The sequence below is a fragment of the Maniola jurtina genome, chromosome 27 (genome assembly GCF_905333055.1).
Source record: "Maniola jurtina chromosome 27, ilManJurt1.1, whole genome shotgun sequence".
NCBI lineage: Eukaryota > Metazoa > Arthropoda > Insecta > Lepidoptera > Nymphalidae > Maniola > Maniola jurtina.
This window is the reverse complement of record NC_060055.1, coordinates 478,270-600,165: the sequence shown is the minus strand read 5'-3', so window position 1 is coordinate 600,165 and position 121,896 is coordinate 478,270. Positions and strand designations below refer to the sequence as shown.

Sequence of the window (121,896 nt, the reverse complement as noted above, 5' to 3'; positions counted from 1 at the left end):
AAGAAATAACGCTTATTTTTGTTATGATGTAACCACAATTTCATTGTTTTCGAATTTTTCTCTTTACTTGTGCTATAATAAATTGCTATTACTGCCTGCCTTTCATGATTCTAGGTAAACGGGAAGTTCCCTTTGATTCCCTTGATGGGTCTTGGACTATGAGCCCGTGAGAGCCAGACTTTCCTTGTTTTATAAAAGCTGAGTTTCTTTGCGCATTGTTCCTAAGACAGCGAGGAACGATCAGCGACTATGAAGTTTGGATCATGGTGGCTTGGGCAGACAACAAAGACGTACTAAATCTTACGTCAAAGTAAAGTCTAATTTTTATAATATTTTCATCGAAATAGTAAGTATTAGCAATCACACCCGACGCTTATCGTGGCAACTCCTTGCCAGCTTAATCTTGGGTGTCTGGCAGGGGGGAAATGTGCAAAGAAACTTTCAGCTTTTACAAAATAACGAAGGTCTGGCCCTCACAGACTCTTTCTCTATCTTAACAAACAGCCATATCGAAGTGATCCTATAAGGGTTCCTTTCTCTGAAGTTACGGAACCCTAAAAACGTCGTGCGAACCAACCGACCTTGCGCCTTGCTAACCTCACCTTGTTCGACATGTAATGTGCTTTTAAGGCTGTGTTACGCCGGTGTAACAACATAACTACAAACTGTGGAATCAACTCTCATCGGCGGTGTTCCCACTAGATTACAACATGGGGTTATTCAAGGGACGGACCAACAAATTCCTGAAAGGCCGGCAACGCATTGCGGTTCCTCTGGTGCTGCAAATGTTCAATGGGCGGCGGTAATCACTTAACATCAGGTGACCCGCCTGCTCATTTGCTCGCTATTTTTAATGTTTTTAATAAATTAAAAATTTATAACACCCCCGACAAGTGCAGGTTACATGAACTAGAAAAGAGCTGAACATGAGCTGAACGCCACCTATGAACATTGCAAATGTTCATAGGTGGCGGTAATCACTTAACATCAGATGACCCGCCAGGTGGTTTGCTGGCTATTTAAAAAAAAAGACAATACGGCATGCTTCGAATCGCAACAATTTTGCTGTCATCAACAGCATCCCACAAACCAAAAGTTAAACTTACGTGCCCGGAATCATCGAACTTCATACCTCTTGACTCTCGCGTCTCTAAATCTGGCCTTTTAAAAATAAAAATAGCGAGCAAACGAGCACCTGATGTTAAGTGATTACCGTCGCCCATGAACATTTGCAGCACCAGAGGAGCCGCAAATGCGTTGCCGGCCTTTCAAGAATTTGAGGAATGATCAGCAACGCTGGTCTCCCATGGAAACACATGGGATGCTTAATAATAATGATTTGATTTGATTTGGTTAAGGGGCAAGCGACGGGTCTGCCCGCGAAATTAAAATTTCATTTGGTTTTTCGCAATTTATAAACTAATACGACAAAGTAGGCTTATGGCTTCTAGTTGCGACAATGGCAGTATCACTTCCACGTGTTTATATAAAAATCTTTACCTGATGAGGTCCAGTTTAAGAAATTAGCTCTAGTATCGACTAATTTGTGAGTTACAGTCGATACTAGAGCCAATTTCTTAAACTGGACCCTTTCAAGTAAAGATTTTTATATAAATAGGTGGGGATGATACTGTCATTGTCGCAAATAGAATGCCATAAGTCTACTTTGTCGTATTAGTTTACAAATTGCAAAAAACCAAATAAAATTAGAATTTCGCGGACACAAAAATTCTCCATGCTATAGGATCGTCGACCTATGGTTACGGATGCGTCTAACCGACTAATGATTCATTGTTTCATATAATGGCTATAAAAACTAAGTTATTTACTTAGGTATCAGTCACACAGTAATAGACCTTGAATTAGGCGCGTCTACGGCCAAAGAATACCTATTTAATTAATGTTATGCAAGTGCAAACCACGAAGTATTAACAATAAACATTTTAATTTACTACTTGATTTTGTATTTAAATTTAAACGACCTTTGAGCTCATAATTTTACACAAAAATGTAAATTTAAGAAACAAGGATTCATAGTTCATATAGCCATCACTACTTTTAAACTAGCCTTTGCCAAAGACTTTTAAATCGTTTAGGCATCTGGGTATTTTGATTGAAATCCCAAAGGAACTTATAGTTTTTTCGGGATATTTATCATACTCTTTTTTTTCCTTGAAGAATATTAGCAATGCTAATCATGACTAATACTCCCCTTTCCCCTCCAATTAAGCGTAAAGCTTGTGCCAGGAGTGGGTACGACAATAGTGCAACGTGTGGGGTTTGAACCGCCGACCTTTCGGAATTCAGTCCGCTCCTCAACCGTTGAGCTATCGAGGCTTTGATAGGTATTTTCTTTGAATAGACATATTTACACTAAACGATTAATATTATTAGAACTAGCTGATGCTCGCGACTTCGTCCGCGTGGATGAGCTTTTTAAAAATCCCGTGGGAACTCTTTGATTTTCCGGGATAAAAAGTAGCCTATGTTACTCTCCCTTGTCTCAATTATCTCTATGCCAAAAATAAAGTCGATTGGTTGCTTATTTAGGGTTTGAAGAAAGTAGTCAACGGTTTTTACTTGTTTATCAATTGAAGCGACCGTTAATAAACGGTGACCACTTACCGGCTGTTGTGTTAGCGCGTCGCGTAATGGATAACGGTCGTGATCCGATTTAATCTTGGGTCGAATGTCAAGTTATTTTAAATTTTCATTGGTGATAATACTTACTTGTTTGTTTCCAATATAAAATGAATTAAAAAAAAAACCGGCCAAGTGCGAGTCAGACTCGAGCACCGAGGGTTCCGTACTCGGGTATTTTTTCGTCATTTTGCACGATAAATCAAAAACTATTGTGCATAATAATAAATAAAAATCTGTTTTAGGATATACAGGTAAAGCCCTTTCATATGCTACCCCACTCGGTATAGTTATCTTATTTTGAAAATTGAAACACATTTTAATTTTTTTTCGTTGATGTATCCACAAATTCACGGTTTTCAGGTTTATTCCTGTACTTGTGCTATAAGACCTACCTACCTGCTAAACATGATTCTAGGTCAACGGGAAGTAGCCTTAAAAGTCGTCGTCGGTTAAAAAAGTAGCCTATGTTACTCCTTGGTTAATCCTCAACTTGTCAGTGAAAGTCCCGTCAAAATAGGTTCAGCCATTCCGAAGATTAGCTCGTTCAAACGGACAGACACTTCAATTTTATTTATTAATATAGATAGAGTATAGATAACCAATAGGCAAGTAGGTACCTATCGTGCTCCTTGAAACGTTCGGTACTTACCACTTACCTAAATAATTTTGCGTAAACTTTTACAACAATTTTGCAATATGGCCGCCAAGTAATGCTTGACCAAATAATATCGCGAAATATTGCTATAAATTATGTAATTTTAATTATTATAGGAAGTAGGATTGTGAAAATGCCACAGCTGATTTCTCCAAAATAAAACACTTTCAAGAACAAGAATTATTAAATTTATTGATAAATAATCCGAAATATTGGTACTTATTCAGCTAAATAACCAATTTCAACCTCATCATCTGGGTGCCTGACGTGCACTTCGACCGCCCGTTGTGCCAGATCCTTTTTTCCACGCACATGCAAACTGTGGAATCAACTCCCATCGGCGGTGTTCCCACTAGATTACAACATGGGTATTCAAGGGGCGGACCAACTAATTCCTGAAACGCCGACAACGCATCGGCGGTTCCTCTGGTGATGCAAATGTTCATGGGCGGCGGTAATCACTTAACACCAGGTGACCCGCCTGCTCATTTGCTCGCCATTTTTAATGTTTTTAATAAATTAAAAATTTATAACACCCCCGACAAGTGCAGGTTACATGAACTAGAAAAGAGCTGACTTTCAAACGGCTGAACCGATTTTCTTGGATTTTATATAGCTAAGAAAACTCTCGATCAAGCCACCTTTCAAACAAAAACTAAATTAAAATCGATTTATTAGTTTAGGAGCTACGATGCCACAGATAGATACACAGATAGTACGTCAAACTTATGACACCCCTCTTTTTGGGTCGGGGGTTAAAAATTAAGGGAATTTGTACCTACCTACTAGGTATATTAAATAAATTATCAAAAATAAAACACTGACAAAGAAAGTAAAATTTTATTAATAAATAGGCCGAAAATTATCATCTAAATGATTAGGTAGTAAATAACTTAGTTTTAATTTTGAATTTTGTAAACTATTCTGGACTGTAATTTTGGAAAATTAAGAGCAATGTGTCCTCCAGGCGTTTGGAATTTAGATGATGATGATGAGGGAAAGAGTTGTCAATCACACTAACATTATAAAGGCGAAAGTTTGTGTGTATATGTGTGTGTGTTTGTTACTCCTTCACGCAAAAATCACACTAATATTATAAGGCGAAAGTTTGTGTGTGTGTGTGTGTGTGTGTGTGTGTGTGTGTGTGTGTGTGTGTGTGTGTGTGTGTGTGTGTGTGTGTGTGTGTGTGTGTGTGTTTGTTACTCCTTCACGCAAAAAGTAGTTACTAGACGAATTTGGCTGTTTGGAATGGAGATAGATAATATCCATACTAATATTATAAATGCGAAAGTGTGTCTGTCTGTTTGTCTGTCTGTTACGTTTTCACGGCCCAACCACTGAACCGATTTTAATGAAAGGTACAGGCTTGGGATACGTCCCGGGGAAGGACATAGGCTACTTTTTATCCCGGAAAATCAAAGAATTCCTACGGGATATAAAAAAAATCGAAATCCACGCGGGCGAAGCCGCGGGCATCCCCTAGTTCTGAATAAAGGCGAAAGTTTGTGTGTATGTGTGTATCTGTGTGTGTGTGTGTGTTACTCCTTAACGCAAAAACTACTAGACGGATTTGGCTGAAATTTGGAATGGAGATAGATAATATCCTGGATTAGCACATAGGCTACTTTTTATCCTGGAAAATCAACGTTCCCACGGGATTTCGAAAAACCTAAATCCTCGCGGGCGAAGTCGCGGGCATCGGCTAGTAGATTATAGAAGTCTAGAAGTCGCAGCCGAAGTCGCAAATGACGGAGTTGACGAAGTAGTGTAGGAGCTGGCTGGCGCGGCAGTAGAACGTCTCCCGCTCGTAGATGTTTAGGAAGGTATCATCTTTCGACAGGTACTCTGCTGTTTGACGATCTGGAAACAATAATGAAATCTAAAGGACGTCGGTTAAAGAACTACATTTTTGTTCCTTTGCCGTGGAGACCTTGGGGGCAATGGAGTCTTAACTGAACACGCGTAAAAAAACTCCTCAATAAACTTTTTTTTATGTAACATCCGTTAGATCAATTTTTAACCCCCGACCCAAAAAGAGGGGTATTATAAGTGAGACATGTGTATCTGTCTGTGGCATCGTAGCTCCTAAACTAATGAACCGATTTTTTGTTTTTTTTTTTGTTTGAAAGGTGGCTTGATCGAGAGTGTTCTTAGCTATAATTCAAGAAAATTGGTTCAGCCGTTTGAAAGTTATCAGCTCATTTCTATTTCCTGTAACCTTCACTTGTCGGGGGTGTTATAAATTTTTAATTTACCCTTGTTTTCAGATTTTTTCGTATTACAAAATATTATAGCCTAAGTCACCCTGACATTTACAACCATTGATTTTGAAAGAGCCACCCCTTTGCTTATTCTGAGTTTACAACGAATCATTTGACACGTCATTCATCAAAATCGGCCCAGTAGTTTAGGCGCTACGGTGGAACACACAGAATCTGGATATAAACATACATGCATAGACTGCTAAAATCATAACCCTTCCTTCTGGCTTTGCCGCAGTCGGTTAAAAATGAAATCTGTGTGCCTAGTCGGAGTTTTTTAACCTACTCGATCGCGTAAAAGTTAACTACGTTTTGTATGGAATTGAAACACCGCCATCTAGTGACAAGTAGGGGAAACATAATTTGTGAGTGCGAGTTTTTTACGTCCTCGGGACCGACTACTGTTTACCGACTCGCATGCGAAAGTGACAACGTGAGCGCACGTGATTGGTTGATTCAAGAACTATGAGAGTGCGAGTATCAAATTTTGACAATTCGCGAAGTAAATCGAGTAAACACGACGCTAACGCGATAGTTAAGTTGTCGCATAGATTTTTACAGTGAAAGTGGAGGGAGGAGATAATTTTAAAGACATTTATTTGCATTTTTCAAGTTTAATTTAAAGGACTACGATTTAAAAATTATGGCAGGGCGGTATTTTAGTCAAAACTATTTTTAATTTACTTTTCTAGGCTCTAAAAGAATATGTGTTCATAAACATAATCAGTTTTCTAAATCACATATAGATGGCGCTGTTGTCATTAACTTACAGTCTTCCACGTAAAATTATTAAAATATCTTGTACGATGCTACGAAACCCTTAGAGTGCGAGTCCAACTCACACTTGACTCATTTTTAATACATAATGATGACGTACATACTATACCTACCTACAAAGACGATGATTTCAAAACATAAACATAGACAGTAGATATAACCAGTTAAATTTTGATAGACAGCTGCTTCCATACAATCACTTCATAGAAATTTCATTCTAAATTTGGTTGGTTTATATCACGACGCCAACATTACGAAAATAATAAACGCCATTCACGGTGAGTACACGCGTATGGGCTGGTTAGCTTCGGTGGTATCTCACACTCGCTGACTCGCGATTCTCGATGCGTTTGAAGTTAGCTCGGTTAACGCAGTAGTGAAGTCATTCGAATAATTTTGTGGATCTCCCACTCGGCACACAGTGTGCCTAGTGGGAGATTTTTAACCTATTCGATCGCGTAAAAGTTAACTGCGTTTTGTATGGAATTGAAACAGCGCCATCTAGTGACAAGAAGATCACTAGGCACCCTGGTGTGTGTCTAACTGGTAGATGTGTAATGATGGCTCACCGTTGGGATTGATCCGGTAGTGTGGCAGGGCGGTGACGTCCGCGAACGTGAAGGCGCAGCACATGTCCAGTGGTTCATCCAGTGACATGGTGGTGGTCAGGCGGATCAGTGCTGGAACATACAAAACTCATAAAAAGTCTTGAATTAATGAATGTCCATTGAACGTCTTACTCCAAGTAAGTAGAGCAACCGCCGAGTTTCTTGCTGGTTCTTCTCGGTAGGAACGGCATTCCGAACCAGTGGTAAATTATTTGACGATTCAAAAGCACTTGTAAAAGTTTATTTGAATAAAAATCTATTCTATTCTATTCTATTCTATTCTAATTAGGGTTTCGTACCTCAAAAGGAAAAACGGAAGCCTTATAGGATCACTTTGTTGTCTGTCTGTCTGTCCGACCGTCCGTCGTGTCTGTCAAGAAACCTATAGGGTACTTCCCGTTGACCTAGAATCATGAAATTTGACAGGTAGGTAGGTCTTATAGCACAAGTACAGGAATAAATCTGAAAACCGCGAATTTGTGGTTACATCATCAAAAAAAAAATTAAAATGTGTTTCAATTTTCAAAGTAAGATAACTATACCAAGTGAGGTATCATATGAAAGGGCTTTAGCTGTACATTCTAAAACAGATTTTTATTTATTTTTATGCATACCTAATAGTTTTTAATTTATCGAATTTGCAAAATGTTGGAAAAAATACCTGAGTATGGAACCCTCAGTGCGTGAGTCTGACTCGCATTTGGCCGATTTTTTCTACTTACACGCCAAAAGATTCTTGTTGCACTGTAGTCTTCTATTTCTACACGTAGTGTTTATATTCTCTTTGTTTATACATGACTCTTTGTTTTATAACCAGAAGAAAAAAAAATCCTTGTAATTAGTTTTACTCACGGTAAATCCCCTGGTAGGTGTAATCGAAGACCACATCTTCCTGCAGCGAGTTGTGCTGTATGACGGTGCGCGTGGACTCGAACTCCAGCGCTGGGCAGTCCAAGCCCAGCACCAGCATGTTGGTTTCCACGTTGATACTGAGCATATAGTCAAAGTTGCATGAAATCAGAGTTACATTCAGTTGCCCACAAGATTTTGGACCCTTGGACCTAATAAATTACATCCGTTCTATTCAATCCCCTGTAGAAACATGTACTTAGGGGGTGCTTGGGGCTTGCTTGGTGGCTGGCTTTTCCAGCATACTTAGCAGTGAGAGAGCTGGTAGTGCATGCCGCATGCTGCATGTTGTAACATAAAGATTTGCCTTTTTCAACGGATTATCAGCGGAGATCTATAGGGCCGCACTTTGACTTTGCAAAGACTTAAGACACTGTTAAAACGAGACAGCGCTGGCATAAATCTGTCTCGTTTTAACTGCAACTTTAGTCTAAGCAAAGTCAAAGTGTACTCTATAGATTTCAACCTCAATTTAGTTTAGAGAACGAAAGAATTCATGCTAATTGAAAAACTCACTCCACTTACTCCAACACACCGCGTTTAAGCAAGCGTAGTGTGGGATGCTCTCCAGCACGGTGGACCGACGATATAAAGCGGCTGGTGGGAAGCAGCTGGATGAGGAAGGCTGAGGACCGGGTGTGGTGGCGCTCTTTATAGAAGGCCTATGTCCAACAGTGGACGTCCACAGGCTGATGATGATGATGATATACTCACTAAAACTCAGAGATGAAGCACTGGTCATGGTTCCTGATGACCAAATCATTGTCGATATAAGTCGAGTTGAAGTAGGGCGTGTCGAATCGGAACTTCTTGATCGTATACGCGCTGGGCACGAACCCCTGCACGTTGGGGTTGCAGGTCGACTGCGCTGCGAGGGTGCGAGCCACACATGAGATGGTAGTGCAGGGTCGGACGATGCTCGAGGGTACTGAAAGGGTTTTAAGGTCAAGGTCAAATCATTTATTAGGTACCTACTAGAGGATGCCCGCGACTTCGTCCGCGTGGATTTAGGTTTTTAAGATCCCGTGGGAACTATTTGATTTGCCTATATCAATTTTTTTTTAAAAAGAATATTAGCCATTTTTAATCATGACTAACATTCCCCTTTTCCCTCCAACTAAGCGCTAAGCTTGTGCCAGGAGTGGGTCCGACAATAGTGCAACGGGTGGGGTTTGAACCGCCGACCTTTTAGATTTCGGTCCGCTCCTATACCCGTTGAGCTATTGAGGCTTAAGAGGGCTCTCTCCGTCACTCGTTTCATACAATCGTAGTTCCAATTTCATTTGAATATTAAGCAACCAAAGTCCATGAAATTTTGCAGACATATTCAAGAAACTAATATCTATGTCTGTGGTTTTCCAGATTTCTGTTAAAATATTCGGTTTCAAAGTTACGCGGTCTTAATAATTTCCATACAAATCTTTGAGCCCCTGTAATATTAAAACTACATATTTTCAGAAAAATCTAAAACACCACAAACACAGATATTAGTTTCTAGAATATGTCTGCAAAATTTTATGGACTTTCGTTGCTTAATATTCAAATGAAATTGGAACTACGATTGTATGAAACGAGTGACGGAGAGAGCCCTGTTAATTACAGGGACGCAAGCTACCTCGGTACCTTTTATACAAATCGGTTAAGCGGATGGGTTTTTGGGAATCCCGTGGGAACTCTTTGATTCTCCGGGTTAAAAAGTAGCCTGTGTCCGTCCCCGGGATATAAGCTTTTCTTTCTTTCTTTCTTCTCTCTGGGCTGGTTTCCGCACTTAAACGTTTGCGTCTGTTGTGCGTGCGTTGCCCCTCCCCGCCGAAGTCTTCACTCCAGCCATCCAAGCTCGCTCCAGAAGCCGAGTAGACTACCCAGGTTGCCGAGGGCTTCATGAAGTGAGGTTGGGGATATAAGCTAACCCTGTACCAAATTTCGTCAGAATTGGTTAAACTGTTGGGCCATAAAAAGGTAGCAGACAGACAGACAGACACACTTTCGCATTTATAATATTAAGTATGGATACCATTTATATTATATGTCGGTGTTTTAGGTTGTTCTTTTCTGCGCAAATTACCGATGCGACTTTTAAACTACCTTAGCATACGAAACCTCTACAATGCGCGTGGCCTAACACGCCTTTGAGCGGTTCTTAGAGTTCTGTACCTCAAAAGGAAAAACGGAACTCTTAGGATCATTTCGTTGTCTGTCTGTCTGTCTGTCGTGTCTGTCAAGAAAACCTATAGGGTACTTACCGTTGATTTAGAATCTTAAAATTTGGCAGGTAGGTAGGTCTTATAGCACAAGTAAAGGAAAAAATCCAAAAATCGTGAATTTGTGGTTACATCACATAAAAAAAAATTAAAATGTGTTTCAATTTTCAAAGTAAGATAACTATACCAAGTAGGGTATCATATGAAAGGGCTTTACCTGGACATTCTGAAACAGATTTTCATTTATTTTTATGCATAACAGTTTTTGATTTATCGTGCAACCCTTATAACCGACGGAACCCTCTGTGCGTAAGTCTGACTCGCACTTGGCCGGTGTTTTTCTACTTACCAGCCGCGCAAGCTGTAACCGCCAAAAGTAAGATGGTCTTCGTCAGCATGGCTCAACTTTTCAGCAACACTTTCAGTTCAAGACTGATCTATTGTTATATAAAACAACAATTTTAAAATAACAACAATATAATTAAAATCATTTGTGTTCACGTATTCAATGGAAAATAATCGATTATTTGAACAACTGAACAAATTCTGTCTTAATTTATTTATTTGTACTATAATGTGTGACGCAGATAATAATTTGACCTTAACGTAAGAAAATTAAAATATGTATTAGGTATAAAGTAAAAATATTTTTACTATGCAGACCGCAGTCTTTTTCATACTTATACTAGCCGATGCCCGCGGCTTCGTCCGCGTGGATTTAGGTTTTTCGAAACCCCGTGGGAACTCTTTGATTTTCCGGGATAAAAAGTAGCGCTAATCCAGGATATTATCTATCTCCGTTCCAAATTTCAGCCAAATCCGTTTGGTAGTTTTTGCGTGAAGGAGTAACAAACATACACACACACACACACACATACAAACTTTCGGCTTTATAATATTAGTGTGATGTGAAGTGTGATTTGAGTATACTAGATAATGCCCGCGGCTTCGTTTTCTTTGAAATTTTAATTTTCCAGGATAAAAGTAGCCTATCCGTTATACCCCGTCCCCGGGATGCAAGGTATCTAGTTTAAGAAATTAGCTCTAGTATCGACTATAACTCACAAATGAGTCGATACTAGAGCTAATTTCTTAAACTGGACCCTTTCAAGTAAAGGTTTTTATATAAACCTGTGAGGATGATACTGCCATTGGCGCTATTAAAGTGCCATAAGCCTACTTTGTCGTATTAGTTTACAAATTGCGAAAACCAAATTAAATTTGAATTTCGCGGGCAGACCAGTCTCATGCACCTTAATAATCCATACTAATATTATAAATGCGAAAGTGTGTCTGTCTGTCTGCTACCTTTTCACGGCCAAACAGTATATACCGATTCTGACGAAATTTGGTACAGGGTTAGCTTATATCCCGGGGACGGACATAGGCTACTTTTCATCCCGGAAAATCATAGAGTTCCCGCGGGATTCCTAGGGACCCATCTACTTAACCGATTTGCATGTTTGGTACCGAAGTAGCTTGCGTCCCTGTAACCGAAATAGGCAACTGCATACTTTCCCGGAAAATCAAACAGTTCCCACGGGATCTAAAAAATCTAAATCCACGCGGACGAAGTCGCGAGCATCCTCTAGTAAAGTATAGATTGTTGAAGGTCATGATGTCTTATGATTGAGCAAAGTCAAAGTGCGTTCTATAGATCTCGACCTTAGACGTCCCTCAAAGTCGTACTAACATTTTTTAATATAATATATCGTCGCTGCGCAAGAAAAATCCGCTTTATGGAAAATCACAAGTGTTCAGGACTCTTTTAAACTTAATTTTTTTGGCGTGACAACGTCTTATAATTCGATAGAGCCGGCTGCACGCACAAAAAAACATGACTCATGCGGCGTTACCTCGCTCTGAGGCGTTCCATGTAAGGCTTGAAGAGCAAGCGAGAGCGCGGAACGAGCGACAAAGAAGCACAATCGGCCTTTGTTGTCACGTTCAACTATCGTCAGTAAACAGACTTTACAGACAACCAATTTTTTTTACATTTAGATCAAAATCACAAAGCTAAAAACATTATCTCTTGAACTAGCACACAAACGGGTTTCTGTAACACGCCAAAAAAATTACATCAAAAATGAAAAACCTAAAAAAATACATAGCGGATTTTGCATGCGCAGCGATGATATTTAGAAATCCATACTTAATATTATAAATGCGAAAGTTTGTCTGTCTGTCTGTCTGCTACGTTTTCACGGCCCAACCGCTGAACCGATTTTAATGAAAGGTACAGACTTGGGACACATCCCGGGGAAGGGACATAGGCTATTTTTTATCCCAGAAAATCAAAGAGTTCCCACGGGATTTCAAAAACCGAAATCCACGCGGACGAAACCGCGGGCATCCTCTAGTAGGTTAGTAAAAAGAAAACGCAGAAAGTTGGCTTAAAAATCATTTTAATAACTATTGTACATTAATAATTATAATATTCATAATATTAATAGTTTTTAAATAGTTACGGGTATTGACGCAGCGAACACACACGCACCAAGCGTTACTCACAGTAGCTGCACACTAGCGACAAAAATGTCGCAAGATAAAAAGTCGCAAGACCAAATTTTTATGGTCGAAATTTACTATCAATTCCATCTGTAATGACTCAATAAGTTTTCTAGCAACGTTGGTCAAAAATTAGATTGTCATTTAAAAAAAATAAGAGTGTTGCTAATTTATCTGCAGATTACGGATAGATTGATCATTAACTTTGGACAGTTAAAGAAAATTCATGAAGGGAAAACGCATACAGACAAAATGACGTCATACTGATACGATAAAAATATCTTTGACAAACCGTCTAGTTTGTGTTACAAATCCTTGTTCAACTTATACATTTTATAAATTTAAATGATCTATCTCGTCACATCACGTCAACAAGACATAAAAGTCGCTAGTGTGCACTTACGCTTATAAATGCAAAAGTTAAAGCTGTACACCCACCGGCCACGAAACGCAATACAAAAAGCCTAGAGATAATAATTAAAGTTTAGACAATGACTAAGCATCACTACTGATAACTAGATAAGAAAAAAAATCGCGATATACTGTGCAATGTGGCCGGTTGGCATGCAGCTTTACATAACGGGTAGTATAATTGATTGTATAATTGCGGGTTTGTATAATTGTTAATAAGACATGAATACAGGTAATATACAGTTAAAACTATTTACATATTTTTCTTATAATTTTTGATGTTTTTAAAAAAACCTACTCGTTCATAGCATTAATCAATATCATTGTAGTTTTTTTATTGAATTATACAATCATCCTATCAAGAAATCTGAATATTAATTTAGTAGGTATAGTTTTCGAAGAACATTACAATATCGATTATACAACCCGTTATAATTAAGCGTTTTATACATTACATGTCTTAGTGTATAAATAACAATTTAAAATGATTTTAAAACAAAATTATACAAACCGATCAATGGTAACTCCTAATTTTATACGAATAATTTCAGGTTTAAATACTTATACAGATTTTGGTATAAACGGGAGTGAATAACAATAGTAAAATTCAATTACTTCATTGACTATGTATGACATTCAAATTGTAAGCTACTGGTCACTTTTAACTTGACAGTGAGGTGTCAAAATTGACGTTACAAAATGCATTTCGAGCACAGTTACAATTTTGATGTCATCAAATCAATGTCCAATATGTTCTGATTTACAAAATGTTCATTTTTGTAAAGATTTACAGTATGTTACAATCACACTTCACACTAATATTATAAAGGAAAAAGTTTGTATATGTGTGTAAGTATGTGTGTGTGTATATTTTTACACTTTCACCCAAAAACTACTGGGTCGTTTTGGCTGAAATTTAGAACGGAGATAGACTATACCCTGGATTAACACATAGGCTACTTTTTATCCCGAAAAAACCCCTGGTTTCAGCGGGATTTTAAAAAACCTATATCCACGCGAATAAAGTCGCGGGCATCAGCTAGTTTACAATAAAATTAAAACGTACTTGTAACTTTGGTTGTATGTTACTATGATTGGCGCGCTCGAATTGTTCGTATAAAAACACCCTGTAACTAAAAACTAATGAATACAATACAATTAAATTCGTAACTAATAAAATTTTACCTTGTTATTTTATAACTATGACATGCTATGTATAAGTTATTTATTGATGTGGTCAGACTTCAATATGTTATAAATATAATTATTGTAAAATAAATAATACATACTCAGGTATAAGGTTTATTAACGTCAAATTTTAAACTAATATTTTTTAATGAATAATAAAGATTTTTGAACACTGGAATTTAATGGTTAGAGAAATTATACAATACATAATCAAGTGTATAATTATATTCTTAGTTCTTATATTATAGAAACAAATATATTTTATACAAAGTAATTTTACAATGAACTTCAGACAGATGTAAGAGTTTTAAGCATAAAAATATTTAGTTTAAAATCTACGTTTTTTGTGATGTTCTGTAAAAAATACATTATTTTCGTATACAAAATAAGAAGACATTTGAGATTCGTCCCACATTGAAATCGGACCACAAGCTAAACACAAATTAAAATACATAAATAACATGAAAAAGTATTATCTAATTTATAAAACGGTTTAGATAAAAAAAGGAATTAGTACACTCATAGTATTAAAGCGTTAAATAATTGTAATAACGAGACACAAAAAAAAAGACTAAAATTGGTAAGTGATTTGTATTTATTGTAGACAATGTTAATAATATCATGTATTGTGGTAAAACATTATTAATTTTTATTGAATAGTATCCCATGTATTTTTATCTTGTATAAATTCAGTTATAAATTTTTATAGAGGCGTATCTTAAGAGATTATGTATGGAAACTGGAATTCTGTAAATTATTTTAACAAATACAAAAAATGAAATCAACCACATAACTGAATGTATACAAGAAGTTATACATTCCAACATGTATTAAAAAAAAATTACAAATAGTAATTTAAACCCTACAGTTGTTTTAAACATTTAACGTAATTTTAATCGCAACTACAACATTCCAACAGGCATACATACATACATTTTATATATTTATAACTAATACAAATATTTATTGTAAAGTTTTCATGATTTGTTTATATAATCTCAGTTTTATGTGATGAGTATTTGGTAACCCATAAGTTGCCAACTATAAAGAAAATCTACAAAAAAATATAATTTTTGGAATTCATTAAGGATTGGAAACATGATTGGAAAGCACAAAGAAAATCCCAAAAATTCCAAAAAAACCACGTACACTTTTTTTTTAATTTTTGTATTTATTTTATGTAGATCTTGTATTAGTTATAAATAGCTTATAAACAAATTACTGCGCTTACTACAGGCTTTAAAAAAAGAGATGTATCTATCTCTCTCTGTACAGTGTACACATTTTTGATTGCAGCACAATACGCGTCACGAGTGTTGGAAAACTTATCACAATGACGGAACCTTATAGAATGCTGCTCCTAGAAGTTGTATTACAAGGAATTGTATGAGCGCATTAACGGCGGTCTATCCATCACTAGCCCTATACAAACGTAGTTTGGTGAATATTAACAATCAAACGCGATGTAATTTTGTAAACACGTTCCAGAAACTAATATCTGTCTATGGTTTGCAAGATTTTCGTAATAATAACTAGTTTTGGAAAAACACGGGTTTAAAGATTTGTATGTAAATTCTTGAGACTATGTACCTAAGTTTGAAACTACAATTTTGGTACATGAAAAAAAAGATAACCACCTACTTTTTAAGCGACTTCAAAAATTCCTTAAAACAGTACGAGGTTTTCCAACTTTCGTGACGGTATCTGTCTGAAAGTCTATCGGAAATAAAATCGCGTGAACATTAATTAAGGGCCGATATTTCCATCGCCAAATTATCTTAGGCTGAAATCTATAGAGGCCACTTTGACTTTGCTCAGACTTACTGTTAAAACGAGACAGCGTTATACCGCTGGCATAAATCTGTCTCGTTTTAACTAAAAGTTAAGTCTAAGCAAAGTCCAAATGCACTCTATAGACTTCAACTTTGGATTTGGAAATAACATTGACGTTATAACAACTTTGAACATGTCGAAACTATCCCTCCGCTACAAGATTATTTGGCCAACGATAAATCGGCCCTAAAACTAATTACTATTTTTAACATATACAAGTAATATATAAAAAAATGGAGAACCAACATTTTTTTTTATTTTAGAACCAACAGATTTGGTTAAAATCACAAAGTATGCTTCAGCCAAGCTTCGTGCGAATACATATTATTATATAAAAATTTATAATACACCGACTACGTACAAACACATCAACCGACACGGCAGTCAACCGGGTATTAGGGTCCATTCAGACGTGCCACAACCCACCAGAACGACACAAAAGTCGCCGAACACAATGTTGTACGGAACCACGTAATTCCATTCACATTTCACACCTATCACAATTTTCAGTCGCACTCTTCGGCTGTAGCGAACGAGTGGTCAATACTATGCGTTATATCCGTGAAAGACCATCGGCGAGATACTTCATAACTTGTATATCAAAAACCAACAATAAATCAATTAAAAATAAATAAACATTTTCACTCGATTTCAATTTAAAAACCAATAAGAACATAAGAATTATGAAAAATATAAGCAGAACAGTAAAAAAAATCTCAAACAGTAAAATACATCTGTCATTAAATTCAAATATGGCGGTGATATTCTTAGTTGAAATGCATAGTATTGACCATATCGCGACCATAAACGCAACCACTAACGAAGCTCGCATACAATCCAGCTGACTACATCGCTATCCTAACTTTCATAGTCATTTTTGGTAGTGACAACACATGAGGCAACGAGACCATTCACACACGACCACTAATTTACGACATTTCTGCCACGTTGTGGTTGTGGTCCGTCTGAATAGACACTTAGCTCTTACAGTATAATATACAACTCAACGCAACCAACATCTATCGACATAAAGGCACCAACACACTCACAAAGTCTTCGAGAAAATGTTGAAAATATAAAAAAAAAACAGTATCTTAGATTAAGATCTATAGAGCGCACTTTGAATTTGCTCAGACTTAAGACACTGTTAGAACGTGACAGCGTTATACCGCTGGCATAAATCTGTCTCGTTTTAACTGAAACTTAAATCTAAGCAAAGTCGAAGTGCGCTCTATAGATTTCAAGCTTAGTGTCTCAAGACACATTAGATACTTAGTCCTCAAACAGAACAGGAATTCCGCGCGCGGAATTTTTTTTCTATTCTACGGAATTCTGCTAGATTTCTCTCAGCTTTAATCATCATCCTTTTGATAGAAAATATTCTTTTTATTTATTCAGAATGTCTTTTTCGCTAATTATTTCTATTTCATTTCGTTAATCACAAAGTTCATTCGCGTCAAAGAGAAGCGTTATTTTAATTAGAATAAAAAAAAGACGCATTTTTTTTCTTAATTTTCATAGTTTCGTAGATTACAGCGAACGAAGCGACGAACAGTCACATGATAGTCAAAATACAATACTGTACACTTTATCCAATTCAATAATTTATACACCGCGAGACACAAACGACTATATTACAACGCCGTCAAGGTCGCAATTCCAATGTTTGCCAAGATTATCATTACATCTGCTTTGTTGTCTTCGACACTACCGATGCCATCGACTTATTCTATTGATCAAACCATCGAGGCCCACTACTGAGCACGGGTCGTCTCTCAAAATGAGATGGATTTAGATCATAGTCTACCAAGCATTAAGATCTATAGACCGCACTTTGGCTTTGCTCAGACTTAAGACACTGTTAAAACGAGACAGCGTCATACCACTGGCATATATCTGTCTCGTTTTAACTGCAACTTAAGTCTAAGCAAAGTCAAATTTCAACCTCGTTGTAGATTGGCAGACTTACACCTTTGAGAACATTATGAAGAACTCTCAGGCATGCAGATTTTCTCGCGACGTTTTCCTTCACCGTTGATACAAGTAATTTAATTGCTTAAAACGCACATAACTGAAAAGTTAGTGGTGCGTGCCCGGGACCGAACCCCCGATCTCCTAAATAGAATGACAACGTTTTAACCACTAGACTGTCATCGGTTATAGAACCTACAATACTTGGCAATCATTAAAATTTCGACCGAAGCCATACCAAATCTAAGGCTGAGATCTATAGATCACACTTTGGCTTTGCTCAGACTTAAGATACTGTTAAAACGAGACAGCGTTATACCGCTGATATAAATCTGTCTAGTTTTAACTGAAACTTGTCTAAGCAAAGACAAAGTGCGGTCTATAGATTTCAACCTTATTCCAAAACTCTCATTCTTGATAAAAAGTATTTTCGAGAACAGTCTAGTCCTATCTAGCATATGTCGAACCAAAAACTAGACCAACTTCAAAACTAAAACCCGACTACTCCTACTAAAAACACGACCACAGACGAACAGTTCATATTTTAGTATATAAGTTATTTATTTTTACAATTATATTTGATATATTTATACCTTTTTAATACCTTTTTTAGTCTGTCCCAATCGCCATATTGGATTTATCATGACCACTTAATCAATACTATTTTTTTAATCTTGTTTGTAATATCCACCATATTAGATTTGCCATTACGTCATAAAGCCAATTGATACCAATCTCAATATATTTATCCCGTTTTCTAGTTATTTTTGTCATATCCACCATATTAGTTTTGTCATGACGTCACAACTAAGGCTTAGTTCACAATTGACGACCAAATGCTAAACTGTATTGAAATGATCTATTTTTGTGCTAGTCATATATATCGCAAAATCAACCATCTGGTGGATGAGACGGGTCTGTCCGCGAAATTCAAATTTGGTTTTTCGCAATTTGTAAACTAATACGACAAAGTAGGCTTATGTCACTTTAATTGCGCCAATGGCAGTATCATTCTCACAGGTTTATATAAAAATCTTTACTTGGAAAGGTCCAGTTTAAGAAATTAGTTGTAACTCATGTCAAACTCATTATTTTGACTAATTTCTTGAACTGAACACTTTCAAGTAAAGATTTTTATGTAATCCTGTGAAGATGATACTGCCATTGTTGGAATTAGAATGCCATAAGCCTACTTTGTCATATTAGTTTACAAATTGCGAAAAAACAAATTAAATTTGAATTTCGCGGGCAGACCCGTCTCATGCACCTTAAACAGCTCTCCTGTAAAATCGACAATTGCGTAGTTAATGCAATTGTGAACTAAACCATCGATATATATACCATATTTTATAACGTATGATATGCGGAACGCTAACACAAGGCCAACGACACCTCGTAAAATTTAATGATTACTTTGGCAATCATTAGGGAATTGATGAACAGATAAACACAAAAACTTGAACCCACAACCCTTCCGAATATGTAGTCAGGTAATTAATTTCTAGAACAATCCCTACAATCTATCTAGCATCTCTCGAAAGTGAAAAAATTCGAGAACCTTTCTACATTCTACGTCCTATCATTAATTTATCGAAGAGATGTTAATTTCTTAACTCCTTACTATCATGTTCCATTTATACAGTTTAAAAGCAAAATAACGGTCAGTTGCACTGGAATTATACAAACTATTTAATTTGCAATTAAAATATATTTGTTTGTATAATTTGCTTTTGTCACATATCGGTTTGTATAATTCAGCTAAATATGCTGTTTTTATTGTGTTAACAGGCTTCCAGAAATATTTAATAAGGAGATTTAACTAGACCGTTATTTTACTATTTCTATCATTTTAATTTGCGCATAGCAATTAATAGTCATAATTATGTCAAACGTACAGTCAGAGAAAAGGTTTACATATCAGTACCTGTTGTATCTAAAAGAAATATTCTACTAACTATTTATCTATCATGTTTCTTTGTAAAATTTGATTATGTAATGTATAATCAAAAATGAACCTAGTTTAACAATTTATTTGTGTTATATTACTATAAATTTTTTATTTTTTCCCCACTCTAACTGTACTTTTTGAAGCATCATTTTTTTTAATCTATTTTAGCATAATTTATATGATAATTTTGTTTTTTTTTTCAAAATCGCGCCAAATTAGACTATACTTAACAAAATGGAGTTCGTATTTTTAATTCTATTATAAAGGTTTTCACACAATACATAATCTGCTATTCCATTTTTAATAGTCAAGTTGAAAAAGCACTATATTAATTAATAAGCACTGTACTAATTCATATCATATAAATATGTATTGAATTTAAGCAGTCAAAATCATGCGTACCACTTCATTAATGCCATAGCCTTATGTAGTGAATTAAAACCTTTACTTCAGTTTGAAAATCTCTATTTAATCATACATACTTAAAATATATGAAAATCTACTGTTCATACAAAGCATTATGAATTATACAATACATTATATTTATATACTATACAATATTTATATTACGGAACTCCATTTCATACAGCATATTCTAATCCCACACGCAAAAAGCACGCAAATTATCTGAAGATTGACTTTTTGAGATGGGCCAGTAAAACGGAAACTATTACTAATAGTATAGTGTATATACTACAACTAAAGGCTGGCGAAGTTGCGGGCAGCTGTTAGTTAAATAAACTTGCACTAAAGAACCAGTGCATAAAAAAATAGTACCTTAGAAAAAATTAAATTGCAAAGTAAAAAACAAGAGAAATGAGGATAAAACAATATCAAATAGTGTAATTTTCCTCTTACTGGCCCATGTCAAAATATCACCCGTTCAGAGCACAAAAGCACCGACATGATTGTCCGTCCATTTAGCTTGTTATAAATGAAATAAATGCGAAATTATTTAAATATACAGTTCATTATGTATAGGCAGTTAAATTATACAACACAATATTAAATTCTGGTATGATAAAAAGTGGATTTAGTTTAAGATAGTGACTATAATGTCGTTAGTGTAGAAAAAAATTATGGATATTTTCGAGTTTCGAAAATTGCATTTGTTAAAACACCATAAATTGAACCCCGTATATGGGCATTTCGATATCCATACAATCGATCCCTATTATCACATTGATGGCCAAACTTTGGCCAAGAATGGGCATTTCAAGAAATCATGTTTAAGTAAAATAAAAATGCACCAAAAACTTACTCAACCAATCAAGTCAAAAATCACGAAGAAATTGAACGCCTTAAGCCAACACATGTTGATGTTGTCGTAGATGTAGACATTGCAGATGTCAATGTCAAAGATGGCAATGTTAGTGTTGCGGAGGTAGTGGACATTACGGATGTTGATGTCGGTGCCCAAGCCGGCGGTGCGGAGATGGAACGCCTTAGGCCGACAAGGCCAGCGCTGTATCGTCGGCGCAGTGTCGGTCTATATCCAACGCGTCGGTCAGTCGGTTTGCGTGCTGCGCGTGGCGCGGCGCGGTCGCCGCTACGAGTGTGGACCGCCTTTTGCGGCCTCTTCGCGTTGCTTGCTGATGTATACCTGAAGGAGAAGTACAAATTAGCCCATGGCTGCAAACTCACGTAGTGATGGTGCCGCCTAATATGGCAGCGGGCTATCCAGGGGGCCTGTCGGCTAAAAATGTATCAATCATTAAAGGACAGCATCAATGTCAAAACATGGTATTTAGGCAATGGGATTGGCTATTGGATAGGGGGGCTGGAAGGGGTATGACAGTTTTTACTAAACCCATACATACCCCTTCGATTTCTTAAGAAGATTCGTCCCTGTTAAATCAGCTAAAAGAGATTTTCTTCTTATGGAAATTAGTTGAATGTTTAAAAATTCTATTCTTGCTTACCTTACGCTCGATAGATGGTGTTAGTAGTCAGTTAGATCGCGATGGTGTTATTTCTAAGTATCCTTAATCGATTTTTTTCATTCGCTTGGCTGATTTACTAATCATTATCTCCCCTTTACTTTAATACCAACTCTCTTAGAAAGTGGAAACTCTCCTTAGGGCTAAAACAGACTTACTTGCAATAGTCTACATTTGCTGACAGATAAATGTTTCAAGTGTGGCTGCATCCGTTCCTCCCCTAACGCGAATGTAAATGCAACCATGCAGAAAACCGCGGCTTTGCGCACCGCTGAGTTTTGGTGGTCAGCCAACTGTGTAATAAAATATGTTAAATTATTATTATTATCTTTCTTCTTTAAAGTACATAATACTTAAGTGGTAGATGCATTTAACGTTTACAAAAGTACTTCTAAAAGTTTTTTTTTGTCGGAACAAGTTAGCGCTTGACTGCAAACCCACCTGGTGGTTAGTGATGATGCCGTCTAAGATTGAAGCGGGCTAACCTGGAAGGGGTATGGTAGTTTTTATTAAACCCATAGGTAACTCTTTGGTTTCTACACGGCATCGGAGCTGTCTACCGAACTGTCTGGCTGGACCTTCTTGGGTCCCGTTGACACCATTCGGGTATGTGACCCTCGTAAAAAGACTACGCGAGAAAACTCGTTCCGTCGTCCCTTCATTCAGCTTCACTCACTCGACTTTCGTTACAAGCAGTGTCAACTTTAGTGACGTGTTCCACTTACATGTCCGACGCCCTCCATGAGCTGTGCAACTATATCATCCGTTAGTTCATGAGGTCGAGCTTTGGCGACTTCTGTGGCCAACTTCACAGCGCACAGCGAGGTTGGGTACCCGCGCGTTCGTATCACGGGCTTTAGCAGTAATAGGACCTGAAACAAACATACACAATCAGTTAACTGGACCTTTAACCATGTTGTTGATCCATCAATAAATATAATCGATTTACTTAAAGCGATGCCAAGTTACATAACTTCCCAAAGTAGTTGAAACTATGGTAAGTAAGTTAAGCATTTTTAGTGGTACTCGTACTAGTGGTAACGTGACACCATTCTAATTCAAGAAATTATTTCCCCATCTAGATTAGGAGCACGCTTAAAAATACACTCTTTCTTACATCACGCTCGATAGATGGCGTTAGTAGTCGATTAAATAGCGATGGGGTTATTTCTAAATGATCTATCTGATATATTTTTTTTTAAACATTTGACTTAGTTTTTAGGATTAGTGGTTTTAGGGATTTTAGGGGTTTTAGTGGAATCTCACCTGCAGCGCGGGTAACGCAGCCGCTATATGAGGCATGCCCACGTCAACCGCCCTCATTATCTCTTTGCTGAGTGGTCCGTATGCGTTGATGAGTTTCAGCAGTATAAGGTCGAAGTATTCGAGCCATTGGGGTCGTGTTTCTGGTCTTCGGCAGAGCCAGATTAGCACCTTGACGGCTTCGGCCGCGGCTCGTTCGTTGGCTGTGCCCCATCCTAAATGACAATAAGGATAAAATTACAAAAGCCGGCCAAGTGCGAGTCGGACTCGCACACCAAGGGCTCCGTAGAAGTTATTTTAATAATTTTAAGAGTAACAATGTAAGTTGATGACCACAGCACCACCTACACGCCTAGACTTGGGCGCGTTTGGAACCCTCGTAGCTTTAGTTTTAAGTTAAGTAATTATTTATCACCACTATATCGTACAAATTTAACAATTTCGACCATCAAAAGGAGTACAATTGTACCTACTTTGAATAAATGATTTTGACTTTGACTATATGTGATTTAGTAAACAAATTATGTTTATGAACACATTTTTTTTTGTGACGTAACCACAATTCACAGTTCTCAGATTTTTTCCTTGACTTGTGGTACAAGACCTACCTACCAGCCAAATTTCATGATTCTAGGTCAACGGGAAGTACCCTATAGGTTTTCTTGACAGACACGACAGACAGACAACAAAGTGATTCTAAAAGGGTTCCTTCCGTTTTTCCTTTTGAAGTACGGAACCCTAAAAATGACAACTATGGCAACATTTGGATGTTTTTCTTACCTGAGGGTTGTTGTGCATTGGACGCGTTCTCTGCGTTCTCTTTGTCCGCCGCGCTTTCGTCGATAGACAGCGTAGCTAGAGCCACTCTCACTATGTTCCTGCAGATAAGAATATGTTTATGTTAAAGTGTCATCATCATCACCAATCATCGCCGGGTCCTTACAGTCTCCTCTCAGAATGAGAGGGTTTTGGCCATAGTGTACCACTGCCATCAGCGCATTGGCAGACTTCACACCACACACATTTGAAAACATTATGGCGAACTCTAAAGGCATACATGGTAGAGGGGTAGCTAATGGGGGAATGGGGGAGGGTAAATAATGGAGGGAGGGGAGAAGAATGGGTGAAGAAAGCGAAGAAGGGAAGATAGAGGGGGAATCATCCAATCAACCGTCTTAAGGTGGAAGCGACGGGTCTGCCCGCGAAATTCAAATTTTACTTGGTTTTTCGCAATTTGTAAACTAATACGACCAAGTAGGCTTATGGCATTCTATTTGCGACAATAGCAGTATCATCCTCACAGGTTTATATAAAAATCTTTACGTGAAAATGTCCAGTTTAAGAAATTAGTTCTAGTATCGACTATAACTCACAAACTAGTCGATACTAGAACTAACTTAGTAAACTGGACCCTTTCACGCTCCACCTTAAGACAACCTCTACAGACACACTTTGTGTTCAATATACATATAATTTTTAGAATTGGGAATTCTTATAGCGAGGTTCAGTTGCGTACAGCGACATCTCGTTTATCGAAGTCGTTTTTAGTTGTTATGAGGGAGAGAAAGGGAGAGATAGGGATGGATATACGCGGAAGGGATAGATAGAGGGAGTAAGATACTCACTTGAAGTATTCCTGTGGTTTCTTGCAGTCGCCATACTTGAGTATTTCGTGTGTAGCTAATAACAGCCGCTCGGTGTGTTCGGGCGCGGCTGTGGACACGTCCAGTTTGCTCAGCGCTTCCAAAACTTCCGTTTCTCGGAGACCAGCTGAGTAACCATGGAAACCATCACCAACCAATCAAAATATGGAAGTTTCATGAATATCAATGTACTCTTTGAGTAGAGAACAATATAAAATACTCACACTTGGTTATGATCAATCCATTCTCGTCCGTTTCGTAAGGCTTCATCTTGTCGCGAGACAGGCTCGAATTAAATTCGCTGCAACACATGTAATTATGTACTATACTCTATCCACGGAGGTCGGAGACAGATTAACATAGGGCTCTCTCTGTTATGTAATCCCATACAAATGACAAGGACAAAAGTCAGTGGGCAATTTGAGTATCAATGATAAGTTTTAGTTACCCAAAAAGAGGGGTGTTATAAGTTTGACGTGTGTATCCGTGTATCTGTCTGTGACATCGTAGCTCCTAAACTAAGGAACCGACTTTAATTTAGTTTTTTTTTTGTTTGAAAGGTGCCTTGATAGAGAATGTTCTTTGCTGTAATCGAAGAAAATCGATTCAGCCGTTTGAAAGTTATCAGCTCTTTTCTAGTTACTGGAACCTTCACTTGTCGGGGGTGTTACAAATTTTTAATTTACACTTGTAATTATAAATTTTATTAATAAGTTTTAATTATACTTGTAAGCGAATTGATAATAATTTTAGATTTTAGATGGTATTATAAGTAGTTGTAGGTTGGTAGGATGTGGATCCTACAGGCTGATGGAATGGAATAAATGTCATACCCGTGGTGCAGGTCGAGCCTGTTGTGAGGGACGGGCGAGGACTCCTTGGTGCTGCTCGCCTCCTCCGAACTATCGGCCGAAGCCGCGCGGGCTATCATCTCTCTACGAACAATAAAACTTGTTAAAAAAATATATCGATATAATTTGTTCGATATATCGGTATTTTTGAGCGATATTTAATTTATCGACATATTACAATAGAAGAGGTATAAAAATCGATATTTTTTTGAAGCGACTTTTTGAAATTACTTAGGTTACCTACCTACGTGTTTGCTATTACTATATTATTTTTTCATATTTAGTTTCTTATTTACGTATTTAAATTACCTCGTAAATGTAAGATGATTATGGTGTGTTAATAAATATTCCAATTTTTAAAGCGCAAATATTCTTTTATAAATGGTACGTAAACAAATATCGAGATTTTTTTCTTAAGAATTGTAAGAGAGATTTTAAGAAATTAAACATCACTTGCTACAACGGCGAAGGAAAACATCGTGAGGAAACCTGCATGCCTTAGAGTTCTCCATAATCTTCTCAAAGGTGTGTTAAGTCTGCCGATCCGCGCTGGGCCAGCGTGGCAGACTATGGCCTGAACCTTTCTCATTCTGAGAGGAGATCCGTGCTTAGTAGTGAGCTGGCGATGGGTTGGTGATGATGATGATGAAAGTTAAACTCACGCATTGTAATGCCCATTGGGCACGGGGGCGCCATTTTGTCCTTTTGATAGAGTCGCATCAGACATCTGGCTGATGCCGGAGTCTTTGCTCGACATGTGGTTGCCGCACTCTGCTGGAAACATTGCAAATTTCAGGCTATCCGGTTCGAAGGACCAGTTTTATAAGCTACTAGCTTATGCCCACGATTTCGTCTGCGTGGGCTACACAAACCAGCTAACAGCTATTTTACCCTTAGGGGTTGAATTTTCATAAATTCTTTCTTAGCGGATGTCTACGTCATAACAGCTATCTGCATGCCAAATTTCAACCCCTTCTGTTCAATAGATTTTGTGCATTTTTTTTTAAAGAATATTAGCCATGTTAAATGACTAATATTCCCCTTTCCTCTCCAACTAAGCGTCAGGCTTGTGCTAGGAGTAGGTACGACAAGAGTGCAACGGGCGGGGTTTGAACCGTCGACCTTTCGGTTTTCAGTCCACTCCTTTACCGGTTGAGCTATTGAGGCATTGATAGATGATTCAGTCAGTCAGTCAGTCAGTCAGTCAGCATTTCTTTTTGTATGTAGGTTTAGGTTTAAAGATATTTTATTCTCATAAAGACATGTATGTTTAGATCATAATGTCGCACGGGGGCGCCATTTTGATGGAGTCGCATCAGACATCTGGCTGATGCCAGAGTCTTTTTACTCGACATATGGTTACCGCACTCTGCTGGAAACATTACAAATTTTTGGTTATCCGGTTCGAAGGACCAGTTTCACAAACTACAACAAGTACCTAAGCTTAAGTTTCCAAAAAAAACCCCAATTGCGGTTTACGTCGTAGACGTGGCATTGACCCGCATTTTGCACGCTATACATTGCGGGTTTGAAAAATACTAAATACTAATAATACAAGATAAGGCATATGGTTATTGGCATTGGATTGTGTTTAGGTAGTATAACAATGACCCTAGTTTTTACTAGCGTTCTGATTACCACCCTGTATGTATGTATATATGTATGTATGTATGTATGTATGTATGTATGTATGTATGTATGTATGTATATCTCACCGTTGGAATGTTGCGCGGTGTAGGTGTGTATTTCATTGGTGGTTTTCCTGATACGGGAGTACACGTCTTCCGCGGTTGCTGCATTCGGAGTACAACTCGATCTAAGGGGACTGTCGCTGCCGGCTGTAAATAAATACATTTTTCACCGTACCTCAAAAGGAAAAACGGAACCCTTATAGAATCACTTTGTTGTCTGTCTGTCTGTCCGTCGTCTGTCAAGAAACCTATAGGGTACTTCCAGTTGACCTAGAATCATGAAATTTGGTCAGGTCTCTTAGCACAAGTACAGGAATAAATCTGAAAACCGCGAATTTGTGGTCACATCATTAAAAAAATAATTAAAATATGTTTCAATTTTCAAAGTAAGATAACTATACCAAGTGGGGTATCATATGAAAGGGCTTTACCTGTACATTCTAAAACAGATTTTTATTTATTTTTATGCATAATAGTTTTTGGTTTATCGTTAACCTACCCTACCCTGGCTTTAAAACCTATGCAAGCTATTGCATATGAACAAGTAAAACTAACAACGCACGTACAACAGACGGAAGCGTTTAACCAGCCCAGAAAGAAGAAAGAAGAAGAGAGAAAGTCAAACTAAAAGAAATTCTTCTTACTGCTGGATGTTCTTCTGACATGCTGTTGCACCACGCCGTTGACGAGCGCTTGCGTGTCCGGGGGCAGTTCCGACATCAGCGCCGTGAACTGGAACACAAACCTTGTTATTGGAGCCAATTTAATAGAATACACTAGCTGATGCCCGCAGCTTCGCCCGCGTGGATTGGTCAGATCCCATGCAGCATCAGGATCGAGGAGTTAGAATCAAAATTTTTATGAAACAGTGTCGCAAAGTTCCTATGTAGATTAAAAAAAAAAAAATTACGCAAATCGGTTCAGAAATCTCGGAGATCGCAGCATCACGATTGAGGAGTTATAGAATCCAAATTTTTTATGAAACAAAGTCGCAAAGTTCCTCTATCGATTAAGAAAAAAATACGCAAATCAGTTCAGAAATCTCGGAGATATCATCGGTAGAAAATACAACTCTTCCATTTTTGAAAGTCGGTTTAAAAAGTAGCCTATGTTACTCCTTAGCTAATCCTCTACTTGTCAGTGAAAGTCCTGTCGAAATTGGCCCAGCCGTTCCGAAGATTAGTCCGTTCAAACAGACAGACAGACAACAAAGTGATCCTATGAGGGTTCCGCTATTCCTTTTGAGGTACGGAACCCTAATGACCCCCATCCTCGTCTCTTCACTCACCGGCACAGGGTTGCAGTCATACAGACACGCGAGCGCGCGTCGGGCGCACTGTCTGACGTCACCGGCGCGGGGATCCCCCGCCAAAACTGCTACCTTGACCAGCGCTCGCCCCGCCACGTCCGTTGCACCCCCTGAGAATAAACAAAAAATCAGTCAAGGAATAAGGATTCCGTACCATTGTACTTGAAGAAATAACTTTAATTTTTTTTAATGGCAGCCATTTTGAAATTCTTATTATTTGATGTTATAGCGGCAACAGAAATACATATTCTGTGTAAATTCTAACTCTATATAGGTCGCGTCACGTAAAAAGAACGCTAGCGGTCGAGCTTCGCATAGGCGATTTATCGGTATATTTGGTGGTATGAGGCGGGGCGGGCGGCGCGGGAGCCACGCGCTGCATGTTTGCCGGTGAGCTATTGGTTCATCAGTTGAGCTTTGCTTCCCGCGCAGTATCCACGTTACGTTCCTTTTAAAATACCATCGCGCACAAAAGTTTTAAATTACGAAATGGTTTTACATAGAGAAGTGAGAAAAATGATTTATGACGTATACTGTTTTATGAAGAGGGAAGCAGATAATAATGCAGTTAATAATTTAAAACAATGTATGAAACGGACCGCAGAGGCAACAAAATGTTCCGAGTCGACAGTGAGACGAATAGTAAAGGGTTCAAATGATGACTTAATGGAAGGAGTTTCAACATTACTTTAATTTTATTCCGATTAAACATTCTATAATATATAATTTAAACATGTTTTTAATTCATTTTATTGATATTTTATCGAATATATTTTTCAATGTTATTGCATTGAAAAATATATTGAAAGATATATTCATTTATAAGAATAACAAATATGTAGGTACGAAGCCACGATTTGCGAGCGAAAGCCTAGTTCAAAAAGAAAATAAAAGGCACATGACTTTCGTACGAGACTGTACCCATGCGCAAACACACCCCCACCACTTTTTTCCAGCGTTCTTTTTACGTGACGCGTACTATACCTAACTTACCATGTAAAGCAACAGCCAGACTGTTGGGCGTGCAATAGTCGTGCGCTAAATCCGCCAGAAACCTCAGCGCGGCCGCCTTGGTCTTGGGCGTGGGTGCCGTCGCGCCGTCCGCTAGAAACCTAAGGACAAAAGTTATGACTTAAACATCATCATCACCATTTGCTGGCCCACTACTGAGCACAGGTCTCTCATTTTGAGTAATTGTTAATTATTTTTAGGGTTCCGCAGCTCAAAAGGAACAGGAACCGTAACAGGATCACTTCGTTGTCCGTCTGTCAAAAAAAAAAAATGGAAAGCAAGGAAAAAATGTGTTCATGAACAAATAATTTTAATTAGTAGGTATTCTCGATTTTCAAAGCAAGATAACTATACCAAGTGGGGTATCACATGAAAGGGCTTTACCTGTACATTCTAAAACTTTTTTTTATTTATTTTTATGCATAATAGTTTTTGATTTATCGTGCAAAATGTCGGGCAGAAGAATATTTCCATCTGCCCATGTATTTTGGAAGCACAGTCCATCAGGTTGAACCATGGTAAAAATGAGCTAACATCAATGCATTACCTAAATATATTGTGCAATTGCAGTTCCGCGGGGAAATACTCGTGGATGACGTCCAGAGTCTTCATGATCTTGCTCTGCACAGAACCCAGGATGTCCGTGCCCAGTTTCATCAGCAACCTAGAGGAAAAATTACAGCTTTTGAGTTTCATCCTGAGTTACAACAAACGGATAAGGATCTAAGGCTCATAGAGCGTACTCAGACTTTGCTTAGATTTAAGTTTCCGTAAAAGAGACAGACTTATGTGAGTGATATAACTGTCTCGTTTTAACAATGTCTTAAGTCTGAGCAAAGTCAAAGTACGCTCTATAGATCTCGGGCTAAGATTCTGTATACGGTCGATGTTCACCTATCTGATAACCAAATAAAGAGTGTCTTTAGTCGATCTTTTTTTGCTCAGAAACAGAATCCTGGGGTTAGTAGACTTCACTGCTGGTCAGTATACAATTGCTACAGAATTTCTACTTTTTCTAGCAGCAGCAGTAACAACTCTTGTGGAGGAGTTCCGTCACGACTCAGCTTAACACCAGCTGGTATAGCCAGCTTTTCAGCTGGAGAAAGCCAGTAGAATTTTAAATATTAATAATTACCAAAAATTTAAACGGACCTTACAAGAATACTTAGTGGACAAGGCGTACTACACCATTCAAAAATACGCCAATAGATATAAAGCATAATAATTGTTACGATTCTCTTCATTTTTCTTATTAGACATTATATTAATTTATTTTTTATTATATTTGATTGTAATTGTATTCTATTTGACTTTAAATGTGTAAAATATTGCATGCCATAAGGCTAAATTTGGCTGTACTTATTATTAGTTTAGATTAAGACCAATTTATATAACCCAAATTTGCAATAAACTGATTGATTTGTACGGGAGCTGTGGCTGCGTGCTCGACCGTAGCAATAGGGAAATTTCCCAACCGAGCGGTGTTGTGCTCGGTAGCGCCAGCTGGGCCAACGGTTGTGTGTCGAAACTCCTATATATAGTGCAATCTAGTAAACGCTCAGTCATTGCGATTGAAAGTTGCGTGTTCTATTTTGAGTTTTTCAATTAGGCTACCCGTGCTGCCATCTAGTGTTTCGAGCGTTGTTGATTTATTGAGTTTTTAGAAGCGACATCTTCTTGCGAATGTGGCAACCGCTACAGATCGATTGATAGAATTTCAGGAACATCTTGTTGAGGAGTTCCGTCATGTCTCACCTGAACATCAGCTGGTACAGCCAGTCCTTCAGCTGGTGGGAGTGCACCAGCAGCAGCTCACACACCGCGTCCAGCAGCAGCGAGAACACCTTGGTGTGCGCGTCCACGAACATCTTGTTGAGGAGTTCCGTCATGTCTCACCTGAACATCAGCTGGTACAGCCAGTCCTTCAGCTGGTGGGAGTGCACCAGCAGCAGCTCACACACCGCGTCCAGCAGCAGCGAGAACACCTTGGTGTGCGCGTCCACGAACATCTTGTTGAGGAGTTCCGTCATGTCTCACCTGAACATCAGCTGGTACAGCCAGTCCTTCAGCTGGTGGGAGTGCACCAGCAGCAGCTCACACACCGCGTCCAGCAGCAGCGAGAACACCTTGGTGTGCGCGTCCACGAACATCTTGTTGAGGAGTTCCGTCATGTCTCACCTGAACATCAGCTGGTACAGCCAGTCCTTCAGCTGGTGGGAGTGCACCAGCAGCAGCTCACACACCGCGTCCAGCAGCAGCGAGAACACCTTGGTGTGCGCGTCCACGAACATCTTGTTGAGGAGTTCCGTCATGTCTCACCTGAACATCAGCTGGTACAGCCAGTCCTTCAGCTGGTGGGAGTGCACCAGCAGCAGCTCACACACCGCGTCCAGCAGCAGCGAGAACACCTTGGTGTGCGCGTCCACGAACATCTTGTTGAGGAGTTCCGTCATGTCTCACCTGAACATCAGCTGGTACAGCCAGTCCTTCAGCTGGTGGGAGTGCACCAGCAGCAGCTCACACACCGCGTCCAGCAGCAGCGAGAACACCTTGGTGTGCGCGTCCACGAACATCTTGTTGAGGAGTTCCGTCATGTCTCACCTGAACATCAGCTGGTACAGCCAGTCCTTCAGCTGGTGGGAGTGCACCAGCAGCAGCTCACACACCGCGTCCAGCAGCAGCGAGAACACCTTGGTGTGCGCGTCCACGAACATCCTGTTGAGGAGTTCCGTCATGTCTCACCTGAACATCAGCTGGTACAGCCAGTCCTTCAGCTGGTGGGAGTGCACCAGCAGCAGCTCACACACCGCGTCCAGCAGCAGCGAGAACACCTTGGTGTGCGCGTCCACGAACATCTTGTTGAGGAGTTCCGTCATGTCTCACCTGAACATCAGCTGGTACAGCCAGTCCTTCAGCTGGTGGGAGTGCACCAGCAGCAGCTCACACACCGCGTCCAGCAGCAGCGAGAACACCTTGGTGTGCGCGTCCACGAACATCTTGTTGAGGAGTTCCGTCATGTCTCACCTGAACATCAGCTGGTACAGCCAGTCCTTCAGCTGGTGGGAGTGCACCAGCAGCAGCTCACACACCGCGTCCAGCAGCAGCGAGAACACCTTGGTGTGCGCGTCCACGAACATCTTGTTGAGGAGTTCCGTCATGTCTCACCTGAACATCAGCTGGTACAGCCAGTCCTTCAGCTGGTGGGAGTGCACCAGCAGCAGCTCACACACCGCGTCCAGCAGCAGCGAGAACACCTTGGTGTGCGCGTCCACGAACATCTTGTTGAGGAGTTCCGTCATGTCTCACCTGAACATCAGCTGGTACAGCCAGTCCTTCAGCTGGTGGGAGTGCACCAGCAGCAGCTCACACACCGCGTCCAGCAGCAGCGAGAACACCTTGGTGTGCGCGTCCACGAACATCTTGTTGAGGAGTTCCGTCATGTCTCACCTGAACATCAGCTGGTACAGCCAGTCCTTCAGCTGGTGGGAGTGCACCAGCAGCAGCTCACACACCGCGTCCAGCAGCAGCGAGAACACCTTGGTGTGCGCGTCCACGAACATCTTGTTGAGGAGTTCCGTCATGTCTCACCTGAACATCAGCTGGTACAGCCAGTCCTTCAGCTGGTGGGAGTGCACCAGCAGCAGCTCACACACCGCGTCCAGCAGCAGCGAGAACACCTTGGTGTGCGCGTCCACGAACATCTTGTTGAGGAGTTCCGTCATGTCTCACCTGAACATCAGCTGGTACAGCCAGTCCTTCAGCTGGTGGGAGTGCACCAGCAGCAGCTCACACACCGCGTCCAGCAGCAGCGAGAACACCTTGGTGTGCGCGTCCACGAACATCTTGTTGAGGAGTTCCGTCATGTCTCACCTGAACATCAGCTGGTACAGCCAGTCCTTCAGCTGGTGGGAGTGCACCAGCAGCAGCTCACACACCGCGTCCAGCAGCAGCGAGAACACCTTGGTGTGCGCGTCCACGAACATCTTGTTGAGGAGTTCCGTCATGTCTCACCTGAACATCAGCTGGTACAGCCAGTCCTTCAGCTGGTGGGAGTGCACCAGCAGCAGCTCACACACCGCGTCCAGCAGCAGCGAGAACACCTTGGTGTGCGCGTCCACGAACATCTTGTTGAGGAGTTCCGTCATGTCTCACCTGAACATCAGCTGGTACAGCCAGTCCTTCAGCTGGTGGGAGTGCACCAGCAGCAGCTCACACACCGCGTCCAGCAGCAGCGAGAACACCTTGGTGTGCGCGTCCACGAACATCTTGTTGAGGAGTTCCGTAAGCCGCTTCAGCTGCTGTTCCGATAATAGACGACCGCTGTTCAGGTAGTTGGCCTGTCAAGATACATATTAGATTAATATAAAAGCTTCACACTGACAAAGTCAAAGCGTTCGCATGATTGTAAGGAATATTTGAAGAATTTGGCGTTTCCCAGAAATAGTCAGGAATATGCAGAAGTGTCAGGAGTTGCCGTAAAAGATTTCAGACGAGTGTCTTCCACAATTTGTCAGGAGTTTTGAAAGGTATCGGGAATCTCTGAAAATTGGAAGATTTTCAGACGAATTTAAAATCTCCCAGAAATTCACAGGATGGGGAAGGCTTTTATAATCTGAGATTTTAGAAGAATTTGTAGTCTCACAGAATTTACCAGAGATTTTCAAAGACTTTCAGTCTTTGAGAACTGGAAAAGATTTTTAATCGAATTTAATCTCCCAGAAATTCAAAGCCTGGGGAGGCTCTTATCAGTTTTGCAGAAGAATTTGTTGTAGAATTTGTTACTATCAAAGGTTTTCAAAGTAATATATTCCTGAAACTTTCAGAGATCTTACAGAATTTTTCAGGAATTTCAAGATGTTTTTTTCGAACTAGCATGTTGCATACTCACCAAATACGTGAGTCCGTCCTTGCGTTCAGTCCAGTGCGTACAAGCGCACAGCTCTATGATGTCATCGGGCGGGGGAGGCGGCGGCGGCGAGCTCTCCCAGCCCAACCGCGACCCCGACCATGACGCGCTCTGGAACAAACAGAATTACTGATAGTCCGATCGAACAAGCTAAAATAACTTAACAGATCTATATCCAAACTTGAAAGGACATGCCCCAGTTGGTTTTTAAGGTTCCGTATCTCAAAAGGAACACCGGAACCCTTATAGGATCACTTTGTTGTCTGTCTGTCTGTCAAGAAAACCTATAGGGTACTTCCCGTTGACCTACAATCAAGAAACCTGGCAGGTAGATTGGTCTTATAGATCAACTAAAAGAAGAAATCCGAAAACCGCGAATTTGTGGTTATATCACCAAAAAGAAAACGTGCTCATGAAAAAATAATAATATTTTCAATTTTAAAAAAGTAAGATAACTATACCAAATGGGGTACCTATCATATAAAAAGGCTTTACCCGTACACTCTAAAACATATTATGTTCATTTCTTTTTATGCTTAATAGTTTTTGATTAATCATGCATAATGTTGGAATAAATACTAGAGTACGGAACCCTCGGTGCGCGAGTCTGATTCGCACTTGGCCAGAAAAAAAATATCTTACATCATGTCGCCTGTAGGAGTCGAGGCTGCGTTCAGAACAAACACTGGACGCCTCCGAGTCGTCGTCTCTGCGCACTTCGCACGCCGAACTGTCTTCCGGACTCTGCAGTAAAAAAATATTTTCATATCGAACACGCATCTCTAACTTTTAGAATAGAATAGAATAAGATTTATTTGGTGAACCAACACAATAAATTTATAACCTCGATAGCTCAACGGTTAAAAGAGCGGTCTGAAATCCGAAAGGTCGCCGGTTCAAACCCCGTTCATTATTGTAAATGAGGAACAAAAAAAGTCCCTAAAATTGAACCTTTAACCTGGCTAAGTAGGTGCAATTCCAACCTACTTAGCGAGGTAAGAGAGGTCATTCATGTAAATGAGGAACAGAATAGGTCCTAAAAAACCTTGTGCGATTCCCTCCTACTTAGCGAAGGTAAGGGAGGTCATTAATGTAAATGAGGAACAAAAAAGGTCCCAAAATGGAACCTTGTGGGGGGTCCCTATTTTCACAACATATCCGGAAGACATAGATCTATCGTACCCTCAATGCAGCCTCCGCATCTCTGGACTGCTGCAGCAGTCTAAGAGTTGCCGCGGGCGCCCTCTGTGGGCGGTCCATTGACTCGCGGCGTCGCACTCCCCCCGCCACGCTACTTGACCGACCGGTCCTGTAACAAATCAGCATTATTACTAAAATAAATAAATGAGGTATTAGAGCTAGTCGGAGCACTCGAAGAAAAGAACCGTCGGGGGACCGCTAAGCCAATGACGACGTTTGGATCAAAATATCCGAAGACTTATACCCGGCTGAGTTTGTTGTGGGCTCTTCTCAGACCCGGGCGCATTTGGAACCCTCGTATCTTTAGTTTTAAAATTACGTAGGTAATTAATTATTATAACATCTTACAAATCTAACAACTCTGACTGTCAAAAGGTGTACGTTTTTGAGGTGTATGATTTTGAGTTTGACTTGCTCCATCGTCCCTTCATTCAGCTACACCAAGGTCACTGCTAGGCTACGCTAGGCTACGCTAAGGTCGAACGTGACCTTAGTTTCGCTACAGATGTCTTTTTTCTCTTAGCATTGTCTGTTCTTCGCTCTAATATGCTGTATACCTGGTGGGACTGGTCTCCCTGGAGCCGGCCAGAGATCTTGGGATGCCAGAAGGTCTCCGTCTCGCACTGGTGAGGGACACTGGGCCGCTTCGTGATGATGGTGACGAGGATCTTGAGGTCGCTGTTAAAGAAATACTTTTTTTAGAAAATATAAAAAAAACCAATGCGTGGAACCTTTACGTACGGTTGTAGTATAATTAAATGCATGCGGAATACTATTTTTGAAAATGAGTGGGTAATATAAAATCTGGTAGGAGGCTTCGGCCGTGGCTAGTTACCGCCCTACTGGCAAAACCGTACCGCCAAGTGACACGTTCAAAATCCATACTTACTATATAATATTATAAATGCGAAAGTGTGTCTGTCTGTCTGCTACGTTTTCACGGCCCAACCGCTGAACCGATTTTAATGAAATTTGGTACAGACTTTTGATACATCCCGGGGAAGGACATAGGCCACTTTTTATCCCGGAAAATCCAAAAGTTTCTACGGGTTTCAAAAAAATCGAAATCCACGCGGGCGAAGCCGCGGGCATCCGTTAGTTCAAAATATTCAATTAGAGTTTTACAAGTACTTTTGAATCGTCAAAAGCATCTACTCGTACCACTGGTTCGGAATGCCGTTCCTACCGAGAAGGTTCCGGTGCTTATACTGCATCATCACTTACCACCAGATGAGACTGTAGTAAAGGGCTAACTTGTATTTGAATAAATAGTAACTCACGCTGTGATTGGCTCACTCCAGGACGCGACCGGGATCGGCCCACGATCCTTTCTGGACTGGGAGGCACGGCCGCGCTCACTGGAGACCTCTTGGCGCGAGCTGAAACATGTTCCAACATGTTACAAGTGTAAATTAAAAATTTATAAGACAAACAAATAGTGAAGGTTACAGTAACTAGAAAAAAAATGAGAACTTTCAAACGGCTGAACCAATTTTCTTGGATTATGGCTAAGAACACTCTCGATCAAGCAGCCCCCTTTCAAACAAAAAAAAAAACTAAATTAAAATCGGTTCATTAGTTTAGGAGCTACGATGCCACAGACAGATATACAGATACACACGTCAAACTTATAACACCCCTCTTTTTGGGTCGGGGGTTAAAAAAAAATATATTAGCCATGCTTATCGTGACTAAAATTCCCCTTTCCCCTCCAATTAAGCGTAAAGCTTGTGCCAGGAGTGGGTACGACAATAGTGCAACGGGTGGGGTTTGAACCGCCGACCTTTCAGAATTCAGTCCGCTCCTCAAGCGTTGAGCTATGGAGGCTCATAATGAGTTATAAATTATACTACTTCGTCCGCGTGGGTTTAGGTTTTTAAAAATGGGACCTCTGAACTACTATAGTGTTTTTTTAACTGAGACAGTATGGGGAAATCCAAAACCATAGGAAATACAGGGAAACTGTCTTAAGAAACTTCGGCTCTTTTTTGACATAGTCATTTTTTTGGTCAAGCGTGAGTTGTCCATAAAAACCAATGAAATTGACTAAATTTTTTTTGTATGCGTATCGACTCAGTTTCATGTAAGGATCATTTCATTGTATCGAAAAAATAAAATCGGGACAGCAGAAGTTAATATAATATATAAACATATTTAACACAAGTGTAAATTAAAAATTTATAACACCCCCGACAAGTGAAGGTTACAGTAATAACTAGAAAAGAGCTGATAACTTTCAAACGGCTGAACCGATTTTCTTGGATTATAGCTAAGAACACTCTCATCCACCTTTCAAACAAAAAAAAACTAAATTAAAATCGGTTCATTCGTTTAGGAGCTACGATGCCACAGACAGATACACAGATACACAGACACACTACACAGACACACAGATACACAGATACACACGTCAAACTCATAACACCCCTCTTTTTGGGTCGGGGGTTAAAATTAGTAAATCAATTTGATACAAAAACATCCCTGTATATACCTTGTTGGGCTACTTCTCCTTCTTCAAGTTTGCATGAAAAAAATATATTGGTAATAATTCAGTCCAATCGACTACACAACTTTTTTTTTCTCTCTCGTCAGGCTTTACAAAGATTAGCCAATGTCAAGTTTGTAGTTATTTGTAACAAGTTAGTTAAACTATACAAGTATGGACCCCGTCTGTGCCGGCGCTCGCCGACACACGCACGGCACCCCCTTAGAGCGCTTTACAGTCAGCTTTAACAAAAAAAAAAAAAACACTCCAAAAAGACAGAGCACGCCCGCCAGCTAACACCAACACAGACGAAGTCCTCTCACTACATAACTTGTTACATTATCAAATTGCACATCGAAAACAATAAAACCAGTCAAGTGCGAGTTGGGGTCACATACGGAGTGTTCTGTACCGTCGTACGAAATAAAACACCTTGTACTTTTTTATTATAAACGTGGACAGTGACAGTTGGCCTCGTCCACAAACTAAAAGTTGCTCAGCGCGCTATTGAGAGAGCTATGTTGGGTATCACTCTCAGGGATAAAATTCGGATCGAAGAAATTCGCAGGAGAACAAAAGCGACCGACATAGCTCAAAGGATTAGCAAGCTGAAGTGGCAATGGGCAGGCCATGTCTGTCGCAGAACCGACGGCCGTTCGGGCAGACGTGTTCTGGAGTGGAAACCGCGTACCGGTAAGCGCAGTGTGGGACGACCTCCAGCCCGCTGGACCGATGACCTGAAGAAGGTGGCGGGGAGCGGGTGGGTGAGGAAGGCGGAGGACCGTGTTTGGTGGCGCGCTCTTGGAAAGGCCTATGTCCAGCAGTGGACGCTTACAGGCTGATGGATGGATGGATGGATGGACTTTTTTATTTTGCCATTTTGAAATTTTTACTTGTTGTTTTAGCAGCAATAGAAATACACATTCCGTGAAAATTGGGTTTTTGGATATTTTTTTGTGATAAATGGAAAGATCACATACTTAAACAGTACCCGGCAGGAAATATGTTAATCTTAGAAAGAGACAGCAGTTTCGTCGAGCCTCTCTGTCGTTGAGGCCGACAAAACGTCACATAGGTATGAGTGACAGGGACAACGCTCTACGAAGCCGAAATCTCTTTCTAAAGGTCGATGTACAATATTTTCTGCCGGCTACTGTACATTTTATGACAAACCTATGTTTAGTATAGTTTCCAAAACCCAATTTCAACTCTCTAACAATTACGGTTCATGAGATACAGCCCGCTGACAGACAGACGGAGGCTAATAGGGTCCCGTTGGTACCTTTCAGACCCTTTGTAAAGGCATAGCCTTAATTTCGCCACAGCAACACTAGACTACAAAACTTATATTATTTTTATAATGCTGACAACATTATCGCGCAGGCAACCCTAGCCACAATTTCCTGTTTTACTTTCTCTAGTTAAAAACTTTGGTATTGCAACACACCTATATTTACGAAGCGAAATGTTTTTCAACTATCATACCTAACCACCAACAGGATATGTATCGGCAGATACACCCTTTTCTCTTCTTATTTGACTGGTGTACAAAAGTATAAAGGCGTTAGTTGGTGGTGCGAAAAAAGCTGCAAAATTGTCAGTGCCCAATAAAGCCGGCTTCCCACGAGGGATGTGCGAGGATACGTAGCGTGGGATATGTGAAAACTCACCAATACGGATCGCCTCATTTTGTCTTTGTAAATCTTCTATGTTAAATCTAAATTAGTTTGTAAATCTTCGAAACCGTGGATTAAGTTTCTTACATCTAGAAAATCAAAGATACAGATATTTGTTTCTATGACATGTCTACAAAATGTCACTGAGTTTGATTGGTGATGCATATGAGGGGGAGAAAGAGAGTAAGACGTAGAGGAAGAAATGAAGAGCAAGAGAGAAAGAGAGTGAGACGAAGAGGAAGAGATCGAGAAGAGATTGAGCGCAAGATAGAGAGAAGAGGATGAGAGAAATGCCTTAATTTTAGCTCTCCTAACAAGTCTAGGTACGAAAATAAAGCGATCGCTTTGGATGTTTTTACCCATATCTCTCGTTAAAAATAAAGAACAGACATACAAAAAAAAGCGTTTATTTGGAATCACAGTTAAAGGAATAGGTACATATAATTTGGAGGACACGTGTAGCGTGTGTGGTGATGCGCTTCCACAAAGGCCCATGTCCAGCAGTGGGCATAAACAGACTTATTGGTTTATTGTATGGTCCCAAAATGGACTCTACATTATTTGTAACATGGTGGTGTTACATATCCTCACACAACCGCCAAGGTTAAGGTAGCCTTTGCGATACACGACAGCGACTTGCGGACGACATGCGACAAAGTATCGCGCGATTTTCCTTAGAGAAAAATATCGAAAATCGCGATTGGCTGATATTATGGTATTCTTGCTGCAACAATGGATTTCAGCCAATAATGAGAGTGTCGGCCCGTTTAGCAATCGATCAGCTGAATTTCAACTGCCCGCCTGCTCGTTTTCTCAATATTTTTTATTAAAAAAAAAAAAACTGTGTTAGCGCGATTGACGATCGTGCAGCGACATCTAGTGTGGCCGTTGTAAGTTGCTTGATCCTTCGTATGTGGTTTGTATAGCGCCATCTAGTGGTTGTAAGTGGAGACCGCCAGCAAAGCATAGGTAAGTGTTACTCACGCAAGCTGGCGGTGCCGGCGGCGACCTTCGACCTCGCCAGGTGTGAGTAGAGTGCTCTCGCACGCGCCCTCTGTGCGGCCGCCGCGTCCAATGCTGACACTGATCGCGCCGCGCCGCCGCCCGGGGACCTCTCTGTGTGGACGAATTAAAACAGTGAAAAATCAGTCAAGTGCGAGCCGGAATCTCTAGCGCTCTCTCTGTTACGTAATCCCATACAAATGACAGAGATGAAAATCTCAGTGCCTACTTTTTATAACATAGCCTGTAAATTCCGTTTAAGGTTCCGTTTAAGACCGGCCTGCCCGCGAAATTCAAATTTAACTAATTCGTGAGAGTAGTCGCTACTCTAATTTATTTCTTAAACTGGACCTTTTCAAGTAAAGATTTTTATATAAACCTGTGAGGATGATATTGCCATTGTCGCAAATAAAATAACCATAAGCCTACGTTGTCGTATTAGTTTACAAATTGCGAGAAACCAAATTAAATTTGAATTTCGCGGGCAGGCCGGTCTCATGCCCCTTAAGTGGAAACTCTTTATGGAACAATAAACGTTTTAAACCAGAAACATGTCTGTGATTGGTTAGTGTCTCAAAATGGTTGCGGGGCCCAGAGATTTTTGTCATTTGTACGGGATTATTATAACAGAGAGAGCGTTATACTAACTTCTTTCCGTGGATAAAGTATCCGTGGATTCTTTAGAGAAATATCGACTCAAAATGTATAAACATAAAGTTCATATGGCTAAATTGAAGGGAAACCAATATAAAACTCAATATAGACCTCTCATAGCAACGGGTATGTGTGATATCGGAGGTCTCTCTTGCGAGGCGCGTCTTCTTCGTAAAGAATTCGTTCTATTGATACCACTGACTAGGTTCTCCGTGGATGCTATACAAGAATATCGACCCAAACCGTATAAAAATAAAGTTTTAATTACCACACCCATGGCAGCGTGAAATAGACAATTTAATATTAAAAATAATGTATGTCATTACGAAATATATTAATTAGTGGAGAAACATTTTTCAACTATAGATTATTTTATTAGATTTTTTTTTAAATTATCATCTATAATAATAATAATATATAAGGTATTAATATTATAAACGCAAAAGTGTGTCAGTCAGTCTGTCACCTTTTCTTAACGTAGAAATAGTTTTTTTTTTCTCACGTCTGGCTTTACAAAGATTAGCCAATGGCAAATTTGTAGTTATTTGTAACAAGTTAGGGAAACTATACAAGTATGGACCCCGTCTGTGCCGGCGCTCGCCGACACACGCACGGCACCCCCTTAGAGCGCTTTCCAGTCAGTTTTAACATAAAAAAAAAAACACTCCAAAAAGGCAGAGCACGCCCGCCAGCTAACACCAACACAGACGAAGTCATAGAAATAGTTGCATCCTAAAGAAGTGGAGACTGAGGTTAAAAGATAAAGAGCGCACTTTGACTTAGCTTAGACTAATATTCAGCTAGAACGAGACAGATTTATGCCAGCGGTATAACACTGTCTCGTTTTAACAGTGTCTTAAGTCTGAGCAAAGTCCAAGTGCGCTCTATAGATCTCAGCTTGAGAGACATAGGATACTTTTTATCCCAGTAAAACAAGGGTCCTTACGGATTTCTTGAGAGACCCTAAACGGGTCAACCCATTTGGGGTCTCTTAAGAAACCTGTTTTGGATTTTTAAAGGATTTTAAATAATTTGGGATTTTTAAGGGTAAAATTACCTGAAACGCTTGCAGAAGGACTTCTGGGACTTGTGATATTCCTTCGTTCTGTAAATAAAACATTTTTCAGTTAGAGATCGCATTGAAAACATCGTCAAGTGTGAGTCGAACTCGGATACGAAGGGGTTCCGTACCATCGTACGAGAAATAACACTTATATTTTTTTAAATTTCCACACGCGCACAACGAAGGCTTAGTAATAGGATCCTGTTGGAACTCTTTGGATACTGAACTCTAACTAGAGTAAATTAAAAATTTATAACGCCCCCGACAAGTGAAGGTTACAGTAACTAGAAAAGAGCTGATAACTGTCAAACGGCTGAACCGATCTTCTTGAGTTATAGCTATGAACACTCTCTATCAAGCCACCTTCCAAACAAAAAAAAAAACTAAATTAAAATCGGTTCATTAATTCAGGAGCTACGATGCCACAGACACACAGATACACACGTCAAACTTATAACACCCCTCTTTTTGGGTCGGGGGTTAAAAAGGAGAAGTCAAGGGTTTTGGTAACTGACCTGTGGCAATGTGATGTAGACTGTCCAGCGAGCCAAGTCTTTCTCTTTCGATCTGTTTTTGTGCTGCCGAATCCAGCCTTAGAAATAATTGCTCCGCGTCCGATGGGAAGTGACGTTTGTACGCGAAAAACGCTCTGAAGACAAAAAACATAAAATAAATGATTTACCATTTCTAAACATTATTGACTAACCATTTGCAATTATCGATTTAACTAAAACATCACTAAAACTCGACTACTACCCGCGAACTGCCGATATATATAGTAAAATTGTTTTTGGGTCGTTTTCTGCATTTTAATATAATAATAATAATAAGCCTTTTATTTTTCTCTCTTCATTTTACACATATTTTACATTTGGTTATTTTACAATATAATTTATACTAGTCGTTATGAACAACATCATATTAAACAATTATAACTAATCTTACAGCTTTTAGATAAACAAAAAATTACAAAAACTAAATTACATTTTTAAAATAATATAAAGTAGTATATCTAAAGTTATTATAGATATTGTTAAAAATTACATTTTAATTCAATTTATTTTACTAAGTCTTATTAAGTATTCCTATTCAGTAATTACTGTTTATAATATATATTTATATTATAAACAGTAAACAGTAATTTTAATATACTAATTTATATTTATCAACTCGGATTTTTTTCTCTTTCATTTGATATTCCACTCGATACAATAGCAAAAAAGAATTTTTGGATGTAACATCCGTCAGGTAATTTTTTCGTATTAAATGTATGTCACACCCGGACCATAAAAACGAATCGATTGACACCTCATCCATCAAAATCAGCCTAGTAATTTAGGGGTTACGGTAGAAAACACATAAATATAATACAAACCTACATAGACATACATACATAGACTGCCAAAATCATAACCTTTTTTTTTGGGCTTTTTTCAACCGCGGCGCGAAGCGAGCCGAGTCCCTATGAAAAAGAACCCTGGATGGATTCGAAACTAGTTGGGCTTCATCATCATCAGCCTGTGGACTTCCACTGCTGGACATAGGCCTTCCCTAAAGAGCGCCACCACACCCGGTCCTCAGCCTTCCTCATCCAGCCACTTAGTTGGGCTTACATCGACTAAATACGTGAGTATAGCCGTTTCGGAGAGAGTGCACAGGAACTTTTCGATCTTGTCCCCCCTACACCATTTTACCACCGAACCGCAAGACGTCAGGCGAGTTTCCATCCTTATGTCGTCGACATTCCATCTACACGCACGAAACGTTTTGCGTCTTCATTCCTCATACGCATGGCTAAGGTTTGGAATACTCTCCCGCGATCTGTGTTTCCTACCAATTACAATCCGGGTATCTTTAAAACAAGAGTGAATAGGCACCTTCTAGGTAAACGCGTCCCATCTTAGACCACATCATCACTTTCCATCAGGTGTGATTGTGGTCAAGCGCTTGCCTATAGTGAATAAAAAAAAAATTAAAAAAAATACATTCTATACTTAAAATGGAAAAACTTACTTTCTAGCATAATTTCTTGCCGAACTATCGGCGTCCACGCAGGCGCGTCGTATCGCGTCTCTCACGGCCGCCTGTTGCTTTTCTATACTGGGGGTGCTCCATCTCTCCAGCAGTAGGACTAGTACTTCACTGTGAACAAAGTGAAATAGTTCACTATCACACTAAGGCGAAAGTTTGTGTATATGTGTATGTTTGTTACTCTTTCACGAAAAAACTACTAGACGGATTTGAAATTTGGAATGGAGATAGATAACATCCTGGATTAACACATAGGCAACTTTTTATTCCGGAAAATCAAAGAGTTCCCACGGGATTTCGAAAACCTATATCCACGCGGGCGAAGCCGCGGGCATCGGTCAATTTTAGAACTCATAGACAACATAATTCGATGTAAAACATAAGCAAAATTAATTGATTTTCACTTATTATTTCACATAACATTCACTCTGAAATTCATTCATTCAAAAAAATTAAAGTACTTTAGAGTGAAATTCGTCAATTTGGAAGTCAGTCCATGACAGTGATTTTAGCCAATCTGAGACTCAGTACTTCACCTATCACAATGAAATTCGTCAATTTAAGAGCCAGTATACTTCACATTGAAATTACGACAATACGAGACCAGTATTTCACAGTGAAATCCGTCAATTTGAAACCCAATACTTTATAGTCGAATTCGTCGATTGGAGATTAACTCACAGTGTTTGTGAATTTTAGTTTAGCTGATTCTTATAGTATTTGAATGAAAATATGTAGTTACTGCATCAGACCACTTTGTACACACATAACAATGATCACTCACCACAAAGTGGCCCTAATCTCCTTGCTCTTGTGCGTCGTCAGGTTGGTCGCCAGTACGGGTATCAACCGCGGAGCGTGCACGTGCAACACTATGTATCGTACGCACACAGTACCCGCGGATGAAATCACCTGAAAAATTCAATACATCATCAGATACGTTTTCTAATAAAAAAAATTCAAAAGAAAAATAAAACCGACTTCAAAACCACAAACACTAAAAAGTAAAAAATAACTTTTGTTTAGCTACACTTGTAATGTGCCTAGGTATGAAGTCGAGCGAGCATATTGAAACAAAATTAGAAATCCAAGAGTGAAGCTCGCCCGACTTCATACCTAGGCACATTACAAGTGTAGCTAAACAAAAGTTATTTTTTACTTTTTAGTGTTTGTGGTTTTGAAGTCGGTTTTATTTTTCTTTTGAAAATTTTTTATTTCACAATTTTTAGTGGCCTCACTGTACTATAATATGCTGTGCCCAGTTAAAACCCTACTGTTTACTAAGCTATTACACTGATCGCGAGCTATTTGCTCCTATCCATTGAGGAGTTCTGTTCTCCATCTCCGAAGATATTCATCAGATCTTCACCAAATTTATATGGGACCACCTGCACAGTATACCCTTTCAAACAAAAAAAAAAAATTTCCAAATCGGTCCAGGGGTCTTTGAGTAATCGGGGAACATACATAAAAAAAAAAAGATTCAGACGAATTGAGAATCTCCTCCTTTTTTGGAAGTCGGTTAAAAAGTAAAATAGCGAGCAACCGAGCAGGTGTTACATCACCTGATGTTAAGTGATTACCGCCGCCCATAACATTTGCAGCACCAGAGGCACCACCGATGCATTGCCGGCGTTACGTGATGAGATTTGGAAAAATTAGCAAACCAAGTCTAATGTGTAAAGGCAGGTAGCCAAAAGGTGTGTTTGTGTGTGTCATGTGTATATGGCGTGTGTATATATTGCGTGTGTGCATATATGGCGTTTGCATACATGACGTGTCTGTATATGGCGTGTGTGTATATGGCGTGTGTGTGTATATGGCGTGTGTGTGTATTTTGTGTTGTCAGTTCTGTTGGTACGTCTACTCACTTTGGCAGCGTTCTGTATAAGGTTGATCAACTCCTGTAGAATGTAGAGACTGAACTGTTCTAATTTGTTCTTCAGCACTTTCGCCATATGCGCTATTGTGATACAAGCTTCGCGTACCACCTGAAAATACAATTATTAAACCTTTTCAACTGTTTCCGAAATTTTTCGCACGACGTACGGAACCCTAAAAGGAGGTTCCAAACGCGCCTTGGTCTGAGAGCCCCATAGTAATTAAAGTTCCTCTCACCTGGCTCCTTAGATCCTTGATGACAACCAGAAAAGGCACGGAAAAGTCTTTGAGGTGTGCTGCGAATTCCGTTGGATATTGTACGTGGGCGTTGGCGGTCAGTAGGGAGCGGATTTTTTTCAGCTGCAAAGAAAAATTTGGTTTAGTTGATAGATACGACATACGGACGGACGGACAGACGAACAGACAGATAGACAACAAAGTGATCCTTTAAGGGTTCCGTTTTTCTTTCGTACGGAATCCTAAAAACCGTCCCATCTGAGAGCTTCCGTGGCGTGTGCTGCATTCATTACAGTTACACGAAAGCAATATATAGTGAAATAGTTTCTCTTAAACTACAATATGGGCGGGTCGCGTAGTTCCATCAAGCGATTCTAGATTAGCAATACGAGCGCAGCGAGCGCGTCTTTTTTATCAATTTGACTTACCGCGTCGATTCATTTCTCCCAGTCAGCCCCTTTGTCCCCCAGCATTGAATAACTCCATGTTGTAATCCTGTGGGAACACCGCCGATGGGAGTTGATTCCACAGTTTGCATGTGCGTGTGAAAAAGGATCTGGCATAACGGGCGGTCGATGTGCACCAGGCACCCAGGTGGTGAGGGTCAAATTAATAAATAATGCTTGCGGTGGCGTGCGGTGCGGTTGTAGAAAAAGGAAGCTTTGACTTACCGCGTCGATTCGTTTCTCCCAGTCAGCGCTCTTGTCCCCCAGCACAGCAGCAGAGTGCCTGCACAAGTCGTCCAGCCCCCTGGCGCCATAGATAGCCGCCGGCGCGGTGGCTAGGAAGGCCGCTTCGAAGGCCTCACTGGACACCGCGCCTGCCTCGCCCGGACCCGCACTCGCGCTGCTTGACACTGGAACACAAGGTTTACTTACACCACCAACACCCAAATTGTTTTTGAAGCGAAGCTTTTTTCATAATGTCAATACTAGAAATAATAATATGATAAAGTTGAAAACTAAAACCCAACTGCGATCGTCTTAATAAATGCTGAAATATTAGAGTAAAATTGTTTTTCTGTTGCTTGGTATATTTTAATGTTGTTGTATATTTATATCCACGAGCTCAGAATTTTTTTCTCTTTCATTTGATACCCCACCCGATACAATAGGATAAAAATTTTGGAGACCTCCACTTTCTTTCATGTAACATCCGTTAAGTCAATTTTTTTCATATAAAATATAACCTATGTCACCCGGACCTTTACAATGAATCAATTGACACCTCATTCATCGAAATCGGCCCAGTAGTTTAGGCACTACGGTGGAACACACAGAATCTGGATACATACATACATAGATTGATAAAATCATAACCCTTCCTTTTGCAGTCAGGTAAAAATAAACTTCAATGCCTAAGCTAAGTAAACTTAGCAATTTTCGCTAAGTTTACTTAGCAAAGACTAGCGCATGGCTGCAATCAGACCTGCTAGCAAGTGATGATGCAGCCTAAGATGGAGCGCGCTTGCCTAGAGGATGCTTATTCACTCGACTGGAAGGTACCTTCCAGGTTAGCCCACTTCCATCTTGGACTACATCATCACTTACCACCAAGTGAGATTGCAATCGAGGGCTAACTAGTAGCTGAATAAAAAAATACCTGTATTAATTGGTAATTGTGTACGTTTTTATAATAAACTCTCTTAAGATATACAACCACTTACCAACAGATGAACCAGTGAGTTTGGCCGGTGGAGGAGGTTTTCTCGAAGCAGAGGGCATGCTGTACAGTCCGGCGACTGTTCGCTTTGGTTCGCACGCTGTGCGTACAATACGCATGTACGTACGCAAGTGCGTGTAGTGTTTAGTGTACGTGTATTTTGTGTAATGTGTAAAAATGTAAATGAAGGTTTTGTTTTTTTTTTTAAGTTTATGAGTTTTCATATTGAATACGATTTTAAATATGTTTTTTAGTAATTGTGAATTTAGTATGTTTAAAAATATTGAGTTTTAGTAGTGCGTTTTGTGTAATGTGTAAAAATATGATTGGTGGTTTCATTTTAGTATTTCATTGATTTTTGTTTTTGCAAATTATGTGATGTGTCAAAAATATGAGTAGGGGATTTATTTTTGTATATTATTGTTTTTTTGCAAATTATGTTTATAATAATTGACAGTTAAATAATTTAAATGTAATTAATATTACGAATAGTTTAAATTATCACCCATCATGGTACAGATTTCAATACAGTTTTTGAAAGTTAATATTTTAAGGAATCCAAAGTATAATTAATGATAATGTATAGTTAGTAGTAATGTATAGTTATAATGAAACAAGATAATTAAATGATTTTTTTCGGATATTACGTTTTTATTTATGTGCGAGTTATATCAATATTAAAATACATATATTTATTGTTGGTTTTTATAAATATATGATGAGTTACATCAAAATCAGCAAATTAGAATGCAAATAGAGTTTATTGGAAAATAGACATAGTAATGTGTGATTTTTATGCCGTTAGAATTTCATCACCAAAAATTTCATAGTGTCATTAGAATATGATTTTAGATCATGATAGTGATAATTAGGAATGTGATAATCGTGATGTGATGAGTGTTAGCAGTTATCACCAAGCCGCCAGGTGATGCCCACGTGATGAAGGTACATGGTGGAAGAGAAGAGATTAAGATGCGTTAGTATTTTATATGAATTAATAAGTACTAAGGAGAAGTAAGTATTATAATGTACTAGCCGATATCGTGGGAACTCATCGTAAACCCTATTTCACTCTCCAGGTCTTTAACTATACCCAAAAAACCACGTCAATCCGTTGGTCTTTTGCGACGTGATTGAAGGACAAAACAACGAAACAATTCATTCTCATTTATAATATTAAGAGTGATTCTGACAAAGACTTGGAGCGAAAAAGCGACTTTGATCTTCATTAGTTCATACCTTTTAAGAGATAATAAAAAAGATAAAGTTGAAAACTAAAACCCAACTGCGTTCGTGTTAATAAACACTGAAATATTATAGTAAAATTGTTTTTCTGTCGCTTGATATATTTTAATATTGTAGTACACTTAATATTCATGAACTCAGAATTTTCTCCTCTTTCATTTGACATTCCACTCGATACAAAAGCAAAAAAAAATTGGAGATAAAAAGTAGCCTACGTCCTTCCCCGGGATGTACCAAATTTCATTAAAATCGGTTCAGCGGTTGGGCTGTGCAAACGTAGCAGACAGACAAACAGACACACTTTCGCATTTATGATATAAGTATGGGAAATCGATGGCCAAACCTATTGAAATGCTTAGTACCTAATGATTAGTTTGCGAGTTACGAGGCAGCAAATGAGTTTACAAACAGTCTGAACGGGATAAAAAGAGATACTAACCGGGGGTAGAGGCTCCCGAGCTGTCTCCGTCCCTGCTTCGGGCGGATGTGGGTATTGTCATGGTTTTCTTGATGCTGCGGGTCACGAAGTCCGCTTCGTCCACGCCTTGCAAAGCTGGGAATATAGTAACAAGTATTTAAGAATAATACAAGTTCAACAGAAGCGAAGCTTCCATGTATTTTTAACCGACTTCAAAAACAACCTCTTCCTTTCTCAATTGAATCGGTCATTTCAAAAACCGTTTGGAGTCACTGGATTTTATATTTTTAAGTACTTTTAAGTACACAATAAAACCGTTATGCAAAATGTGGAAAAAGCACCCCGAGTACGGAACCCTCGGTGCGCGAGTCTGACTCGCACTTGACCGGTTTTTGCATCGTAGTAACACACACCGGATAACCGATAGTAATAACAAGTGTAAATTAAAAATTTATAACACCCCTGACAAGTGAAGATTACAGTAACTAGATAAGAGCTGATAACTTTCAAACGGCTGAACCGATTTTCTTAGATTATAGCTATTCCGCGTCTACGAAGCTTTCAAACAAAAAAAACTAAATTGAAATCGGTTCATTAGTTTAGGAGCTCCAAAGTAATTATGTATCTAGGCAACGTCCATCTTGACAGTTTGACATTTGTCAATTGACATAATATTATGAACCTAATCTAGTTAGTTAACCTTCTTTTCTACAAGAAAATTAGAAAAGAGCTGATAACTTTCAAACGGCTGAACCGATTTTCTTAGATTATAGCTAAGAACACTCTCGATCAAGCCACCTTTCAAACAAAAAAAACTAAATTAAAATCGGTTTTTTAGTTTAGGAGCTACAATGCCACAGACAGATAGATATACACGTCAAACTTATAACACCCCTCTTTTTGGGTCGGGGTTTAATAAATACAATAAAAACTTACCAGAGGGCAGCAGAAGTCCCGCTTCCCTCGCCTCGTCAAACTTCTGTTCTAGAAGCACCAGCTTCGACGCCGGTATCAGTTCCTTCTTCTTCAGATCCTGGCGCAATCTTTCACCTGAAAAAAAAAAACTTTTATCATCATCATCATCATCTTTCATCTTTTGACGACCTCCCTGGCGTAATGGTAAGCGCTGTGGTCTTATTAGTGGAAGGTCCCGGGTTCGATTCCCGGCAGGGGTTTGCAATTTTTAAATTTCTAGTCTGGTGGAAGGCTTCGGCCGTAGCTAGTTACCACCCTCCCAACAAAGCCATACCGCCAAGCGATTAAGCGTTACGGTACGATGCCGTGTAGAAACCGAAGGAGTATGGGTTTAATGAAAACTGCCATAGCCCATCCAGATTACCCCACTTCCATCTTAGACTGCATCATCATTTACCACCAGGTGAGATTGCAGTTAAGGGCTAATTTGTATAAAAGAAAGAAATAAAGAAAGGTACTCTTTAATTATAGTCAAAAGTGATTCAGCGGCTTCGAATTTAAAATATGATGAATACAGTGAATTCTTACCTTAAATCTTCCTAAACGAAATTCGGTTATGGCGATCAATCTCAGCGGAGGTCAACCCGATGGCCAATTACCTCAGTCTAGTCGGACAGGTCGGCAATCCAACACGACCGGAGACAGATCAGGCGCAAGGTCAACAGCTGTGTTTTCGAAGACACTGGATCGTATTTGGCGGAGGCGGAGGACCGTGTTTGGTGGCGCGCTCTTGGAAAGGCCTATGTCCAGCAGTGGACGCTTACAAGCTGATGGATGGATGGATGGATGGATGGATCGTATTTGAAGTCTTACTAACCGACATGTCGGTAAACGTCCACCAACAACTGGACCGCAGCGTCCCGCACGGCCGAGCTGGGGTCACCCAACAGCGCCGCGAGGCTGGGCACAGCTGATCTTAGCTGTAGTTCCGCTGCTCCGTGCCTAAGAATAAAAAATATTTTTTAAAAGTGCGAGTCGGAATCGCGCATGAATGGTTCCGTACCATCGCATCGTACTAGGTATACCTAACACTTTTGTAGAACATGCAAGTTAATGTCGGACTACGCCATTAATTTATGATTTAGTAAATTAAATTTTTCATGAACACATTTTAATTTTTCTTGTGTGATATAAATTGTCGATTTTCGGATTTTTCCTTTCATTGTGCTATAAGACCTACCTATACCTGCCAAATTTCATGATTCTAGGTCAACGGGAAGTACCTTATAGGTTTTCTTGAAAGACACGACTGACGGACAGACAGATTTTTTGTTTGGAATGGCCAATCCAGTGAATACATAGAGATTGTTAGGGTCACTTTAGTGACTTGCTTAGCATATCAGCTTGATCATTCAAAGGGGCAATGCAACTCAAGAACAGACATTCTTACACCTGGATGATCTTATTAGTGTTTTGTTTCTTACTGGTATCAACCAATAATTTTACTATAGTACAGTTCAAAAGCCCTTGTGCCTTAAGTTGGTGCAATACCACCACAGTATAAAAAAGTTCAAACAAGTCACTCACGAATGCAGCAGTGCAGCGATACACTTCAAAGCTTCTTCCCTAGCATGTGGCGCTTTGTGCTATAAGGCCGGCGTCAAAAGCGCGACCAAAGGCCTAAGAGGCACTCTACTACCAATATCGACTGCTATTAACCACTAACTCACTATATTACACTACTCAACTCTTTTTTTTAAGTCAATTACCTAGCAATTTCTACAAGGATTTAGAATAGCTTTCATTACTATTTAAAAAAAATTATACTGCCTTATTTATTCTAGCATCTCACATTGGCGCAGTCGGGATCTAGTAAAAATGTCACAGTATAAAAAATTCATAGCTAAAACTCACGAATGCAGCAGTGCAGCGATACACTTCAAAGCTTCTTCCCTAGCATGTGGCGCTTTGTGCTGTAAGGCCGGCGTTAGACGCGCGAGCAAAGGCCGCGGGGGCGCCGCTCGGCTGTCGCTTAGTGAGGATATACACGCTCGAGCCGCGACACGAACACCCTCTTTTGTGTCTGCTAGTCTGTAGGACACATAAAAGGCACAGGATAAAATTTATAGCTTACTAAAAGATGTCTGCGACTCTGTCAAAGTAAATTTAGATTTCTAAAAATTCCATAGGAACCCTTTGATTTTCTGGGATAAAAAGTACCTGGGATTATAAAATAAATTCTACACTGTATCGTACCGGAACGATAAATCGTTTGACGGCACGGCTTTTGCCGGTAGTGTGGTAACTAGCCACGGCCGAAGCCTCCCACCAAACCAGAGCAGAAATTTAGAAATTATAAAATTCTAAGCCCCTGCCGGGGATCGAACCCGGGACCTCCCACTAATAAACCCACAGCGCTAACCACAGCGCCAGGGAGGCTGTTAAAATTATTTTTGAATTAATTTATGCCCGCGAATTAAGTCTGCGTGGATTTAGGTTTTTAAAAATTCCGTAGGAGCTCTTTGATTTTCCGGGGTAAAAAGTTGCCTATGTCAATTTCCGGGACGCAAGCTACCTCTGTACTAAATTTCATATAAATTGGTTAAACAGACGGGCCTTTAAGAATCCTGGGAACTCTTTGATTTCCCGGGATAAAAAGTAGCCTTTGACCTTCCCCAGGGTGTAAGCTAACGTTCGTAGAGCTTGTCTATTTTGAAATGACGCGCCCCACTGCATAATTTTGTTGACTTAGATGTGTAAATTGCGGTGGTGGGGCGCGTCATTTCAAAATAGACAAGCTCTACCTTTCAACAAAATCGGTTAAAATGTTGGGCCGTGAAAAAGTAGCAGACAGACACACTTTCGCATTTATAATATTAGTATAGATTAGCCACATTAACAATGTATGTATTTGTTTTGGGTATGTCTGTTCATCCTTCTAATGCTAAAACAATGGGCGATCCCATTTAGCTCATTAGGCACTGTCGCGCATGACATAGCATGTGACGTCACTTCCTCTATAAACATATTACTGTTTGTTTTATTACAACCTAGCTGTTACACTCGACTCCGTCTACAATTCAGACACATATTGGAACACCAGTTAACCCACCCCAGTTCCACTTGTGTGATATTTCTGAAAGGGAGCTAAATAAACAGACATATTTACTAGCATTATTCACTTCTATACATTGTCCTCTGAGTTACCAAGTCAGTTACTATCTAATCTTACCTCAAAACCACTAGATTTAAACTTAAGTTATGTAAGGCCAAGGGGTAACAGCCAGGTAACCTTCTCGTGTGCCTGAGTGTTGCAGGTAACAGCAGTGCTTGGGCAGGTCTACCCTGGTAACATGGTTAACGATTTCCCTTCATGGGATATTGTTAGCCATGGCTAATTGACCGGGCGGGGAAGGGGTGTTGTTCGCGCGTCCCTCTGAGTGTCCTGAGCAGAGGGCGCAGTAGACGCACCCATGGGGCATAGCCCCGGGAGCGGAGGGTGTGGATGTGTTGGGTGGTTGGTGATGGGGCTTCATCACCCATCCAATCACTGGCTTGTGATTGGATCGGTTACGGATCCTGTCAAGTTTCACTCACCTGTCAATAATATGCGGCAGTACTGTGGAGACGTAGTGACTGAACTCCGGGCCCATACGCTCCGCTAACGCCCCTATCACCTCCAAACCACTCTGTGCAACCTGCGAAAGGAAATCAAAATCTTTATCAATTTCATATAAACTTCAAAGTTTGGAACCCTTCCAGGTTAACCTGTTTCCCATCTTAGACTGCATCATCACTTATCCCCAGGTGAGATCGCAGTCAAGGGCTAACATGGGCTTGTATGAGAATAAAAAATAAAAAAATAAACTTCTGATCAAAAAGCTGGATGTTTTTGGCCCATCGAACTCATTTTTAAGCAAAGCAACCTAAAACTGTACTAACATTAAGTTCAAAGTTAATGATTTTGATCACCAAATGAGGGTGAAACTGCTTGCGGTGGCGTGCGGTGCGGTTGTAGAAAAAGGAGACCTACTGGCAAGTGGTAATGCAGCCTAAGATGGAGCGGGCTTGTCTAGAAGATGCCTATTTATTACTGACAATGATGTAGTCATTTCGATTTTAAGCATATTTTGTGGTTTAAAACCATTGCAAACCCATCTTGGCCACGAGTAGACCTATGCAACTAATGGTTATTTGTCGAACAATCGTCAAATAACTATCTAATTAATCATGGTATCTACCGTATAATATACAATACTAGCTGACGCCCGTGACTTCGTCCGCGTGGATTTAGGTTTTTCGAAATCCCGGGGGAACTCTTTGGTTTTCCGGGAAAAAAAGTAGCCTTTGTGCTAATCCACGATATTATCTATCTCCACTCCAAATTTCAGCCAAATCTTTGTTTCAAGCTTTTGCGTGAAGGAGTAACAAACATACACACACACACACACACAAACTTTCGCCTTTATAATATTAGTGTGATACATATTAATTTCTACTCTACACCTACCTGTCATACTTCATGCACTTAATTCCATGTTTTACAGTAATTAATTAAAAGCTAGAAACCAAAACCCGAAATCAGTCAAATTCACGTATAACAAAAAGAGCAATCTTCAAAACAAATCCAACAAGTGTAAATTAATTTATAACACGCCCGACAAGTGAAGGTTACAGTAACTAGAAAAGAGCTGATAACTTTCAAACGGCTGAACCGATTTTCTTGGATTATAGCTAAGAACACTCTCGATCAAGCCACCTTTCGAACTAAAAAAAACTAAATTAAAATCGGTTCATTAGTTTAGGAGCTACGATGCCACAGACAGATACACACGTCAAACTTATAACACCCCTCTTGTTGAATCGGGGGTTAAAAAGATTTAAAAAATAAAGAAAACCGCACTAATATCGGATTGTGAAGAGCTTAGCAACAAGTAGATATAAGAACTAGGTATATCAACATCTCGCGACGCACAGTTGAGCACTAAAATGAGATGTAGCTGCCGCCCACACGCAGCGATACTCGCGGACTTATTCTAGACGTCTTGGTGTTTTAGCTTTATTTAGAACTAGCCGATGCCCGCGACTTCGCCCGCGTGAATTTAGGTTTTTTGAAATCCCGTGGGAACTCTTTGATTTTCCTGGATAAAAAGTAGCCTATGTGCTAATCCAGGATATTATCTATCTCCATTCTAAATTTCAGCCAAATCCGTCCAGTAGTTTTTGCGTGAAGGAGTAACAAACATACACACACACACACACACACACACACATACAAACTTTCGCCTTTATAATATTAGTGTGATCTAGGTTCTAGATGATGTCCGCAACTCCGTTATGGTATGATAGGACTTAGACTTTTACGGTTTTATACCTCAAAAGGAAAAACAGAACCCTTATAGGATCACTTTGTTGTCTGTCTGTCTGTTTGTCCGCCTGTTTGTCTGTCCGTCTGTTGTGTCTGTCAACAAAACCTATAAGGAAATTTTCGGTGACCTATAATTATGAAATTTGGCAGGTAGGTAGGTCTTATAGCACAAGTAAAGGAATAAATCCGAAAACCGTGAATTTGTTTAATTAAAATGTGTTCATAAACAAATAATTAGTATTTTCAATTTTCAAAGTAATATTACTATACCAAGTGAGGTATCATATGAAAGGGCTTTACCTGTACATTCTAAAACAGATTTTTATTTATTTTTAGGCATAACAGTTTTTGTGTCGTGAAAAATGTCGGAAAGAATACCCGAGTACGGAACCCTCGGTGCGCGAGTCTGACTCGCACTTGTCCAGTTTTTGTAATTGACAGCCGATTACTGCAAATTTTATTGCTACTAGACACTTGGGGCACTATTGCTCTGCGCGGATAAATATATTACGAAGGAGGCGCGAGTTTTTAATGATGCTAGTCCAGTTCGATGTTTCGAAACGTTTTCAGAATAAGAGCGCACGCGCGATGAAGCGTAGAAGAGATCGCAATCAGAGTGTATATGATGCATGGTCACAGATTATACCGAACCACTGCCGACCGCGTTGAGGGTGATGCGGAACTCTTAAATATGACTAGCCGATGCCCGCGACTTCGCCCGTGTGGATTTAGGTTTTTCGAAATCCCGTGGGAACTCTTTGATTTTCCGGGATTAAAAGTAGCCTATGCGCTAATCCAGGATATTATCTATCTCCATTCCAAATTTCAGCCAAATCCGTTTAGTAGTTTTTGCGTGAAGGAGTAACAAACATACACACACACACATACAAACTTTCGGCTTTATAATATTAGTGTGATAGTGTGATTAGTATGAAGTGTGATAGTGTGACTAGATGATACCCGTGACCTCGTCCGCGTGGTCTAAGATTTGTTTAAATCCCGTGAGAACTGTTTTTTTCCAGGATAAAAAATTGCCTGTCAATTTCCGGGATGCAGGCTATCATTGTATCAAATATCCATACTAATATTATAAATCCGAAAGTGTGTCTGTCTGTCTCCTAGCTTTTCACGGCCAAACAGTTAATCGATTTACAAAGTTAACTTATATCCTGGGGAAGGACATAGGCTACTTAGTATCCCGGAAAATTAAAGATTTTCCATGGGATTCTTAAAAGCTCAAACGTTTAACCGATTTAACCGACGTCCGACCGAGCTGTCAGCTTCGGCCACCTTCAACCAAACCATCGGCTTGGGCCAAAATGGGCCGATGTTTCTGCTTTTAAGAAGTTTTAAAATTGAAATCAGTTAGCCTAATCTCATAACAATTGTGCTAACGGCGGCTATGATCTCGTGTGTTTATCCTCCCTGGTGTGTTAGCTCCTCCCTGGTGTGTTAGCTCCTCTCTGGTGTGTTAGCTCCTATCTGGTGTGTTAGCTCCTATCTGGTGTGTTAGCTCGTCCCTGGTGTGTTAGCGCCTCCCTGCTGTGTTAGCTCCTCCCTGGTGTGTTAGCTCCTACCTGGTGTGTTAGCTCCTCCCTGGTGTGTTAGCTCCTCCCTGGTGTGTTAGCTCCTCCCTGGTGTGTTAGCTCCTCCCTGGTGTGTTAGCTCCTCCCTGGTGTGTTAGCTCCTCCCTGGTGTAAGCTCCTCCCTGGTGTGTTAGCTGCTCCCTGCAGTCGAGAGTAATACAAGCCTCACCTTGAAGTTCCCTCCATTGAGCCAAGTGATGAGCGCGTCGAGTAGCGGCGCTATGATCTCGTGTGTTAGCTCCTCTCTGGTGTGTTAGCTCCTCCCTAGTGTGTTAGCTCCTCCCTGGTGTGTTAGCTGCTCCCTGCAGTCGAGAGTATTACAAGCCTCACCTTGAAGTTCCCTCCATTGAGCCAAGTGATGAGCGCGTCGAGTAGCGGCGCTATGATCTCGTGTGTTAGCTCCTCTCTGGTGTGTTAGCTCCTCCCTAGTGTGTTAGCTCCTCCCTGGTGTGTTAGCTGCTCCCTGCAGTCGAGAGTATTACAAGCCTCACCTTGAAGTTCCCTCCATTGAGCCAAGTGATGAGCGCGTCGAGCAGCGGCGCTATGATCTCGTGTGTTAGCTCCTCCCTTCGCACCAACGCCGCGAGTCTCTCGCCTAACTGCTGCCTCAGCCGGGGGTCCGGTCGCACCAGAAGCGGTAACGCCGCCTCTAGGGTAGCCGGTTGTGGGTAGTGCGCCATCTAGACGAAGCACAAATGTTATATACAAGGTGCCGGACTTCGTCCGTGTTGGTGTTAGCTGGCGGTCGTGCTCTGCCTTTTTGGTGTATTTTTTTTTTGTTAAATCTGACTGGAAAGCGCTCTAAGGGGGTGCCGTGCGTATGTCGGCGAGCGCCGGCACAGACGGGGTCCACACTTGTATAGTTTAACTAACTTGTTACAAATAACTACAAACTTGACATTGGCTAATCTTTGTAAAGCCAGACGAGAGAAAAAAAAAAAAGGTGCCAGATAATGTCCGTAACATCCCGGCCAGCTGAAGTAAGGGTTGATGTGCAGATGTGCCAAATAAATAATGAGACGCAAAGCAGTGATACAAGGATTTAACGCCTCGCTTATACTCGGCGCGAGCGGCGATTCCATTGACTCGACACAATCGAGAACATATCGATTGTTTCGATGAATCATAAGATTCGTTGACTTGATTGAGATTCTTTCGATTGTTGAAACATTTCGCGGAATCGCGTATCGCTAGACTACCGTCAATTTTGGAGATAGCATTGCCTGCAAAAAATGTTCCATGCAATTCTTTCAGTAAGATTAAAAATCACCCACCGTTTACCAAATCAGATTATCCGTGGTATTATCCAAAATATCCTTGCACGATATGCAAAGTGTCCAAATCCATGTAAAAGTCATTGCACCCGAGGCGTAGCCACTGACGCCTCACGAGACTGACATTTAGTGTTATAGAACCACACGAATAGACACTAAACACTAAAACTGCACCAAACAGCAGCACTAAACAGTTTTTTTCACGGGACACTAATCTGTGCTGACATGTTTTTTTCACTGGAAGAATTTTGAATGCTGAAACAAAGGAAAATATTTATTAATCAATATCAATCCTACCCTCGCCTCGCCAATAATCGCCATAGCCAAGGTCCGGTCTGCATCCCTACAGACCCTAGATAGTCGAAATCCGTATGAAGCGATTTGCTTCCTCATTTCTGACACGTGCATCATCGGGACCTCCCAAATAGGAGGTTGACGTTCTAACTGTTTAAGAATAAGCTAAAGGCTAGGCAGCTATATCTAGCTACTGTAATTGATAGTGTGACAACCTCTTTAAGCAACTAATCGCCAGGTGTGAACTGGTCCTAAGCAAATTTATCAATCAAGCGTATAAACTGCGTGGACCTTGACATGAGGTCAATTTTGTTGACGAGCTCAAAAGATAACTGCACATGACATCATATCACCATTAGACGTAAATTCTAAGCAATCACGACATAGGTAATTTCTTTACAATTTAGGACTAGGTGGTTTACAACTTTGTAAGGCGAAATAACCTTTTCCCTTAAAAAAGCGTCCAAATAGAACAAATGTATTCCCAAGTAGGTATGTTAACACATCAACGCTTTTTAGGGTTCCGTACCTGAAAAGGAAAAACGGAACCCTTATAGAAGCACTTTGTTGTCTGTCTGTCTGTCTGTCTGTCAAAGATACCTAGGCGTTTCATAGCCTACCTACTACCTAGCGTCAAATGTAGGCTACATTGACGACTGACAGTGTAAGTGAAGTCTACACATTTTGTTATATTTTTCCTAAAGCTGCATTTGCACGAGAGCGTTTTTAACGTCCGTTAAAAAAGCGCCCAAATAGAACAAATGTATTCCCAAGTGTCTGTTTACACGTAAAAAAACCGGCCAAGTGAGAGTCAGATTCGCGCACCGAAGGTTCCGTACTCAGGTAATTTTTCCGACATTTGCACGATAAATCAAAAACTATTATGCATAAAAATAAATGAAAATCTGTTTTAGAATGTACAGGTAAAGCCCTTTCATATGATACCTCACTTGGTATAGTTATCCTACTTTGAAAATTGAAACACATTTTAATTTTTTTTTAATGATGGAACCACAAATTCGCGTTTTTCGGATTTATTCCTTTACTTGTGCTATAAGACAACGTGTTTTCTTGAAAGACACGACGGACGGACGGACAGACAGACAACAAAGTGATCCTATAAGGGTTCCGTTTTTCCTTTTGAGGTACGGAACCCTAAAAACTCAACAGATAAGACCAAAATAGGCACACCTTTCATATTTCTATAGCCATGATAGTATAATGGCCGTGGGAAATCATGTTGCCTACTTAGATACTGTGCGAATGAACTTTCGTTTTGAATTGATTAGTAATGGATATGTTACTAGTTAGTTATAGTTACTCAAGTACTTAAGTTATATATACTTAGAGCGGTTACGCACTGCATCCGATCGGAATCCGTGAAAATATGTTCCTAAGTAGTCATAGAACTATTTGTATGGTAGCTTACGCACTAGCTCCGACTCTCCGTCATCCGTGAGAATATCTCGGATGTGCCTCGGATTCAAATCGGATGTATGACGTAGATGTGTCAAAGATGTCCACTGAATAGCTTGGATTTGGATCAGAGATCGGATTAGTGCGTAAGCAATATCCGAGTTTGGTCTGTTTTATATCCATACTAGAGGATGCCCGCGGCTTCACCCGCATGGATTTCGGTTTTTTTAACTCCCGTAGGAACTCTTTGATTTTCCGGGATAAAAGTAGGCTATGTCCTTCCCCGGGATGTATCTCAAGTCTGTACCAAATATGAAAATCGGTTCAGCAGTTGGGCCGTGAAAACTTAGCAGACAGACAGACAGACAGACACACTTTCGCCTTTATAATATCAGTATGGATATGGATTAGATTTTCGCTGACTTGGATCGGATGAGTGTGTAAAGGTTTTGACGACCTCCCTGGCGCAGTGATAAGCGCTGTTGTCTTATTAGTGGAAGGTCCTGGGTTCGATTCCCGGCAGGGGTTTAAAAGTTTATAATTTCTGTCTGGTCTGGCGGGAGGCTTCGGCCGTGGCTAGTTACCACCCTATCGGAAAAGCTGTCCTATTCACATTTATCTTTTTTGGTGGAATTAGCAAATTAAGCTTGTGATTCCTTGAATATCATGGAATTACCAAGTAACGCCCGCTTCTATTGAGACATAGGCTACATTTTGTAGCAAAAAATCAAAGAATTCCCATTGGATTAGAAAAGTATACCTAAGTTGAGTCACCTAATCTAAACAAGATTGCTTCAAATGTTATTGACATGATAAAACTTCATAAATAGCTTTTAAAAATTATAGATTATCATAGATAACTCAATTATATCATATTTTAAATGTACCAGGGTTTAATATTCAATCAAGGGTAAGAAAAACCAATGAAGTCAAAAAACCAAAAAAAGTCAAACACTGGGTGGGTCCCAGTGTTTGACTTTTTTTGGTTTTGCACTTTTCGCCCAAACACCAGAGCATTCTCAGGAAATGTAGACCTTACAATGCATGATTGTAAAGAATATGCATAGTGGTTTTGGGATTGGTGTGATGCTGCGATGTAGTGCGCATGGCTTGCTTGGGTGCTAGCTTTTCCTGCATGTTTATCAGTGGGAGGGCGGGCAGTGCATATCGCATTCTACATGTTGCACCATACAGATTTGTCTGGTTTAGCGGATTATAGCAAATTAAGCTTTTGGTTCCTTGTATATCATGGACTCCTGCAAAGTAATGCCTGCTTCTATGTATCATGTGGAGTAGATAGTGGATGAAATCTCAGAAGCCACAGCATCCTCTAGTATTTAAATATACCTCTGCATATTATAGCAAGTGAACAAATATGGTTGTAAGAATCTCGCCAAACATAGTCTTGCATATGATTAATATAGTCTCTGACCTAACGCCTACATGCATTTTAATATTTTGATGGTCCTTTATCTTTTAAAGTTATTGTTTTCTTTTCTTGAGTGGAGTCTGCTACCGCGTATAAGCAAGCGTAGTGTGGGACGCCCTCCAGCACGATGGACCAACAATATAAAGCGGCTGGCGGGAAGTGGCTGGATGAGGAAGGCTGAGGACCGGGTGTGGTGGCGCGCTTTAGGGAAGGCCTATGTCCAACAGTGGACGTCCACAGGTTGATGATGGTTTTCTTTTCTGTTTTGATCCTAATCCACCTAAGGAAACACATCGTATACCCTAAGTGCTGCTGTATCTGGCAGCCACCAGTGTTGATGAGGAAATATGAAGTGGAGATTATCACAATGGATCGGAGACGGTTGATGTGATACAGGGTGTATAAGAACCTGCATAGCCCGAAGAAGAAGAAGGCTTTAAAGGTTGAGTATCTTATGGGGTGGATCATCATCATCCATCATCATGATGGATGATACATGATGATGGTTTTCTTTTCTCTTTTGTTCGTAATCCACCTAGGGAAACACATCGCATACCCTGAGGATGCTACTTCAATTATTGTCAGAAAAGTGCTGCTTTATCTGCAACCACCAGTTTTGATGAGGAAATATGAAGTGGTGGAGATCACAATGGATTGGAGAGATTTCATTAATCACATAATGGTATGATTTTTCTTGGGGTAATAATACGTGGATGGGTTCCCAGATCCTTCCACATTTTTTGCTGGCAGGTCAATGAAAAGTAGCATTTAAATTGTTACAAATGGGGTAAGCAGAGCTTTTACGCCTCTATGAGCTGCGCGCCACTGTTGATGTGATACATGTATAGAGGAACTTGCATAGCCCCAAAATAGAAGAAGAAGGCTTTAAAGGTTGAGTATTTTATGGGGTGGAAAGAAATATGAAAGGTTACAGGTTCAATTCCAACTCATTGATTCTTTACTGTACTTTTTCGGCTTCTGGAAAAAAGGAATCCTTATAGGAACACTTCTTTGACTGTCTGTCTGTCAAGACCAGGGAATCAAAACCTATAGGGTACTTGCCATTGTACCCTATAGGGTACAATCACAAAATTTAGCAGGTCCCATTGTCTTAAACTATTATTATAAATGTGAAAGTGTGTCTGTCTGCTAGCTTTTTACGGCCCAACAGTTTAACAGATTCAGTTGAGATTTGGTACAGAGTTAGCATATATCCCGGGGACAGACATGGGCTACTTTTTATCCTCGAAAACCAAAGAGTTCCCACGGGTTTCCTCAAGACCACCCCGCTCAAGTGATTTATATGAAATTTAGTGCAGAGGTAGCTTGCATTCCTGTTATTGACATAGGCAACTTATTATCCGGGAAAATCAAATAGTTCCCATGGGATCTTTAAGAAACTAAATCCACACAGATGAAGTCGCTGGTGTAATCTAGTCACAAATAAAAGGAAAATGTCTGAAAACCATGATTCGTAAGAACATCACAAAAAGTGTTCTTTCATGGTACAGAACCCTACAGTTGCGAGTCTGACTCACACTTGACTGGTTTCATTTAATTTGAAGACTAACCAATTTGGCTTGTTAAGTTTAATGAGTTATGCTTATGAGTGACTAAGACAAAGCAAATGAAAATATACTCAATTAAATTAAACCCAATTTTTCCCCCCTATAACTAATAACCTATAACAATCCAGTGCTGGACTAAAGGCCATAATCACCACGCTGGGCACCACATTGGTGATCTCAGTAGACCCTAGTGGTATTTTATTTATTTTATTTTATTCGACTAACCTACAACTTTTATACATAAAATATTTACAAAAATATAATTGTTTATAGCTAAAAAGATACGTAGTATAAACGGTAATAAAAGGCTAGTACAGAAGATTTAGGTACAATGATATTTTAAAAGGTTAGTAGGTTGGTAGCACGGAGGACTGCTTGTTCTTTGTTGCAATCCCTTAGTCACCTTGTATGACACCCATGAGACACTGCACTTCTTCATTTTACTTTTTTATTACACAAGTATTTACTTAGGAACATTTATTTTGCTGGACTTGCTGTTCTATAAGTATTACAATTCTTTGGTTTTATGATTTAATCAAAAGATTCAGATAATACCAACTCGGGCCCCTTGTTAGTTGTTACAAACAAAAGAGAAAACAACTTATTTAACATCACTTTCTAAAGGACCTATGCACTGTTTATATCACAACCACTCATGATGTCATCCTATGAAGAATGAATTGAGAATTCATGCATTAATTTTGGAATGCACCCATCCTGTTTACTAATGTATCGTTAACATGCAACTTTCTCCGTAAGATCGAGGATTATCGGTGAAATGAAGGTTTTTCGTGATCATTTGTAACTTTTTGGGCGTAAAAAATGTATTGCAGCAATTTTTTTATATGGGCTGACATTTGATGATTTGCTCAACAAAGCACTGTCAATTACCTAAAATAGCGAATTTAATACGCATTTTGTAAGGGAAATTAATTAGTGAACATAAAATATCATACGTACGCCGCTGTATCAATCCAATTCACAAAGATTTTACACAAACCAAAGTTTTAGATGGCAAATGAAACCCGATTGCCATTTAGAGAAATGACCTTTATCACGACGACACAACACCTTGCACTTGCACTATTTGGGTACGGTTAGTGATAAATTATAGCTAAAAACACAATAGACAATTTATAATGGGGTTTTGTAAGAAAAATCTCACCGTTTCAAAATCACACGGAAAATATTCGGTAGGTATACGCGCATGCCCAATAAAAATTTACATCACGTGACCTGTCATGGCGTCATAGAGGATATTTTTTAATCTTCTGCTAAAAGGCAAAGGCTAAAAATTATTCAGCCTAATGTCACAGTTGAGGTGGGTAACTTTGTTATAATAGCGGTGGCTTTAACTATTTTAGAGAGTTTACGTGAAATATGATTTAACTAATTTGCGAAATCAACATATTCTCCTCAAAAATAGAATCGTAACAAGAACTTTGATCTTGTACCAGCTCAGTGGGTGAATTATAGATCTATTTGGAAGGTCCTGATTCCTGCAAATTACAAAATGACAGCGAAAGTGCTGCCGTGCATTGGTTCGTCAGGCAACCTTTTGTTCGCCGCGGTGCAGGTGTAGGAAAGAACAAGTTTCATCCGACTGTAGGTAGTTCGTCTTTTTAGGTGACGATGACGACTATTTTACCCAAACGTTACCCAAAAATACGTTACCAATCAAGAAGGATTAGAGAAAAATAGAACATAACAAAAAATAATTTAACAGATCCGCAGGTTATTTTTATTTAATTTTTCAATACCTATTTCACAATATTTTTTAATTTAATAATAATAAAATCCAGGATATTGACAAGGGGGCATCTTGTAACAAAAAAGCCTCGAGTCACTACAAATTTTGCAGCGCCTCTTCTTGTGCGCGCGACAAACTGGTATTTCGCTTCTACAAAGTCTTCTCCTCCATTTTCCACACTTGCATTCCGCGCTTCCATCCTCTTTATCTAATGTGAGGTATTCTTCCTTTCTACATTTCTTTTCCACAGTTTGTGTATACTGGGCAGAACCAATACATCCTAGTCTTTGGACAGGTCTACTAGATTCTATTACATCCGATGGATTGAAGAAGAAAGAGGGTTTCCTTTTACGGCATGGTATATTTAAGTCTGATGTAGGTCTTCGTGTAGTAAAAGGGGGAGTTATAGAAGATGATTGTGGTGTTATAGAAAAAGGATTCGGTTCTCTTATATTTCTCAATGGTGCTGATGATTTTGTTAGCGTGATTGATGATGAAGTAGGAAACCTATCCCTTGCTTCATCATCTAATGAAGAACTAGAAACTATAGTTTTTTCGTGTTTGATTGTTTCTTTTTTGGATGAGGATTTTAGATCAGTGATTGAAGCATTGAATAAATTTGATTGGTTATTGGCTTTTGGTTGGGCTAAAGGAGGTATTTTTTGCGTGACCTGTTGTGAGACCTCTCGAGGGACTTGTTGCGAGACCTTGCGATATGTCGTCTTTCGTATTGGTTGACGTAAATTTTCATTTCGTAATGATTGCTTTGATTTGTAAGGAGGAAGTTTCGTTTTTCTATTATTTGGCATTGATGATGGATCAATTGGAATCTGGTTTTCAGTATTTGGTGCTAGTTGTCTTGGTCCTGACCTATTTTGCTGGAATTGTGGTGGTCGTATTGGACTGGTAAATGCATAAGTTGGTGGAATACTTTGCTGATCATTTGCTGCTTTATAGGAAGTATGTATTGAGTTTGCCCGTTGCATACTGGCGTCTTCTTCAAACGTGCCGTCCTGCTCTGATAGTTTTTGATGGTCCTGTAAATTTGGGGTAAAAGACTTTGTAACTTGCCCAGGTGTTGTAGGTTCTATAGGTTTATCAGCAACAGCACTTTTGCCTACAATGGTTGACTTACGTTCAATTTTTTGATTGGGTTCTAATGTAGCCTTCTCGTCATTTGATCCCTTTTTTCTTATTGAAGAAGTTAGCACAACTCCTCTTTTGAAATCAGAGTAATTCGTTTTAGATTCCCTGATGCTGTTATAAGCAATTTGGCCATTGAGTTGCGATCTTTGTGTAACTTCTGAATTTGCAGTAGGTGCATCATGATCTTTGGGTGTCACTGAGAGTAATGATGTCCACTTTCCATTTTCTGTGTTCTGATTATCTTTATTATATCTAGTTTGATGTTGTGCTGGTGCGTGGATACTTTGATTATACCTTTGATCATCATTAATGAATGGTAGAGGTGTCTCATATCTACTTTCTGAAGCAGCCGCTATTTCTGTTTCTGGAAGATTTTGTAAACTTTGGACCAATAAATTGATATCTTTTTCCTCTACATTTTCATCTAATTTATTAAGACATTTTACAATAATATTTTTTATTTTATTGAAGTTTTCTGTTGCACTGCTTACTTTTTCCAATTCACTTATACGTTTAGCTAAAGTAGCTATTATTTGGGTTCTCATAAGTAGCTTATCATTACGATTACATAAGGAGTGATCGTTAAAAAATTCAGATATAATGGATTTTATTCGTATTTCTCGAATTTCTTCTAAAATTGTTGCTTTACTAAGAGCTGGAACTTTAGCCATTTCACATAGCAAATGATTTCCTATCATCAGTGGATTACAGAGATTATCGTCACTTTGACAAACTTCTGTAAAATATTTTTCTACAGCAACATTTACCATCATCTTATAAATACTGCCGTCTTCATCATTCTTGTGGTAATTGTATAAAATAAAATTATCTATGACATCATTTTGTATACTGATGTATAAACCTCTTATTTTAGGCATTAAATTTTGCGGTTCTTTTAAGAAATTATCCACAATATTCTGCAATTCTTGTTTATACTCATATCTGGCTTTTTCTTTTTGAATAAGAGGTTTGACAGATTTAATAGCAACTTTCAATTGTTTTTTTCTTAGATCTTTGCTTTGATTAAACTCGTCAGATGTCGGTAAGGTAGACAATAGATTTTCTAGCTCATCGTCAAGCAAAGCGTCGTATAAGAAATCATTGTTTAACGTTTCAGAATTTCCATTTAGTTCGCTTATTTTCATAATAACTTTAATAGTAAGATTGTCCTTGATCACTTTTGTGTTATCTCTATTATCCACATGTAGTGGAATTCCTTCACACCACATTTCGACAATATCCACAAGCATGTCTGCTGGCTTTGTGGGTTTCGGTGGAGATGTTTGACAACAAGTGGGTGAAGCAGGACATGGCCATGCTTTATTTTCACTACTCGGACCAGCAATTTGACTAGTACCCAAAATTCCTTTGCTCTTTCTCTTGTTATTATTAATTATAGATTTATCTTTATACGTAATTTCATTACGTTGTGTGCATTTTCTATTACTTAAAGTTGATTTAAGTCTTTGTAGTAATTCGTAAGCTAATTCATTAACATTGTCTTCCTGACCCGGTAATAAAGGTAATTTTAACAGCCATTTTGTAGTTTCTTTGTGGATCTTACTATCAGAATTTTGTTCATATTTTTCCATTCTATGAATTCGCTTAGCAAGCATAGCTATAATTTGATTTCTTGCTAAAATTTCACCATCAGAAGAAGCTGTTCTAAGAGGTAAAGTTTCAAACCAAGCGTCAATGTCACACCTTGTTTTAATTTCCTCCACTTCTTCAGCGATAGATGTGTTATTTGGAAGGGGGACGTTAAATAGTTGACTATACAACTCATTATAGATTTGATCTTTATTGAGTGGTATGGTGTTTCTTTTCTGAACTTCTGGAAAATATTTGTCAATTTCTTTTTTTATTCTTATTAAACAATTTTCTTTAATTTTATCGTAACCATAATCAAAGTTATCGAGAATAAACATTGTTGCTAGACAATCTTTAAACATTTTGAAACCAGGACTCTCTTCTTGATAAGCTAGTACTGGATTAAGAAGTGACAGTTCAATTGTTTTTTCTAACTCTTGCTTATATACGGTACTGGAAGCCTGTTCTCTAATTTCTACTCTCTTCTCCATTATTTTGGATACTAATAGTTGTTTCAGGTCTTCTTTGAGTGTTTGAAGTTTTGAATTATGTGGCAGCTTGCCAAGCTGCTCATCTATTTCTTCGGACAACAATTCTCGATAAAGATTATTATCAGTTAAACATTTTGGATTCATACTAAGTTCACTTATTTTTTTAAATAGATTGGTGGATACGGAGTTTTTTATCATATCATTATTTGTTTTATCTTCTGTTTGAACTGGTAACGCAGCACACCAATTCTCTATTGCCTCTACAATAGCAGCTCCGGGATCTTGATTGTTTTGAGTAGTGTTCATTTTATTACAACACGTGTAAGGAAATTTACACATTTCTCTCGAGTTTCTTTCATGATTACCTTGAGATATTTCTTTTCTTTCCAATTTTTGTCTATTAACTCGTTCCATTCGATTCAATAATTGTTGAATGACAATGGATTCATCGATTTCTTTACTTGTATCGAGTGGAAATTCTGAAATCCATCGCATCAGGTATTCTGATAAAAGTGTATTAAAATAAGTGTCATTAGTATCATCATGTAGAGCTCGCCATCTGTCGTACATTATTTCTGCAAGTTTACTGATCATTTTGACTCTTAAATCCCTGGAAGTTTTATCCATTATTGGTAGTAATGGTAAATTATTTAAGCAATCTACAATCTCTTTGGCATAGCTCAGCTTGAAACTCAATCTTCTTACTGGTTCATCTCTCTCTTCAGCTTCATCAGCATTTGAATGTTCTGGAATTTCACTCTTCTTCTTATTTATTTCTTTAAAGAGCCTTGCAGATATGGCATCTAGCTTCAATTCATCTTCACTGAGCTCCTCATAATTCTCGCGAATATATACTTCAATAAAATCACTAAGTTGTTCATCTGGTATATTGGTTCTGTTTATTGAAGATATGTTGCTTTTACATTTTGCCATTTGACAACATAGGCGAGGGCGGACTTCCTCTATTTTATGAACTAAATCATCGACCACTGCATCCAAATTTTTCTTATTATACGCAGGCATCAGCAGTTGATTTGCGTATTTATTTATTATCGACGCAAGATACACTCTGTACTCCATTCCAGTCAGGCGAATCATTCTACTTTCTTCAACGTTACTTAAATTTTTGGCTAAGGAGTTAACAAATTCGCTACGAGATCTATTTCCTTGTCTATCAAATGTTGTTTGTAACGGAAGTGTTTTTAACCAATCTGAAATGATATTAACATATTTAAGTTCTCTAGGTAAACTATCTGGCGTAGATATTACATGCTGTTCATTTTTAGTAGATTTATCATATACTTTTGTTGTAGATGCACTTAGTTTTTGAAGCTCAACCTTTAACGTTTCACCGAATGCTTCTCTAGCTATTGAATTTTCCACATCGTAATAGTGTTCGATGTATTTTACGATAAATTCTTTAAAATCATTTTCAGGGTCGTGAATATTATTTGCGTTTAATTCGCAACAAATTGATGTTACTTTTCCATTTCCAACATCTTCCATTCCATTAGATAGTCTGTCTTGTCGGTAATCATTTGAAGTCCTTTCTCGTAGTAAACTATTTATTCTTTCTATGAGTTGTTTCTTGAATGAATTTAATGTTTGTATCTCTTCTGGTTTTATTATTTTTGTTAGCCACTCAATAATTTCTTTCGTTACATCTTTTGATGCATTTTCTGAACTGTTCTGAATATCTAAAGCGAACTCGTGAATTTGTTGATTTCTTATTTCCTTGTCTGCATTAATAAATATATTAGATGGTAGCTCGTTTATTATAATTGCAATTTCATCTTCTAAAATATCCTCAGGCATGAGAGTTGCTTGAGACGATTTTTATGAACTTATAATTTTTTTTTTCTTTCTTTTTAAATTTTCAAAGTTCAAAACTTAATTATAACATTTTTTAAACTTTTTTTTTAAATAAAAATAGTTAGGTACTTATGTTTTTCATTTACCTAATCATTGTTTATTATAAGTTTTCGAATTATTATTGTTTATCCTTGGATGAATAATATGTTTATCACATTTTCCGTTAAAATATCGTCAAAATACTCATAAAAGGTACTGTGATTAAAAATGTCAAAAAAGGTGTCAAAATAGAAGATCTACAGAAGATCTAAAGAAAATCGAAAACTATATCATTAAAAAAATATTTGGTACATTAGGTATTTGTGTACTAATTTTTAAAATATCCCAATCTCATTATGATTATGTAGGTAGATAGTAGAACGTAGTGTTTATATACTCTTTGGTAGATAGAAAAAAAAATGTACCTATAAGAAGCTTTTGGATTAAAATTCATCATTTTTATATGATCACTGTACTGGTTAGCTAAGTTAAACTCAATAAAATGCTAGAAGAAGGCTGCTAGAAGAATAAAAATCTGTCAAAAGTGTATTGAAATTAGACTGAAATCAGAATTGAAAGCAGTAAAATGTCACTTGAATTCTAAATTTTGGTAAAAATTTCCGTTTTTTGAGCCAGTAGAAAAAGGAGTTTAGAGAAAAATTCATATAAAATACAAATCCTTCGGGAAATGTAAGTTAATATTTTTAAATCGATATGATAGGCCTCATTTCGGATTTCGTGGGGTCCGGCGTTCGAGGCCTTTTTAAAGTTCCGTCGCTCAAAAGGAAAAACGGAACCCTTATAGGATCACTTTGTTGTCTGTCTGTCTGTCTGTCCGTCCGTCCGTCCGTCCGTCGTGTCTGTCAAGAAAACCTATAGGGTACTTCCCGTTGACCTAGAATCATGAAAAGCCGGTATTTAAGTCTTATAGCACAAGTAAAGGAATAAATCCGAAAACCGTGTATTTGTGCTTATATCATTTCAGAAAATTAAAATGTGTTTAAATTTTCAAAGTAAGATAACTATACCAAGTGGGGTATCATATGGGCAAAGGGCTTTACATTCTAAAACAGATTTTGGTTTATTTTTATGCACAATAGTTTTTGATATATCGTGCACAATGTCGGTAAAATACCCGAGTACGGAACCCTCGGTGCGCGAGTCTGACTCGCACTTGGCCGGTTTTTCTTACTTATAACCATCATCATCACCTTCTAACACTTTCCAGGCCTGTTCCTACTTGTCAAAACTGGCACAGCGTTTATCGACCTGACTGCTACTCCTCAACTCGCCTGATGAAGATGACCGTAAGTAACGAGGTGAATCACACTATCACACCTCACACTATCACATCACATCACACTTCACATCACACTTAATAATATTATAAAGGTGAAAGTTTGTGTATGTATGTGTGTGTATGTGTGTGTGTGTGTGTGTATGTTTGTTACTCCTTCACGCAAAAACCACTGGACGGATTTGGCTGAAATTCGGAATGGAGATAATATCCAGGATTAGCACATAGGCTACTTTTTATCCCGGAAAATCAAAGAGTTCCCACGGGATTTCGAAAAACCTAAATCCACGCGGACGAAGTCGCGGGTATCATTTTGTTGTTGTATAGGAGCAGGCGTTATTTTGCGGAAGTCCATGAGAAGAGCGAAACGTGCGTCGAGTGGTTTTGAGATTTGTGTGGTGCTACGTGCATGGCGCATGCTGCATGTTACACCATTCAGATTTGTTTGGTTTAGCGGATTATAGCAAATTAAGCTTTTGGTTCCGTGTATAGCGAGGTGAAATTCGATAATCCAACGCGCACCATTCCGAAGGCGAAGGTTTGGAATACTCTTCCGCGATTTGTGTTTTCTAGTAATTACAATCCAGGTATCTTCAACCAAGGCGTCTTCTAAAAAAACGCGTTCCATCTTAGGCCACATAATCACTTTCCATTAGGGCTCATTCATACGAGAGCTCTTATAACGTCCGTTAAAAAAGCGTTCAAATAGAACAAATGCATTCCCAAGACCCGAGTATCTGTTCAGACGACAACGCTTTTTTAACGTGTACAACGTTAATACCCGCCAACGCCGGGTTTTATAACACAACGCTTTTATAACGCTCGTGTTAATTGATGAAGGTTACAGTAACTAGAAAAGAGCTGATAACTTTCAAACGGCTGAACCGATTTTCTTGGATTATAGCTAAGAACACTCTCGATCAAGCCACCTTTCAAACAAAAAAAAACTAAATTAAAATCGGTTCATTAGTTTAGGAGCTACGATGCCACAGACAGATACACATGTCAAACTTATAACACCCCTCTTTTTGGGTCGGGGGTTAATTAAAGAAAGAAGTCACGCTGCTGCATTATATCTGCTGTACACCATTCTGTCGTGCTGCATGGTACCGCGACATCAATAACGCTGTAAGTCTGTTCAAAGTTCAAAGGCTTTAATTTTCGTGTCTGTTTCAGCATATACCCATAAGTGTTGAGTGGATCTGATGGTAAAGCGATGGAAGGTGGTGAGGGCATGGTGGCGGTGGTGCGCGGACTGAAGGACGCTGGTCTCGCTGTCACGTTGCTAGATTCTGGGCGACAGTATACTCTCCTGCCTGACGCTGGTAACCGATTTCCTCATTCTGATAACTGAAAACCTTGGAATGAACTCCTCTAAAGGAAAAACGGAACCCTTATAGGATCACTTTGTTGTCTGTCTGTCCGTCCGTCCGTCGTGTCTGTCAAGAAACCTATAGGCTACTTACCGTTGACCTAGAATCATGAAGTTTGGCAGGTAGGTAGGTCTTATAGCACAAGTAAAGGAATAAATCTGAAAACCGCGAATTTGTGGTCACATCATTTAAAAAAAATTAATCAAAGTAAGATAACTATATCAAGTGGGGTATCATATGAAAGGGCTTGATACCTGTACATTCTAAAACAGATTTTTATTTATTTTTATGTACAATAGTTTTTGATTTATCGTGCAAAATGTTGGAAAAATACCCGAGTACGGAACGTATTATAGGTTTGTTGACAGACCGACGGACAGACGGACAGACGGACAAACGGACGGAGAGACGGACGGATGGACGGACGGACAGACAGACAGACAGAAGGGTGAAGGAAGACCTTATTACTGGTGATGCTGATGACTCAATGATTTCTTTGCGAGGTTATATTGAAACACTGATTGAATAGGCAGTTTTGATGTGCAAATTCATAATTTTTCCAGTACTGCATCCCGACGCACCGCAAGTGAACTTAGACCACCAGGAAGCGTACCGATACGCTGGTCACCAGACTTCATCCCAGTACGGGGTTCACCAGAACTCACCCCAGTACGCGAGTCACCAGGCAGCGGCCCAGTACGGAAGCCATCAAGCAGCGTACCAGTACGAACCTGACCGTGACGTGTCGACACGAGAGAGCGGAGTACAGGCGACAGATGGACGATATGCTAGCACTTATAGGGTTAGTTCTTTTTCTACACTAAAAGTCTCCCTTCTCATTGGTCTAGTAACCATTTCGGTTGCGATCATAAGGTCCCAGTTTCAGATCCCAGGTCGGTTTAAAAAATATTGGGGTTTCTGTCAAGAAATTCCCAGTAGCCCGGAGTGGGGAAGTTGGCCCCAATGTGCCTCGGAGTAAAGCAGTGATCTTTCTCCTGTCGTGTCGGATTGCTATTCCATTGAACTATAAAAGTGATGGAATAGAGAGTGAGACAGACACATATTTCTGCAACTAATTTCTGCATTTTTAACCCCCGACCCAAAAAGAGGGGTGTTATAAGTTTGACGTGTGTATCTGTGTATCTGTGTATCTGTGTATCTGTGTATCTGTGTATCTGTGTATCTGTGTATCTGTCTGTGGCATCGTAGCGCCTAAACGAATGAACCGATTTTAATTTAGTTTTTTTTGTTTGAAAGGTGGCTTGATCGCGAGTGTTCTTAGCTATAATCTAAAAAAATTGGTTAAGCCGTTTAAGAGTTATGAGCTCTTTTCTAGTTTTCTTGTAGAAAAGAACTTTAGATAACCGTTAGGTTCATAATATTATGTCAATTGACAAATGTCAAGCTGTCAAGATGGACGTTGCCTAAATACATAAATATTTATTTGAAAATGATGTTTTGGAAAACTCAAATACTTTGGATCGTCGGGGGTGTTATAAATTTTTAATTTACACTTTTTTTAATATTATTAGCATGGAGAATGGACTATTTCCTCGGCTTTGCCCAGGGGAAAATTCTGAAATCATTAATTCTTGTGGAGGTGTACCTATATTATATGCACGTTCAAGTTTGCATGACACTGCGAACTTGATCAAATCGGCAGTAAGTATTCAATTTAGAGCCTCGATAGTTCAACGGTTGAGGACCGGACTGGATTCTGAAAGGTTGGCGGTTCAAACCCGTTGCACTATTGTCGTACCCACTCCTGGCACAAGCTTTACGCTTCATTGGAGGGGAAAGGGGAGTATTAGTCATGATTAGCATGGCTAATAATCTTTTTTTTAACCCCCGACCCAAAAATAGGGGTGTTATAAGTTTGACGTGTGTATCTGTGTATCTGTCTGTGGCGTCGTAGCGCCTAAACGAATGAACCGATTTTATTTTAGTTTTTTTTATTTGAAAGGTGGCTTGATCGAGAGTGTTCTTAGCTATAATCCAAGAAAATTGGTTCAGCCGTTTAAAAGTTATCATCTCTTTTCTAGTTTTCTTGTAACTTTGTAACAGACCGTTAGGTTCATAATATTATGTCAATTGACAAATGACTAGCTGTCAAGATGGACGTTGCCTTGATACATAATTATTTATTTGAAAATGATGTTTTGGAAAACTCAGATACTTTGTCGGGGGTGTTATAATTTTTAATTTACACTTGTTTAAAATTATGCTTGAAGTCGACTTGTCATGCATGTTACTTGAAGCCAACCGTCAAAAACACCGTCAAACGGCGTAATGCAAACTTGACGGTATATTACTTTTTTTTTTTTTTTTTATTATTAACTATCAAATATTGAACGTTTAACAAATGCTTTTAACACAACAAAAAAACCACTAAGGTTTAGTATTGTTGCTTATCATTCCGTCCATTAAAAGATTTTGGGTATAGTGCTTCCATAAATAATATATACATTATTTATAGAAGCACTAGGGAACATTACAAGATAATATTTTTTGTTAAGTATATTTAATTTTTCAAAAATGGGAATTGTTAATATTTGTTTTGAAAGTATGATTTTAACTTGTGTTTAAAGTTAAATTCGGTAAGTCCTGACCTAAAAGTATTATCTAAACTATTTATTTTGATCGTGTAGCTATACTTGATCGTGTAGGTATAGCTTCCTAGAGAGAACCTACGTGTAAAGTCTCAAGAACACTCAGCGGTTTGAGTTGTACCTACGTTGATGTATCGCTGTCAGTCAGTCAGTTTCTCTTCTCTATTTCCAGATGATGCATTGCCACATGACTCCAACCTCCCCTCCAGAGCTGGTGACAGAGTTCCCCCCACAGAAGGCTGAGCTTTGTCCCGGTAATCATACCCCCCTCTCTTTTGTTTTAGCTGCTTTATGCTCTGCTTATGCTTCTGGATACTAAGGAAACTTGCCCAATCGCATCTATGTTGTGAAAGAGGTAAATCTTTGGACTAACGTTTTTTTTCTCTCTCGTCTGGCTTTTACAATGATTAGCCAATGTCAAGTTTGTAGTTTTTTGTAACAAGTTAGTTAAACTATACAAGTATGGACCCCGTCTGTGCCGGCGCTCGCCGACACACGCACGGCACCCCCTTAGAGCGCTTTCCAGTCAGTTTTAACAAAAAAATCACTCCAAAAAGTCACAACACGCGCGCCAGCAAACGCCACCACAGACGAAGTCCAGGAGTAACGTTTGTACATAACTTAAATAATTAAAAAAAAAAAAAAACCGGCCAAGTACGAGTTGGACTCGCACACGAATGGTTCTGTACCATCGTACAAGAAATACACATATTATACACTAGCTGATGCCCGCAACTTCGTCCGCGTGGATTTAGGTTTTCCGAAATCCCGTGGGAACTCTTTGATTTTTCGGGATAAATAGTAGTCTATGTGCTAATCATGGATATTATCTATCTCCATTTCAAATTTCAGCCAAATCAGTCCAGTAGTTTTTGCGTGAAGGAGTAACAAACATACACACACACATACACAAACTTTCGCCTATATAATATTAAGTGTGTTCGTGTGATACATTATTCTTCTTCTTCTTCTCTCTGGGCTGGTTTCCGCACTTCAACGTTTCCGTCTGTTGTGCGTGCGTTGCCCCTCCCCGCCGAAGTCTTCACTCCAGCCATTCAAGCTCGCTCCAGAAGCCAAGTAGACCGCCCAGGTTGCCGAGGACGTGTGATACATTGTACGACATGTTGAGATGGCAATCGGGGTGGAGACGCCCCGCACACCAGCACAGCTCCGCGCTAACCCGCTGCGGGTAACTGCTGTATTTTTTGTTGCAGGTCGTGAAAACTTCCAAATTGGAGGAGTGGGTAGTGGTGAGACTTATTGTCTGGCTACAAAATGCGACAGTTTTAGAGGTGGCATGTGCTGGTCTGACAGAGGTATGTATAGGTACTTAGTTCGTATCTGTATGTGTACCTACATACTTAGAGAAAGAAATTATTTGGAAAACCGGCCAAGTGCGAGTTAGACTCGCGCACCGAGGGTTCCGTTCGCGGGTATTTTTTCCGATAAATAAAATACTATTATTCGTAAAAATAAATAAAAATCCGTTTTAGAATATACAGATAAAGGCTAAAGCCCTTTCATATGATATCCCACTTGATATAGTTATCTCACTTTGAAAATTGGAACACATTTTTTTTTAAATGATGTAACCACAAATTCGGGGTTTTCAGATTTATTCCTGTACTTGTGCTAGATCTACCTACCTGCCTTTCATGATTCTAGGTCAACGGGAAGTACCCTATAGGTTTCTTGGCAGACAGACAGACAGACAACAAAGTGATCCTATAAGGGTATCCTATCCTTTTTCCTTTTCAGGTACGGAACCCTAAAAACAGCCAAGTTTGAACCGGACTCAAATACGAAGGGTTCCGTAACATCGTACAAGAAATAATACTTTTTAACCCCCGACCCAAAAAGAGGGGTGTTGTAAGTTTGACGTGTGTATCTGTGTATCTGCGTATCTGTGTATCTGTCTGTGGCATCGTAGCTCCTAAACTAATGAACCGATTTTAATTTAGTCTTTTTTGTTTCAAAGGTGGCTTGAGCGAGAGTGATCTTAGCTACAATCCAAAAAATCGGTTCAGCCGTTGAAAAGCTATCAGCTCTTTTCTAGTTACTGTAACCTTGTCGGGGGTGTTATAAATTTTTAATTTACACTTGTTTAAAGTATTAGGCACATGATTGACCATACTCACACGTGATGGAAAATAATGATGTGGCCTAAGATAGATGTCTAATCACTCTTATTGTAAAGATACTTAATTAAGTTGTAATTACCTGCTCGGATAATAATTGATAGAAAACACAGAATATAATAGATTTTTGTTCAAGTAGACTTTTACAAGTGCTTTTGAATCGTCAAAATAATTTACCACTGGTTCAGAATGCCGTTCCTACCGAGAAGAACCAGCAAGAAACTCGGCAAAAGATCGCGGAAGAGTATTTCAAACCTTAGCGTACCTTAGCCATGTATATGAGGAATGATGTGTATAATATAATGTATGTGTAATGTGTATAATATAATAAATAGGCTTTATTGTTTTCTTATTGCTAGTTACAGAAACATGTGTTATATAATATTATATCTATAAAATAAAAAACTAACAATTAACAATAGGCCGCAAACTCAGAATGGCCGAGCATTGATAGCAATGCTCAGCGCTGGTTTTCGTTAGCTCCAAAAAAATTAGATTAATAAATAAAATGTCGACGACATAAAGATACCTACTAGTATCTAAAGAAAGAAAGTAGTTGAACACAGTAAATCTTTACTTTTATAATGATTTTCAGGTTCAGTATTCTCTCCAAAGGCCTCCACTCAGCCTGATTCCTTCACCAACTCCTTACGAAAATATCCAAATATATCCCAAGACCGTTCATCTGAGATCGTGGAAAGACTCATCTGTTATACACAAGCTAAACATTGTAAGAATAAAAGCACCTAATTAATTAATTCATAACTTATTTTTAAAATACAAGGAACCAAAAGCTTAATTTGCTATAATCCGCCAAACCAAAGAAATCTGTATGGTGCAACATGCAGCATGCGACATATACCGCCCGCCCTCCCACTGATAAACATGCAGGAAAAGCCAGCCACCAAGCAAGGCACACGCACCACCACCACGCAGCACCACACAAATTCCAACACCACTCGACGCACGTTTCGCCCCGACACCGGAGCATCCTCAGGAGATGTAGACCTTACAATGAGACTGAATGAGATGAGAAATTCTTTGCAATTAGGCTTCTATACTAATATAATAATAATAATAATATTATAGCCTTTATTTACTGAAACATTTTTGCAATCATTACATTTTATGTTAATAAGTACTAGATTTTCCATCTTAAGTATATAAAATGTAGTACATAAACAAGACTTATCCTATTAATAATACTAATTTATATTTATATATTTTTTTTTATACATCACTAGTTTTTTTTTTTTTTTTTAAATTACTAATTTTCTTATTTACATTTACATTTTATATTACATTACATATATTTACATTACTTATATTTACATTTTTAAATGAGTACACATTATTACTATTTCATATTACTACTAGCTTTCATATTTTAATAGGTAAGTTTCTTATTCTCCTTTCACATTTCGTTTCAGTACGCCCATTTTGGACGAAGGCCTCCTCCAGTCGTTTCCATATTTCTCTGTCTTTGGTTGCATAATTTTTACTAACTTTTCTTACATTCATACTCAATATATATAAATAATAATATTAATGTTATGAAATAATAGGAATAGGAAATTTTTAGTATATACTCTTTGTTGTGTTTCTTTTTACGATCGACTTATTTTATTTTTTTGTTATGTAGGTATTTTATTATAATTCATACTTGTATTATCCAATCTAAAAACTCTTATGACTGGAGGGTACTGGTCTAGCTCTCCCACGGTGACCAACCGGGTTGGGAGACTGTTTTTCTTAAAAGTTTTTCTTCTTATTGCTTGTTATGTAAATTGTTCTGAGTGGGCAGCAGGGTTTAAACTGGATGGAGGGGTTGTAGAAATTGCTATTCATCGCATTCCTCATCGAGTGTGACTGCAGTAAATATTTTTGGTGCTGGTGGTTTTTGTAGAAAACTATTCATGGAGCTTTGCCCCTTATTCTAGATATTCCTCTTATGTTTATTTTTCTTTGCCATGTGATAATTTGATGAAGGTTGATTTACTTGAGCATAAGGGTTGCTCATTTGACTCGGAGGGGTAGACTCTAATTCTCTCTTCCTAGAACTTTGACTATTTGTGCTTTCAGCATTCTTTCGAGTTTTATTTGGTTCATGTATTATTAGCCTATCCTGGCGTAGATATGCGAACTTTCCTTCATTTCGTGCTTGTTGCAGTTGGTCTTGAAGCTGTTTTCTTTTTTCCAATATTTGTTTTGGGTAGTCTTCCTTCAAATAAATTGTTTTGTTTTTAAGGTGCTGTTTATTTTTTAGAATAGAAATCTTTTTGCCATAAGTTGTAAAAGTGGCTACTATAGGTCTTATTTTATTTTCTGCTTTTTTCCCCATCCTTTTTGTTATTTCAATTTCGTTACTGTTGCAATCCACCTTTATTTCTGTTTTTACTATATTTATTATTTTGTTTTCTAATTCTTTATAAGATTTTTCCCCTTCTTCAACTCCAAAAAATATTATATTCCTGCATTTCATCTGTTTTTCTATTGCAAGAATCCTCTCATTTTGCTCGTTATTGTTCTTCTTTATTATTTCAATCTGCGCTTGAATGTCTTCGAATTTTGTATCTATATTTTCGTTAATACTTTTTGTGATTCGCTCTTCCACTATTCTGAGTGACTCCTCCGAATCTTTTCTGATGTCGCATCTAAGCTCGCGTAACAGTTGCTCGAAGTTCGACATGTTGTATAGTAAAAATAAAAAAATAAAAAATAAATAAAAAAAAACTTTAAAAATTCCGGGCCTGGGATTGAACCAGCGTAGATGTCGATTCTAGGTGGCGATAATCCAATCGTTCGACCGCTGAGCCAATGTCGTTGGTAACAGATATGACGAAATTTTTGTCCGCTTTGTTTAACAGCGTTTGACCGTTGAATCGTCACTGTTGTTATTTTTTGCACACCCTCAAAAAGTTTTGTTTGTACAGATTTAGAATAATTGTTATTTTCGTCATATTTAACACTTTTGTAATCCACTTTTATGAACTTTTCCTTTATTTTATCAGTTTATAATACATGTATACCACTAATCGCGTATTGTTTTTCGTTTTGTGATCACTTCCACTCAGTCTTTTTTGTGTATATTGAAGTCCGAACGGGTGGAACTAAAGCACGGAAATTTTCACAGTTCCTGGAAATGTGTATTTTTGCAAACGTTTCCACTTATGAGTTGCACAAAGATTTACATATTTAACACACTAAGAATAACTAAATTGCTTTAATTGTATATTTAGAATATTTTTACGCGGAGCTAATGTTTCACTGTTCGCTGCAGCGCCCTCCCTGTAATCTATACTATCTAGGCTTCTATACTACATTTATTTAAAAAATAGCGAACAAACGAGCAGGCGGGTCACTTGATGTTAAGTGATTACCGCCGCCCAGCACATTTGCAACACCAGAGGAACCGCCAATGCGTGGCCGACCTTTCAGGAATTTGTTGGTCCGCCACTTGAATAACCCCATGTTGTAATCTAGTGGGAACACCGCCGATGGGAGTAGATTCCACTGTTTGCATGTGCGTGGAAAAAAGGATCTGGCACAACGGGCGGTCGAAGTGCACCAGACACACAGGTGGTGAGGATGAAATTGCTTGCGGTGGCGTGCGGTGCGGGTGTAGAAAAAGGAGGGTGGAGAGGTCAAACAACAGAGCACTCCCCATTATTTAAAGGCGATAGAACACGCAAAGAGAGCTAACGTCTCTGAGTTATCCAGGTTTTCCAATGAGACGTTTAGTTTGGGATCGATTTGGGATTGCAGTATTGAAGTTACAAACTAAGTAATAAGTTAGTTTAGTAAGTTTTCAAAAGTGTTTTATATTTCTTCCAGCGGCCATTAAACAAAGGTCCAACGTGTCACCAACCCGCAATATGGACTCAGACATGTCCAATCAGACCATCAACATGGATGTTCCATCCAGGAACATAACTAGCCCAAAATATCCTCGCCAGTTATATGAACCTGATGTTAGGAGTAAAAGGTAATGCACGCGAGCAAGAAGCACTGATGTTGCTTCCACAACATGAAGCACAAGTCCATCGAGCTGGACAAGGACAGCGCTATAGTTACCGCCGTCCTTGTCCCGCTCGATGGGATTCACTCAGATGTCAGCCCTACCGTTACCACACACACACACAAATCGTATGCTGACAGGCAGGTGTTCCGGTGTGTCTGGTGGGCTTCGGCAGTGGCTAGTTACCACCCTACCGGGAAAGCCGTAGCGCCAAGCGATTTAGCGATCCGGTACGATGCCCCTTCCAGGTTAACCCGCTCACATCTTAGACTGCATCATCACTTACCATCAGGTGAGATTGCAGTCAAGAGCTTTGTAACTGAATAAAAAAAATAGTTGTAGGTTTTAAGTAATTAAGGACGTCTTTGCAAAATGAATAGGTATCAAAATTGCACTACTACATAAGTACACTGCCCACACGCACACAGCTGCGTCAAAATGAGTGAATCGACTTGATTTTGATACTTTGATATTTTTATTTTATTTTATATTTGGTCATCTATTTTTTTTTAACAGTTTTTTTTTTAAATATGTATCTTGACAATAATACAGTAAGTAGAACAGTGCCTACAGACTAAGGGTCTGATGATGAAATATTTCACCATGACTTCTTGGCAATGAACAACATTTCCATGCTTATGAAATTATGAGCTCCTACTATGACTAAAATAATCTGAGAAGGATAGCATTACATTACCTCCCGACTTGATGAAATTGCATACTTTGGAACCTACTACTGGAACTCAGAGACGAATAGAGCTAGGTGTTTCGAGTTTGGGCTCATTTTCTTAGTCATGATGAGATCTTACCTCCGGATTTGTGGAGTGACCTGATGGTATACCTCGGAAGTCACTATTGGAACTCGGAGACGAATAGAGCTAGGTGTTTCGAGTTTGGGCTCATTTTCTTAGTCATGATGAGATCTTACCTCCGGATTTGTGGAGTGACCTGATGGTATACCTCGGAAGTCACTATTGGAACTCGGAGACGAATAGAGCTAGGTGTTTCGAGTTTGAGCTCATTTTCTTAGTCATGATGAGATCTTACCTCCGGATTTGTGGAGTGACCTGATGGTATACCTCGAAAGTCACTATTGGAACTCGGAGACGAATAGAGCTAGGTGTTTCGAGTTTGGGCTCATTTTCTTAGTCATGATGAGATCTTACCTCCGGATTTGTGGAGTGACCTGATGGTATACCTCGGAAGTCACTATTGGAACTCGGAGACGAATAGAGCTAGGTGTTTCGAGTTTGGGCTCATTTTCTTAGTCATGATGAGATCTTACCTCCGGATTTGTGGAGTGACCTGATGGTATACTTTGGAAGTCACTATTGGAACTCGGAGACGAATAGAGCTAGGTGTTTCAAGTTTGGACTCATTTTCTTAGTCATGATGAGATCTTACCTCCGGATTTGTGGAGTGACCTGATGGTATCCTCGGAAGTCACTATTGGAACTCGGAGACGAATAGAGCTAGGTGTTTCGAGTTTGGGCTCATTTTCTTAGTCATGAAGAGATCTTACCTCCGGATTTGTGGAGTGACCTGATGGTACACCTCGGAAGTCACTATTGGAACTCGGAGACGAATAGAGCTAGGTGTTTCGAGTTTGGGCTCATTTTCTTAGTCATGATGAGATCTTACCTCCGGATTTGTGGAGTGACCTGATGGTATACCTCGGAAGTCACTATTGGAACTCGGAGACGAATAGAGCTAGGTGTTTCGAGTTTGGGCTCATTTTCTTAGTCATGGTGAGATCTTACCTCCGGATTTGTGGAGTGACCTGATGGTATACCTCGAAAGTCACTATTGGAACTCGGAGACGAATAGAGCTAGGTGTTTCGAGTTTGGGCTCATTTTATTAGTCATGATGAGATCTTACCTCCGGATTTGTGGAGTGACCTGATGGTATACCTCGGAAGTCACTATTGGAACTCGGAGACGAATAGAGCTAGGTGTTTCGAGTTTGGGCTCATTTTCTTAGTCATGATGAGATCTTACCTCCGGATTTGTGGAGTGACCTGATGGTATACTTTGGAAGACACTATTGGAACTCGAAGACGAATAGAGCTAGGTGTTTCGAGTTTGGACTCATTTTCTTAGTCATGATGAGATCTTACCTCCGGATTTGTGGAGTGACCTGATGGTATCATCGGAAGTCACTATTGGAACTCGGAGACGAATAGAGCTAGGTGTTTCGAGTTTGGGCTCATTTTCTTAGTCATGAAGAGATCTTACCTCCGGATTTGTGGAGTGACCTGATGGTATACTTCGGAAGTCACTATTAGAACTCGGAGACGAATAGAGCTAGGTGTTTCGAGTTTGGGCTCATTTTCTTAGTCATGATGAGATCTTACCTCCGGATTTGTGGAGTGACCTGATGGTATACCTCGGAAGTCACTATTGGAACTCGGAGACGAATAGAGCTAGGTGTTTCGAGTTTGGGCTCATTTTCTTAGTCATGATGAGATCTTACCTCCGGATTTGTGGAGTGACCTGATGGTATACCTCGAAAGTCACTATTGGAACTCGGAGACGAATAGAGCTAGGTGTTTCGAGTTTGGGCTCGTTTTGTTAGTTATGACGAGATTATACCTTGAAACTTGTTGGAGTGCTCTGAAGGTATACTTCAAAAGCCACTATTGGACTTTCGAGTCGAGTAGAGTTAGATGTTATGAGTTTGAGCTCGTTTTGTAAGTTCCAATAGTGACTTCCGAGGTATACCATCAGGTCACTCCACAAATCCGGAGGTAAGATCTCATCATGACTAAGAAAATGAGCCCGAACTCGAAACAGCTAGCTTTATTCGTCTCCGAGTTCCAATAGTGACATCCGAGGTATACCATCAGGTCACTTCACGAATCCGGAGGTAACATCTCATCATGACTAAGAAAATGAGCCCAAACTCGAAACACCTAGCTCTATTCGTCTCCGAGTTCCAATAGTGACTTCCGAGGTGTACCATCAGGTCACTCCACAAATCCGGAGGTAAGATCTCTTCATGACTAAGAAAATGAGCCCAAACTCGAAACACCTAGCTCTATTCGTCTCCGAGTTCCAATAGTGACTTCCGAGGTATACTATCAGGTCACTCCACAAATCCGGAGGTAAGATCTCATCATGACTAAGAAAATGAGCCCAAACTCGAAACACCTAGCTCTATTCGTCTCCGAGTTCCAATAGTGACTTCCGAGGTATACCATCAGGTCACTCCACAAATCTGGAGGTAAGATCTCATCATGACTAAGAAAATGAGCCCGAACTCGAAACAGCTAGCTCTATTCGTCTCCGAGTTCCAATAGTGACTTCCGAGGTATACCATCAGGTCACTTCACAAATCCGGAGGTAAGATCTCATCATGACTAAGAAAATGAGCCCAAACTCGAAACACCTAGCTCTATTCGTCTCCGAGTTCCAATAGTGACTTCCAAAGTATACCATCAGGTCACTCCACAAATCCGGAGGTAAGATCTCATCATGACTAAGAAAATGAGCCCAAACTCGAAACACCTAGCTCTATTCGTCTCCGAGTTCCAATAGTGACTTCCGAGGTATACCATCAGGTCACTCCACAAATCCGGAGGTAAGATCTCATCATGACTAAGAAAATGAGCCCAAACTCGAAACACCTAGCTCTATTCGTCTCCGAGTTCCAATAGTGACTTCCGAGGTATACCATCAGGTCACTCCACAAATCCGGAGGTAAGATCTCATCATTACTAAGAAAATGAACCCAAACTCGAAACACCTAGCTCTATTCGTCTCCGAGTTCCAATAGTGACTTCCGAGGTATACCATCAGGTCACTCCACAAATCCGGAGGTAAGATCTCATCATGACTAAGAAAATGAGCCCAAACTCGAAACACCTAGCTCTATTCGTCTCCGAGTTCCAATAGTGACTTCCGAGGTATACCATCAGGTCACTCCACAAATCCGGAGGTAAGATCTCATCATGTCTAAGAAAATGAGCCCAAACTCGAAACACCTAGCTCTATTCGTCTCCAAGTTCCAATAGTGACTTCCGAGGTATACCATCAGGTCACTCCACAAATCCGGAGGTAAGATCTCATCATGACTAAGAAAATGAGCCCAAACTCGAAACATCTAGCTCTATTCGTCTCCGAGTTCCAATAGTGACTTCCGAGGTATACCATCAGGTCACTCCACAAATCCGGAGGTAAGATCTCATCATTACTAAGAAAATGAGCCCAAACTCGAAACACCTAGCTCTATTCGTCTCCGAGTTCCAATAGTGACTTCCGAGGTATACCATCAGGTCACTCCACAAATCCGGAGGTAAGATCTCATCATGACTAAGAAAATGAGCCCAAACTCGAAACACCTAGCTCTATTCGTCTCCGAATTCCAATAGTGACTGCCGAGGTATACCATCAGGTCACTCCACAAATCCGGAGGTAAGATCTCATCATTACTAAGAAAATGAGCCCAAACTCGAAACACCTAGCTCTATTCGTCTCCGAGTTCCAATAGTGACTTCCGAGGTATACCATCAGGTCACTCCACAAATCCGGAGGTAAGATCTCATCATGAATAAGAAAATGAGCCCAAACTTGAAACACCTAGCTCTATTCGTCTCCGAGTTCCAATAGTGACTTCCGAGGTATACCATCAGGTCACTCCACAAATCCGGAGGTAAGATCTCATCATTACTAAGAAAATGAGCCCAAACTCGAAACACCTAGCTCTATTCGTCTCCGAGTTCCAATAGTGACTTCCGAGGTATACCATCAGGTCACTCCACAAATCCGGAGGAAAGATCTCATCATGACTAAGAAAATGAGCCCAAACTCGAAACACCTAGCTCTATTCGTCTCCGAGTTCCAATAGTGACTTCCAAGGTATACCATCAGGTCACTCCACAAATCCGGAGGTAAGATCTCATCATGTCTAAGAAAATGAGCCCAAACTCGAAACACCTAGCTCTATTCGTCTCCGAGTTCCAATAGTGACTTCCGAGGTATACCATCAGGTCACTCCACAAATCCGGAGGTAAGATCTCATCATGACTAAGAAAATGAGCCCAAACTCGAAACACCTAGCTCTATTCGTCTCCGAGTTCCAATAGTGACTTTCGAGGTATACCATCAGGTCACTCCACAAATCCGGAGGTAAGATCTCATCATGACTAAGAAAATGAGCCCAAACTCGAAACACCTAGCTCTATTCGTCTCCGAGTTCCAATAGTGACTTCCGAGGTATACCATCAGGTCACTCCACAAATTCGGAGGTAAGATCTCATCATGACTAAGAAAATGAGCCCAAACTCGAAACACCTAGCTCTATTCGTCTCCGAGTTCCAATAGTGACTTTCGAGGTATACCATCAGGTCACTCCACAAATCCGGAGGTAAGATCTCGTCATGACTAAGAAAACGAGCCCAAACTGGACACATCTAGTTCTTCTAGTCTTCAAGTTCCTGTCGCAGCCTTCGAAGTTCACTATCAGATCACTATCATGCTCAAGAAAAAAATCCAGCTAACGATAAAATGTGATAATAGGTACATAATATTATCATTATTATCTTACCTTGCCAAAATATCAGCACAATCACGGAATAAGTACCTATAAATATCAGTTAGGGTTTTGTCGAACTATTTTGTGTTCGTACAGCGATCTTTTCCACATCAAAAAATTATAGCAACCGACGCAGAGACCACCCACGAAGGCGGCTAGCCGCTGACTGATATAATTTTGAAATCATACCATTGCCTGCCCAATATCAAAATAACCCTTAGTGCACTGTATTAAGGTTTGCGGTTGAAGCAAAATACGTGAAAAATTTATACACGATGTTTTTATTTATTTTTATAATACTATTAATATAATAATCTCACATTTTGAGGTACACATTATGTGCTAACGGAAAATATTTATTAGAAGAATAAAATCCGTACGTAAACTGAGAAAAATGTACCTAAACTTGACCCTAAATCGTTAATTCTGCGTGGAAGAGGTGAAGGAAAATCGTTCTTATAGTATCAAAATTAATGATTTTATCAAAAAATTACTCGATCTCTGGAGATAAAGGACCAATCTATTTTTAGCAATCTGTAGTTCCAATTTACTTAGTATATTTTAGCCACAAAGCGTACCGAAAATCTATACAAGTGTGCAAATACGTCCTTAAATGACTACGTTTATATTATGATGTAGTGTGGAAGATGTGCTTTTATATTGTACTGCTTGCTAGACGGTTCTGATGGAATCCTGAGAGGAGACCCGTGTTCAGTAGTGGGCCGTTGACAGAAGAATTTAAACTACAGGTTACAAGAGTCCCCAACTCGAGAAAGATCTAGAAGAGGTCCAGTAGACCAAGAAACCCTGGAGGCTTGGAGAAGGTCAACATTCTGCCGGACAAATGACGTCCGTTGCCTTCGGGATGTGTCCAGGAAAGTCCGGGATGGGATACGTACCTTGTCTCATCAAGTAATAACATGATATTTTTTTACTAACCGACTTTGACAGGTATTTTTCTTACTTAAGGGGCAAGCGACGGCCCTGCCCGCGAAATTCGTATTCGTAAGTAAACTAATACGACAACGTAGGCTTATGGCAATTTAATTGCGCCAATGGCAGGCAGCATCATCCGCACAGGTTTATATAAAAATCTTTACTTGAAAGGTGCAGTTTAAGAAGTTAATTCTAGTATCGACTAATTTGTGAGAATAGTCGATACTAGAATTAATTTCTTAAACTTAGACCCTTTCAACGGCATTCCGAACCACTGGTAAATTGTTTTGACTATTCGCAAGCACTTGTAAAAGTCTACTTTATATGTATATTATACTACCTAACCCGTAGGTAGGTATAATTGGTAATGTGTGGCACAGCTTTCAAAAATAAACGTTTTTTCTTTCTTTCTTTATTTCTTTCATTGGAAGACCCTCACTAGGTGGGCAGACGACGTCAAACGAGTCTGATGAATTTACTTGGGTGTTATAAGTTTGACGTGTGTATCTGTGTATCTGTCTAGCATCGTAGCTCCTAAACTAATGAACCGATTTTAATTTAGTCTTTTTTGTTTGAAACACTGAAAGGTGGCTTGATCGAGAGTGTTCTTAGCTATAATCCAAGAAAATCGGTTCAGCCGTTTGAAAGTTATCAGCTCTTTGCTGTTACTGTAACTTTCACTTGTCAGGGGTGTTATAAATTTTTAATTTACACTTGTTTTCAGTCAAATTGTCAACCTGAGAAACTAAACAGTACAAGGGAGAGATGTGAACCGCACATGATTGACAAAGGATTAGAAGCACAATCGGTTGGTTTATACCATAATTAAATACAATATCTTATAGAAAAAAGTCGGTCAAGTGTGAGTCGGGACTCGTACACGAAGGGTTCCGTGCCATCGTATGTACAGGAAATAACACTTTTTAATTATTTTTAGGGTTCCGTACCTCAAAAGGAAAAACGGAACCCTTATAGGATCACTTCGTTGTCTGTCTGTCTGTCTGACCTGTACATTCTAAAACAGTTTTTGATTTATCGTTCAAAATGTTGGAAAATACCCGAGTACGGAACCCTCAGTGCGCGAGTCTGATTCGCACTTGGCCGGTTTTTTTGTGATGTAACCACAAATACCTTATACTTGTGCTATAAGATTTGCCATTTTCGTTTTTCATGGTTTAAGAATTGATAAAAATATCCTACTTTTAATAGTATTTCCATATTCACTGTTGCTAAAACTCAATTTTTCTTTTTTCAGAACACAAATTCGGTGAATATGGAAATACAAGGTAATACTACATTTAAAGTATTACGCAACTAGCTGATGCCCGCGACTTCGTTCGCGTGGATGTAGGTTTTTTAAATTCCCGTGGGAACTCTTTGATTTTCCGGGATAAAAAGTAGCCTATGTGCTAATCCAGGGTATAATCTATCTCCATTCAAAATTTCAGCCCAATCCGTCCAGTAGTTTTTGCGTGAAGGAGTAACAAACATACACACACACACACACACACACACACACACGCATACAAACTTTCTCCTTTATAACATTAGTGTGAAGTGTGATTACACTATTACGCAATTGGTGTGAATTGGCCATAAAGTAGCCCTATTTTCCTATGATTCTACGACAGCATAGCCTACAATTTTTGGCATAATATTCAGGATCTCTAGCACGAGTCCACACGTCTGCCGACGCTCTATACCTACGAGTATTATCACCGCTTTATCTCATTAGGCATCTAAAAGCGCTATAAAAATTTATTATCTATCTATACATATTATAATAAAATTGTAGAAAAGTGATGTCTGTACAATGGAAATATATAAAAAAAAGTAGCAGGGGTCGTTATTATATCGATGCCGAACCCGAAATTGTAATTAATTTTTTTTTGTCTGTTTGTCTGTGTGTTTGTGCACGCTAATATCAAAAACGGCTTATTCGATTTAGATACGGTTTTCACTAATATATTGTAGTAAGCTTCACTTAACATTTAGTGTTTATTTCATGTCAATCGGTTCATAAATAAAAAAGTTATGTCAATTTAAAGAATCACGGCGAACATTTTTAACGTACAGAGTACGTACTACACGCCTCGCGCCTGAGCGTCCGTGGCTATATAAAGCGCGCTGAGAGTATTCCACGCGAACGAAGTCGCGGGCACAGCTAGTTTTGAATAAAAATATTATATTCTACTAGCTGAAGACCGCGACTTCGTCCGCATGGATTTAGGTTTCTCGAAATCCCGTGGGAACTCTTTGATTTTCCGGGATAAAAGTAGCCTATGTGCTATTCCAGGATATATTATCTATCTCTATTCTGAATTTCAGCCAAATCCGTCCAGTGGTTTTTGCGTGAAGGAGTAACAAACACACACACACACACATACACACAAACTTTCGAGTTTATAATATTAGTAAGATAAGAAGTAGGATTATACAAAACTGTAATTTCAGTGGCGGTACAAATGGTGTCGAGAGAAGTAGTCACTGTACCAATACCTGTGCCTTCGCAGAGAACTGTAAGTTAAATTTGAGAATTTATATTTATATTATATTATAGTTTTGTGGGAAGCTTCGCCCGTGGTTAGTTACCATCTTACAGGCAAAGCCGTGCCGCCAAACCGATGTCGCGTAGACACTAATCGGAGGTATAGGTGCCATACCCCTTCTAAAGCCCGCTTCCATTTTAGACTGCATCATCACTTACCATAGAGGCGAGGTTCGGAAGGGAGGGGGGGGGGGGGGGGGGGCATAACTAAAATTGTATTTTTTTTTAAATTATGTAACCACAAATTCGCGGTTTTCAGATTTATTCCTATACTTGTGCTACCTACCTACCAAATTTCATGATTCTAAGTCAACAGGAAGTACCCTATAGGTTTCTTGACAGGCAGACAGACAATAAAGTGACCCTATAAGGGTTCCGTTTTTCCTTTTGAGGTACGGAACCCTAAAAATTGATAAAAATAAACTTTTCCAGATAGCAGTACCCCTCACGCCGTCTCCATCTCGCGCTGAACCAGATTCAGAAGTATCGAAGCTTCCATCAGAACTGACAGTGGTACTACAAACAGATTTTGATCGCCAAGAAATATCTACCACGAAACCTAGTAGAGAATTCAAACCAGCCATAAGCGCTATAGAACTGAGCGATAGTAAACTAAAACAGTATAAAGGAAGCAAGTCACAGGACGAGATAAAAACGATTCAAAACGAGTTATTAATAATACAAGATTTACATTTAGGACCCTGCTGCTCCAAATTCCATAGAAAATCACACAGTAGAATTAATAAAAGCAATAAGTTTTTAATAAAATTCGCGAAAAATCCCGAAAGTGTGTCTAAACATGGCGGTAAATTATATGAGCATAAATGCAGTCGGTTAACTAACAATTCAAAAGAGTTAAAAAGATTTCAATCTTACGCTAGAATTTATAATGCTAAAGTTACACCGTATAAAACTTCAGATGAAAATGATTTGGCTGATATATTAGATGATTGGTTAGATTTGATCCCTCTTAAACCAAAAGAATCTTGTGGCAGAAAATTTGACAAGGAATTCATTTTTTACGACTTTTTTGATTGCTTAAAATACTATGTTAGCAAGCCTCTTGAATCAAATAGAAAATACAAACTGAAAACAGACATTTTAGATAAATTGGATACTCTGCCTACTGAAATCAAAGGAAACAGAAGAGCTGTTTTAAGCAGATTAGCGGATATATTGATAAATAAAGTGAAACACATTGGTTGCAAGAAGTCAGCCAGAAGTACAGATAGCAGTAGAAGAGAATTAGAAGAATTTAAAGAAATTTGTAGCTCTATTTCTGTAGGATATGTGCCACCAACTGAGAGTGAACTCAAAATCTTTATATCATCCGAACTTATCTTGTATTTAGAAAAGACCTGTTTGAAAATGAATCGACACAAAATCAAAGATTTAGAAAATGATTTACTGGATTGTCTTATGATATCAATAGAGGAAATAAGATTTGGTTGCAACAGACGCGTTAGAAAAAGCGTTTTCAAAATTTTGAGAGACCATGGATTTTCAGAATGCCAATCTACACTTTTTGCAAATCTTTTGATAACTAATTTAGAACAATCATTTATTAACGACGCTGTACCGTCAAGAATACGATCTGAAACATTAATTGTACTTCCAAATATACAACACGTCGCACGTTCCCGAAAATCTACGGCACATAACTCAAAAGTTAGCATAGAGAGTAAAAAAAATAAGAATAATATTGCTCTAGATAGGTATACTAATGAATTATGTAGGCAAATAGATGAATGGCTTTCAAGTTTAAAGTTACAAATTCCAGAAAATAGAGAGAACGAATTAAGGCAAGTTATAATAAACGATTTAGCTGGAGATATAATGGATAGACACAAGTATTTAGAGTTAAATCCTACAAGTAGAGGATCTGACGAAACAGAGCTTGAACATTTACGGTACCAAATATATAAATGGATTAGTAAACTTGTGGGGGAAGATAATTTAATACCTAAAGACCATGCTCCAGAATTGATGACCCGAATTCGAGGACTACCTATGTTTTCAAACTGTCACGATAATAGTAATTCATACCATGCTTCTAATCAAGGTGACGATGTAGGTAAAAAACCTTTTTTAAGTGGTTCTTCGAGAAGCGATAATAATATTAAATTGAACAAGTCCTCACCAGGAATAAAACATGAACCTGATTTTATAGAGCGAAACAAAAATGAAAAGATTCCATTAGGTGTATCTGTTTCAACTAGCTCGAGAGATATTAATGTTATGACCATGTCTATTGGATCTCCCAATTTAACTTTCAGGGAATCTTATAACAAGATTAGATGTAATCAAAATTCAAAAGCAGTCTGCTGTATTGATTTGAAGAATTCAAGTCAAAGTATGAAATCTGTTGAACAACTCGAGGCTGAATATCAGCAATTCGTAAAAGATTGGGTGCAGAAAGTACCTATAAAAACGATTAGTCCTGACCAAGCACCTGTAGTGGAGAGAGCTAGAGTTGAATTACACAATAGTCTGTGGAAAATTGTGTCCAAGTTAAACTGTGATCCTGCCACTTATTACAATTGTTTCTTTTACGAAGATCTTTTAGATGACGCGATTGAGGATTTATTGGATTGTTTACCGCAAACTCAAGAGATGAAATCTGTAAGACTCTCGCTCAAAGTAGAGTTTATTGAGAAAACTGTTAATCTTTACGACCATATACGGGCACATGAGGATGCTTCCTTTAAAAATAAACTAGTAAAAAATGTCATCACAAACCTACGCACACATGGCATAATAGACAATGAGCGTGAGGAATCTATAAAACAGCACGAAGATCTTCAAATAATAAAACTAGTTGAGGAATATCTACTTTATACTAGATTTAAAAATGATAATAAGTTGATTTCTGACGTGTTCAAGAAAAAATTGACACGCGAAATCGGAAATTTTGTCGAAGACTTGAAAAAGAATCATGACAAAGAATTTAGAAACGTTGATACCTCTTCTTATAAATCGGAACTTATGAATGCGTTAGAAAAAGTACCTCTGCCAAATGAAAGAACTATAAAAGAAGAAGCTGATGATATACTTCTGGGATTGGAAGTAGAACAGTGGTACACAGATTTGCCTGTTGTTCCAAATGAGGACTCAATCAACACATATCACACAAAAATGCAATTGGATATGCTGACAATGAAAATCAAAGAAATAGAGAACAGTTCAAGCACAGATGATTCAGAAACTGTTCTTAGAAATGAAATAACAAAGTTTCTCGAAAAAACGCCACTCAAAGAAGGTCAAAGGTTGAACTTAAACTTTATGGTAGACGAATTAATAAACAGAGTAAAAAATATGCAGAAACAAGACAAAGGTCCGAATAATAAAAAAGTAATATTTCAGGCTCCTGACTCTTATGATGAATTTGGTAAGAATATTCCTTTTGCCTCGAGTTATATCGAGACATCTCCGTCATACCAAAATCGTCTTTTTGAAAACAATTTAAGTAACAATAAAGCTCAACGTTTATCATCCAACGGTCATGACTTGAATATTATAACAGAAACACCTACGTACCAGCCACATGATATTGTTGAACCATCTAGTTACAGAAGATCTTCAGAAGAAAGTCCAACCAGTTCAAGCTTTAAAGAATCAGCTGATCAATGGCATTCATTAAAAGACAGTCAGATTCACACTCCAAGGCAGAATATAATTAACAATACACAACGTTATTCTATTCCTACTTCATCTTATGCGCCACGGGAATATCAACGAGATAGATCACTTAATGGAGTACAAAGTAAGTCAATAAATCAAAATTGCCATCCAAATATTAATCATCAACGAGTAGATATATTAGGAAATTCTCAAACGCAGCCATCTTTTTTGAATAAAGACCCAAGAATGAGTTCGCTTGAAGAGCCTTCAAGTTTCCAATACAATCCTCAAACAAGTGAAGGAATAGGAATCAGTCAAGTAGCTGGACCAAGTGGATATAGAACAGGCCAATTTGAATTGCCACAAGCATATCCCCCAAGCTCTCACCAAATTCCAAATGCAGCAATGTATTCTACTGATGATCATAGAAGTAGCATAGCTAATCAATCGGGTATTCTAATTAAACAAACTCAAGAAGATAGAGAAAAAGATCAAGCTAATAAATCCTCAATAGGATGCCAATCCTTTAGAAATGATGGTATCGAAAAATCTCGTGAAGATTTTAAAAACAAAATCGATAAAACGTTTGATACAACAAAGCGTTTGAGTGTGGCTACATCAACAGGTCAAATATCTGATATACAATTCACAGCACCGAAACCTAGTGTTAATAAAAGACGTCCTAAATGGGCTATGACAGAAAAAGAAGGTGTAAAACGACGGTCCACTGAAACTGATGATGAAGATGACGATTATCATTGCCGTTGTATTGAGAGATATTGGAAGTGTAGACGAAGACCTAAGTATTTGTCAAGCGAAGATTTTGATGACTATCCACCATGTTTTCCTATATTTTTTCCGTACCCATGTTTTCTTTAAGACTCCAAACAAAATCTTTCGGTAAGATATCACGTAACATAAACCGAATAAGGGTATTCCAGCGAACGTTCCATAAAATTATGGAGCTATGCATTCAGAGACATCTATGATAATTTTATGGAACGTTCGCTGGAAAGTTCCTCATTAAGATTCGAATACCTCGACCAAGTTACTCCGTTCCATCTGATATTCCTAAGATTTATGATTTTTGCTCAGCCTGGACCAATTTTTAAGGCCAAGGGCACATAAACGGATTTAGATTTTTTTTTAAATGCTGCCTCTTTTTGACAACCACATTATGCTCTTGTCAAAAAGTGCCAGCACCACAGAAACCTAGAGCAAAATCAAAATTTAAAGCTTTTAAACTTTACATGCGGGTACATAATCATTTGTATTGTTTAGTTTTTTGTCAAAAGTTTGTGATTAGGATTTAATGTTGTGGTTGGATGTATGTATGTATGTAATGTAAATGAATCTGTGAACTATGTTGGGTATTAATACTGTTGTCTCTATATTACTTTATACTTATTGTTGAAAATAAAGAAATGATTTTTGCGAAACTTCTTTTATTTATATTTAATAAAAAAAATTCAAAAGAAAAATAAAACCGACTTCAAAACCACAAACACTAAAAAGTAAAAAATAACTTTTGTTTAGCTACACTTGTAATGTGCCTAGGTATGAAGTCGAGGGGGTGCCAGCCAGGTAACCTCCCAGTGTGCCTGAGTGCTGCTGGTCCCTTTTGGATACGTCCGAGGGGAGGAGCAGTATTTGGGCCGGTGCGCCCCGGTAACATGGCTAATAATTTTCTGTTTGGGGATATTGTTAGCTATGGCTAATGACCTGGCAGGGGGGGAGGTCTCTCCACGTGTCCTTCTGACTAGCAGAGGGCACAGTGGACGAGACGTGAGGGTGGATTTGAGGGAGACATCCTCGTGGAGGGAGAGGCGAGTTCAGTGTGCACTTACCCTGCCTCTGAGAAGGCTGTGTGGGAACTAGTCCTGCGCGGCCCTCGCCACAAATCGTAATCCCGTAGGAGCGTCATGGTCATGTCTCACGACCTCATACTGGGACCGAGGGTCTTGGCTTGACCGCCCGGACTGCGAGGAATAAACCTCTATAAAAAATTATCCAAATCTCAAGTTTGGTGCGCGGCGAGGGGATGAATGGCTGATGGATTATGCTTCTATCCTCAGAGGGGGATCAGTTTTTAGCGCACCCCCAGCCAGAGTTTTCGTGGACCCTCTGGTTGGGTTACAAATTTACACCTTCTTGGGCAATGACGGCTCTGCCCCTGTTAAGCTGTAATTCCGTCGTACTCGTGGGATTTATTATGGACAAAAACACAAACAAACCTAAGATGAACGAAGTGGAGACGAAGGAGGTGGACATATCTGGGTCTGACTCAGACTCGGCGGCGAGCTTTATGAGTGTAGGTGCGGAAAGCACAATGAGCACGGCAAGAAAAAGGCCGCTTAGCGGAGAAGAGGTGGCGGTGGCACCCAAAGAAGGCCCTGCCAAACGCGGTCGAGGCAGGCCACCTACAAGTGGCAAATATATAGGTCTGGCACAGGCTAAGAGGAGTTTAGAGGCTGCTAAGCGTGCCGCAGAGCAGGCAGAAATAGAAGCCACCGAAAACAAGGAGGTTGCCGAACTGACGGCAGAAATCTTTTGTGGGCGGGCCCGTCAACTGTCGGAAACCTCTTCTGCGGCTTCGGACGGCATGGAAGTCGAGGGCTTGACGGGAATGGAACTGAATAGCAGGGTCCATTCGGCCGTCAATACCATCAAAACAGTGGCAAAAGCCTCCAAGGGCCTTAAAGGCACGAACCAGAAAGCCCTACAAAATGCGGTAGCAGCGATTGAGGAAGCCGCGGAGGTACTGCTGAGGCGTACCTCAACGGATGAAGTCAAACGTCTGCAGGCTGAGAATGCTAAGCTTACAAAGGAAATGGCGGAGCTTCGGTTCGAACAGGAGAAGTTACGGGCAGACCTACAAAAGATCCGTCAGGGGAAGAGGGAGAAGGAGGGTTCTTCTAAGCCCGCACAAGAGGAGTACCAATCGGAGCAGTTTCGCCTGCTCCTAAAAGAAGTATCGAGCCTGTCTGCTCGCTTCTCAGTGATTGAGGGCCGGGTTTTGCGCCCACCATTGGCCGCAGACAGAGGAGTAGCAGGGAATGCGACGTCTTCTTTTGCGGAAATGGCTGCAAAGCCGAGTACGTCGGCTCCACAAAGTCGGAAGGCTGCGCAGAAGTCCTCCAGCCAGCCTAGTCAGAAGACACCCGAGACTGCCACTTCAGGTAAGGGGAAAGGCAAGGGGAAGGCCTCTGCTGCCACGCCAGCACCTGATGCAGAGCAGCCCTCCACCTCCCATGGAGGATGCAGTGCCCCCTCTGATGCAGAACATCAGAGTCACTCAAACACTCCGCCTAACGGTGGTCAATGGCAGACCGCGGGAGCCAAAAAGGAGACCAAAAAGGCCAAAACAAAGGCCAACAAGGCGGCAAAACAGGCGGCCCAAAAAACCGCCAAGCAGCAGGCACGGCTCCGCACCCCTAGGTCCGCGGCTGTCGTGTTAACGCTGCGGCCCGACGTCAAGGAGAAGGGCCTCACGTACGCTACGGTCCTTGCTAAGGCGAAAGCAGAGATCGAACTCGGTGAGCTTGGCATTGCGGGTGTCCGGTGTAAAACCACTGTGACTGGTGCCCGCATGCTGGAAGTTGCGGGTGCCAGCAGCGGTCCACAGGCCGACGCTCTCGCTGAAAAGTTGAAGGCGTCTTTAGAGCCTATGGGAGTCAAGGTGTCTAGGCCCACCAAAAACGCCGAATTACGCATTTTGGGCCTAGATGACTCAGTAAGCACTGAGGAGTTGGAGGCTACCATCGCCAGGGTAGGAGACTGTTCTCCGGCCCAAGTGAAGTCAAGTCCAATTTCGTCGGGCTTCAATGGACTGGGAACAGCAGTCGTCAGCTGTCCAGTAGCGGCAGCCAAGAAACTCGCTGAGGGTGGCCGACTCCTAGTGGGCTGGGTGTTGGCACAGGTCAAGATCTTGCAGCCCAGGACCATGAGGTGCTACCGATGTCTCGTGGAGGGGCATGTCGGGGCCCAATGTTCCTCGGAGATAGACCGCAGTAACCTTTGTTATCGCTGTGGCAAGCCAGGGCACAAGGCAGGGTCATGCGAGGCCAAGCCGCATTGCATGTTGTGTGCGGCGGCAGACAAGCCGGCGAATCACCGGGTAGGCACAAAAACCTGTACCGCGCCCAAACAGAAAGGCAAAGACAAACCTGGGGTTAACCCTTCACAATCCCGGGCTCAGGAGGGAGAGAGTATGGAAACTTAATAATGGGCCCACATCTCCGCCTCCTCCAAGCGAATATCAACCACTGTGCCAGAGCTCAGGACTTGCTCCTCCAGAGCATGGCGCAGTGGTCAATCAATATCGCGGCGGTTGCTGAACCGTATTTTGTCCCTCAGAGGGATGACTGGGTGGAGGATTTGTCGGGCACAGTGGCCTTGATTTTGCGGACCACCATTGAATCTCCGTCCTTTGAAAGTGTCGTTCGGGATCGGGGCTTCGTAGTGGCGAAGATAGGTGGAGTTGTGGTCGCAGGAGTATACTTTTCACCCAACAGCACTCTCGCCAACTTTGAGGACTTACTTGGGAATTTGGGCGTCGTCGTTGGTCGAAGCCGTCCTAGTCCTGTGCTTGTTCTTGGAGACTTCAATGCCAAATCTGCGGCTTGGGGCTCCTCAACGACAAATGCGCGGGGAAGAGTACTAGAGGAGTGGGCTGTTGAGCAAGGCCTGCTTCTCCTGAACCGAGGTTCTGCTCACACGTGCGTGAGACAGCGGGGCGGGTCTATAGTGGATATTTCGTTTGCTAGCCCTGCTGTAGCAAGTCGTGTGCGGGGCTGGCGTGTCATGGAGGAGGTGGAGACACTATCGGACCATAGATACATTCGATTCGATATCTCCCCTTCGGCTTTGGACGTTCATGTACGCACCGCCTCGGGAGGGGGCAGCCCGCGTTGGGCATTGAAACGCCTAAATAAAGAGGTACTCCTGGAAGCCTCTATCGTACAGGCATGGGTCTCTGCACCAGTTAGGCCAGTCAGTGTTGACGAGGAGGCAGAGTGGTTCCGAGAGGCACTGTCACAGATTTGCGATGCGGCGATGCCGCGTATCAAGCACATTCCTGCCAGACGTCAGGTATACTGGTGGTCGCAAGATATCGCAAACCTGCGTGCCGCATGCGTTGAAGCAAGGCGCCGGTACCAAAGGCACCGCAGGAGGCGTCGCCAAACTCAGCTTGGGCCGGCTATAGAGGCGGAGCTATATGAAGCATATAAAATGGCAAAACGGGCCCTTCAGGCAGCTATTAAATCAGCCAAAATCAAGGCCCGTGAGGAGATGCTGGAGACTCTGGACACTGATCCATGGGGGCGCCCTTACCTCATGGTAAGAGGCAAACTTCGCCCTTCGGCGCCTCCGCTGACCCAGAGTCTTGATCCGCAGCTCCTGGAGGACGTGGTCTGCTCCCTGTTTCCATCTAGAGAGGAACACAACCCGCCACCGATGGCTCCGCCTTTTGCATTGCCTGACGCGGGCAACGACGATGACGTGCACGAAGTGACCCCGGAAGAATTGAGAGCAGTGTTGCGGAGACTTCAGGCCAAAAACACCGCCCCAGGACTCGATGGCATACCTGGCCGTGCCCTGGTCCTGGCCTCAAAGGCTCTTGAGCCCCGATTGCTAAGTCTCTTTAGCGCGTGCTTGGAGCGGGGCCAGTTTCCACTTAGTTGGAAGGTCGGAAAGCTGGTCTTGCTGAAGAAAAAGGGGCGCCCGGCAGATACTCCGTCTGCATATCGGCCCATTGTGCTGTTGAACGAGATGGCAAAACTCTTCGAGAGAATTGTAGCGGATCGCCTCGTCCAGCACTTGGGGAGTGTGGGGCCGGACCTGGCGGACAATCAGTTTGGTTTTCGCCGGGGGCGCTCCACAGTGGACGCAATCATGCGCGTGAGGGCCTTGGCGGAGGAAGCAGTTTTCCGGGGCGAGGTGGTGTTGGCGGTTTCTCTCGACATCGCGAACGCCTTCAACACCTTACCCTGGAGCTGTATCAGGGAGGCGCTTGTTTACCATCGCGTACCAAACAACCTCCGTCTTGTGGTTGGGGCTTATCTGGCGGATAGGGCGGTCATGTACCCGGGTCGGAATGGCTGGGGTCGGCGAGAGTGCTTGTGCGGTGTTCCGCAGGGGTCTGTCTTGGGACCACTCCTGTGGAACATTGGTTACGACTGGGTGCTGCGCGGAGCACTCCTGCCCGGCGTCGGTGTCACTTGCTACGCTGACGACACGCTGGTTACGGCGTGTGGCGAAACACACCGGCAGGCGACATTGTTGGCAACCGCTGGGGTTGCACAGGTCGTAGGGAGGATCCGGCGCCTGGGTCTCGAGGTGGCGCTTAACAAGTCGGAGGCGATGTTCTTTCATGGCCCTCGACGCGCGCCACCTTCGGGATCCCACATCATCGTGGGTGGCGTTCGCATCGACGTCGAGTCAACAATGAAGTATCTGGGACTTATCCTCGACGGCCGGTGGAATTTTGGGCCACATTTCAGGCACCTTCTACCCAAATTGATGGGAGCTGCGGGAGCGCTTGCTCGGTTGCTGCCCAATCTCGGTGGTCCAGACGCCTCCTGTCGGAAGCTCTACACTGGGATCGTGCGTTCAATGGCCCTTTATGGGGCTCCTGTGTGGGCGGAAGCTCTGACGGACCGCAACGTCGCAATATTGCGGAGACCGCAAAGATCGATGGCCGTCAGGGTAATAAGGGGGTACCGCACGATCTCCTTCGAGGCGGCGAGCCTCCTTGCTGGATGTCCACCCTGGGATCTTGAGGCAAAATCTCTCGCCTCCTTGTACCAGTGGAATAAGGAGGTGCGCGGGCGGGGTGAGTTACCGATGCCCCAAGAATATGCGCGGCATCGCTCCCAGCTCCGAGGGGTCTTATTAGTGGAATGGAGGGAGCGGTTGGATAATCCCAGCGCAGGGCATGCCACGATAGCGGCGGTAAGGCCTGTCATGGAGGATTGGCTAGGGCGCCAACATGGCGTCCTAACTTTCCGGCTGACGCAGATACTTACCGGACATGGTTGTTTCGGTAGGTATCTGCATCGCATAGGTCGGGAGCAATCGCCCGATTGCCACCACTGTGAGGACCGCCTTGAGGACACGGCGCAGCACACCCTGGAGGAGTGCCAAGCTTGGGCAGAACAGCGCCGTACACTCGATGCGGCAGTTGGTGGTGGTGGTCTCTCGCTCCCAAACATCGTGCAAGCGATGGTTCGGAGCGAAACAGCGTGGAGTGCCGCTGCCTCCTTTTGCGAGGAGGTGATGTCTGCAAAGGAGGCGGCGGAACGTGAGAGGGAAATTTCAATGGTGGATCCCTCTCGCAGGAGACGCAGCGGGCGCCGAAGGGCAAACGACGACCTCCGGCCTCCATGAGTTGCCGACCTGCGGTTGACGGGCGTAAGGGGCGTTCGTCAACCGATACATAACCAGGTCAGGAGGTAGCGCACCGTGTTCCGGGTGCGCTTCTGAGACGGAGCTGGTAGCAGCCAGCCTAGCGATGGGACCCGTCCGCTTGGCGGCGGGTCAAGTCCTGGCGGGAGTGCGGTGAATACTACCTTAGTGAGACCCGCGCAACCGCCAGTCCGTTGAGGAACAAACACAGGTTTTAGTGGGTGCAAGCCCCACATAACCCCTCCGTTTCCCCTGACGGAAGGGTATGCGTTAGGCATTTCCTGTGTATAAAAAAAAAAAAAAAAAAAAAAAAAAAAAAAAAAGGTATGAAGTCGAGCGAGCATATTGAAACAAAATTAGAAATCCAAGAGTGAAGCTCGCCCGACTTCATACCTAGGCACATTACAAGTGTAGCTAAACAAAAGTTATTTTTTACTTTTTAGTGTTTGTGGTTTTGAAGTCGGTTTTATTTTTCTTTTGAAAATTTTTTATTTCACAATTTTTAGTGGCCCCACTGTACTATAATACTGTAATATGCTATGCCCAGTTAAAACCCTACTGTTTACTAAGCTATTACACTGATCGCGAGCTATTTGCTCCTATCCATTGAGGAGTTCTGTTCTCCATCTCCGAAGATATTCATCAGATCTTCACTAAATTTATATGGGACCACCTGCACAGTATACCCTTTCAAACAAAAAAAAAATTTTCCAAATCGGTCCTGGGGTCTTTGAGTAATCGGGGAACATACATAAAAAATATATAAAAAAAAAAAAAAGATTCCGACGAATTGAGAACCTCCTCCTTTTTTGGAAGTCGGTTAAAAATGCTGTTTATAGGAAGGATATTCGAAAAAATTTGTAACCCTGTAAGCATTTTAAGGGGTTTTGAGCACTGAGCATCTTACACTGAGAAATTCTGTTATTTATTATTGCGGTCATTTATATAGGTTCTCTTATTAAGATCGGACTATATTATAGTGTCTAATGCCTTAAATCCTAAAGATGTCTTTTAGGTTTTAGTATTCTTGTCGTAGCATACAATATAACTCTAGCCCTAATTCGCACGAGCGTTAAAAAACGTTGACGTGTGAACAGATACTTGGGTATGCCTTTGTTCTATTAGAACGCTTTTTAACGCTTCATACAAACGTAGTTCCAATTTCATTTGAATACCAAAGTCAATGAAATTTTGCAGACATACTCTAGAAACTAATATGTATGTCTGTGGTTTTCCAGATTTCTGTTAATATACTCAGTTTCAAAGTTACGCGGTCTTAAAAATTCACATACAAATCTTTGAGCCCCTGTAATTTTAAAACTACATATTTTTAAAAATCTAAAACATCACAGACACAGATAATTAGTTTCTAAAATATGTCTGCAAAATTTCATGGACTTTGGTTGCTTAATATTCAAATGAATTTGGAACTACGATTGTATGGAGCAAGTGACGGAGAGAGCCCTGTTAACGGACGGTAAAACAGCTCTCGTGCGAATGAGGCCTTACTCTTGATTTAAGTTTTACAAAGAAAACGCTCGGCATAAAAACAATGATGCGACTTTAATATCACTAATAACAAAACCAATACAAAATTTTAACAATCACAATAACATTCACATTTACTAAAACTCTTTCTTGAAATACAAATTGCTGGGATAAGGACACCCACTGTTCAATTTGGGGCAATACTTCAAACAATTCCAATTACAATGAGGTCTGTGCCTTCCCCTACACTTTGTATATATTCGTTGTCCACAATTGCAACAAGTGTCAATTTTGCTTTTACGTCTCATTTCACAAGGCAAGTTAATTCTTTGATATGTCCGTTTATCTTCAGGATAATCAACTTTATTTTGAGGTCTTACGATATTAGAAGGCAGGTTAGTTCTTCGATTTATCTGTTTTTCTTCAGAAACGTTACATGGTGGTGGTATACAGGAATTTCTATCTGCTAGAGTTCCTAAACTACAACTTTTATCTTCTTCTGATCTTGGATAAATATTTAATGCTAGTGCAGTCTGTGAATCTCTAGTTCTTTGGCATATTCTTATTAATTGAGGTGTAGTCTGGGTCGCTTTGCTGCATGGTGAACAGGGCGAGCATGTTCGACGAGCATCTGAGGTTCCTTCTCTCATACTTATATTTGAACCCGTTGAATCCCAGTAGTACTCCTTAATAATCACTTGAGGTGATACTCTTCTATTAATCATCTTACATCTTTCATACATAGACGGACCTGTTTGGATCATTCCCTCTAATCTATCATCTGTTCCAGTTTGAGTAAAACTTTCTCTTGGCGGTGTACTGATAGATGCATCTCTAGAGGGATATTCAGTTCTCTTTCCGTTAGAATAATCTAGCCTTCGTCTTATTCTGTTTAAATGAGCTCTGTCTTCTGCACTTAGTGTACTCTTAGGATACTGTAAAGACTGTCGAATGGAAGTCAGAGATTTGTCAGTAGATTTAGTAAGTTTATCCATTAATTTATCAGCAAAATCTTGTAGATTCATTTGGTCTTTATTTCTCAGTGGAAGTTTTTGTAACCATTTCGTTATTTCTTGTTTCATTTCATCATCTTTATTGGGATCTTTCTGTTTTTCTTTTTCTAAGCCACGGAGACGTTTAGCGAGACTGGATGCCATAGCATTCATTTCTGGTTCTATATTCGTTGATATGTCAAGTGGAACTTCGGGGAGCCAATCTAATATGTTTTCTTTTAATCTCACTAGTTCAAGTTCCGATCTTACTGTTTCTAGATCTGGTACTGATACATTTCTTAAAGCGTTGTATAAGTTATTGCCTATCTCTTCTGAATTCAAAGGGGAGTCAGGATAGCGTCTTAAATATTCATTACAAAACTTATTAACTTCATTAGATAATTTCACTCTAAATTTATCTAGTGCAACTATATCATCTGCAAAATAATGCAGATTTATAAATGCATCAACTAGTCTTTCTTTAAGTAAATCAAAGGTTTGCAAATCATCAGGAGATGTCATGTGTATCGATGGTAATGTTTTTGATATGGTATCCCATAACATTTGTCTATACATTAAGCCTGCGGTCTCATCTTGTGTCAATGATTGTGCTAAATCGTTCACCATGTGGTTTTTCAAAGAATCGGCTATGTTATTCAGCGTGTTTGTGCTCAAGTTGGTAAATAATTTAGGAATCCATTGCAAAATTTCGTTTTTCATGTGATAATGATTAATTGAATCTTTATGTTCCGCTAATTTTTTAGCTAAATCTATAAATACTTCATCTGAATAAGATTCGTTGTATGGTCTGGCCAAATCGGAAGGAATGTTATTAAACCATGTTTTAAGACTGTTCACAAGATTGTTAATGTTTCTTGTAAGATCTAATCCATTCAATGGTTTGGTTAATTCTGGTACCGTTATGGATACCAGAGCTTTATTAAGATCAGTTACTTTAGAAAGGATGCTAGGTAAATCTTCAATATTGAATTTGTTTAATCTTCTAAAAATTTGATATCTAAGATGCTCTAATTCGTCTGCCTCAGTTGTTTTGTTATTAGAGACTTGTAAATATCTGTGTCTGTCAACCATATCTGAAGCAATATCATTGACTAGGTTCATTTGTTCAACGCTATCTATCGTTAATTCTAAGCGCTTCATCCAGCTGTCAATCAGATTATTAAGCGTATTCATGTATTTATCGATTTCTGACTGTCTGTCTAGTACAGATACATCGCGAATAGGTGACATGCCTGGGGACAACGAATAATTTTCGGCGTAAGATTTTGGAGTTGAAAAGCCAAATCCATTCTGTTTCCTCCAATGTTTTCTTGGCTGTGATGCTTGTTTGATTTTCGCCAGTAACTTTTGTTCCACTACTTTCCGCTGTTTTGGACTAATCTCTACACCTGTGGTTTCAGAAAGATGTTCAACGAAATTACTTATTGCGTCTTTAGTTTGTGTTTCTACAAATTCCCCGTCACTACTATTTCTAATGTCATTTAATGTATTCACTAAGTCTTCTATTGCGTTGCTTTGATTGAGGTCAATATTGGAGTCTATGCCAGGAATATCTTTCATCCATTCAACAACATCGCCATACATAATATCAGGATCTTCTTTCTGCATGTATCTTCTTAGTTTTGGAGCCTCATTTATATTATTTACTAATTCACTAACTAGATTGTCTTGAGTCCCAATACTTAGTCTTCTATTATTTTTTCTTAGCATATTTCGCAACCAGTCTGCTATAGTTTCTTTCATATCAATTTGGATATTTTCAGGATCTTCACCGCTTGTCTGGATTTCATTTAACTGTGAAGCCAAATCTTCCAGAGCTTTACTGTTTTCCATTCTATCGCCTCCAAATAGATCTAAATTTTGAGCCCACTTTTTGATTAAATCACGAGTATGTGACAAGTCTGGTGACTGAGAACCATTTTGTTTACTGCAACGTTTTTTTTGTTGTAGTGCTCGTTTCATTTTTCCCAGTAACTTTTGTTCTAATATTTTGCGCTTTTTTGGATTAATTTTTACATTCATGGTTTCGAAAAGATGCTCGATAAAATTATTTATTGCATCTCTGGTTTGTGTTTCTGCAAGTCCTTCATCACTATTATTACTAATGTCATTTAATGTGTTCACTAAATCTTCTATTGCATTGTTTTGATCGACGTTAGTGTCCATGCCAGGGATATCTTTGATCCATTCAACAATATCGTCGTATATATTGTTAGGATCTTCCCTCTGCATGTGTCTTCTTTGTTTGGGTGCATCATTTACTTTTTTCACTAATTCACGAACTAAATTCTCTTGAGTCGCAATACTTAGTCTTCTATTATTTCTCCTCAGCATATTTTGTAAAAAGTCTGCTATAGTTTCTTTCATTTCAATTTGAATGTTTTCAGGATCTTCAGAGCTTGTTTGGATTTCATCTAAGTGCGTTGCCAAATCTTGTAGAGCTCTTTCATTTTCGATTTTGCCTCCTGATAATTCTGGTATACCTTCAGCCCACTTTTTTATCAATTCACGCGTAGGTGACAAGTCTGGTGACTGAGAATACAGTCTTGAAGCATGTGCTTTTGGAATTGATATCTCATAATCATTTTGTTTACTCCAACGTTTTTTTTGTTGTGGTGCTTGTTTCATTTTGCCCAGTAACTTTTGTTCTAATACTTTCCGCTTTTTCGGATCAATTTTTACACCCGTGGTTTCAGAAAAATGTGCGAGAAAATTATTTATTGCATCTCTAGTTTGTATTTCTGCAAGTTCTTCGTCACTATTATTCCTAATGTCATTTAATGTATTCATTAAATCTTCTATTGCATTGCTTTGATCGAGGGCAATATTAGAGCCAACGTCAGAAATGTTTTCTATCCATTCAACTACGTCTCCATACATTATTTTAGGATCTTCCCTCTGCATGTATTTTGTTTGGTGTGGAGCATCATTTAATTTTTTCACTAATTCATTTACAAAATTTTCTTGAGTGGTAAAACTTAATCTTTTATTATTGTTTTTTAGCATATTTTGTAACCAATCTCTTACAGTTTCTCTTATATCAAGTTGTATATATTCAGGATCTTCGCTGCTTGTTTGAATTTCGTTTAACTGTGTTGCCAAATCTCGCAGAGCTTTATTTACGGTTTCATCGCCTCCTGATAATTCTGGTATGCCTTGGACCCAATTTTTTACCAAATCTAAAGTATCATCATCATCGCTTTTAACTCGTGCTCGTAACTCCTGCATTAGTTTTTTCGTAAGTTTATCTTTAGTTTTCGAATCAATTCGCTCACTTATTTCTGAGTTATCTATCCATGCTTTAATTTCCTTCTGTACTTCCTGTTGTATCTCACTATCTTCTAAATCCTTAAGATCATAATCACCCATTTTATCCTTTAAAAACTTTAAAAACTCTTTCTTCTCTGAAGCTTTGATATCTGCTAATTCTGGTATGTCTTTAAAAATATCACTAACTCTCTTCTCTATTTCAAGTTCTTGTTGTTTTGTTGTTGTTTGTTTGCTCGCAGGAAGTGTTATGGTACGTAACTTATTAGCTAATTTATCTGCTATCTCAAATTTCATTTCAGGTTTTTGACTTTCATATTTGAGTGGAACATCTTCCAATAAATCTAACAGCTTGGATTTTAAAGCTTCTTTGTATTCCTCTTCATCTATAGGACGATTGACAGCAATTAGTTTTAGTTTATCTACAAATATATCTGTAATTCTTTTTATGTCTTCTTTATTAATTTCTTCAGTGTTAAGTGGAAGATTTTCAATTTCTTTAGTGATTTCTTCTTCAAATATTGCTTCAGCTGCTTTTCCAAACTTTTCAATTAAGTTTTTAGCAAGTTTTTCTTTAAATAATGCGTCTTCATTTGCATCGCTTGGATGCCACATAGGTAATGCTTTGAGAAATTTGAGAATTTCTCTTTTGGCTTTAAAATCAAAATTTGATTCCTTTAGTAAATCCTTTAGAGTATTTGTCAGTTCTTTGAGCATTTGATCTTGTTTTAACTTATCGTCTTCGCTAAAGTTTGGGTATACAGGAATGTCGTTTATCCAATCTTTGATTTCATTCAAAATTTTTAGGTCAGGCCTTTTTTTACAAACACAGGGTGTACGAAGTTGACAGAAGCACCCTTTGTGTAACGAATGTTTGTGACTAGTCTGAAAAGAAGTAAAAAAACTAAAAAATTGGTTTAGATATTATATTTTCGAGTAAGTGGTAATATTAACATCTTACATAATATGAACTTCCGTACTCCAAAGGTACAGCCTTCGATTCGGTTGGTAAATGCACTGCAAGATAAAGACATTTTTATATTAAGTATAAGTATACTAACATTTGATTAAACCTTTAATAATAGTAAAGCCTTTCCTCTATTCAACAAGGTCAAGTATTTTGGATGCTTATTATAATATAAATGTAACACTTCAGGCTTAGAAATTATTGGTTTTATAATAATATTAACCTTGAGATTCTGTATTAGGATTTGTAGCCACGTCCTGAAACAAAAATAATTAAAATAAATATTTTTCAAAAAATTTACCTACTAGTCTCTATTCTACTCTATCTAGTGATCTATTGGCCTACTTATTAATCGACTTTCAATATGGCCCCATTTTTAGCACATTTTCAACGCCCGACCCAAAAAGAAAGGTGTTATAAGTTTGACGTGTGTATCTGTGTATCTGTCTGTGGCATCGTAGCTTCTAAACTAATGAACCGATTTTAATTTAGTTTTTTTTTGTTTGAAAGGTGGCTTGATCGAGTTTTCTTAGCTATAATAATCCAAGAAAATCGGTTCAGCCGTTTGAAAGTTATCAGCTCTTTTCTAGTTACTGTAACCTTCACTTGTCGGGGGTGTTATAAATTTTTAATTTACACTTGTTATTAACTCGCTGTCTGTTTGTTTGTTTATGTGTTCTGGGATCTGTTTGGGGACTACCTTACCTTATTAAAATTGATCGCCGAAAATACATACATTACAATACATAACTACAGGATGTAAGCAGAACGCTAGCAAAAACGAAGACAGGTGATAATACTGATGATAACTGCTAAGATTAGATACCACAAGAAAAAAACGCGAAAAACATTAATTAAAAATCCTGTATTTTTTAAAGCTCAAAATATGTTGCATATGAAATATCTGACTGACGCTAGAGGTCAACGAACGTTGCGTAAGTAGGCTACTCGGAGTCAATGTCTCAATAGCTGAACGGTTATAGGAGCGGACTGAAATCCGAAAGGTCAGCGGTTCATGCCCCACCCGTTGCACTATTTTCGTACCCACTCCTAGCACAAGCTTTACTCTTAGTTGGAGAGGAAAGGGGAATGTTAGTCATGATTCAAATGGCCAATATTCTTTTTTTTTTAAATGACGCGTCGTAGGCGGGGCATTGACTCGAATTTTGCTTTGCGAGTTTGTAAAATACTAAATTACTAAAACAACAAAACCAGGCAATTCATTTATTAAGGTTATTGGCATTGGATTGTGTTTCGGTAGTATAATAACAACGCTTAGTCTTTGCCAGCGTTCTGGTTACACCCTGAATTAGAATTTACCGAAGTATGTTTAGCACTAGTACAATGCCTTTTGTGGATAAGATACCGACTCTGCATCTTTGGACACACCTGTAATGTTAAAAAACAAGAGGTTAAGCTAAGGCCACACCCACGTCACGTTATCATGATGACGATGATTCATTACCGTAGATCTACATTCCATCATTTCCCTCAGTCGATCCTTCAAGGCCTTCTTCACTTCTGTGAGGTACCTCACGTCGGTCCTCCGATGAATGAGGGAAGAACTCTTGAGGTAATCATACGTGTAGTTCAATATTTCCTCTTGACTGTAAAATATTTATAAAAACAGGACATAAAAATGAAAGTGAACGTTAAAATGAAAATGAAAGTAAAATTGAAAATGAAAGTGAAAATGAAATATAAACCGGCCACGGCAGCGGCGTGGCAGCCAACCTCAACAGAAACGACTAACGAGCTATACTACAGAATAATAGGTGGACAAGTATGTGTGCTCAGTCGGTCCTTGAAAGCCCTCTTAATCTCTGTGAGGTACCCTAAGTCGGTCCTCCAACGAATGAGGGAAAAACCCTTGAGGTACCTAATAATACGTGTATTTCAATACTTCCTCTTGACTATAAAATATTTTTAAAATTTGATATAAGTAAATGAAAGTGAAAAGGAAGTGAAAGTGAAAGTGAAAGTGAAAATGAAAATATGGACGAACGACGGACGGACAGCGAAGGCTTAGTAATAAGGTCCCGTTGGCACCCTTCGAATACGGAACCCTAAAACTTGTCCAGAACTTAGTTTTATAACTTTACCTAGAGCATCTCTTTCCAATGGCAGACGCAGATCGATCAAGATGCCTTCTAGAACTTATGTTCATTTTGTGTGGTGGAGAATTTTCCTGTTTCTTTCCATTTCTGTGTGTGTGTTGACTCGTGGACTTTCTCAGAAAAGATCTTCTCGGATGTTTTTTGATATCTGGTATCAGATCAGATCAAGAAAAACAGGGCTAAATAAATAAATAAAAAGATTTGTCACAACGGGCGGTCGAAATGCACCCTTTTTTCCACATGCAAACTGTGGAATCAACTCCTTTCTGCGGTGTGTCCATTAGATTACAACATGGGTTTATTCAAGGGGTGGACCAACAAACTCCTGGCCGGCAACGCATTGGCGGTTCCTCTGATGCTGCAAATGTTCATAGAGGGCGGTAATCACTTAACATCAGGAGATCCGCCTGCTCATTTGCTCGTTATTTTTATTTAAAAACAGGAGGATGGCCGCGACTTCATACGCGTGGATTCAGATTTTAAAAATCCCGTGCAAACTGTTTGATTTTTACGGGATAAAAAGTTGCCTATGTCAATTACAGGGACGCAAGCTACCTCGGTATCAAACATACAAATCGGTTAAGCGGGTGGGTTTTTAGGAATCCCGTGTGAACTCTTTGGTTTTCCGGCATATTTTCCGGTATTAAAAGTAGCCTATGTCCGTCCCCGGGATATAAGCTAATCCTATACCAAATTTCGTCAGAATCGGTTAACTGTTGGGCCGTGAAAAGGTAACAGACCGACAGACACACTTTCGCATTTATAATACTAGCCGATGCCCGCAACTTCGCCCGCGTGGATTTAGGTTTTTCAAAATCCCGTGGGAACTCTTTGATTTTCTGGGATAAAAAGTAGCCTATGTGCTAATCCAGGATATTATCTATCTTCATTCCAAATTTCAGCCAAATCCGTCCAGTAGTTTTTGCGTGAAGGAGTAACAAACATAAACACACACACACATACAAACTTTCGCCTTATAATATTAGTGTGATTAGTATGGATAGTATGGATAAATGAAATAAAATACGACCAAGTACGAAATCTTGCTTGTTCGGAGCACATAGTTGGGACTTGGGATCCTGGGATGCTGAAATTGAGACCTCGCACCGAAAAGTATGTAAGTGGCGTATGGAAGTCCCTATCACCTGCATTGGACATTAAATGGGTTGATGAAAATAGCTTACGATTCTTAGTACGGGTATAGTCCAAGACTTTTTGGATGAAGTCAGCCGAGCTGGTGACCTTAGGGTACTGCCTCAGAGACTGCATGAAGCTCACCATGTGATGCGGAAGTCTGTTGTACGAACCTTCAAAAAGTTATAGTAAACTATTTAAACCCCGACTGCAGGGCTCCCTGTTGGCTTATGAGTTATGACCCTACAACATTCTAAGAACTTGGTCTAGAATAGAATAGAATAGAATAAAATTTATTCGTTGAAACCGACACATAAACATAGTATTACAAATAAAGACGCTTATACAAAACTAAAAATAAAAAATAAAAATAAAAAATATAAACCCTAAAATATAAAATTTAAAATATAAAACTTAAAAACTAACTTAACTTAAACAGTATATTATGTATGTATTATGTGTCGTGCCAACGAAAGGGCCCGAACTCAGCTTAATGTTGTCTGAGTCCTAGTTAGATAAGTAATGCAGAAAACTGTATTAAAAATCAAAATACTGTCCATTTTGAATTTCAAAACAGCAAAAAACATTTGTTTGTTTATTTACTTGTAACATCTGTATGTAAACATGTATGTATGTAAACCCAGTTTATTCTAATAAAGAATTGAATTGAGTTCCCTACTATAAATTTTATTGAAACTTACTTCTTTGTTGAGACGAAGGCGATCGAACGCAATTCGCAAACTGAAACAAGCATTTATGGGTTTAATACAAACTGCCACAAATCACAATCCTTCCTAGTCTTACACTTACCGCCTGGTGAAGTCAAGGGCTTACTGGACACCTGGCAAAGTAAAGGGCTAACTTGACACCTGGCAAAGTAACCGGCTTACTTGACATCTGGCAAAGTAAAGGGCTGACTTGACACCTGACAAAGTAAAGGGCTAACTTGACACCTTGCATAGTAAAGGGCTAACTTGACACCTGACAAAGTAAATGGCTAACTTGACACCTGGCAAAGTAAAGGGCTGACTTGACACCTGACAAAGTAAAGGGCTGACTTGACACCGGGTCCAACAGGGAGGCACACTTGGGCAATTTGCTTTGGTGCAATATGTCACCGTGAAATTGTACGTAAATACGGTTAGATTATAATCTATGAGTATCTCGCGAGTTTGTGAACTGTCGAAATATTGTGAACCTCTTCTTGTGAGATCTATAGGTATGGCGCTGCGAAAGTGAAACTTAATAGTGAAACACGATAATATTAATGTACCTATACCATTACCCATAGACTTACGATTTTTTCGCTACGCTCATAAACCTATGCCATTACCAGCCTACCAGAGTTGGTTTTTTGGTTGGTTGGTTGGTTGGTAAAGAGGTGGCATCCTAACCTGCAAACTCCTTGGTGATTTGAGCTGGAAATCTTACCTGATAACCGCTGTCATATCCTATGTCCCAGAAGGGCGTGCTGGAGTTTTTGGGAATCCATTCTGTATTTGTTTCGACATTGGATTTGCAGGATTTGGTTTTCGCACCTAGAAAATAAGATGTTGTAACATCATCTTCTCAATTCGCCCGAGTACGGGTCTTTGGTCCTAAGTCGCATGCTACACATTATGCCATATTTTTTTGGCGGATCATCCTTACTAATCCATACTAATATTATAAATGCGAAAGTGTGTCTGTCTGTCTGTCTGTCTGTCTGTTTGTCTGTCTGTCTGCTACGTTTTCACGGCCTAACCGCTGAACCGATTTGAATGAAATTTGGTACAGACATCGGATACATCCCGGGGAAGGACATAGGCTACTTTTTATCCCGGAAAATCAAAGAATTCCCACGGGATTTTAAAAAACCGAAATCCACGCGGGCGAAGCCGCGGGCATCCTCTAGTACTTAATATTATAAATGCGAAAGTGTGTCTGTCTGTCTGTCTGCTACCTTTTCACGGCCCAACAGTTAAACCGATTTCGACGAAAGGTACAGGGTTAGCTTATATCTCGGGAACGGACATAGGCTACTTTTTATCCCGGAAAATCAAAGACTTCCCACGGGATTCCTAAAAACCCATCCGCTTAACCGATTTGTATGAAATTTGGTACCGAGGTAGCTTGTGTCCATATTATTGACATAGATAACTTTTTATCCCGGAAAATCAAACAGTTTCCAAGGGATCTTAAAAGCCTCTAGTATTTAATAAATTATTATTATTCCGTGTACTAGGTATACCTATCTTTTTTCTTTTATACGGACTACAGTGAATTAACGCCTGCTTCTATCAAATAAATGATGTTCATCATACTCAACCTATCATGCACCGGTTCAGTACTGAGCACAGGTCGCCTATATAAACTGGCATTAAGATCTTACCCATGTCAAGAACAAAGTAGTTCCTCTTGCAGCATCTGTGCTTCTCCGGCAAGACAGTGACAGTTAGGCCGGCGTGTTTGGAAGCCTGCACGATGGCTACCATGCCTCCACCAGACTCCATGCTTTACCAACTTTTCTGGAACATTTTAAAGGGTTCGCTAGCCGCAATCCTGCCTACGTGGGCAACGCATGTTGGCATCGATTCATAAAAAACCGGCCAAGTGCGAGTCAGACTCGCGCGCTAAATCAAAAACTATTATACATAAAAATAAATAAAAATCTGTTTTAGGATCTATTAAAAATATGCTCCTGAGAAAAGCATATTATACTATCGAAGATTATGTAAATGATAAAAAAGCGTGGATTTGACCTGCAATTCGCTCCAGCAATGCGCAGGACTTCAATTGCTTTTACACCTGGCTTAATATTGTATATCAAATCTTTGAAAAGAGCAACCGCCGAGTTTCTTGCTGGTTCTTCTCGGTAGGAAAGGCATTCCGAACCAGTGGTAGATGCTATTGACGATTCAAAAGAACTTGTAAAAGTCTAATTGAATAAAAATATTTTGAATTTTGAATTTTGATGTACAGGTAAAGCTCTTTCATATGATAACCCACTTGGTATAGTTATCTTACTTTGAAAATTGAAACACATTTTATTTTATTTTTTATTATGTAACCAAAAATTTGCGGTTTCCAGATTTATTCCTGTACTTGTGCTATAAGACCTACCTACCTGCCAAATTTCATGATTCTAGGTCAACGGGAAGTACCCTTTCTTGACAGACACGACGGACAGACGGACAAACAACGAAGTGTATATAACACCGAATAGGTACCCCCGGTAATCCGGCCCCTGTCTAATTCGGCACCCCTTGTAATCCATGAAATGTCTATTACATTACATACATACATGTACTATATTACTGAATACTTTTTGACAATCTTCGCTAATGCAATGAAGTATGATTTGTACTTCAGAATATAGAACATATTATAGAATTTTATCATTGGATCTATAATTTAGTCGGATGACAAGGTAGTTACCTGGCTATTCTTTTTTAAAAATTCCGGACTATAGGGGGTACTCTATAATCCGACAAATTGGATAGTTTGACACTGCCCGAAACGTTAGTCGGATTACCGGGGGTGTACAGTGTAGACGTATATTGAGATATTACTCACATTCTTAAGCAAATGGAATATGTAACGACTCAGATCAGGTCTAAAACAGACTCCCCAGTCTTCGTCGGACGCTGTGCTCCTGTAACATGGTATATACTTACGAACATTTTTGTCATTGCGATGGGTAAGCAACGTTGGCCAAGTTAACCGGATGGGTGACCGACGTTGGTCTTCTCAATTCCTTCATGCCTTGGAAATTACGTTCAGCCGTCGTCGGTACCAGTTATTATCGCTTCTATCATACTAATCCATACTAATATTATAAATGCGAAAGTGTGTCTGTCTGTCTGCCTGCTACCTTTTCACGGCCCAACAGTGTAACCGATTCTGACGAAAGGTACAGGGTTAGCTTATATCCCAGGGACGGACATAGGCTACTTTTTATCCCGGAAAATCAAAGTTCTCACGGGATTCCTAAAAACCCATCCGTTTAACCAATTTGTATGAAATTTGGTACCAAGATAGCTTGCGTCCATGTAATTGACATAGGCAACTTTTTATCCCGGAAAATCAAACAGTTCCCACGGGATCTTTTAAAACCTTATTCCATGCGGACGAAGTCAAGGGCATCCTCTAGTATCTAAATCGTTAGAGTCGAAATCGTATCATAATCATTACCTCAACCCATCGTCGGCATACTACTGAGCACCGGTCTCCTCTCAGAATGAGAAGGTCTGCCGTCTACCACGCTGGCTAAGGCTGAGATCTATAGACCGCACTTTGACTTTGCTCAGAGATAAGACACTGTTAAAACGAGACAGCGTTATACTGTTGGCATAAATCTGTCTCGTTTTAACTGAAACTTAAGTCTAAGCAAAGTCAATATCTCTATATAGTCTCTATAGATTTCAACCTAAGTGTAGTGTAGTGTAGTTTCATACACCTTTCAGAACACTCTCAGGTAGTTATACAAATTCCCTTATAATGCTTTTTCTCACCGTAAAAGCATGTAACTAATATTGTTTAACGCACATTATATAGCTCTAAAAAGTTAGAGGTGCGTGCCTTGAATGGAACCCCTGGCCTCTCAAATAGAAAGCGGATATAACCAATAAGCTATCACACTCATATAGATCACGGCTCATTTTAATTTATCATCATCATCATCAGCCTGTGGACATCCACAGCTGGACATAGGCCTTCCCTAAAGAGCGCCGCCACACCCGGTCCTCAGCCTTCCTCATCCAGCCACTTCCCGCCAGCCGCTTTATATCGTCGGTCCATCGTGCTGGAGGGCGTCCCACACTACGCTTGCTATACGCGGTCTCCACTCAAGGACTTTCCGGCTCCAACGGCCATCGCCTCTACGACAGGCATGGCCTGCCCACTGCCACTTCAGCTTGCTAATAGTTTGGGCTATGCCAGTTTTAATTTATACTCACATGATATTAAAACTCATCAATTTTTTACAATCGTTCTAAAAATACCATTGAAAAATGAGCTTGTATCTAATTTAGATTATTAATTTACATTAAACATAACATTGCTGGTAGAATTTTGAATGTAAATCAAAAACACTTCAAAATCATGTCATTCTCATAGATTTTTAGGATTAGGGAGCTAGATTATCTCTTATTGTCTGAGGTTTTAGGAATTTTATGTCAAAAAAGAAGAAGAAATCATGGAATTCAGAAAGTACTAAGAGCAAGATACCCATAGATACCAGTGCCGCCGCGCCGCTGGGGTTTAGTGGGTATTCCGGTCGCCTCTCGGCCGGCGAGTCCCACATACCCTCCCTCAGCTGGCTGGCTGCCTCACGGCTGGCTGGCTAGCTTCCGGGGGGGATGCGTTAATGCATTCCCCAGCGTCAACAAAAAAAAAAGGCCTTCCTTATTTTATTTTCTGAGAAACAAAATGTATGGTACAGAATAATCGTAAAATGAGTCGGAAAGAAGTTATCATCAATAAACTTATTTGCATACTGAAGTTTCAGTAAATATGAAGGGACTGTTTTAGATTATAAGACCTTTGTTAACCACGCATATTTAGCTAATAAATAAATTTCATTTCATTTCAACTGTTTTTGGACGCCATTTTTCCCGGCAGCGCGAGCGGCAAAGATACAAAGAAAAGATGGCAAAAGAGCACGTCGAAATCTATAAAACCACCAATTTGGAAAACTCCCGGAAAACTTTCCAGATAAGCCCCTTTTTGAACACCAAATGACTGGACTATGCCTTGATTTAACGGTGAAGAAAACCAACTCTACCTAAATTTGCATGGCCGCCATTTTGATTTTTTATTAGTGTCTGTTATAGCGGCAGCAGAAATACACAATCTGTGAAAGTTTCCACTCTCTACCTATTACGGTCTACAAAATACAGACCACTGACAGACGGACGGACGGACGGACGGACAGATGGACAACAGAGGCTTAGTCATAGGATCTCGTTGGCAACCTTCGGGTACGGAACTCTAAAAATAAAACAAACCAAAGATATTTCTCTCCTTTTATTTATAAAATCCATCACAACTTCGGAACACTATGCACTTAGGGACTCTCATTTAAGGCGAAGCTACAACTTTAATTATATTCACTATTTTTTCATTATTGCAACATTATAACTCTTTTGAGACATGAAATATTATTATAATGCATAAAAAATTAGCTCTAACACGCCATTTTAACTTATTGTGTCAAATATTATGTCAAAACTATAATTTTAGCACAATTTTAGTCCTTATTTAAAAAAAAAAGAATATTAGCCATGCTAATCGTGAGTAATACTCCCCTTTCCCCTCCAATTAAGCGTAAAGCTTGTACCAGGAGTGGGTACGACAATAGTGCAACGGGCGGGGTTTGAACCGCCGACCTTTCGGAATTCAGTCCGCTCCTCAACCGTTGAGCTATCGAGGCTCTAATTTGATAGGTGAACCGTACTTTTGACTTACAGTTGGCCCATAAAGTTAAAATGGCGCGTGAGTACCTATTTTGTACGAATTATCTAACTATCAGATCACACAATATGGCTTTGAAATGACAAAGTTTAATAAAGCAATTTGTCTAATAAAATAAAAAATTTAATAAAGTTATAGTATGAAAAAACTACAGTATCTGAAATCTCGTTACTTTTCTAAAAAGCGGTTAACTGCAAAAAGCAGTTTTTAAGTTTTCGCCAAAAAACTTATTTTCAAAAACTTATATTTTTAAAGAACAATGAGTAAATTAAAAATTTATAACACCCCCGACAAGTGAAGGTTACAGTAACTAGAAAAGAGCTGATAACTTTCAAACGGCTGAACCGATTTTCTTGGATTATAGCTAAGAAGACTCTCGATCAAGCCACCTTTCAAAGAAAAAAAGCTAAATTAAAATCGGTTCATTATTTTAGGAGCTACGATGCCACAGACAGATACACAGATACACACGTCAAACTTATAACACCCCTCTTTTTGGGTCGGGGGTTAAGGATTAAATTCTTTAGCAAGCTTTTTTGAAACATCCGTTTCTCTGAATTGCCGTGTTTTTCAGCGATAACAGACAGGTTACTTTGTGGTTATCCGCTTTTTAGACTTAAAATACAGTTAAAATGAGAATCTCGTTTTAACGTTAAAGTAAGCTTTATAAAGCTCAGTCCATATATAATTTTACTTTGTTTCTAATATAATTGATATATAATTGAAAAAAAAATGAAAAGTGAATTATGAAATATTCTAAATATTGTCTAAAGCTGTACCTTCCTATTGAATTTAATGGATAAAGATTATTTTAGATTTCATAAGATAAGTTTATTGAGATTTTATTAACACAGCTTTAAGTATTGAGATTTTTTACATATCTTTCTGGGAATAATTCCAATATTACAATAAATATTCTAGAATATTTACGAGAGTTTTTTTATTTATTACATTTATTGACATTTTTAATACAGATATGACAATTTATTGAGATTTTGTTACAGATAAGTATTTATTATTTGAAATATACATTGTTTAACAAGATAATCGTGGCTGATTTTTAAATTCGAAGTATAATCTACTAACTATACTTATACAACAATTGAGATAAATCTAAAATGGCCGATTTATACACTAATGTCTACAAATATACATTTATGTATACAATTATACACTTATGTAATTTCACTCGATCAGGTCCCTCACATAGGTGTATCGGAAACTATGTTTCTCAAATACATAATAAGTATATATTATTTTATTATAAACGCCATCTTTACGTCACCTTTTATAATATCTAACCTACAACTTAAAAATATTGAATAAAAAATTTAAAGTATAGAAAACCCTTTATATTTTTTTAATTATAATGACTATTCGATTGGGATATCCATAAAAAATTTCGTATTTTTTACTAAAAACTAAATTTCAAAATAAATAAGTATATGATATTGCGATTTGTTCGTCAATCAAAAAAATTTTATAATTTTGTAAAAGATTCGTAAATACATATTCGATGATTCCTTTGAATTTAACTAACAATAATTTAGGAATATAAATAAGTGAATAATATAATTTGGAATAAATTTAGAATTCTTAACAATAAGTAATAAAAATAATATGAATTGAAATAAATTTTGAATTTTGAGCAATATACATAGGAATGAAAAAAAAAAGATTTTTAAAAAACCCTAAACATTAAGTCCAATAAGTAATTTTTCTATAAGTACCTAAGGAACCAAATAATATCCTAAAGTAAATCCTAAAATATTAAATTTTCAAAAAAATGGAATGCCAATAAGTATATGAGAACAATTTGGTAAAAAGAGTAAAAACTACACATACATAGTTACAATTTTCGCTTAACATATAAAAAAATATCTACTCCGTTGAAATAAATAATACGAAATTTTACAAAATTTAGTTTTCACTCTAAAAATGTAAATTATACACCTGAAAATTTGGAATTATACAACTGGATTTTAAAAAACACATATTAGGTACCTATTATGGAATCATGTGAAGATGCGATGTACCAAATGAAATGATAAATAAAAGATGATTATGAAATCAAAGAAGCTTTTTTGTCATAACTCGAAGCAAATTTTGAAAATTGTAATTCAATTTTGAATTTTATTTTATTTTTTCCAAAAAAGCTCACGCTAGGCCAATATTTGGGCCCCGTGAACAGTAATATTTTATTAAAAGTAAAATTTAAAAAAATATGCGTTAGTCAATGTATTTACAATTTCCTACTGTTTAAAATCATAACCCAATAACTGCATTTTAGAATAAAAATATTTTTTTGCATATAGCTGCATTGTCTAAGTATTCACACATTAAAAATATTTTAGTTACCAATTGGAATAAAAATAACAAAAATAAAATTTTAAAATTTGGAAGAAATATATGCATAGCAAAAACATTTTTATATTTTTTACAGTCAAATGATAAAATATTAAATTATTTTCAACTAATTATTACGAGATAATTTCACTAAAAATTTAAAGTTAGAAAAATAAGAGCACTTAAAATTATAGATTCAAAAAAAAAAAAAGAAATATATTAATCTCTTTGAGATCTTTTTGAGCACTGAAAAGTTAATTTTTGAAAATTTAAAGCTTCAAAGTCCTTAAGAGTAGAACACACGTGAGCAAAAAAACCGTTTTCAAAAACGCATTCAAAAACTGCAAAACCATGCCCTTCCCTTCAACTAAGCGTAACTTTTTCAAAATAAGTTAAAGTTGAGATAAAAATAAGATTCATAAGAGAAAAAAATTATACTCGTTCCCTTTTCTTTTCAGTATTAGGTCAAATATTATCCCCACCAATGACATGGATTTCATAATAATATATTTTCAGATTTCAGCTTATAGTAAACTTTTAGTGACAAATAGTTTTTAAATTAGATTTTTTTCAGAATTTATAATTTTAGCAACACTGAACGCCGTAGTCTGCAAGCGGCTTTGAATTCACCTGACTGTGTGTGACCGTAAACAGGAATTCCTCAGCACTCATTAGAGACGAATAATTGGAGGTACTTGTATACAACATACATTCGGCTTTGACTTAAATGCACCTGAAAAGGTGGAGAAACAGCAAATGAACATAAAAAAATAAACAAAAAAGCTTCCCTAATATGAGCACGTCTTTACATAGAGTCTTCCATTAGGATCTATTTTTTGATCTTTCGAAACGGATTTTATGTTTTTTAATTT

General features: G+C 39.3%; 6 protein-coding genes and 1 long non-coding RNA gene across 18 annotated transcripts in view; 2 read left to right on the top strand and 5 right to left on the bottom strand.

The window, feature by feature from the left end:
• Nucleotides 1-4,891: 4,891 nt before the first annotated feature.
• On the bottom strand, nucleotides 4,892-10,452 carry LOC123878928 (fibrohexamerin-like). The gene is made up of 5 exons (XM_045926305.1): nucleotides 10,404-10,452; nucleotides 8,568-8,781; nucleotides 7,797-7,933; nucleotides 6,906-7,016; nucleotides 4,892-5,158 (listed from the first exon to the last, which is right to left on the bottom strand). Exons 1-5 carry the CDS (start codon nucleotides 10,450-10,452, stop codon nucleotides 5,019-5,021), a joined length of 651 nt encoding a protein of 216 aa, XP_045782261.1. The 3' UTR covers nucleotides 4,892-5,018.
• Nucleotides 10,453-19,158: 8,706 nt separating this feature from the next.
• LOC123879190 lies at nucleotides 19,159-20,975 on the top strand. Its single transcript, XR_006798962.1, has 2 exons — nucleotides 19,159-20,179; nucleotides 20,430-20,975. It is a non-coding gene; the product is annotated as an uncharacterized LOC123879190 (long non-coding RNA).
• Nucleotides 20,542-65,172, bottom strand: LOC123879154 (CLIP-associating protein). 3 transcript variants are annotated; one of them, XM_045926727.1, is made up of 37 exons: nucleotides 65,097-65,172; nucleotides 59,225-59,479; nucleotides 58,442-58,630; nucleotides 54,594-54,694; nucleotides 52,911-53,087; nucleotides 51,874-51,998; nucleotides 51,018-51,131; nucleotides 50,103-50,216; nucleotides 48,423-48,518; nucleotides 47,428-47,612; nucleotides 46,757-46,879; nucleotides 46,510-46,629; nucleotides 45,423-45,550; nucleotides 44,621-44,749; nucleotides 43,123-43,256; nucleotides 42,602-42,649; nucleotides 40,873-41,004; nucleotides 37,008-37,106; nucleotides 36,285-36,405; nucleotides 35,710-35,836; nucleotides 35,170-35,271; nucleotides 34,510-34,638; nucleotides 33,774-33,958; nucleotides 30,169-30,285; nucleotides 29,604-29,722; nucleotides 28,590-28,720; nucleotides 27,946-28,033; nucleotides 27,326-27,448; nucleotides 26,273-26,381; nucleotides 25,593-25,694; nucleotides 24,984-25,060; nucleotides 24,742-24,886; nucleotides 23,897-23,994; nucleotides 23,120-23,331; nucleotides 22,579-22,725; nucleotides 22,012-22,146; nucleotides 20,542-21,516 (listed from the first exon to the last, which is right to left on the bottom strand). In XM_045926727.1, exons 3-37 carry the CDS (start codon nucleotides 58,628-58,630, stop codon nucleotides 21,463-21,465), a joined length of 4,335 nt encoding a protein of 1,444 aa, XP_045782683.1. In that variant the 5' UTR covers nucleotides 59,225-59,479; nucleotides 65,097-65,172; the 3' UTR covers nucleotides 20,542-21,462. The 3 variants fall into 3 exon arrangements, with proteins under 3 accessions (XP_045782683.1, XP_045782682.1, XP_045782684.1); XM_045926726.1 differs by having other exon boundaries at nucleotides 64,892-65,164; XM_045926728.1 differs by lacking the exon at nucleotides 48,423-48,518 and having other exon boundaries at nucleotides 64,892-65,164.
• A 493-nt stretch (nucleotides 65,173-65,665) lies between these two features.
• On the bottom strand, nucleotides 65,666-70,797 carry LOC123879153. The gene has a single exon (XM_045926725.1). The coding sequence runs from the start codon at nucleotides 70,721-70,723 to the stop codon at nucleotides 65,714-65,716; it is 5,010 nt and encodes a 1,669-aa protein (XP_045782681.1). The 5' UTR covers nucleotides 70,724-70,797; the 3' UTR covers nucleotides 65,666-65,713.
• Nucleotides 70,798-71,014: 217 nt separating this feature from the next.
• Nucleotides 71,015-96,266, top strand: LOC123879152. 7 transcript variants are annotated; one of them, XM_045926719.1, is made up of 13 exons: nucleotides 71,015-71,067; nucleotides 71,988-72,066; nucleotides 73,233-73,381; nucleotides 73,993-74,231; nucleotides 76,211-76,292; nucleotides 77,253-77,354; nucleotides 78,772-78,906; nucleotides 82,011-82,161; nucleotides 88,477-88,639; nucleotides 89,388-89,471; nucleotides 89,919-89,949; nucleotides 91,118-91,182; nucleotides 91,644-96,266. In XM_045926719.1, the coding sequence occupies exons 3-13, from the start codon at nucleotides 73,273-73,275 to the stop codon at nucleotides 95,709-95,711; spliced, it is 5,229 nt and encodes a 1,742-aa protein (XP_045782675.1). In that variant the 5' UTR covers nucleotides 71,015-71,067; nucleotides 71,988-72,066; nucleotides 73,233-73,272; the 3' UTR covers nucleotides 95,712-96,266. The 7 variants fall into 7 exon arrangements, with proteins under 7 accessions (XP_045782675.1, XP_045782676.1, XP_045782673.1 ...); XM_045926720.1 differs by lacking the exon at nucleotides 71,015-71,067 and adding an exon at nucleotides 71,163-71,449 and having other exon boundaries at nucleotides 71,988-72,078; XM_045926717.1 differs by lacking the exon at nucleotides 71,015-71,067 and adding an exon at nucleotides 71,164-71,449.
• A 7,536-nt stretch (nucleotides 96,267-103,802) lies between these two features.
• LOC123879151 lies at nucleotides 103,803-117,299 on the bottom strand. 2 transcript variants are annotated; one of them, XM_045926715.1, is made up of 12 exons: nucleotides 117,163-117,299; nucleotides 115,781-115,859; nucleotides 114,597-114,732; nucleotides 113,657-113,763; nucleotides 112,927-112,966; nucleotides 112,276-112,398; nucleotides 111,077-111,239; nucleotides 110,440-110,581; nucleotides 110,295-110,363; nucleotides 109,198-109,231; nucleotides 108,969-109,024; nucleotides 103,803-108,892 (listed from the first exon to the last, which is right to left on the bottom strand). In XM_045926715.1, the coding sequence occupies exons 3-12, from the start codon at nucleotides 114,715-114,717 to the stop codon at nucleotides 103,865-103,867; spliced, it is 5,883 nt and encodes a 1,960-aa protein (XP_045782671.1). In that variant the 5' UTR covers nucleotides 114,718-114,732; nucleotides 115,781-115,859; nucleotides 117,163-117,299; the 3' UTR covers nucleotides 103,803-103,864. The 2 variants fall into 2 exon arrangements, with proteins under 2 accessions (XP_045782671.1, XP_045782672.1); XM_045926716.1 differs by lacking the exon at nucleotides 115,781-115,859.
• A 3,005-nt stretch (nucleotides 117,300-120,304) lies between these two features.
• LOC123879161 overlaps nucleotides 120,305-121,896 on the bottom strand; it is a 23,589-nt gene continuing 21,997 nt past the window's right edge. For all 3 annotated transcript variants that reach the window (XM_045926741.1, XM_045926739.1, XM_045926740.1), the window contains one exon: nucleotides 120,305-121,757. In XM_045926741.1, the coding sequence (XP_045782697.1) occupies nucleotides 121,686-121,757 (72 nt within the window). In that variant the 3' untranslated portion in view covers nucleotides 120,305-121,685. The remainder of the gene's footprint in view (nucleotides 121,758-121,896) is intronic.

Bases quoted from the DNA above. Each gene is read 5' to 3' on its own strand.
- LOC123878928 (XM_045926305.1), bottom strand. From the start codon at position 10,452: ATGCTGACGAAGACCATCTTACTTTTGGCGGTTACAGCTTGCGCGGCT. The intron at 7,934-8,567 runs GTGAGTATATCA...CTATATGCTCAG, and splicing joins TGCTTCATCTCTGAGTTTTA to TATCAACGTGGAAACCAACA. The intron at 7,017-7,796 runs GTGAGTAAAACT...TGTATGTTCCAG, and splicing joins CACCTACCAGGGGATTTACC to CACTGATCCGCCTGACCACC.
- LOC123879154 (XM_045926727.1), bottom strand. From the start codon at position 58,630: ATGGCGCACTACCCACAACCGGCTACCCTAGAGGCGGCGTTACCGCTT. The intron at 44,750-45,422 runs GTGAGTGATCAT...CTTTGTTCACAG, and splicing joins GAGATTAGGGCCACTTTGTG to TGAAGTACTAGTCCTACTGC. The intron at 28,721-29,603 runs GTAAGTTAGGTA...GTTTATTCTCAG, and splicing joins TCTGGCTGTTGCTTTACATG to GGGGTGCAACGGACGTGGCG.
- LOC123879153 (XM_045926725.1), bottom strand. From the start codon at position 70,723: ATGCCTGAGGATATTTTAGAAGATGAAATTGCAATTATAATAAACGAG.
- LOC123879152 (XM_045926719.1), top strand. From the start codon at position 73,273: ATGGAAGGTGGTGAGGGCATGGTGGCGGTGGTGCGCGGACTGAAGGAC. The intron at 73,382-73,992 runs GTAACCGATTTC...TAATTTTTCCAG, and splicing joins TACTCTCCTGCCTGACGCTG to TACTGCATCCCGACGCACCG. The intron at 77,355-78,771 runs GTATGTATAGGT...AATGATTTTCAG, and splicing joins CATGTGCTGGTCTGACAGAG to GTTCAGTATTCTCTCCAAAG.
- LOC123879151 (XM_045926715.1), bottom strand. From the start codon at position 114,717: ATGGAGTCTGGTGGAGGCATGGTAGCCATCGTGCAGGCTTCCAAACAC. The intron at 111,240-112,275 runs GTAAGCTATTTT...ATCTGATACCAG, and splicing joins CTATACCCGTACTAAGAATC to ATATCAAAAAACATCCGAGA. The intron at 108,893-108,968 runs GTAAGATGTTAA...ACTTCTTTTCAG, and splicing joins AGTACGGAAGTTCATATTAT to ACTAGTCACAAACATTCGTT.